Here is a 123,745-nt window from a genome sequence, read left to right on the forward strand (position 1 = left end):
CTCAAACTGCCCATACCTAGTCACGAAAGCTATCTTCAGGATGTCACTATCTCAAATCTTCATCTGATGATAGCCAGATCTGAGATCAATCTTGGAGAAATACTTGGCACCTTGAAGCTGATCAAGCAAATCATCGAATCTTGGTAGGGGGTACTTGTTATTGATGGTGACTGCGTTCAAGTTCCGGTAATCAATGCACATTCTCATTGAGCCATCCTTCTTCTTAACAAATAGAACGGGGGGTCCCCAGGGTGAAGCACTGGGTCTGATATATCCCTTCGAGATGAGCTCATCAAGCTGTTTCTTGAGCTCGGCCAGTTCATCAACTGACATGCGATAGGGTCTCTTGGCAATGGGTCCTGTTCCCGACAAAAGATCAATGATGAACTCTACATCATGGTCTGGTGGCATACCCGGTAATTCTTTGGGGAATACATCGGGGTAGTCTCTGACCACAGGCACATCATGAACTATCTTCTCCTCTTTTTGTGATTCTGAACTGGCTTTAAGGGCACATAGGATAGAGGTGGACTTTTCGAACTGAGGTTCACACCTGATAACTTGGCCCGATGGGTGGGTCACTTGGACGTATCTAGGTGAACATGATATGATTCCTCAGTGAATGGTTAGCCAATCTATACCTAAGATGACATCTAGGTTTGTGGAAGGTAACAGGGTTAGGTCGGCTTTAAAGACAAGACCTTCAATGGTAAGACTCACTCCCTTACAGATGTGTGTGCACTTTAGGTCTCCTAAAGGTGAACTGGTGATGATAGGCTTTCCATGTGGGGTTACAGGCAGGTCATGCTCTCGTGCAAACTTGGATGATATGTAAGAACAAGTTGCTCCAGAGTCAAATAGAACTGATGCAGTATTGCCATTAACTAAAAACATACCGTACACAATGTCAGGGGCAGCCTGTGCTTCCTCGGTGTCCAGATGGTTGAGACGTCCATGGGTAGCAGATCCTTTGGACTGAGACTTCTGAGCGGCTGAGTTCTGTGGGCACTCAGCGGCTTTGTGACCTAGTTGGCCACAAGCGAAGTAGGTGAAAGGCGTACCGCCTGTAGGGGTTGGCGCGGGTGCCTTCCAGTTTTCGGTGCTTGGTGCAGAGCGGTTCTGTGCTGGGCGTTCATTCGCTGAGCGAGGACGGTTGAAACGGTTCGGAGTGTTGTGGTCCTGAGCATAACGGTCCTGGGTATAATGATCCTGAGCAGGGCAGGAGTATTTGGCGGTGTAGCCTCCACTACCCTACTCGATCCAGGGTTGTCATCCCTGTTGTGGCGAGAGCATTCCCTGGGTGGTGCATCTCTGCGGAACCTCTTGCAATCACGTCCACGGAAGGACTCCTCAGGCTTACGCTTCCTCTCCCTATACTTCTCTCCAGCTTCAGCACGGTCCTTCTCAATCTGGATGCAGCAATCCACCAGAGCACGCAACGTGCTACTCTCAATACCGCCAAACTTCAGCTTGATGTGCGGGTTAAGTCCCTTGCGGTAATAGTATAGCTTCTCCTTTTCAGAGTTCACAACATAGGAAGGTGCATAGCGAAGGAGATTGGTGAAACGAGTAGTGTACTCAGTCACCCTGTCCTTTCCCATCTTGATGTTGCGGAACTCCTTAGCTTTGGCCTCCATGATACCCTTGGGAATGTGATACTCAGTGAATGCTTCGGCGACCTCATCCCACGAGATGTTGGCAGGGTCCTCATGGGAATCACTGAAACTGTCCCACCAGGCGCGTGCTGCACCTGTGAGCTGGTGTGTGGCAGCTCCAACACACTCATCATCGGTGAAAGTAGTGAGGTCAAGCTTCTTCTCCATCTCCTTGAGCCAGTCATCGGCCACAAGCGGGTCAGGGTCGGTGCCATCATAGGTAGGTGGCCTTAGCTTCAAAAATCCTTCTAGCTTCCTTTAGAAGTCATTCTACTGACCTCCCTGGTGACGGTTTGCTCTAGTAACAAGGGCTACAAGAAGTTGGGTCTGTTGTGCTATCACTTCTGCCAGGTTCGGTGGTGGTGATGGCGGAATGTTCTCCTCAGGCGGCGGAGTATTCTCCAGGTTGAAGGGTATCCCTCCATGTCCATGGCCACGGTTGTTGCCACCTCGCCCCCCATTTGGTTCGACTGGTTCAGGGGTGGGCGCACGTCCATGGTTCATTAGGCGATTAGATCGGCGGTTCGGCATCTACAACACGGATCATAGGAATTTTAGTGTTTGTGCCATAAGTGCTTATAATTTAGTACGATTACATGATTTTGATGATTTAAAGAAAACATTTATTCTATCCAACACTCATTACAAAGAAGCAATAAGATCCATAAGATGCAATAAGATCCGAAACATTCATTACATGGGTTTTATTACATAGCACCATCTCCAGTAGCTACACTTGGAGACTCGCGAGAATCGTACTACGCATAGTGTCTCATATTACATCTCATAAGGGGTACATCATGCGGTACAACTTATGGAAGCCACTGACATGATTCATGACCACGCAGGGTCATCTACTCTAACTCATACACCGCAGCTGGGATACGACTGTTCTCGATCCCGATCTCCTCGTCAGACTTGTGAAGTCGGGACACGTACTTCAAGGCCTCGGCGAGCTCCTCAGTAGGCTTGGCTCCAGGTAGGGTAGGGCAGGCATCTAGGTTGAGGCGAGTCAGGGCTAACTCAAACTCCTCTATCCTAGGCTTCGTCTTGCTACGAATCTCCTTGGGTAGCTGATCCCACATACCCTTCATCTCCCTGAGGCGTTTCCTATCAGACTTCTGCCAAGCCTGCCATGTCCTCTCACACTTGTCCAGTAGGTACTCGTTCTGCCTGAGTGCCTCGATCAGGTGACCCTGGTTGCGAACGGCCTTCTTCCTAAACTCCTCTAGATCCTGAGTCATGGTCTTGTTCTGAGATTGGATTTTCAGCATATCAATCCCCTTGGACCTCTCTCTGTCTCCTCTATGGTTGAACTCGGCCTTCTTGTCGTCCAACTCTCTCTGCAACTCCAAGACCTTGCTGTCGAGGTAGCAGTTCCTGTTGCCTAGGTCGGCGGCTTTGTCCTATAAGTCTGCGACCTCAGTTCTGTGAACTCCTTCACGATGGTTGAGCTCGTCCTGTAGCTAGGCAACTGTCTCAAGTAGACTAGCTCGCTCCTGTGCTCCCTGCGTGTCTCGCTCCTAGTACTCCCATAGAAGGGCCTAGTCCTAACGTCTCCTCTGCTCCAGCTGGGCCACGTACCTGTCCTGCTCTAGTAGGTGGATAGCCGAGACGCGAAGGCATCTGTCCTCCTCGGCAAAGATAACTCTACCGGCTACGAAACTCTGCTCACTAGGGGTAAGGCTGAGGTCGAGGGACTGGGGAAGTAGACGGAACTCGGTCATCTTCAGGTGCTTGTAGTGGTCCCTCATCAGTCTGCGAAGTGCCTTGTGTGAGATAGCTCACAGTCCCTCCTCGACTGTGTCCTCTATATTCAACTTGGTGAAAGCTAGGACAGAAGGTAAGGTAGTGCTAGCTGGAAACTCGACTGAGGTGACGATCGGTCCTTCGATTCCTCCTTCCTGAGCTGGCTTCCTGGTGCAGGTGACCTTGACAAGCTCGTCGGGGACTCCTAACGTGACAAGAACTCGGCAGAGGGTTTGTGCAAAACCCCCGAGCTCACAAAGGTCAAAGGTAAGCTTGGCATGGTCTAGAGGTAGCGGTCCTAGAGGCAGCCAGTTGACGTTCGTTGCCATCTACATGTTTTAAGGAACATGTGTTAGCAGGTCAATAATAGATAAGCCTTGCATAAAAGTAAATGCAGGGTCAGTATATAACCGAAAGAAGGGCTGTTCATGTCCTATTCTATCATCAATTTCTGAGGGTTTCGTCCTATGGTCAAGTATGGCTCTGATACCAACTGAAACGACCTGATTTCCACGAAGGGAAATCCACAAAGTCGAAGTGTAATAAGGCCATTGTAGATCATATTACCCAAATTTCCACTCGAATACCACATCCATACAACGATAATCTCAGAGTACAAATAGTGCGGAATTACATAATTTATTACATCGCCGCATTGGCGGAATCAAAAGTAGCATTCATTCAGAATAGCTTGAAGATAAGATCACCAAACTCGAGCGTAGGAACGAACCCCTCAACCGTCAAATTCCTCAGAGCTATACTCCTCAGCAGAACCTGTGTGCCAAAATTTATCAGTACGATTTGTACTGGCCACTCCCACCCTATGAGCATTGCTTTGTGGAAATTGGATGCAAGTTGGGTATAATCAAGAGGAACCTATAAAGCTAGGGTTTCCTATGTACTAGCATATCAAGTGCATAATATTAGTTGGTCAAGTTTTAACACCATTCCCAAACACATTCCATCCCATTCCCATCCAGAGCTAGGTTTCGATCCTGGGATCGATATACCACCATCACCACATCATCACCACATCAGCACCATACCATCGCTCAGTCGACAGGCCAACTCCCTCTCGGCACTGTCTCAAGGCCCGTAGCCCCTGGCTACGACCGACACTATCTCATGGGGGAAGAAGAGAAGGACTCATCTCACTATCTAGTTTAAGCGAAACCCAGGAAAGGTCCATAGCCGACAAGTCGGCACATGTATTGATCGATCAACCATACACTCTGCAGAGGTTTCACATAACCACAAGATCTGCCTTCCTTGTTGACCGTCGTCAACTAGGCTGATTCCGGCCGCTTGCTAGACTAGGATAATGCCACTCTACCATTCAGCCCTGATTCACCCCAAGTCTAGTCTGGGGTGGCTGAAACTGTGAGTCATGAGCCGGGTCCACAAGGTCTCCATGAAGTCTCGAAAGGGTGTGGGGGAAATCCTTCGCGCCCCGTACCTCCTTACACTATCCGCTATCAACCTAGTAGTAGTGGCAATATCCTACCAAGTAGTCCGGCCGTCCCGCACCATATAGGGCGAGTGGTACGTAAGGCTTCCTGGTGAATCTGAGTACTAGTAAGTCCTTAGGGATGACCAAGCCAGAATGTCTCCATCAGGGTTTCCATTTACCGTGCTACCACAGCACCTCCATCCCAGGCTCCTCCCATCACAGGTTCACACCCAGGACCACCTCATATACCATTTACCCACCACAGGTATCCATTCCAGGGGTGCCCAGGTAGCACCCCATGGCAAGACTTACCCCAGGCTCGTCGTATACTCCAACTTGGTCGACACAACCCTCACCCTCCACACACCCAAGTCACACACGCAGCACTCTCCTCATAGTCTAGATAACACCACGCATTAATGTAGTATAAGCGTAGTAGAAGTACAAGCAAATGACATATAGCAGTAAGCGTGTGTCTAGCCTAATAGCAGGGTATGTAGGGGTAAGGTTGCGTCAAGGTAGAGGCCATCAAGTAAGCATACTACCATGCAAGTCCTATCATAGTATGATTATAACAATAAAGTAAAGCAATAGCAGTTCTATATTAGCCATGCATAATAGGTGCTACAAGATTAGGTGGGATGTGGCACCTTCAGTGTAGTCGTCTTCGTACTCCTCACGGTACTCACGATCCTCGTCCGTCTGGTTCTCCTCCAAGTCTGCATACGTTCGAATTATAGTCACGTTAGCGACGTCTATAGAGTAGCACAAAGAAGCAATGAAAATTCAAAAGAGCCAAATGCACTCAAGCATGGGTCCATTACGTAAAGCTCAATTTTAGATGAATTTTGGTCCTGGTTTCGTATTTTTCTGAGGTCATATGATTTAGTTATGAATTTTCGAAGTTTAAATCATCTCTGAAAATGGAAAAGGCAGAATTAATCCTGGACTGACACGTGTCACGCTGTGACTGGTCCACGTGGCATGCTGACGTCAGCATGACGTCAGCACGACATCATCATCTTGATTCCGAGCTGACAGGTGGGGTCCTGCTGACGTCAGCTTGACATCAGCAACGTCATCAGTTCCGACAGGTGGGGCCAGGGTCTCTTGGGTCACTGACTGGTGGGTCCGGTCAAAGTCAACGTCAAGTCAACGGGTGAGTCAATGGTCAACGGATCATAGTCACTGACATGTGGGGCCAGAGCTGCTGACGTCAGCAGCTGACGTCACCGTGATGTCGTCATGACGTCACCTCGGCTGTGTTGTTGCTGACAGGTGGGACCCGCATGACATTGTCATGACGTCAGCATGACGTCACTTACTGACATGTGGGTCCAGAGTCTCTGTGACGCTGACAGGTGGGTCCGGTCAATCGGTCAATGTTGACCGGTCAACGGTCAACACGGACCGAGTCCGAACTAGGCCGGTTGGGCCTGGATATGGGCTGGGCTTCGGCCCGCCACGTGGCATGCTGTGGCGCTGCCACGTTGTAGCCAAAGGGCCTCCACTAGGCTTCGTCCATGGTTTGGCCCACACCGCGTGGCTCACGGTGGACTGGTGTTCACGGTCCATGGACCGTTGGCTGGGTCTTCGGTGGACCGAGTCCACCCTTCTTCCCTCTGGCCTGGTCCATGTGCACCGGGTGCAGGCGTGTGCGGCCGGTGAGGGGAGTCCTCTGCTTCCATCCCCGGCGCGCTCCCGCTGGTGGTGTGCTCACCGGCGAGCTCCTACGGCGGCGCTGGCGTCCAATCAAGGTGGGGATAAGCTACACCAGGCCTCGGCGAATACGGTGGTGGGGTCTAGGTGGTGGCCAGGGCTTCCCAGGGCGTTGGCCACAGTGGTCGGCAGCTTGGTCGTGGCGGTGCTCGCCGGCAGGGCAGCTAGGGGCTATTCTAGGGGTCCTGGTGCCCCGTTCCCTTTCAGACGGCTAGCGGGCGACAGGGTAAAGTGTCGGTGATGACCATAGGGTGTGGCGGGGTCTGCGAGCGGTGGTGGTGCACGGCGGAGCTCCGGCCGGTGATCTGGTGCTCGTGGCCTAGGCGTTGCGGCCGGCTAACGGGGTCTCGGTCTATGCGGCTACCCTCCGGTCATCACGGTGGTGCTACGACTACATCCTAGTCCGGCGAGGCGGCCGGGTGCGCAAGTGGTGGCCGCGCCATGACGGCGGCGTCGTGAGCGTGCTCTGCTATGGCGTCCAAGGGCTAGGAGGAGGTCTCAGCCAAAAGACTCACCGAGCGGTGCTGGCGGCGTTCGGTGGTGGTGCGGTGGCAAGGCGCGTTGTCGGGCTAGGCACTTGGGGCGGCGCTCCGGCTCCGGTGATCGGCGTCTCCGAGCTCACTACTCGCCTCCCCTCTCCCGAATTTCCCTCTTGGCCCTCTTCTCCCGGTGCGGTGCTGGCAGTTGGGCCACCGAGCGGCGGCGTCGTGGGCTGAGGAATCCCTAGGGCACTCTGGCGTCGCTTTATAGCCCCGGGGTCTGAGCTCCACCCATGGCGGACGGGGCGGACGACTAGCGATCCGTCGAGGGCATCGAACGGTATCACGGGCGCGGGTGGTTGGCGCGGAGGTTGCGTGGGCGCGGCGCCAAGGGGACAGGGCCAGGTGATTCGTGTGACCACGGGCCCGCGGATGTCACTTTGGTCGGGACTCGGTCGGAGGCGGTGCCGGCGTGGGGAGGAAGACGACACTGTGCCGGGGTGTGGCTGACGCGTGGGGTCCGGTGGCAGTGGCAGCAAGCGAAGCAGGAAGGCGCGCGGGCGTGAGCAGCGCGCTGGGCTGGCTAGCGGGGCTGGGTGCTGCCGCACGCAAGCTGGGCTGGCTTGCTGGGCCGGCTGCTGCTGTGCGCAAGCTGGGCTGGCTAGCGGGCCAGCTGCTGCTGCGCGCAAGCTGGGCTGGCTAGCGGGCCTTCTTCTTTTCTTTTCCTTTTTCTGTTTTATTTTTCTTCTCCTTTTAAATTCAAATTTGATTTGGAATTTGAATTCAAAATTGGTGTACCTTATTCATTAGAGTTTTAGATATGAGGCCCACAACATTCTTTTATATATATTAGGAACTTTATTTAGCTATTTTGTATAACAAAAATAGGTGTAGTTTTCTCTTTAAGCATTTATTCTTTGGTTTGATTAATAATTACTTTATGGTTTATTTCTTTAAAAGAGTTGTTAGGCATTACATAAAACAAATGGAAATCCAAATCACCATTTGAGTTAACAATGCATGCTATATTTTATCTGTCAGTATTTGAATAAACATAATTAACAAATGACATGCCATGCTCGTGAAATTGTCTAGTTGTGTTACTTCTAATGCAACACCTAGGGTTGGCTCCTACAGATGTCATTCAACATTGCATAGGGTAACAACAAAAAATTTTGTAGTTGTAATTTTTGGTGTGTGAATTTTTGGGTTGTTACAATATACAATTTCCTTACCAAATTTAGAAGGAAGCTACTGAAATAAGAGACACAGAAGCAATCCTTGCAGATAGCCACCTGGAAAAGGCATCGATCTGTGATTCACTTCTCAGGAACGAAAGGTATATATATTTAGAGACATCTATTTTTCCCCAGATCCGAGTCGAACCCACTGAACAACCATTCAAATTAAAGCAATGCCCAGTGTATTGTATTGTATTTGTGCAGCAGAAATTAGTGGTGTGATAATTAATGTCTTGTTCATTTCTGCTGCCTACACAGCGAATTCTCTGATATCTGCGATTCTGCAATGGTCTCCGATCCACTCCCATCAGTTGAACCTTTCCTCGGTGTCTATGAAGATACTCTTCGGTGGAAGGACGTCGCGGAGGCGGTGGTATCCGAGGAGCTATCAGCTACTAAGTACTGGGTCGGTGGTGGTCCTCATGTTCTCCACGAGCTGAGCTTACCAAATGCACCAAAGACAAAGAGCACGGAGAAGGAGAGGACGGCTGAGCTTGCCAAGGACTTGTTGTGTGAGCAGATGCAAAGATGGTTCCTGGCTTTTGTGGAGGAGGCACTGGATGTGGAGAACAAGTGGAAGCACAGCAGCGACACAAGGATCAGTGACTGGTTGGAGCAGGTACATCATCAGATCGTGGAGGAGGAGGAGTGGACCAAGGAGATGATCAAGCGCTTGAAGCACAGGATCGGTCACAATAACTTAAGACGATTAAAAGAGTGGGGTCCTGTGCCTCCGAGAACTCAGTCTCGTCGGTCTCATCAGTGAGACCACCATAGACTGTTCTGCAGTAGATTGTACAGACGGTCGATGTAACAGTTTGTTTTGTTCGTCTAGAATACAAGAAACCTTGCATGTTCGTCACTAGGCAAGTAGGCAGTGGAACTACTGCTGTAGCAGTGTACTCTACCACGGAAACTGTGCTCATATATTGCGCCCTTCAATTTCTGAGAATTTTTTTTTGAGGGGTCGGTCAATTTCTGAGAAATTTGCTCCCCTTGCCTGTTCAATGTTTGTATAAGTGAATGTTATTTATTGGGTACTTTGAGTATGCAACTGTTCTTTTAAAAAAAAAGAAATCGGCAGGACAGGAGAGGAGAGCCGCTCAAGCGTGGGACCCATATCTATCTCCTCCATCTTGAAGAGATGTCGGCCAAATGTAAAATCAGAGCAATCAACGATGAGATTTAATGTGGATGTGGATATTACGTGTGTCTGTAAATTGTGCTAATTCTGCACTGAACATATGTGTAGTCACCTCTTTCTCAGTTTAGCAATTAACAGTTGACGACGAGCATGGAAACAATAGTCATGGAGGAGACGTGAGCCTTTCTTGATGTGGATGACCAACATGGAAACATGGCACCACAACACGAGTAAGCAATTAGAGGCAGAATCTGACCCCAAAACAGGGCAAGCTGTGCTCAACATAAGCGCAAGCTCGAATTATTATTATTTAATTTGGCCATGTCATCATAAGGTAATGATATTACAACTCTTACGCCAAAGGGTGTGGATATTACATTTCATTCCAAAAAGAAAACCAGCAATATTATGTCACAACTTCTAGATACACTTTGTTTCATGCATGCATGCATTGGCCAAATTTATTTTAAGCACCGGCCATTGCCTTTGCTTCATGCATGGTGATCAGTTCCTGTTTGTCTTGCCCATACAGCAACAAGGACATACACTTTGTCGCACAGCTTGTCTGAGAGTCGAAAGCAAGCGATTCTCCAGCTTCTCTTGAACATCAGAACACCAAATGCCATCCACGTACCAACCACGAAGCCGAACCCGAGCCCAAGATAAAAGAATTGTATCCCATGACCTTCTTCAGTTCTTCCCAGTCCACCTTGCTTTGGCGCATGACCCTCACTTGAGCAATTGTTTTGAAGGGGATGCCCACATAGACCGGTGTTGCCAATGTACATAGATGGATACTCTGCATATAGGGTATCAAGCTGCGATCCTGATGGAATTCTTCCCGTAAGATTGTTGTATGACAAGTCCAAGTAGCTTAAGAACGTTAGATTTGAAAGACTAGCCGGTATTTCCCCAGAAAGCATGTTCCTCAAGAGGTCTAGTGATTCAAGCGACTGCATTTCCCCAATCTTGTTTGGAACAACTCCGCTCAAGTGGTTCCTTGACAGATTCAAATTCACTAGATCGTCAAGGAAAACTATTTCTTCTGGAATTTCACCGATTAAATTGTTAGAAGATAAATCAATGCTCATCATCCTTGTCTCCCAAACTCTATAGAGGGAACCGTAGTTCAATTCCTGCCCCTTCAAGACTGTAGACACACTACTAAGATCAGAATTCCATAATTCAGCGCCGTAATAACAACCCATCATGGATTTGTTTGTCATAAATTTAAGATTTGATAGGTAGATCGGCAGAGAGCCTGATATCTTATTGTTATTTAGATCCATGTACTGAAGGCAAGAAATGTTTGTGAAGTTCATTGGAATGCTACCAAAGAACTTGTTGTGACTTAATCGTATAACTCTTAATGATGTTAAGCTTCCAATCCACATTGGCAATCTTCCAGAGAATTTGTTCCAAGACAAATCTAGGAAGAACACAATTGTCAAGTTTTGCAGAAAAGATGGGAACTTTCCTGTCAAACTATTGTTCCTTAAGGCTACAAATTCCATAGATTCCGTTACCTTGAGGCACAACGGTGGTTCTCCCTCCAAAAAATTATTGGATAAGTCCAACACAAATAATTGTTGATGTTTACAAAAAGATTCAGGAATATGACCAGTGAGTCGGTTGGAGAACAGAGATAGCTTGTTTAGATTGGTGGATCCAACAGCGGAGGGCAGAGGTCCCGACAAGAAGTTGTTGGACAAGTCCAAGGTACTTATGTTTGGTGGCAGTGTGGGTATCTGACCAGTTAATTGGTTTGAGCTGAGATAGAGCCTTTCAAGTGACATGGAGCCCATATCGGTTGGCAAAGTTCCGTTGAGTTGATTGTTGGAGATGTTCATGAACTGAACATTTGAAAAGGCATCGAAGAACCATTGTGGAAGCTTATCAGCTATACCTGCACTCGAGATATCAAGATAGGCGATGTTCACATTCCACTGAAGCCACGCAGGAAATAGTGGGCCCATCTGGCAGGATGCAAAGTTTACAAGATCTAATCTAAATGGTGGTTGCCAATCTGAGCTGATCTCAATCTTCAGGGCATTATATGACAAGTCTATGTATTTCAGGCTCCTTGCACTAACAAGGTGTTCCTCCGTGATCACGCCATCCAATTTATTACTATTTAGGTCCAGATAGGTCAGATTACTGAGCATACCAATCTCATATGGAACATGTCCATTTAGGTTGTTGCAAGAGAGGTCAAGTGTCTGCAAACCGGTAAGTTGCCCTATAGAGATTGGGAGGGATCCTGTGATGTTGTTCTGACCAAGATTCAGAACGACCAAGCTCGTTAATTGCCCTATCCATCTTGGTAGCATCCCAGTTAATTGGTTCTGATTGAGGTCCAATTCTTGCAATTTGTTGGGTGAACAGCGAGGTAACAGCTCAGCTATGTCGCCATATAAGAGAGCCCGATCAAGGTTCAGGACCTCCAAATTGCATAGATTCTTCAGATCCGTGGTCATGATGCGATACTTCTCATCATTATTATGATTATATGAAAGATCAAGGACTTGAAGGGATGTCATGTCGCCCAGAGCATCCGGAAATTGACCGTACATACTAGTGTAGCTGAGGTAAAGGAATCTAAGGCTTGTTATGTTCCAGAACCAGCTGGTCACCATTGGATGGTCGAAGGAGTTCCAGGAAGCATCTAGCTCCTCGAGGTTTGTAAGGTTCAGGTGTGGCAGCGATTGGTTTGCGCTTGCAAGAGAGCAGTAGGAAAGACTAAGGACCCTCAAAGAAGGAAGCATGTTTATGATATGAGGCCAATCCACTACTGTGCTGAGGTCTACTCCATTGAGGTGAAGATATTTTATGGAAGGAAGGCGTGTTAACCATGAGAGATCCGTCGAGTTTGTGTCTCCCTTAAAGGTGGAAAGATCTAGATACTGCAGCCTTGACAAGTTGCCAAACTGGGGAGGCAGGCCACCATAGAACGGTATGCCAGAGAGGTCAAGATACTTGAGATTCTTTAGAGAGCCCAAGAACTCGGGAAGACGACCACTTGGCCCTGTTATATCATTGCAGCTGAGGTCAAGGTGCTCTAGATGATCCAGAGCAAGCAAAGAAGGACTTATCTTGCCCTCCATAGCTGCTTCTACTTCTCCGGTGTTTGGAAGTCGAAGCGCATGGACGTGACCAGTCCGGTTGCTGCACCGGACGCCTCTCCATCGGCAACAGTCCTGCTCGCCGTGGCCACCATCTCGACGCCACGAGGTGAGGAGGCCTGCAGGGTCGCTGGTGACGGCGTGCTTGAATGCCAGCAGGGCGTCCCTCTCGTGGGGTATGCAGCTCGGAGGACTAGCTGTGTTATCACTAGCGGCTGGCTGGGGCTGCTGCTGTGCTTTCAGCGTGGCGATGAACAAGAAGCAGCAGAGCAACGACACGAGCATGGCAGCTAGGCGATGCATGGTGGCAACCATATCGACAATACTAGAAGAGAATGGCAGGATATATCAGTTCTGGAGCCCGAGTGTTATTATTATAGTAGGTGGATGCAGAGGATACTGCAGATGACCATGGACTGAGGTCGTCGCTCGGTCACCTTCCGTGTAGAAGAGGTCAGGCATCTGCGTACTGGCCCACGCGCACTCCTCCTACGCAGATTAGGTGAAGAAGGCTTGACGCCCTGTGCCCAGTCTGGGCGTATGTATGCCTCTAGTGCAATCCATCTTTTTTTTTAGAACAACCAGTCTGCGCGTATGTATGCCTCAGTTCCGTCGGCCGACTGCTCCAGCGCCCGCCCGGATGCCGGCCTGGTCCCCGGAGGCACACCACCACCTTCCTGATGCAGGACCGACCCCAGTGGCGCAGGTCGTAAGGGGTGCCAGACACGGGAGCAATCTGCTCCCCCGTCCCCGTGGGGGATCATGTATATACTAGAAAGACGCGCGGTGTTGCCGCGCTCTTCGGTTAAGGGCTAGCTTGTATGTGCAAGCTCTGATCCGGTTTATCCTGAGCCTGTAACTTTTCAGTCATATACTATTCATAACAAATTAACAGCTACGCAACCTGAATAGAAAGCTAAGTTGTCTGGCAATTTCAGAGGAAATGATAGAACAATGCTTGTTGTGCATTACAGAAGTTAGCAATGGTGTCACCCGCTAGTTCCGCTACTGATAACAATGGTCGCTATACATTTAGTTTTGTTCAGGGCTAAATAGATGCTCTATCTGAGTAATTTAAGAATAGAGGGGAGGCGGATGATTTGCAACTTTTGGTAGTGATTTTCAGGGCTCAAATTAGATGATCTAGCCATGTAAATTAAGAACAAAGGGGATCTTGATGGTTTAAAACAACTGGAATCTGGCTTATTTATAAACCCAATTAAATAGATGAAGAGTAGGAGTTGAATGAGGATTGTTTAGCTTCTGGTTTCCCACACTCTTGTCTCACCCACGGGAGCCTCTGAAACCAGCAGTAGGGCTTAAGGACGGTGTTCGACGATAATGCGGTTGTCAATTCGATCGCAGCAAAACTGGTCGTGGATTAAGGGTGTCGGCCAATGATGATGGACTTAAGATTAGGCTTGTAAGCTCGCTCTGCACTTGTAGTTCTATCTTACAAAATACATGTAATATTCTGCAAGTGCAATAAAGAAACAGAGAGGCCGAGAGGGTCATGGAATTAGAATTAGGAGGGAGCACTCTGCAATGACCACCTACTGTAGAACGTGCTATCATATAGAAGCATGTTCCCAGAAGAGAAATTAGGATTTAAAAAATGCAGTTGAAACAATTAAGATCCAAGAATATACTTGAGGTGTGGAGCAAGCGGTAGCTCAGCATATACAGTAAAGAAAAGTAACTTGAAAGCAACATGTACTTTGAAATTATAATAAGATTAATGTGATTAATGCATTGGACAGCCTGACAATTGATTGACAAGCAGCCGCACAATTCATGTAAAGCCGTATTTTTTCAGCGGCGGAATAGTGTTTTTCTCTCACAACAAATCAACGAACAACGAACAGTTCAGCTTGTTTTTTCAGCGACGCGCAGGGTTTCTGAAATCGGCATTGATAAATGCAAAGCTGAGGTAGAGGACTGAACATTGTCTGGTTATTTATTGGTAACATTACCTACTAATGGATGTTTATGTACATGCATATTGAAGACATGGAGACAGTAATGACATAATTACCTCCGTGTGATGTGACTGATTTACATGAGTAGGTGTCCGCCTGGAGCCTTCGGCTGCACCCGATGAAACTACTCCACAGATAGGTGAATGATCAAGTACGGGACAGTATGATAAGCTAATGACTGGAAGGCACCGAACGGATGCAAAATCAGCAAGCAGAGCCCTTTGAGCATTTCATCGAACACTTGAAGGGCACAAACAACCAAGAGCAAAGGAAACAGCAAAGGGGGTCCTCACGGTGCTCAAAGACCCAGTGTATGCTGAGATTGAAGCGCAAGAGAGGGGAAGTGGAGGCCAGATGAGTGCCGGTGTCAGTCGCGCCGCCTGGGGACGTGGTTGCTCGTGAGGCCTTCCCTGCGCCGGCCGACAGATCCCCGCCCGTGGAGGCGTGTTCGGTGGGCGTGCGGTCACCACCCCCGCCCATGTGGCCAACGCTGCGGGCAGTGGGGGCCGCGACGTGGGAGGCGAGCGGCACGGGTGCGACGTGCCTGCAAGTCGAAGGCGCGGCGCGGCGTTGGCGTGGGCTCGGCAGCGGCGGAGGGGAAGGGTCCGGGACGGAGGGAGACGACTGAGGGGAGAGAAGTGGTATATACAGACTTCGGGTTTGGATGGATCAGGAAGCTCCTGGAATAGGAGGCAGGCCGGCCCTTTTAAAAGACCTAGATTGAGGGTTGATTTCGGTAAAGTTTGAGGGCTTTTTTGAAAAACAAAATCAGAGAAGGCCTCGACTACGGGTTGATTCGATTAAAGTTCGAGATTTTTTTTTACAAAAAGACCGGGGCTCGCATGACCTGGGCCATCCGTGTGGCCGATCCGATGGCCGAGAAAAGCGGACGACGTGGCCACGCTGCCTGGCCCTCTTTTGGTAGCAGGATTCATACGGTAAGATAGGGGGAGTCACCACCAGGCACTTGCTCCTTCACAGTCCAGATGACTCTGGAACCCCCTGTGGCCACCTTATGATGATTTATACATAAAGATGGTAGCCAAACAAAATTAGGGAACCATCAGTCGTATATACAGCGCACGTCGAGATGGCAAGATCCACACACGAAGGTTGAGGAAAGTAAGTGAATTCCCGGTTACCGTGAAGTACAGTTGTGCCATCTTTGTTCAGACGGATGGATATTCCATCCAGTACAAAACTGCAGTTGGCGATTGTATTGGCCACTCGTCCAACCACAGTTCCAAATTAAGGCTGAAGAGCCGTCCTGAATATGTATAGTTCGTGATTACAGTTCAAAACAAGAAATCCGGTTCGTCAAAAGAAAAAACATTAAACTCGCTTTCTTTGCCATTGCGGCGGTGACACCATGCTTGAATGCCAGCAGGGCGTCCCTCTCGTGTGGTACGCAGCTGGGGCTCGCTCTGTTGCCACCAGTGGCTATCTGGGGCTGCTGCTGCTGTGCATGCGTCGCGAGGAACGAGAAGCAGCAGAGCAGCACGAGCCGGGAAGCAAGGCGATGCATGGTGGCAGCAATCGGATCGACGGCTCTAGCCATTGGAACGCATGGTATATAGCTACAATGGCTGGATCAGTTGTAGCGTGTTAGACTGTTTATAGTAGATGCAGGATGGACCGTGCCAGGTCGTCGTCATGTTGGAGTGCGGTGGTCAAAAGATTATATTGCCTGTCACCTCATCACAAAAGCTTCCATTTGGTGCATAGAAAAGGCGTCGGAGCAAGTGGAACAGTGGAAGGTTATGTTAATTTTGACGTAAAGTTCGTCAAACCGGCACTCCTCATGCTAGACCAGATCATGATCTCTGGTCACCCGACTAGACAAGGACCTGTCTATGCGGCACTCGTGCGTTTGCCAGCGCCCCAGCAACCGATTTGTTTGGCACTGTTTTCCTTCCTCCTCCGCCGCCCCGCCGTGGTGCGGTAGGGTCTCACGAAGCTCCACGGCTGCGGCCTCCACCTCCCTCCCTCTCCCGGCCCTACTTTCTTCTCCAACTCCGGCGAACAGCCGCAACTCCCTCGCCCCGACCTGGCCCTGCCGCCTCCATAGCCGCCAGGGCCCCGAACCGCCGGCCGCTGTCCCCACCACCTGGCCTGCCTACCTCCCCCCAAACCCCTCTCTTGTAAGCCCACCGGAGTTGGGGAAGAAGGGGTGGGACGGGTGTCGGTCGCCGGAGTTGGGGAAGAAGGGGGTGGGGTAGAGTTGGGACTTGGGCCGTGCCATTTGAGTACGGGTTATGGCACACTCTTTTGGCACTGAAGGGTCGAGATGGCGACTAGAGGGGGGGGGGGGTTTTGAATAGTCTTTTCTAAAACTTAATCGCGTCGGCTAACCGATACAAATGCGGAATTAAAACTATCGGTCTAGCCAAGACTATACCCCACTATATATGTTCACTAGCACCTTGCAAAGATAACAATTATGCAACAAAGGTGCCGGGCTAGCTAGAGCTCACCTAACCAATGATAGGAGCAAGGTCACACAAACCTATGCCTCTTGTACTTTAAGCTACAAGGGAGCTCCTACACATGCTAGTAAGCAAAAGCACAAAGCTAACTAAGCTCACTAGCAATGCTCAATAACAAGGCAACCAATGCCTAATTAGAGAGCGCAAAGACTTAGCTACACAAACTAAGCAATGTGACTAACAAGGTTACTAAAACCAAATTAGCCACGCAAGGGAGCTACTTCTATGCTACACAAGCAAGAAGGTAATTAGCAAGCTACACAAACTATCTAATTACAAGAGCAACTACACAAGCTTAATATGTATAAAAGTAATTGCAAGCTTGTGTAACGGGGATGCAAACCAACGGGAAGAATAAGGTTGACACGATGATTTTTCTCCCGAGGTTCACGTGTTTGCCAACACGCTAGTCCCCGTTGTGTCGATCGCTCACTTGGTGGTTCGGCGGCTAATTAGCATCACCCGCTAAGCCCGCACGTCGGGCGCCGCAAGAACCTACCCCTTGAGTGAGGGTAGCTCAATGACACGCTTTACTAAAGTTGCTCTTCGCGACTCCCGCGGGGCGAGTACAAGTGCCCCTCACAAGCACTTCTCCGGAGCACCGCACAAGCTTCTTGCGGGCTTCTACGGAGACCACCACCAAACCATCTAGGAGGTGGCAACCTCCAAGAGTAACAAGCACCACCGGCTTGCAACTCGATCACCTAGTGCCACTCGATGCAACCTCACGATGCAGTCGCACTAGAATCGCTCACTCACACAATCGGATGATCGCTATCAAGTATGTGTGAGATGGAGGGCTCCTAAGCACTCTTAAGCATGGACACAAAGTCCCCCAAGGTGCTCAGCACCAGCCATGGCCGAGGGCCACTTCTATTTATAGCCCCAAGGGCTAAACTAGCCGTTACCCCTTCACTGGGCAACGGTCGGGCCGACCGGACGCTCCGGTCGTGTTGACCGGACGCTGGACCTCAGCGTCCCGTCTCCCGCAGATGGCCATGTGTCCCGGTTCCAACGGTCACTTGACTTGACCGGACGCAGCAGCTTTCAACTGACCGGACGCTGAACCCCCAGCGTCCGGTCGTTTCTAGTAAGGTACCGACCTCGACCGGACGCGTCCGGTCACACCTGATCGGACGTAGCCAGCGTCCGGTCACACTCCAGCTTCTGCGTCATCGTACGTCAGCCTGACCGGACGCAGCCTGCCAGCGTCCGGTGCATTCAGATCCAGCGTCTGGTCAGTTGACCGACGCCAGCATCTTCGCGATCAACTCGTTTTCACTTCTAACTTCTTCACCCTTGCTCCAATGAGCTAACCACCAAGAATTTGCATCCGGCGCAATAGAAAATAGGCATTCTATTTTCCGGACCCCAAACCCATCTCAACCCTGCAAACACCTCCTCCTTTGAAAATGTGCCAACATCATCAAGTGTACACTACCATGTGTATGTGTGTTAGCATTTTCATAATCATTTCCCAAAGGATGTTAGCCACTCAACTTGCCACGCCACTCGATCCTAGCGACAATGCAAAGTTAGATCACTCGAGTGGCACTAGATGACTGATATGCAAACAAGTTTGCCCCTCTTGATAGTACGGCCATCTATCCTAAACCCGGTCATAAACTTCTCTACACACCTATGACCGGTGAAATGAAATGCCCTAGGTTATACCTTTGCCTTGCGCATTCCATTACATCTCCTCCAATGTCGATGCAACACATGCACCAACACGATCAACAATGATATGATCCACTTCATATCATCACATGATCATATTGGTTCATCGATCTTGACTTTACTTGCTCTTCACCGTTGCCATCGTCCATCGGCGCCAAGTCTTGCTCAAGCTTTACCGCCACGCGGTCCATCACTCCAAAGCCTTCGACTTGCCCTTCATGCTTGCAACCGGTCCATCAAGCCAAGTCTTGTCTTGATCTTCTCCACCTTGATCACATGACTCAATGTCATGTCTCATGTGCATTTAAGCTCCTTCATCATCACATGTGTGAGCTTTGCAACATCTCCAAGCCATTTTCACCTTCATGGCATATGTTGCTCACACACATGTACTTGTGGACTAATCACCTGTGTATCTCACATAGACACAATTAGTCCACCTAGGTTGTCACTCAATTACCAAAACCAAACAAGGACCTTTCAGGCACGATCCGAAACACGGCACGCACAAAATATTTTGGGCCATGCCGGCACGACATGAACACAAGGGCTGTGCCGTGTCCAGAATCTCAGCACGGCGGGTTACATGGCCCGGTCCGCATTTCGGTCGTCGTCACGTTGGAGTGCGGTGGTCCCTGATTAGTCGTGTGAGTGTGGTGGTCAAAAGATTATATTGCCTGTCACCTCATCACAAAAGCTTCCATTTGGTGCGTAGAAAAGGTGATGGAGCATGTGGAACAGTGGAAGGTTATGTTAATTTTGACGTAAAGTTCATCAAACTGGCACTCCTGATGCTAGACCAGATCAAGACCTCCGGTGACACGACGACCTGTCTATGTGGCACTCGCGCGTTTACCAGCGCCCCAACACCCAATTTTTGTTGGCACTATTTTTCGTCCTCCTCCGCCACCCCCTGCCGCCGCCTACTGCTTCCGCCGCTGCGTGGTAGGGTCTCGCCAAAGCTCTACGTCCGCGGCCTCTTTCCCTCCCCCGTCTCTCGCCCCTGCTTTCTTCTCCAACTCCAGCTAACAGCTGCAACTCCCTCGCCCCGACCTGGCCCGCCGACTCCACACCGCCGCCAAGGCCCCGAACCACCCGGCCGCCGTCCTCACCGCCTGGCCTGCCTAACACCCCTCAAACCCCTCTCTTGTAAGGGCATCTCCAAGAGTACCCAAAACAGTCTCCCAATCCAGGAATTTTGGCAAGATCTAAAAAAACTCATCTCCAACAACTCTCAAACCCACCTCCCAATTTTTTGGCACCTGGAAAAGTCCACCCCCATGTGCGTAAAGTTACGCGAGCATATCATCTGGAGGTGGAAGGACGTGGGGAAGAAGAAAAGTAGGACAGAGTTCCTGATACAAATGTACAAGAGAGAAATAAAGTATAAAGTTGGTTAGTGTAATTTAGAAATAGTTCAGGATTCCTGATGTAAAATTACCTTCTGTCTTTTAGGCGTGAGATTTTGGAAACTGTTGGACTAGTAGCTTTTTTATGTCTCCCAATATATTTTGCAAAGGTTGGAAAACCTGTTGTCGGGAGTATTTTTTTAGATACTGTTGGAGATGCTCTAAGCCCACCGGAGTTGGGGAAGAAAGGGTGGGGCGGGTGTCGGTCGCCAGAGTTGGTGAAGAAGGGGATGGGGCTAGAGCTGGGACATAGGCCGTGCCATTTGAGGGCGGGTCATGGTACGGTATTTTGGCATGAACCGAAGCACGGCACACATGAAATATTTTGGTCCATGCCGGCACGACACGAGCACGAGGGTCGTGCCGTGCCCAAGATCTCTGCATGGCGGGCTACATGGCCCTGTCCGCATTTTAGGCGGTGCTTGGACCGGCACGGCACGAAAATGGCATGTGGACACTTCTACAACTCTACATGCAATTTTCTAGCATTTAATATACTATCTCTCATCTAGATTATGAAAATCAGTAGAACTTCCATTAAAATAGTACACACAAGATATATATATTTCATATCACGAGTGGAAAAAGAAAACTAGCAGAAATTTTTTTGAGGGCCGTGCTTAGGCCGGCACGACACGAAAGCGTGCCGGCATGCCACGGCGGTGCTTTGACCGAAGAAAAGATTCACCGTGCCATACCGGCACGGCCCGACGTGCCTCCCGTGCCTAGAGGGCACAACCCGAAGCGGCACGAAGGATGAGAGGGCCGGGCCTGCCGCTGGCCCAACCCAAGTCCCACCTCTCAGTGGGGCGAGCGTCAGGCGCCGGCGTCGGTCGCCAGAGTTAGGGAAATAGAAGGGGGTGGGGGAGGTGTCGGGCACGCGGCGCACACTCCAACAGCCAGAAAAAAAATTGTGTGTCAAAGTTTGGTAAAACATTTGGTTGTCATATAGCTTTTCTCCTCGACAAACTCAATCCGACCTGCCAAAAGGAAAATCCAACCCGATCCAAAGTCGGCACGTTGGGAGGGGCCATTGTTTTTTTTTTACCCAACCTAAAATTTAGGACTGATTTTTTGGTGTGCAACTGTTTCTTTTTTTAAGAAACAGGCAGGACACGACAGGAGAGTAAAACAATGTTTTGCCGGTAAAGAAACTTCTGAAATCTGAACGCCAGTGCAGTCCAATCTTTTTTTAGATCAACCAGTGCTATCCGACTACCTATGCAACACCACACAGGAACCGATTTTGAACTGCTGGATCAAAGTCAGAGTGGGCCCACATGGGAGCGGTCCACCTGGAAGAGAAGCGGGACCCATCTGCATGTCCTCCATCTGGAAGAGATGTCGTCGGCCAAATGTAAAAATCAAAGCAATTAACCATGAAATTTAATGTGGATATGGATATTATGTGTGTCTGTAAGTTGTCCCAATTCTGCAGTGAACGTAAATTAGTCTCCTCTTTCTCACCTCAGCAATTAACAGTTGACGACAAGCATGGAAACAATGGTCATGGACGAGATGTGAGCCTTTCTTGATGTGGATGATGTGGATGACAGAACATGAAAACATGGCACCACAACAGAGTAAGCAAATAGAGGCAAAATCCGACCCCAAAACAGGGCAAGCTGTGCTCAACATAAGCACAAGCTCGAATTATTATTATTATTTAATTTGGCCATGTCATCATAAGGTAATGATATTACAACTCTTATGCGAAAGGGTGTGGATATTACATGTCATCCGCACTTCTACATGATCTCGCTGCCGAGCAGTGAAATCAGCATCGGACTCGTTTTCTTCCCTCACCGGGTCCACTGGCTCAGTAGGACACGGGTAGGTAAGCGCTAGGTCATTTTCAGACAGCGCAAGTGCTAGTTCATACTTCTCTCGCCATACCCTGTAGTTGCCCCCTTCAAGAGGTGGTATGTGCGAGATGAATGCCATTGGGTTCAGTCCAGAAAAACACCGTCAGAGATAGTGAGAAAATTATGACATCATAATTGCATGCTTTAATTTAACGTTGGTCAAAATTAAAACATACAACATTCTTATACACTAAATCTACATCACCGTTGGGCAGAAATAGAATTAATGCATGAAAAACTTATGAATAAACATTATAATATTGTTATTATCAACGTTGGTCAGAAAAATAACAATATTATAATTTATTGACTAAAAATGACTACTCTTCAAATTAAATTCTCCCGTTGGTTCGAATTTAATTAGAAGATGATAAACTTTAACATTGCAGCGGAAACATGAAAAAATTCATTATCTATTTTTCAGAAGCATTTAACTTTTCTTAACTATTCTCTGAAAAATTATTCTGTTGGTTCAAATTTTGACAGAGACTTTAAACTAGACAAATATCATAAAAAATTGCTTCCGAAAAAATAATAAAACTTAAACTCGTAGAACACTGTTCATTTGACCCAAGCATCAAAATGGCCCAGCTTGCTCTGCTTTCGCGCGCGCTGTGCCTTCCCACGGCGCAACCTGGGCCTGGGCCTGCAAAGCCGCCCGCCGCGCGCGCCCGCCTGGGCCGAATGCTGGCCCGTTCGCTCTCGGTCGTTCATCGCGGATCGACGGACGAGCGCGCTCCTCGACGGATAAAAACTGGCGCGCGGCGTCCGTCCCCGAACCCTAGGCTCATTCGACTCCCTCCCTTTCCTCTCTCAGCGCAGCAGCGGTCGAGTGAAAGAGCGAGCGCGAAGAGAGGTGATGGCGCCGTCGCCGGCCCCCTCGCCGGTGTGCGCGCTCCCCAGCGGGAGAGCGCGCCGCCGTCGAGCGGTCTGGGCGACGGTGCCCTGATCCCCACATGCGCTGCGGTGAGAAGCTCCCGAAACCCTAGATCTGACCAGCGCCGCCGCAGGTCCCCTCGCCGGAGCGCCCGCTCCTCAGTGGGTGAGCGCGCCGCCGTCGAGCGGTCCTGTGACGGTGCCCTCGGCCGGGCTTGCACGCAAGGCGGTGAGCGTGGCTCGGCTTCTCCCCGTGCGCCGACGAGGCAGCGTCGGAGCTCCTTCCCTCGCGACGGCAGGAGACAACCCACGCGACAGCGGTGGTAACGTGCGGCGGAAGAGTCCGGGTAGGTCCTCCAACCATGGAATGGTTGGGCGCCCCCGATCAGGGCGCGGATCCATGGGCCCAATTGGCCGTTGGGCCAATTGTTGGAGATCACCTAACACATACTTGATTCATTGGATCATAGCCTTGGTCAGATTTGGTTATGCAAATTAAGATCTGACATAGCTAGATGGTGTTGGATATGGATAGGATAGTAGACAAAGAAACATTGTTGGGAAAAAAACTGAAGTATGAAGTGACTGTATAACCTTAATTGTTGGCTCAGAAAATCATAACCATGGTTAACTATGATCCTTTCAGTAATAACCATTTTCAAATAGATATGTACTGTGAACAGTTCTGTCGCAATGTTTGCTTAATTTGCAAAATTGGTGCTATGACTACAAATTAATTGAAAGAAAATTCCAAGCACATGGTGGGACGATCATAACTGTTACAGTTAGTATGGAATTTCAAACATATAGCTACATATATATATAGAATGGTGTATTGGTCATTTTCAGGTTCAGAGTCTGATTTTTTTTTCTGCATATCATTAGGTAGCATGGTTGGATAAACCCATTTTGCCTGTGTACAACAGAAAGCCGTGTCCTTGTAGTGTATAGTAGAATGTTTTGTGCCTGTGCAGTAAACATTTCTTCTTTGTCTCTATCATCAGGAAGCAATGTCGAGGCGACTAAGTGATGCTACAACAGAACAATCCAGTAATGACGATTCATCTGTTGATGAGAGGCCAAAGCCTCGTAAGAAGATAGAATCTACCTCAGTAAAGGCAAAAACCACAGCTCCAAAAATTATACTTCACGATCCTAAATGGACTGACGGCAGCATTCCATTGGATGCATTTCCTGATAAACTCTCAAAAATTGGAAAGGTAAGCAACTCTATTTTATTGGCTCAGTCTCCATTTAGTGTTCCTGACAAGACTTGAGTTTCTAATATAATTTCTACTGAATTTCAGGAAGCTTTTGAAAGGAGAGATTTAGCAGCAACTGCTGCAGCTAACGCCCTGCAAGAGGCATTGGTCTCTGAATCTGTAATCACGAATATAAGGTATTTGGACACATATATTTTCCCTGTCTAAAAACAAAACCAGTGCATTTGTTCAGCAGAAAAGTGGTGCGATAATATCTTGTTTATTTCTGCCTATTGTTCAGCAGAAAAGTGGTGTGATAATATCTTGTTTATTTGTGCCTACAGCAAGTTCTCTGAAATCTGCGCTTCGTCAAAGGTCTCCAATCCATTTCCAACAGTCGATCTTTTCCTGGTTGTCTACGAGGATACTCTCAAATGGAAGACCATCTCTGAGTCTATGGTGACCAATGGAGCTGAAGAGGAATTCTTCGAGAAATCAACTAAGCATTGGGTTGGCGCTGCATTAGCCACTGATCTTGAGGTCCTCAAGCTGCTGAATCACTACTGGATTCAGGTTCTTTGCCGAGTGCCTGAGGCACTCGGCAAAGGCCAAATTGCACGGCAAAGAACACATGGCAAAAAATTGATCGGCAAAGCCCTCTTTGCCGAGTGTCTTTTATTGGGCACTCGGCAAAGGCTTTGCCGAGAGCCCCGGTGGCACTCGGCAAAGAAAAGCGACCGTCACGGCGTCAGCCCCGTTGACGGTCGCTTTGCCGAGTGCCAACCCTGCAGGCACTCGGCAAAGATTTTTTTATTTTTTTTAAAAAAAATTTCTTTGCCGAGTGTCCTCTATCCGGCCCTCGGCAAAGATGTTTTTTTTTTCTAAAAATTCTTTGCCGAGTGCCCCTTTGCCGGCGCTCGGCAAAGTTTGAATTTTTTTTTAAAAAAATTCTTTGCCGAGTGCCCTCTGGCCGGCACTCGACAAAGTTTGAATTTAAAAAAAAAATCCTTTGTCGTGCCTCTCGGCAAAGCTAGAAAAATGGTTTTCCGAGCGCCCATTTTTCCAGCTTTGCCGAGTGCTATGACCATGGCACTCGGCCACGGGGTCCTTTGCCGAGTGCAACACTCGGCAAAGTGACCCAAAACGGCAATTTTTATTTTTATTTTACATTCCATCATGACAAATAAATTCATACAAACATATATCACATATATATCTCATCCATCACATATATATCTCATCCATCCACACATCCATCCGCACATATCACATCCATCACAATATATATCACATATATAATAATAAGTGCTCAAGTCCATCCAAATAAATCCACAAGTCCATCACAAGTCCATCAAAGTCCACAAGTGCATCATAAGTATATCACAAGTCCATCACCAAGTGAACAACAAACGAAAAAAATACAACGTGCACTCATCTCGGGCACTGCGACTGTGGTGAAGGCCCAACTCCATCATTCAGAGGTGCATGAGGTGGATTATTCGAACCACCGTTAGATGGAGACTGCACAAAGGAGAAAAGATTGCATGTGAGACAAGATTATTTGGATAGCTAATCTAGGAAGGTAGAGGCCATACAAGCAAAGCACAAGCGAAAGTAAAAAAACTTTCATACTTACAGGAGTAGCTGCAGCTGCAGGATGCGGAGGCGGAGGTGGAACCAACAGCCCAGCTGGCAGAGAGAAGCCCACACGTTGCCCAAGCCCTTGTAGGAACTCCGTAATGTCCGTCAGCCTCTGCGCCTGGGCCTGCCGCTCGGCCTCCAGCTGGGCCGCCATCCTCTGTTGCCCGGCCTCCAGCTCCTGATGTTGCCTCATTTCTTGTTCCAGCCGGGCCTGCAATATTTCACTCTAATGTTTCAGTAATGCAAAGCTAATTAAGGTGTGTAAACATCAATGTATGACGAGTAAAACAGGAATAACCTCGAGTGCGTCGACCCGGTGCTGTGCAGCGGTCGGCCGTATGCGAATGGCCGGGCTCTCGCTCGTGCTCCGTGCTCGGATCTAGGAGAGAGAGGGAGTAGAGGCTGTGTCGATGATGCCGTCGCCAAGCCAGAACCGCCCATGCTTCTTGCCTTGCCCCGCCCTCATGACGGCGTCTCCATCGAAGTCCTGGGTGCTCGGATCGTGGTCTGACCCATGGAGCGACCTCGCCACCTCAGTGTACTCACTGATGCGGGAGTGGACGCTCGGGTTCGTGTATGCCTCGGGCAGATCCTCCAGGTTGAAGGAGACGTCGGATGTCGCCTTGCCCTTGTGGGCCATACACCATGCTTAGAAGTCCGAGCAAGCCTGGCCACTATGTGACGCCGACTGCGAGAAAGACAGCACGATGATTAGAAATCAGGCAGAACTGAGCGTCACAATAGATAAATGAATTCGCGTACCCATGCTTGTTTGTATCCGGCGAGGCTGCGGCTGCCTTGATGGTGTGCTGGACCTTGCATCTGCAAACGATGGTCCCGGGCATCCCTGTGCATCTTGAGGTACAGCTCCGTGAACCACCTCTCCACCATCATCGCCCAGCACTCGGGATACGCTTGGCACCACCAGGGAATCATCTACACATCATCAAGTATTGGACATATAAGAAGATCAAATTAAACCAACTTAATCTCAAAACGAATAAATATTGATGTTCTTCATTTACCTCAAGGCACTGCTCCCGGGTCAGCTGCATCTCTCCTGCGTCTTTCTTGGTTTTCCTCTCTCCAAGCTTCGACCCGTAGTAGGTTACGATTGCCTAGATGCGCACCTCATGATACATGTCGGTGATGAGTTTTTACAGGCTTTGGTAGTCACCTGCTCTGCCCTAGCTTCAAATCCCTCCTTGCATCTGTAATAAGTCTGCATACAAAAGCGATGTATCCATTCATTATTTCAAGAAAAGTCCAATGAATGCGACGTATTGAGAAATGTTGTGTGAGGGAGACTTACCCAAAACTCTGCCTTCACCCGCGCCGCCTTGTTGGGGTACTCCGCATCGATGGCGACGGCGTAGTGGTCAAACGAGTAGGCCGGCTCCGTCTTCGATGCGTACGTGACAATGCCGGGGAAGTGTTGCCTGCACAGAAGACCCAGGATGCTGTTGACTAGCCATGTGCTACCACCCGACACAACCAACCAGTTCCTGCACAAGTGATTAAGAAAAATTATTAGTTTTTTTTCATCATATCATATGAAGTAGTGGTGACAACATATAAAGTTACTTACTTTTGCCCTTTAGGGCGAATCACTGGGCGTCGGTGAGAAAGCGAAACCTATGGGAGGCTCACGGGACCTTGCAAGTATACACTCGAAGAGGAGTCGGAGGAAGCGGAACCCGTGCCTACCGCCTCCCCCTCGTCGTCCTCTGCGGCCCCTCCTCGTCCGTTTGCCGATCCAGCTCCTCGTCCGACTCGTCCATGGGCGCCACCTCCTCCTCCAGCTCCTCCTCACGCGGCGTGGGAGGAGACGGCCCCCTCCTGTGGCTGGCGGTCCTCCTCCTCCTCCTGTCCGATCCCTCCGTCGCCCCCTCCACCTCCTCCTGCAGCCGGCGTGGTCTTTGGTAAATCGAGTTCACGGACCTATGACGGTCTCCCGCCATCTTTGTTCAATCACCTACAATAAAAAAGAAAAACAAGACGTAATTAGAAATAGGTGCAAAAATGAACAAAACATAATTACAAAAAACATAGTAATACATGTATTAGAAATATATGCAAAAATGAATAAAACATAATTACAAAAAACATAGTATTACATGTATTAGAAATAATCTTCATGATTGAGATTAGCTGGATCATAGGTCTCATCATCACTATCAACATTGTCCAACTCATCAACACTATCCAAAGGAGGAATGTTGTCTTCATTGTCATTGCCTAAATGTAATCGCTCAAGCATTTGTATGTCCTTCAGATTTCGCACCTCGTCTCCAGCGTCCTCGTCATCATCCCTTTCATTGTCTACTTCCATTCCTATCTCTTCGGTTAAGTCTATGTCAAACCTCCCTTGTAGCCCCTCTTCTTGATAGAACTCTCCATCATATGTGTTTGGGTTGAAGTTGTAATCTTCATCGTTTGGGATAGGTAGTTTACCATGTGGCGATACCTTGTGCACAATGGACCAACCCTTAAGATGCTCGGCGTCTTTGCATGCGTATGACGTATAATAAACCTAGATGGCCTGTTGAGCCACAATGTAGACATCTTTTCCTGGATAGACAGAATCCTGTTGAATCTCGACTAGCCCAAGCTTAGGGGTCCGTCTCGTTACTCCAGGATGAAACCAGTGGCATTTGAATATGATAGGAGTAAGAGGTTTGGAACCATAGAATGATAGTTCGTAGATTTCTTCAATTCTTCCATAATAGTCGAGTCCATCAATGCCGAGCATAACAACTCCGCTGTTTATGGTTTTTTGATTGGGCCGACTCTGCTCGTAGCTTGCTGTGTGAAAACGGTATCCATTCACGTTATAACCGGTAAATGACTTGACCCTAACGGCATAGCCGTTTGCAACCTCTCTCAGCTCGTCACTTATAGGTGCATCAGTTTGGGCTTTCTATTTGAACCAACAAATGAAATCGGGGCTCTCTGGTCCCGCACCCTGTGAAAGAAGGGTATCATTTTCTTGCAGGGTAGGTTGCCTTGATCCATGCCAGGATTGACAAAGAAATTCCCTGTACCAACGAGAAACAAGGGGGTTGGACGAAGCAACAAGGACATACGGTGAAATAAAACAAGTTCATTCAGAACTTACCCAATGAACGGCTGCACCTCGACAAGGTTGGTCAACACATATAGCATGATACTATGCCACTCTTCATTTTTCAATTGCTTAGTGGTCGATGCACTTGCACTTCTGAGTTGCCCTTGGAAAAGGCTGAGGTTCGATTCATTTTCGCCAGCATTGTAACGAGGGGGTGGATTATAAACCCTAGGAAGGTTCTTAGTGTACTATTTCTCCGTGAAGTTCGACACCTCTAGAATGTATGCCTCTACAATGGAAGCCTCAATTTTGGCTTTATTTCTACATTTTTTGCGAAGAGTCTTCAGACATCTCTCAATTGGATAGCACCAACGGTCCTGCATGGCCCCCCCATCCGTGCCTCATACGGGAGGTGCACAATCAAATGCCACATCGGCAAGAAGAAGCCGGGTGGAAAGATCTTCTCCAACTTACAGAGCAACACGGGTGCCGCTTTTTTCAACTCATCAATGACGATTCGAGAGAGCTCCTTGGCACAAAGCTGGCGGAATAAGTAGCTCAACTCTGCCAGCACTTACAAGACATGCTTTGGGACATAGCCTCAAACCATCGCCAGAAGAAGCCACTCAATCCATATGTGGTAGTCATAACTCTTCATCCCATTGACTCGCAGAGTGCCTAAGTTCACTCCCCTCTTTAGATTCGTTGCATACCCATCAGGGAACATTAGCGTCTGGATCCATTCAAGTACTTCCCTCCTTTGGTCCTTTTTCAAGACAAAATCAGCCTTAGGCCTTCTCCAGGTCTTGCCATGACTAGGAGGCTGCATCTCTTGATTTGGTCTATCGCACAACGTTGCCAGGTCCACTCTAGCCTTAGGGTTGTCCTTAGACTTTTTAGTGTCCATGAGTGTTGCCCAAAGTGCCTCGGTGACATTTTTTCAGTGTGCATTACATCAATGTTATGTGGCAGAAGAAGGTCATCGAAATAGAGGAGCCTCGTCATGCTCGAGATATGAGTCCACATATGTTGCTCACCATATCCCACAAAACCACCTTCTTCATTGGGCACGAGAGCATCTATCTGAGCATGAACCTCGGCACCAGTCATCATCTGTGGTGCAGGGTTTATCACTTTGACACCTTTCATAAAGTTCTTGATGTCTTGTCTGAATGGATGATCAAGAGGTAGGAATTGATGATGTTTATCGAACGATGAATACTTGCCACCCTTCTGCAACCAAATGAACCTCACACCTTCCTTGCATATTAGGCATGGGAACTTCCCGTGAACACACCAGGCGCAGAATATCCCATATGCCAGAAAGTCATGCAGGGAGTAGTAGTACCAAATGTGCATTTTGAAGGTTGTCTTTGTAGCTCGATTGTATGTCCATACCCCTTCGTCCCAAGCACGGACCAATTCATCAAACATGGGCTCCATGAACACACCCATATTACTCCCTGGGTGTCTATGAATTATCAATGACAAGAATACATTATGTCGTTGAAAGGAGACACCGGGGGGGGAGATTTAAGGGGGATAACGAAGATGGGCCAACATGTGTATGGGGCAGCCATCATTCCATAAGGATTGACCCATGTATTGCCAGCGCGACATGTACATTATGAGCCTCATCTACTTTGTCACGATGTTTGTCATTAAAGCGGATCCCAGCTTCACCATTGGATGGATGTACCATCTTGTCAGGATTGTACCATTTGCTATTTTTGTGCCATGTCATCTATTTCGCAGATTCCTCAGTCATGTATAGCCATTGGATCCTCGGTTGGAACAGAAGGTACCGTAGGATTTTCACGGGGATCGTAAGTTGCCTCTTCTGGCCATCATCAGAGTCTACCTCCAGGTACCTGGAGGATTTACACTTTGGATATAACTTTGCATGCTCGTGTTCTTTCTTAAATAGTACGCACCCCTTCGGACAAGCATGTATCTGCTCATACGGCATCTTAAGTGCACGAAGGAGTTTTTGTGACTCGTACATGCTCTTTGGCAGAATGTGGCCCTCTGGAAGCAGGGTGCCAATCACGGCCAACATCTTATCGAAGCCTTCTCGACTCAAGTTTAACTCGGACTTCAACCCCATTAAGCGTCCAATGACATCCAGTTGAGACACCGTTGACCGATCGTGAAGGGGTTTCTGTGCCGAGTCCATCATGTCGTAGAACACCTATGCGGCTGCCTCCATCTCCTCCTCCTTCTCACGTCCCTCATCGAACTGTCCTTGGTGAAAGTCATCTAACATGTCTACTACACCAGCATCAGCATCAAAAGCCTCCACCCGTGGTCTCACCACCTCCTCTCTCTCATACGATGGGCTTCACCATGGTGGACCCACCGGGTGTAGTCCAGCGTAAATCCATTCTTCACAAGATGTTTACCCATTTCCACCTTGTTTACCCTTCTCCTGTTTTGACATTTGCTGTAGGGACACAAAACTAGGCAATGTCCTTTAGCAGCCTTGCCAAATGCACTGTTCAAGAAAGCATCGGTCTTGTTCATCCACTCCATGGTGTAATCACTCTGACTTCTCTAGCCCATGTACATCCACTGACGGTCATCCATCCTCTAACATATGTATCTACGAGTAATGTAACCATCAATTGCATCTACATGGTGTTCCTACTGTCTAATAGGTGAGGATAGATTCTAATCCCACCTGCGGATGCGTAGATGAGGTTAGTTTCCATGCTCTACTCCTATCCGAGATAGAATTTCGGCAGCACCTCCCCACTGTTCTCTAGATACACGTCCTGCCAAAGAAGAGTGTGTATCCGGAGAACAACAGGGAGGTGATGCCAAAACACTATCTCGGACCAGAGCAGACCATGGAAACTAACCCATCTACGTATCCGCGGGCTATCCAAAATACGTGGACAATCCGAAACAGATACGGTCATAGATATGCAAAGATCTGCATACCTCCAACCGTATCTCTTTCGAACGGGAGACGCCTAACTAGGTTACATGATCTACGACCATGATACGGAAAGAGGGGTTATACCTAGGGTGGCGGTGGAGTCAGGCTAGTGGGGCCGTGGCGGGTCGGTGCAGTGGCGAGGCGATGCGGTGCAAGCCGACCGGCACGGTGACGGGAACTCCGATGGGCTCTTCTCTACAAAAATGGAACAAAATACTGTCATTTAAAAAAAATCAGCAGAACCTCCCCTGCACGGTGAATTTTCCAAAACCTACAAAAAACAATGGCACGATGGCCGACAAGCACATATGTCTTAAGAGAAGCCATGTCGTTTTGATATCAATCTATGCAGAAGAATATATCCAAGTAGTACCACTACTTCTACTACTACTTCCACTATTGCTACTACTACTACCACTAGTTCTACTACTACTACCACTCTTGCTACTACTACTACCACTAGTTCTACTACTACTACCACTAGTTCTACTACTACTACTACCACCACTAGTTCTACTACTACTACCAGTACTTCTAATACTACTACTACCACTAGCACTACTACTACAACTATCACTACCACGACAACAACAAGAGAGAGGGCATACCTAACGGACACCGGGGGTAGGGGCAGGCGATGTCGGGGTCAGGGTTGGGGCGCCGGAGTCGGGAATGGGGTCAGGCACGGGCGGCGTCGGGGCGGACGGTCCACGGGGCGCGGCCGGGGGCAGGGCTGGCTCCTCCTCCTCCTTCTCCTCCTCCTCCTCCTCCCCTCCTCCACCCGCCGGTGTGGGCAAGCTGGCCACGCTCGGCCACACACGGGTGCGGGGAGGGGCTGCGGCGGTGGGCGCGCGGCATGGGGAAGGGCGGTGGCCCGGTGGCTGGCGGGCGTGGGGGCGTGCGCGGGGTGGGGTGAGACGGCGGCGCGCGTCTGTGCATGTGTGCGTGCATGGGAGGGAGGGAGGTAACGGGCTGGTTTGTCTAAGTGGATGGGCCGTTTGCCGAGTGCCCTGATCTAGCACTCGGCAAAGGAGGCCGGTTTGTCGAGTGCCAGATCGGAGCACTAGGCAAACGCATTTTCCTTTTTTTTGAAATCTAAACACTAAACCGCACTACATCGTTTTTTTTAAAAAAGTACCACTTTGCCGAGTGCCGGGCGGAGAGGCACTCGGCAAACATTTTTAAAAAAATTTTGGCACGCTCTTTGCCGAGTGTCCCTACGGACACTCGGCAAAGGGAACACTTTGCCAAGTGCCTGGCAGCTAGCACTCGGCAAACCAATTTTTTTTATTTTGACCTCCAAACTTTTTCTGTAGTCCTTTTACAGTACTTGGTACTCCATGTCAAAATTTGGTACATTTCCCGAAATGTTTACTATATTTAGTTAATTTATTTCATTTAATTGAATTTTTCGGAAAATGCAAATTTGAACTGCATGTGCATTGAATAATGGAATTTAATGATTCAAAAAATGATATTCATGGTATTGAGTGTAGTGTGAGGCCGTATCTAGGAACGGAGCCAAAATTTCGAACATCTTGTTCACGAAACATGACCACGAACTTGCGGACGAATTGTTTTTAAATTCTATAAAATACAAACAAAGTCCGAAAATCATGAAATTTGTCAAGATGTCATGATATCGTATGGGGAGGATGTGATAAAAATTTGCAAAGGTTTGGTACACATTATCACGTACGATGCTTACAAACCAGGACATCTCCACATCTGATATCACATGTGGAGATGTCCTGGTTTGTAAGCATCGTACGTGATAATGTGCACCAAACCTTCTCAAATTTTGATCACATCCTCGACATACGATATCATGACATCTCAACAAGTTTCATGATTTTCGGACTTCGTTTGCATTTTATAGAATTTAAAAACAATTTGTCCGCAAGTTCGTGGTCATGTTTTGTGAACAAGATGTTCGAAATTTCGGGTTTGTTCCTGGATACGGCCTCACACTACACTCAATACCATGAATATCATTTTTTGAATCATTAAATTCCATTATTCGATGCACGCGCAGTTCAAATTTGCATTTTCCAAAAAAAATCAATTAAATGAAATAAATTAACTAAATATAGCAAACATTTCGGGAAATGTACCAAATTTCGACATGGAGTACCAAGTACTGTAAGATGACTACAGAAAAAGTTTGGAGGTCAAAATACAAAAAAAAAATTGGTTTGTCGAGTGTCATCTTTTGACACTCGGCAAACATGCTCTTTGCCGAGTGCCAACTGCCAAGCACTAGGCAAAGTGTTCCCTTTGCCGAGTGTCCGTGGGGACACTCGGCAAAGTGGTATTTTTTTTAAAATACGATGCAGTGCGGTTTAGGGTTTAGATTTCAAAAAAAAGGAAAACATGTTTGCCGAGTGCCCCGATCTGGCACTCGACAAACCGGCCCATCCACACTTAGACAAACCGGCCACCCAACCATTACCTCCCTCCCTCCTACACATGCGCCACCGTCCCACCCCGCCCCGCGCACGCCCCGCCCGCTCACCCGCCGGTGCACCCCTGCCGCTCCGACGCCCATGCACGGCGGCACGCCACCGTCGGCATGCCCCCACCTCCTTCGCCTGCCTCGCCCCACCAACGCGCCCCCACCCACCCCACCCCGTCAACACGCCCCTGCCGGCGTGCCCCCACCGCCTTCGCTCACCGGCCACTCCGGACATCGCGGCCCGCTAGCGCCCGCCGCCTCACGCCCGCCGCTCCAACCCCGCGGACAGCGCCCCGGCCCACGGTAGCTCTGCCCCGGCCCTCTCGGCGTGACCCCGACCATCCTCGGTGCGCCCCCGACTGCCGTGGCCATCCTCTCCCCATCCCTGGCGCACCTCGGCCAACGCCGACGCCCTCCCAGCACCCGACACCATAGCTGAGTAGTAGAGTAGCAGTGGTAGCATGTTTTATTAGAAGTAGAGTTTGGTAGAGTAGTAGTAGTAGGTCGTTGTGGTGGTGGTAGTAGTAGTACAATAGGTGGTTGTGGTGGTAGTAGTAGTAATAGGTGGTGGTGGTGGTGGTGGTTGTAGTAGTAGAAGAGTAGAGTGGCGGTGGTGGTGGTGGTTGTAGTAGTAGAAGAGTAGAGTGGCGGCGGCGGCGGTGGTGGTGGTGGATGAATGTGACTTGGCAATGATATGTTGAATTGAATGCATATGTATATGTGGTTGTCGTCCATCGTGCCGTATGTTTTTTGCAGGTTTTGGATACCTCACCATGCAGGGGAGGTTTTGTCAAAATTTTGAACTGAGATAGTATTTTGTTCTTTTTTTGTAGAGAAGAGCCGTCGTAGCCGAGCTGGAGTATCTCGGCGACCCCGATCGTCTTCCTCGCCACTGTAGGTCTGCCTGCACCATGTCGCCTTGCCACTGCATCGACCCGCCATGGCCCCGCTAGCTTGACTCCACCGCCACCCTAGGTATAACCCCTCTTTCCGTATCATGGTCTTAGATCGCGTAACCTAGTTAGGCGTCTCCCGTTCGAAAGAGATATGGTTGGAGGTATGCAGATCTTTGCATATCTATGACCGTATCTGTTTTGGATTGTCCACATTTTTTGGACAGCCCATGGATGCGTAGATGGGTTAGTTTTCATGGTCTGTTCTGATCCGAGATAGAGTTTTGGCATCACCTCCCTGTTGTTCTCTGGATACACACTCTCCCTAGCAAGATGTGTATCTGGAGAACAGCAGGGAGGTGCTGCCGAAATTCTATCTCGGATAGGAGTAGACCATTGAGACTAACCTCATCTATGAATCCGCGGGTGGGATTAGGACCTATCCTCACCTATTAGACAGTAGGAACACCATGTAGATGCAATTGATGGTTACTTTGCTCGGTGATATATATGTTAGAGGATGGATGACTGTCAGTGGATGTACATGGGCCGGAGAAGTCAGAGTGATTACACCAATGAATGGATGATCAAGACCAATGCTTTCTTGAACCATGTATTTGGCAAGGCAGCTAAATCCCTGAGTCTAGTTTTATGTCCCTGCAGCAAATGTGCAAATAGGAAAAGGGTAAACAAGGACAACATGGGTAAACATCTTTTGAAGAATGGATTTACGCCGGACTATACCCGGTGGGTCCACCATGGTGAAGCCATCGTATGAGAGAGGAGGTGGTGAGACCACGCGTCGAGGCTTATGATGCTAATGCCGGGGTAAAGACATGTTAGATGACGCTCACCAAGCATAGTTCGCTGAAGGACGTGAGGAGGAGATGGAGGCAGCCGCACAGGCGTTCTACGACATGATGGACTCGGCACAGAAACCCCTTCATGATCAGACAACGGTTTCTCAACTGGATGCCATTGGACGCGTAATGGGGTTGAAGTCCGAGTTAAACCTGAGTTGAGAAGGCTTCGATAAGATGTTGGCCGTGATTGGTACCCTGCTTCTGGCGGGCCACGTTCTGCCAAAGAGCTTGTACAAGTCACAGAAACTCCTTCGTCCACTTAAGATGCCGTATGAGCAGATACATGCTTGTCCGAATGGCTGCGTCCTATTTAGGAAAGAACACAAGGATGCAAAGTATTGTCCAAAGTGTAAATCCTCTAGGTACTTGGAGGTAGACTCTGGTGATGGCCAGAAGAGGCAGCTTACGATCCCCATGAAAATCCTATGGCACCTTCCGTTCCTACCAAGCATCCAATGGATATACATGACCAAGGAATCCACGAAACAGATGACATGGCACAAAAAGGGCAAACGATACAATGTTGGCAAGATGGTACATCCATCCGATGGTGAAGCATGGACCCGCTTTGACGACAAACATCATGAGAAAGCCGATGAGGCTCGTATTGTATGTGTTGCGCTGGCAACAGATGGGTTCAATCCTTATGGACTGATGTCGGCCCCATACACTTGTTGGCCCGTGTTTGTTATCCCCCTCAATCTTCCCCCCGGCGTCTCCTTTCAACGACAGAACGTATTCTTGTCGTTGATTATTCCTAGACACCCAGGGAGTAATATGGGAGTGTTCATGGAGCCTGTGATCGATGAATTGGTCCATGCTTGGGAGGAAGGGGTATGGTCATACGACCGAGCTACAAAGACAAGCATCAAAATGCATGTTTGGTACCACTAGTCCCTGCATGACTTCCTAGTGTATGGGTTATTCTGTGCCTGGTGTGTTCACGGGAAGTTCCCATGCCCAATATGAAAGGAAGGTCTGAGGTTCATTTGGTTGCAGAAGGGTGGCAAGTATTCGTCGTTCGACAAACATCATCAATTCCTCCCTCTTGACCATCCATTCAGACAAGACATCAAGAACTTTACAAAAGGTGTCATAGTGTCAGACCCTGCATCGCGGATGATGATTGGTGCTAAGGTTCATGCTCAGATAGATGCTCTCGTGGCCAATCAAGAAGGTGGTTTTGTGGGATATGGCGAGCAACATATGTGGACTCATAAGTCGGGCTTGACGAGGCTCCCCTATTTTGATGACCTTGTTCTGCCACATAACATTGATGTAATGCACACTAAAAAGAATGTCGCCGAGGCACTTTGGGCAACACTCATGGACACTAAAAAGTCTAAGGACAACCCTAGGGCTAGAGTGGACCTGGCAACGTTATGCGATAGACCAAATCAAGAGATGCAACCTCCTAGAGGCGGCAAGAATTGGAGAAGGCCTCAGGTTGATTTCGTCTTGACCAGCAAACAAAGGAGGGAAGTACTTGAATGGATCCAGATGCTAATGTTCCCTGATGGGTATGCAGCGAATCTAAAGAGGGGAGTGAACTTATCTACTCTACGAGTCAACGGGATGAAGAGTCATGACTACCACATATGGATTGAGTGGCTTCTTCTGGCGATGGTTCGAGGCTATGTCTCTGAGCATGTCTGGCTAGTGCTAGCAGAGTTGAGCTATTTCTTTCGCCAGCTTTGTGCCAAGGAGCCATCTCGGACCGTCATTGATGACTTGGAAAAAGGGGCACCTGTGTTGCTCTGTAAGTTGGAGAAGATCTTTCCACCTAGCTTCTTCTTGTCGATGCAGCATTTGATTGTGCACCTCCTGTATGAGGCACAAATGGGGGGCCCATGCAAGCCCGTTGGTGCTATCCAATCGAGAGATGTCTAAAGACTCTTCGCAAAAAATGTAGAAATAAAGCCAAAATTGAGGCTTCCATTACAGAGGCATACATTCTGGAGGAGGTGTCAAACTTCACAGAAAAATACTACACTGAGAACCTTCCTAGCATGCATAATCTACCCCCTCATTACAATGCTGGCGAAAATGAATCGAACCTTAGCCTTTTCCAAGGGCAACTCAGAAGCGCAAGTGCATCGACCACTAAGCACTTGAGTATTGAAGAGTGACGCAATATCATGCTATATGTGTTGACCAACCTTGTCAAGGTGCAGCCGTATGTGAGGTAAGTTCTCAACGAATTTGTTTCAGTATGTCGTCACTATTCTGCATCCAACTCCCTTGTTTCTCATTGGTACAGGGAATTTCTTCGTGAATCCTAGCATCAATAAAGGGATCCTACCCCGTAGGAAAATGATACCCTTCTTTCACAGGGTGCGGGACCAGGGAGGCCCGGTTTCATTTCTTGGTTCAAAAATATGGTACCATCCAATTTAGCTCGTACTTAGTTCGACATTACAAGTTGCTCGTATGTTCGAATAATATAACGATCTATCCTGCTTGAGCTTGTAGGCCCAAACCGATGTGTCTATAAGCGATGAGTTGAGACAAGTTGCAAACGGTTGTGCCTTAAGGGTCAGGTCATTTACCAGTTATGACGTGAATGGATATCGCTTTCACACAGCAAGCTACGAGCAGAGTCGGCCTAATCAAAAAACCACAAATAGTGGAGTTTTTACGCCTGGCACTGATGGCCTCGACTATTATGGAAGAATTGAAGAAATATATGAACTTTCATTTTATGGTGCCAAACCTTTTAATCCTATCATATTCAAATACCATTGGTTTGATCCTCGAGTAACGAGACGGACCCCTAATCTTGGGCTAGTCAAAATTCGACAAGATTACGTCTATCCAGGAGATGATGTCTATATTGTGGCTCAATAGGCCACGCAGGTTTATTATACGTCATACGCGTGCCAAACCAAAGGGCATCTTAAGGGTTGGGATATCGTGCACAAGGTCTCACCACATGGTAAACTAGCTGTCCCAAATGATGAAGATTACAACTTCAACCCACACACATATGACAGAGAGTTCTTTCAAGAAGAGGGGCTAGAAGGGAGGTTTGAGATATACTTAACCGAAGCCATCGGAATGGAACTAGACAATGAAAGGGTTGATGACGAGGACGCTGGAGATGTGGTGCAAAATGTGAAGGACTTCAAAATGCTTGAGCGATTACGTTTAGGCAATGACAATGAAGACAACATTCCTCCTTCGGATAGTGTTGATTATTTGGGCAATGACAATGTTGATAGTGATGACGAGACCTATGATCCAGCTAATCCCAATCATGAAGATTATTTCTAATACATGTAATACTATGTTTTTGTAATTATGTTTTGTTTATTTTGCATCTATTTCTATTTCTAATTACATCTTGTTTATTCTTTTTAATTGCAGGTGATTGAACAAAGATGGCGGGCCGAAGCGACCGTCACAGGGACGTGTCCTCGCTTTACCAAACACCATGCACTATAGATGCCACTGCAGGTGAGGGGCCACCGGACAGGAGGAGGACGAGGAGCGACCACAGGAGGCAGCCGTCGCTGCCTCCTACCACACAGCGTGAGGAGGAGAGGAGGAGGCGAGGCCCAAGGATGACGACGAGCTGGTTCGGTAGACGGACGAGGAGGGGGCGCACAAGGGGGAGGGGACGCACGAGGAGGATGGTACGGGTTCCGCTTCCTCTGGTTCGTCCAACGTCTACTTGCGAGGTCCGGTGAGCCTCCCTCCGGTTCCACTTCCTCACCAACGTCCAATGATTCGCCCCGAAGGGCAAAAGTAAGTAACTTTAGATTTAATCACCACCACTTCATATGATATGCCGAAAATTGATAGAGAAACTAATAATTTTTCTTAATCACTTGTGCAGGAACTGGACAATTGTGTCGGGTGGTGGTCACGGACGCCTGATCAATGGTGTCCTGGGTCTTCTATGCAGGCAACACTACCATGTCCTGGTTGACTACGCCAGCAGGAGGGAGCCGGCCTGGATGTTTGACCACAACACCGCCACCCCCGATGTGGGTTACCCCTACAAGGCGGAGCGGGTGAAGGCGGAGTTTTGGGTAAGTCTCCCTCGCACTACACTGCTCAATACATCGAATTCATTAGACTTTTCTTGAAATAATGAATGGATACATCGCGTCTGTATGAAGGATTTGGTGGCTACCAAAGCCTATAAAAAACTCGTCACCGACATGCATCACGAGACGTGCATCCAGGCCATCATAACCTACTATGGGTCAAAACTTGGAGAGAAGGTCAGCAAAGAAGAAGCAAGAAAGATGACGCTGACCCGGGACCAGTACCTTGAGGTAGATAAAGAACATTAATATTTATTCGTTTTGAGATTAAGTTGGTTTAATTTGATCTTTTCATATGTCAAATACTTGATGATGTGTAGATGTCTCCCTGGTGGTGCTCCTCGTATCCCGAGCGCTGGGCGATGATCGTGGACAAGTGGTTCACGCCCGGGTGGGCCGAGATGCACGATGCCGCCCGGGAGCGGCATTTGCAGATGCAAGGTCCAGCACACCATCAAGGCAACCGCAACCTCGTCGGATACAAACAATTATGGGTACGTGAATTCATTTATCTATTCTGACGCTCAATTATGCCTGATTTCTAATCATCTTGTTGTCTTTCTCGCAGTCGGAGGCACATGGTGGCCAGCAATGCTCCGACTTCCAGGCAAGGTCCACAAGGGCAAGGCGACGTCCGGCGTCTCCTACAACCCGGAGGACCCGCCTGAGGCGTACACCAACCCGAGCGTCCACACCTACATCAGTGAGTACACGTCGGCGGCAAGGTCGATCCATGGGCCAGAGTACGACCCGAGCACCGAGGACTTTGATGCAGAGATCGTCATGAGGGTGGGTGGAGGCAAGAAGCATGGGCGGTACTGGCTTGGTGACGGCGTCATCGACTCGACCTCTACTCCCTCTCTCTCCCAGATCCGAGCACGGAGCACGAGCGCAAGCCCAGCCATACGGCCACGGCCAAGCGCTTCACAGCAACGGGTCGACGCACTCGAGGTTATTCCTGTTTTACTCGTCGTACATTGATCTTTACACACCTTAATTAGCTTTGCATTACTGAAACATTGGAGTGAAATATTGCAGGCCCGGCTGGAAGAAGAAGCAAGGCAATGTCAGGACCTGGCGTCCCAGCTGCAATCCGAGCGGGCCGCGCGAGAGGCCTAGGCATAGAGGATGGCAGAAATGATGTAGTTCATGCAGACTCTTGGGCAACATACGGGTCTAGCTGTGCCACCTGGGTTGTTCGCTCCACCTCTGACTCCTGCAGCTATAGCTACTCCTGTGAGTTTTCGCTTGTGCTTTGCTTGTATGACCTAGATTAGCTATCCAAGTAATCTTGTCTAACGCATGCAATCTCTTCTCCTTTGTGCGACCTCAGTCGGAGGGTTCAAATAATCCAGCTCATGTGCCTCCGACTGATCCAGCTTTTCCTTCACCAGGCACTCAGTTTCCACCTTGGTGATGAGTAGCATTAGTCGTATTTGCATTTGTTGTTCACTTGGTGATGTATTTCTGATATACTTGTCATGCACTAGTGGTATATTTGGATAACTGTGATATATGTGATAGATGTTTGGATTGATGTATGTGATATATTGTGATGAATGTGATATATGCGATGGATGTGATAAATATGTGATGTATGTTTGGATGGATGTGAGATATATGTGATAATTTGTGTTTGTCGTGATGGAATGTAAAAAATGAATAAAAAACTGGTTTTGGTCAGTTTGCCGAGTGCAATGGTCACTGCACTCGGCAAAGCTGGAAAAATGGGCGTCAACCCGTTTCCCAGCTTTGCCGAGTGCCATGACCATGGCACTCGGCAAAGAATTGTTTTAAAAAAATAAAAAACTTTGCCGAGTTCCACCCATCCGGCACTCGGCAAAGAATTTTTAAAAATAAAAAATAAAAAACTTTGCCGAGAGCCACCCGTCCGGCGCTCGGCAAAGAAATTAAAAAAAAACTTTGCCAAGTGCCATCCCGGGCGGCGCTCGACAAAGAATTTTAAAAAAAATAAAAATAAAAAACTTTGCCGAGTGCCAGCCCGGGCGGCGCTCGGCAAAGAATTTAAAAAAAATGAAAAACTTTGCCGAGTGTCGTCCGGGTTGGCACTCGGCAAAGCCGCCGTCACCGTTTCCTGCGCCGTGACGGCTCGTTTTCTTTGCCGAGTGCTGTCTCGGCACTCGGCAAAAGTTTTGTCGAGTGCCCGACAAATGGCTCTCGGCAAAGGCTGCTTTGCCGGCCATTTTTTTCCCGAGTGTCCTTTGCCGAGTGTATTTAGGGCTTTGCCGAGTGCCGCAGGCACTCGGCAAAGCACCTGAATCCAGTAGTGTTTCTCCAATTGCAAATTTGGTTGTCACTCCTGCTCGGCCATGGTGTCTGTGTCACCAACGCCGGCAACACCACACATCAGATCCCGCCATCCACGCCCAGCAGCAGCTAGCCCGTCGCCGCCGGCCTGCATTAGCAACCCGTGCCCACGATCAGGACGGCCCCTGGCCTAGCGTCCTCCACTGCTCAGCCCGCCGGCGACTGCTGCCACTCCCAGCAACTGTGCTGTGCGCCGTCCGCGAACCGGTCGACACCCGCCGCCCAAATCGCCGGTGCTTTTCATGCATGGCTGTTTTGGGCCTTTGGCAGATCTATACTCCAGTCCCTCCTATATGGCTGTTTTGGGCCCCAGATGTGACGAGATCTTGAGAAACCTGTGTTCATTTCTTAGCCGGCGCTAAGTCTTCTCCATTTAGCCAATTTACAGCCCGCTATTAGCGCCAAAAATCTCATAGCGCTAAATGTTGATTATCCTAGCATTTGCTCTGCCTCGGCACTATATCCGGCTATAGCATCCACTGTAGCCCGAGATTTAAAACTTTGGTGCTATCTATGACTACAAATACAAATTACATACATGGAGAAAAGGTCCGGTCCAAGCGTGGCGCCGAAATTGTTTAAACTTGAATTTATTTAAATTTGAATTTGTTCTGAAATCCCGCATTAATTGGAAGGTGCCGAATTTTTTCTTTATACCGGTAAAAAAACATCCTGGCTATGATTTTAACTTATTATTACACAATTGGTTTGAAACTTCAAACATACATATAGCGTGACATAATCGTGTATTATTAGTCATTTTCTGGTTCATAGTTGTGGTTATTTTCTCTCCATTTTACTCGGTAGCATGACTGCTGGATAACCATTTTGCATGTGCACAATAGAAAGTTTTTTTTATTTTTTTGAAGAATCACAACAGAAAGTATTGGTGTCGTTGTTCAGGATACATTATTCTGCACCTTTTCATTAAACACTTCTTCGTCGTCGCTATTATCAGGAAGCAACGTCGAGACGACTAAGGATTTCATCAGAAATCAGAAAGGTAGGCAGCCGTAGTTTAATTTGTTGTTGGCCTCACAATCTCCGTGCTGCACGGAGTTCCTGACTTGAGTTTTTTCTATCTAATATAATTTCCTTACAAACACTACCTCAGATCAGGACAATACTGCCGGTTCCAAACACCCCATCCTACCGAATTTTAAACCGGCACAACCAAACCGGCAGTGGTGAGGGTTAGCTATCACTGTCGGTTGCTACAAACCGGCAGTGTTCTGCAACTTCACTGTCGATCCTTTATATAACTTGGCAGAGTTCAGTTCCATCAACACTGTCGGTTTATGAGACCACCCGGCAGTGTAACATCGAACATCACTGTCGACTTGTGTCTTTAGCCGACAGTGTTGTCGTAACCAACACTACCGGTTTGGGACAAGACCCGGCAGTGATGTCTAAGCCAACGCTGCCGGTTTGTGGCTCAAGCCGCAGTGCCATCTTGTCCATCACTGCCGGTTTGATGGGCCATTCGCATTTTATTATTTTATAATTTATTTTAATTTATATTTTTAATGGAATCGGGTTTCACTTTATATACGCTATGCAAACGACAGGTTCATCAATATTAAACATTATAAATGTTACGGTTACAGTTCAAATGTTCTTATCAAGATCTCGATCCCTCAAATGCTTCTCGGATTTCTTACAATAATCTAGCGAGCCGCTCTGGGCCATACTGGTCCTTGAACTTCATGGATTGTGCAATGAAAAATACTTACTTTTTTTTCCAATACATCGGCTAAGATGAATTTTGCCAGCTCCGATTGCAGTGCGACGATCTCCATGTCTAACTGCCGTTCGTGGTTATATTTCTTGCGCTGTCGTTCAAAAAAGATGATATCCAAAGAGAAATCAGAAAATCATTTTGTTGAATTATTAACAGACATAAATGAAATGAGGATTATATACACCAACTTATCTGTTTCTTACGATTTTCCGCTGATGTAGCGAAGCATTGCCCACATTACATAAAACCCGCATTCATTGTTGCCCGCTGGCTGTTTTAGGTACTTCCCCTCCATTTCGACAACCTTGAATGGGACCTACGTCCCACCGATATGTCTTCTTCAGACACTATTCAATATTAAAAGGAGAAACATTAGAAAGCGGTATGTGTGATTAGAAAATAATATGTTATTTGGATCGCTTACTAATTCAGCACTGCCACCAACGTAACCAGATGATGAAATGGTTTTTTCTTCGAATCCCACACCTCGATCAAATTTTTAACAAGATTGAAACAAATGAAGACGAAATGATTGCTGCAATCACATAATCCAATTATCGAATAATCTTAATGAAAAAATAAGCATAAAATTAAAAGCCGAGAACATATACTCGCAGTTGTAGGCTAGAAGTATGTGAGTTTTATTCTTCATCTTGAATTCATCGAAAATAGCAATCAATCTCTCTTTCAGGTCTTCCACGTCACATCCATGGAGGCCTAAACATGTCTTCTCATTAACTCATAAGGGGTCTAAGATGCCTATGTTATCCCATTTGCTTTTTAGTATGCAAAATTTTGCTATACACCTAAATAAAATCATGGGAAGTGCTCAAAAGTTAACAATTTGTGTCTCGAGAGAGTAGTTAATTGTAATATCGTACGTGTAGGGTACTTACATAATCCACAGCGTCAATATTTGTGAATCGAGAGAACATTTCTGGTATAATTGGAACAAGCACTCCCAATCGACATCGAACTTCTCCTCTTCAGGATAATGGAAAACATGTGGTGAAGGATAATAACCTCAAAACCAAAGTCCTCCATCTCTGTTGCTTGAGCCATGTGATATTCAAGCAACTAGCGCATATATATTGTCAAATTTTTATACTCGTCATCGAGAACCAAAAGATTTCCCCTTTCATACTTCATTGCCGGTGTTCCCGTCCCATGTACATCATAATATATGTTCGCGGTCTCTTCCATGGTTAATTCAGGGTTGTCTTCGACGTACTTTTGTATCTTCCTTAAATCTTCATTGTGTATTTCTTCGGCCCTTATTATAGTGTACTGATTCTGTGTTTGCCTTTCGAATTCGAACTTCAACAAACACAGAGGTAGTGAGACACAGAGATTGAAGAAACTAACACAATCTTCCTTCGAGATGTGTGCTGTAAATTTTTCTTTCATCAAGTTTGTAACGCTGTCACTGAATGGCCTTTTGTTTTTTTGTTGGTCCACTTTGGGAGCATTAGCGACCGAATCCAAGGACCTTTTCTGCGACTGCGATGATGCCTTTGATCTTGTTTTGGGCTGAGGTGGAGGAGGAGGAGGATGACAACAAGAATTCTGTTTTCCTAGGGCTAATGAAGATGGAGGAGGAGGGGAGGAGTCTTCTCTTTTCTCGGGGCTGATGAAGATGGAGTCGGATGAGGAGGAATAGGAGACATCAGTCTTCTTGGGGGTGATGGCAAGGGATGAGGAGGGGAGTGATCTTTGTTGGGAGATATGGCAGAACCGCCCGAAATAACACGCTTCGAAAGGCTTCCGTCTTTCACCAGACACTAAGCACCCCGAAAGTTGGCTACATCAGATGGTTTCGTCGAGCACATCCCTAGGGAGAACATGAATAATCCACATTTTTCCTCTAGGATCCAATAATGAGAATGAGTTTACAAAACTTAGTCTGTTTCATACAACCAGAGTTCTTAGAAATACATTATTACAGTACCAAGTTCAGAGTGTGGAATTTAAACAGCGGAATTAAAATAAATGTCTATTGATAATATACAAGGATCTGTCTGTGCCCACTAGAAGAATCCTTCACACAATAGCTAATCCTCAAGATGCACCTGCAGCAGGGGTAATCAAACCCTGAGTACACAATATACTCACAAGACTTACCCGGGTTGTGGGAATAATTTCCCGACTCCATAGGATATGAGAAGCTTTATGGTTGTTGGGTTTCCTTTTCGCAAAAAGCAATGCTAGTAGTAAATCCTTATGTATATGTTTTATTAGCAGTCATGATTAGTTCATTAGCTAACTATTCTATGTAAGCACCTGTTCTACTTTCACGCAAGAGTTGAGCAAATAGATCCATTTCACCATCTTTCATCTTCCAGTTCTTACTATAGTGCTAGATTGTAGACAAGTCATACTGGATTACCCGGCAATTCATGAATCAATGTGCCCAGCTAGGTACCCTGAAACACACGCCCCGCTTGTACCCTAGGCACAAGCAGGACCAACCCTTCACTCTCCTATCAAGGGGTCCAGGTCCCAATCCAAATTTGGACTCCAAGCCCCCACACCTGAGTCCTAGACTCAGTGTGGTGCTTAGACCTCTACCATCCTCGTCTCCAATCAGTCGGTCCGAAAAGAGCCGGAACCCATGACAAGAGAGCAACGAGCCTTCCTTGCTCCCATAAACAAGTATGTGCTTAGGATAATAAGTCTATGACCTAACTAGAATCTAATGCAATGACTGATCCTTAACCAACATGGACAGGGAAAATAGTATAACCAAGCTATGCCCCGTTGGCCACGGGACACGACCTCTTACACCCACCAATACCCGTACCACATCCCTGTCCAGTCTTCATTTTCCTTTCCATTTTATCATAAGAGTGATAATAATAATCACCTATTGTGAGTAACGACAGGTTACTCACGCTACTGAAAATCCTAAGCGTAGCAGCTACTCGACCTATGCTAGTAGGACTCGTAGGTTGGTTATCTATGCATGTAGTTTCCACAAAATACCTGTAACGTAAATGCACATCACATATATATATCCAGTGATCATTCAAAATAAGGGTTATGCTCCGGGGCTTGCCTTGGGCAGGTGTGGTGTCAACAAAGTCAGCAGCTAGTGGCTCTGGGGCTCCCTCCTGTATGAGAATCTCCTCCTCGTACTCTTCAATTACCTCCTCGTACTCCTACTCGCCCATGGGGATGAACTCTACCAACTTGTTATCTACATACATGAAATGATGATGCAACACTTAGTAATACGGCAATAACAGCTCTTAAAATAAGAATACATCTACCAAGCTAACTCTAATGACTAAAATGCTAAGCTACCCATCCTTTCCACTAAATAGGTATGAAACATTCGAGTATTATCTTAGCAATCAAAAATACATTCCTTTATTTATGATTTCATATATTCTAAAACAAGGAGTACTTAACTACCCTATTTATCAACCTATTCTAAGGCTACAAAAATTATAGTGAGCACATAATAATAGAATGAACCTACTATAAAAATTTCATGGTCAAAGCTATTACCAATTTGCCACAAAAATTCCTACAAATATTAAACTAAATAATGCTAAGCTTTCCTAAATGAATTAATGAACCTAACATCCTCATAGATAACTGTAAACTAACTACACCAACAGATAGATCACATTTTTATGAACCAAACAAATTTTGCCTCACTATTTTTGGACACCTACATAATTTACTATAATTTTCCAAAGATAAGCTCAAAACTAAATTAGAAAAGCATTTGCTAATTTATTGAAAAAAAGAAAAACCAATCCTCGAGCGGCCATTCGCACGGCCCACGCACCTGCAGACATGGCCCACATGCGCAAACGGCCCGCGACGGGGGAGCCCCCGTGCGCGCCGACCAACTTGCAAAAACAACCCTAAACTCTAGGCAAACTAACCCGCAGTCCATGTCACTATTCCTAGAGAGAGCAACTATACAACAAAACCCTTAGAAACACCCTCCTTTACAACAGCGTGGTCCTCAGCCACCTGCGCGTGCCGATGCTACGGCGACGGCATTGGACGGCCACGCCGGCCAGTTGAGACCCGCGCTGGCTCCACTAACGGCCCAACCCCCGCCTACATCCCTAGCGTCTACACTAGCCTAGGTTACAGGAGCGACGGAGCTCACGGAATTGGCGACCACAGCGTGCGGCCATGCGCGACAATGGCGCGACCATGCTGGCCACCCACAGCCACCACGGGGAGAACTAGCTAATGCTATAGGATCACTATCGTACCCTAGTTATGGCTGTGGTGATGGTTTGGCCAAGGATTCCCCAAACCGAGCTGGCCACATGTGGGTGGTGGAAGGCGGCGGCGCTCCGAGACGGCGCGGTCAAGTCAACGGCGGGGTGGACCTGGTAGCGACTAAACCAAGGCACGCATGACAAAGAGGAAGGCAAGGCACACCTATAGGTGTGGGCAATTGGGCTCGGGTGGAGAGATGGGAGGCCTGCCCTCGGTCATGGCCATGGCACGGCCTTAACGGCATACTGGCGGGAAAACGCCAAATTGGCGCCTGCCCGGGCCGTCATCAAGATGGTGAGGGGTCAAACGACGAGGAGACATGAGGGCAGAGGTGCGGACTAGACGAATTGAATAGAGGTGACCTATCTCTGGCGCACTCGTGGGCGCAAGGTGACGGCGGCGGCAGAGAGAAACAGAGGTGGAAAGAGGACAAGAGAGATGGCGTGGCAGTGAGCTTGGCTCGTCCACGCCCTGGCAGGACGTGAGGGGCGGGACCGGGAGGCCCACGCACCAGCACAAGACGACGGGCGTGCGCGTCCAACCGGCATGGCCCGCGCGACCACAGTGCCATAAATGGCAAAGCCACGGCGGCGCGCACGGCCACGTGCGGATGGCACCCCACCGATCCAGGGGAAGGCAACGCGATGCAGCATGCGTACAAGAGCGACACGACGGCAGTAGTAGCGCCGCGATGTGAGGCGCTAGAGGTGGACACGACGACAGCGACAGAGGCATGGCACGAGGCGGTGGCGGCACGTCAGTGCATGGAGCAGGGTAGAGCCACCATGCCGTGTGAGCGGCAGCAGCAATGGCTCCACATAGTCGAGCTAAAGAGACCAAGGCAGGGCAGCCGTGGCCGGCCAATCATGGCAACACGCACGAGCACGGAGCGCACCGGTGCGGCGGTGTCGCGCCCCCGAGGCACGGTGACCGTGCCTACGCGAGGAAACCAAATAAGGACGTGCCATGCACGCTTTTTGAAGTGTCCAAATCAACTAATCGGCTGGGCAAACACCAAAACCATCTTTGCTATACCTAAGAGGGTATATTAGCCTACTAAAACAAGCCATAATACAACACCACTCCTTAACCCAATTTCTCTACAAAAATTACCAAACATAGCTTTGTCAATCTGTTTTCAGACTTAAGAAATCGAGTAAGTCTTGGGTTGGATTTGCTTCAAATTCGATTTCCAAGCTATTAGAAATGTTAGCTAGTGATATCATTTTTTTACCGCAGGTATTTCATTGTCATCTACAAAGTTTGTACTTCAAACTTTATCCAAGTATCACATACATGTTCCATAGCATTTTTGCTTAATAAAAATTGGTTTTAAACCCAAAGTGATATAATATGACTATCGAACTAACTTTCATTTCGTGTTTCCATTGATCTTTTTGAGTTACGGAAATTGACTTACACTCTTTATTACATACATTAACACATAAACACGATGCTCATGACATGCTTCAGTAAATGATTTACAGTGTAACACCAAGGGTGTTACAGGAGATGGTGAGTGATCATCGCGGGTGGGCAAAGACTCGTAGTCGTCCACATCATCAGAGGACAATTGGTGGTCAATCTTAATGAAGCGCTTGCGCTAGGCCACTTGAGAGCCCTTGTTATGACCAAGTTTCGGCCTATCTTCCGATGCGGGGTACTCAATGTGTATCTTGTTATACTTCTTATCAAGTATTCTGTCAATGGTGATGCAAGCGTACCCCTGTGGAATTGGACAGCTATTAATGGTCCCATCTTCCGTAGGCCAGGCCTGGTCGAACACCACCTTGTCCTTTGTCCATTCCTGACGAATGTACAACTTGACATTGACGGGTTCAGCAATGCCGTCCACCAGATGAGGCACATTCGCATCTTCTTCGTCGAGCGGGGTCGATCCGCAGCTGCTGTGACCCCTCAACTGTGGGCTAAAGGTAGTAGGAGTAGGGTTTTGTGGTACTCCTGACCCCTTGGACAGCAAAATTTGCTGGACTCATGCTTTAACAGTCACCTCAATCCGTGCATCCATTCTGTCTTCTATCTCTTTTAGTCACCTCAAACACTCTGCCTCCTATTCCACTCTATCCCTCGAGCGGCTCCGGTAAGTGTGAGATTCTTCGGGGAATGCTAGTTTCCAAGGAACAACACCGGTTCCTCTAGTGCGACTAGGGTGCTTCTTGGTTCTAAGTGCTTGGGTGAGCATGTCTTTCTCCCTATTAGAAGTGCGAGTCCCTTGCCTCACCTTCTCAGTTACCTGGGAGATCCTCTGGATGAGTTCGCTCATGGGTGGATTTGTGGAGCTAAAGCTTCTATCCTCGACGTGGCATACATTCCTCCCCATACAGTATATTATCGATCTTGACTCCCAATGGGTGGTCTCAACCTAAACGCCTTCCTTAGCAAGGTGATCCATCTTTTTAAGTTCTGCTTCAAATTCTGGCATCTTTTTGGTGTAGCCACGAGAGCCGAGATGATGAGGATTCATCGCTTTCTACGAGTTCTCCTTATTCTTCCTGCTTAGTTCTAAGTACTCCTCGGATAACCTGTATTCCTTGAAATCCTACCATAAGTCCTTCTGCTTACTAAACTGTCCACCATTGAAATTTGGCTCTTTATTTTGGAGGACAAAATGCTTGTACAATGTCCTCTTAAAATTCTTAAAGCATGTCCCCATGGTTTATTTTGCTTTTTCTTGACTACCTCCTTGTCATACTTCGTTGGGAAAGTGAAATACTCTAGGATCTTGATATCCCATATGTAATCATTCTCACTTTCGGGAACCCTCCACGGGTCATTATCTTTCCCAATCCACTTCCTATATCTAATCGGGATGAAGTCCCTTACAAGTAACTCGAGGATAGTCTTGTATTTGGTCAAAGCTATAGGCGGTGAGAGTGGATCCCCGAATTCATTGAACTCAGTTATGTGCCAGTGTTCATTCCAACCAACAGGAAGCTTTGACATGCCTCGCTTGGATCTAGCCTTCCTGCTACCCGAACCCTCTGGCTCCTTGGCTGGCGGAGGCTCCCGCTAGAGACTTCAAGTAAGCTATGACCCTCTTAATTGATTAGTCACATGGTCACATGTGGCTACATAGTCACATGGTCCAAAGTTACCTGTCCATCTTGGTCATTTTGACCCAGCTCGAGTAGGCCGAACGTGGTCCATGGCTGCTCGTTCTCACCATCCTGATTGACTCCATCACTGTTTGTCGGATCATGCGGCTCTCCCATCTCAGCGATATCAGTCGCTTCTTGTTGCCGATCTATTCTTCGGCGACGGGGTAACAGGCGACGACGAGTCATGGATGTGACACGAATGTGGTTAGTTTTGGCTACGGACAACTACTAATAGCATATGCAAAAATAAAGAGAACAGAAACTTAGCATCAAGCGGCTTTGATTTAACTGCCGTACCTGAATTCCGGTGTATGTTAATCGGGCAACAAATTTTAACAAACTATTACTTCCAATTCACACCACGGTATGAAAACATGCACAATTCATTCCACCACAATCTACTCGCATATGCAATTGAAGCTCGTATGCAAGAAGGAAGGGGGGCAGAGCCCATGTTGGCCTCGACTAACCTAACGGGCATTTCATCAATCACATAGCAGGCAGTGAGCCACGCACTCACCGTGGGGGGGTGGGGAAGCAGCTGTTCGTGTGCTCCTAAAGGCCTAAGCGGTGGGAGTGCAGGCGTGGAGGAGGAGGGGCACGACTGGCGTCGTGGATGGGCAATGAGGGCACGGACGGCGTGGTGCTCCCGCGTGGGGCGGTGGACGGCGTCGCGGGTGCTGGCGCGGGACTAACGGGCTAGCATCGAGGGGACGCATGGGCGTCGATGTCAAAGAAGAGGAGTGCGGGGCTGGGAACGGCGGCGCGGGGGGCGGTGGACTGGTGCGCGGGGGCGGTGGTGCCCATCGACGTGGGGTGGTGCTCCGACGGCGTGGGGGGAGGGGATGGCGCGGGTTTGAAATGACTTTGGAAAATTTCACCCCGCGCCTTGCTTTTATTTCCATGGCTCATCACTGCTGGTTGCAAGGTCTAAACCGATAGTGATGAGGCAACATCACTGTCGGGCCATTCCTGGACCCGATAGTGATGGGGGTGCAGCGGTTACGGGTTAAGTAGCATATCTTTTCCCTTTCTTTCAAAATCCTCCGACTAGCGCATCGGTTAAGACTCAGAACTCTGGTCACCGAGACCCGAGCTTAAACCCGAGGGCTGCACATTTTTTTTTAATTTTTTTATAAATCACTGCTGGTTTTCAAAATGAACCAACAGTGATAACCAACATCACTGCCAGTTTTTTAAAACCGACAGTGATATTTATATATAAAAAAATCATTTTATATACTGAATAAATAGAAGCATGTGTATTCCTATGTCGAAATGGCTTAAAATTTTTTTGGCAAGCATGTACACCCAAAGCAAGACTCCACACAGGATCTTAGGTTTTTCTGATCAGTTTTTTATTTATTATATTTTTCTATGTGCTGAATGAGACAAAAGAGGATGAATTTCATCTTGGATCCAGTAGATTTTTTTATCGACCTCGACTAGTTCATCGATCACTGGTTCTAGAAATACATCGATGTCATTCCCAGGTTGTCTTGGACCTTAGATCAATAGTGGCATCAGGATGTACGATCGCTTCATACAGACCCAAGGTGGAAGGTTGTATATATAGAGCCTCACTGGCCAGGTGCTATGATTGCTTCTAACCTAGTCGAAAGGATTCATCCCATCTGTGCTTAAAGCAAACCAAAGGTGCCTTACCTCTCCACTGATGTCCTTATAGAACATAGTATTGACAGCCCTTCAGTCATGCCCTTCGGCGGGGTGCCTCGTCATTATATCTTTCTTATGCTCTTCGCCATGTTAGCGCAACAGCTTGGCTGACTTTGCACATGCAAACAGCCTATGCACCCAGGGAGCTATAGGAAAATATCAAACGACCTTTACAGGGGCCTCCTCTGGTCTGGTACCGTGGAGCTTCACACTTGAGGCACTTGTCAAAGTCTTTGTATTTTTCTTCACGGTACAATATGCAATCATTTAACACGCGTGGATTTTTTCAATCTCGAGGCCGATGGGGCAGATCATTTGCTTGGCCAAGTATGTCTTTTCTGGCAACTCGTTTTTTTCTAGAAGCATTTTCCTTATTATACCTAACAACTGATTGAAGCCTTTATCGCTCAATCCGTTTGTCGATTTGAACTCTAACAGCATGATGTCGGCTTACAGTTTGCTCATTGAACAATTCTTATACAATGGTGTTTTGTCATCTTGTCTCATTTTCTCTAGCTTTCTCAGCTGCCTTTCATTAAGACATCTGGTCTCTACATTACGTAGCAGCTGAGAAATGCCATCGTTATCCTCGGTATCGTCAGCTAGCGTGTTTCTAAACACATTATTAACTGTGTCCAAAGGTTCCATGTTGACACCGGGTTCCTCGTCAGCATCGTGGATGGCTACGTCAGGCATATCCACATCATTATCGTTTTCCTGTGGAACATTCACACCAACCTCGCCATGCATAGGCCATATCGTATAGTTTGGCATGAACCCCCTGGTAATCAAGTGCGATCGTATAGACTCAATTTGACGAAAGTTCCAATGATTCTTGCAATCTTTGCATGGGTAGAAGACTGGGTTCCTATTCCCAGCATGGGCTTTGGTATCGGTGATAAACTGGCTGACGCCATGAATGTATTGCTTGTCTGTTCGGGGCAGATGCATCCACTCTCGATCCATCTCTGTACAAAAAAATATTGAGACAGTAATTACAAAGAATTAATAAGAAATCGAGCTTCATGAACAACAATTATAGCTTGAAAGTACCATTTTCGGAAAATATTATTGTACACTAATTATTGAAAAATTGAAATTGATAGCCCCGGCCCTGTAAATTGAAAATCGTAGTAAAAAAACAATTATTGCATAATAATGAAGAAAACTATTCTACTCTACTTCTAAGAACTAATTATAGCATCACATAATAACAATGATGATCTTGACCACCATGGAATAATTAGCTAGGAATTTAAATGTGTTCATAGACATCAACCTTTTGGATGATGGATTCACCATAATTTGAGCCTTGCACAAATATCCAATTGAAAAAATGCTCTCTAGAATGGAGAAAGAACTAGAATGAGAATCAAACAATGTAGCCATCAAAACGAAGCTAATTAAGCAACAAAATCAAAGGAGTGGATGTTTGTTACTAATCTTAAAGCAAAAAGATCAAGCCATTCTTCAAAATCTAAGCGCTAGCTTCATGGTGAAGAGCAACCGCAACAATGGAGGAAAGAGCCTAAACACACGTCTCTGTTCTCGAGGTGGAAGAGAGGAGGAAGGAAAGGATGACTGCAGCCTTTTTGTGCTATAGGCTTATCACCGTCGGTTCTTGGCTAGAACCGATAGTGATAGAGCCCAATCACTGTCGACTCTTGACTTGAACCGGCAGTGATAAGTGGCCGTCAACTCACTGCCGGTGCAAGCCACAAACCGGCAGTGACGTGGTCCTTCACTGCCGGTTTTACCCCAGCTCCAATCATTTTCTCATTTTCAAGCTCATAACCGGCAGTGAAGGTACATCACTTCCCACAAATCCGGCAGTGATGAGGCCGGTAGTGATGTCCAAATCGGTAGTAGTGAAAATTTAGAAGGAACTTACTGAAGGAAGAGACGCAACAGCAACCATTGCAGCTAGCGTACTGCAAGAGGCATGAATCTTTGATTCACTTCTCAGGAATGAAAGGTATATATATTTAGAGACATCTATTTTTCCCGAGATCCGAGTCGAACGCAATGTACAATTCCATTCAAATTGAAGGACGAATGCCCAGTGTATTGTATTGTATTGTATTTGCGCAGCAGAAATTAGTGGTGTGATAATTAATGCCCTGTTCATTTCTGCTGCCTACACAGCGAATTCTCTGAAATCTGCGATTCGGCAAAGGTCTCCGATCCACTCCCAACAGTTGATCCTTTCCTCGGTGTCTACGAAGATACGCTTCGGTGGAAGGACGTCGCGGAGTCGGTGGCATCTGTGGAGCTATCAGCTACTAAGTATTGGGTCGGTGGTGGTCCTCATGTTGTCCACGAGCTGAGCTTGCCAAATGCACCAAAGACAAAGAGCACGACGAAGGAGAGGACGGCTGAGCTTGCCAAGGACTTGTGCGGCCAGATGCAAAGATGGTTCCTGGATTTTGTGGAGGCACTGGATGTGGAGAACAAGTGGAAGCACAGCAAAGTTCGAAAAGATCAGCGACGACTGGTTGGAGCAGGTACATCATCAGATCGTGGAGGAGGAGTGGACCAAGGAGATGATCAAGCGCTTGAAGCACAGGATCGGTCACAACTTAAGACGATTAAAAGAGTGGGGTCATGTGCCTCCGAGAACTCAGTCTCCCACCATAGACTTTTTTGCAGTAGATTGTACAGATGATCGATGTGACAGTTTGTTTTGTTCGTCTAGAATACAAGAAACCTTGCATGTTCGTCACTAGGCTAGTAGGCAGTGGAACTCCTGCTGTAGCAGTGTACTCGAACATGGAAACTGTGCTCATATATTGCGCTCTTCAGTTTATGAGAAATTTGCTCCCCTTACCAGTTCAATATTTGTAAGCGAATGTTACTTGTAGTGTACTTTGAGTATGCAACTGTTTTTTTTTAAGAAACTGGCAGGACATGAGAGGAGAGCCGCTCAATCATACAATCTCCGAACTAAAACAATGTTATGCCAGCAAAGAAACTTCTGAATTCCAGTGCAATCCATCATTTTTTTAGAACAACCAGTGCAATCAATCTACCTAAGCAACACCACATGGGAAGAACCGATTTTGAACTGTTGGATCTAAGTCGGAGTGGGCGGACACGGACCGGTCCATCTAGAAGAGAAGTGGGACCCATCACCATCTCCTCTATCTGGAAGAGCCGTCAGCCAAATGTAAAATCAGATCAATCAACCATGAAATTTAATGTGGATGTGGATATTACTTGTGTCTGTAAGTTGTGCTAATAATGCACTGAACATAAGTCTGTCACTTCTTTCTCAATTCAGCAATTAACAGTTGACGATGAGCACTGAAACAATGGTCATGGAGGAGACTAGAGCCTTTATTTCTTGATGTGGATGACGAACATGGAAACATAGCACCACAACACGAATAAGCAATTAGGCAGAATCCAGACCCCAAAACAGGGGCGTTGTGCTCAACATAAGCACAAGCTCGAATTGTTATTATTTAATTTGGCCATGTCATCATAAGGTAATGATATTACAACTCTTACGCAAAAGGGTGTGGATATTACATTTCACTCCAAAAAGAAAACCAGCAATATTATGTAACAACTTCTACACACACTTTGATTCATACATGCATGCACGCATTGGCTAAATTTAGTTGAAGCACCGACCATCGCCTTTGCTTCATGCTCATGCATGGTGATCAGTTCCTGTTTTTCTTGACCATATAGCAACAAGGACATAAACTTTGTCGCACAGCTTGTCCGAGATTCGGAAGCAAGCAATTCTCCAGCTTCTCTTGAACAACAGAACACCAAACGCCATCCAGGTACCAACCACGAAGCCACACCCGAGTCCAAGATAAAAGAATTGTATCCCATGAACTTCGATAGTTCTTCCCAGGCCACCTTCCTTTGGTGCATGACCCTCACTCGAACAACTGTTTAGAAGAGGATGCCCACATAGACCGATGTTGCCGATGTACATAGATGGATACTCTGCATATAGGGTATCAAGCTGTGATCCTGATGGAATTCTTCCCGTAAGATTGTTGTATGATAAGTCCAAGTAGCTTAAGAATGTTAGATTTGATAGAGTGGCTGGTATTTTCCCTGAAAGCATGTTCCTCGAGAGATCTAGGGATTCCAAGGATCGCATTTCCCCGATCTTGTTTGGAATAACTCCACTCAAGTGGTTCCATGACAGATTCAAATTCACTAGACCATCAAGGAGAACTATTTCTTCTGGAATTTTGCCGATTAAATTGTTAGAAGATAAATCAATGCTCATCATACTTGTTCCCACAACTCTATTAACGGAACCGTAGTTCAATTCCTACCCCTTCAAGTCCATAGACATACTACTAAGGTGGAAAAGATTACTATTGACACTATCCAAATAAGGAAATGAAATTTCTATATATGCATTAGCCAAATAAGGATCTGGAATTTTTATATATTCATGACAATTCCCACCTGTCACGTATTTCTTTCTCATTCTTTCCAGATTTGAAAAGTAGCTCGGCAAAGGGCCTGATATCTTATTGTTGTTGAGATCCAAGTACTGAAGGCAGGCAAGATTTGTGATGTTCACCGGAATGTTTCCAGAAAACTTGTTATGACTTAACCGTAGAATTGTTAACGACGTTAATTTTCCAATCCACATTGGCAATCTGCCAGACAATCTGTTCCTAGACAAATCTAAGAGGAGCAAGTTTGTAAAGTTTTGCAAAAAAGATGGGAACTCTCCTGACAAACTATTGTTACTTAAGGCTATAAATTCTATTTCTTCCATTACCCCGAGGCATGATGGAAGTTCTCCCTCCAAAAAATTGTTGGACAAGTCCAACACCCATAATCCCTGAAATTTACAAAAAGATTGAGGAATACGACCAGTGAGTCGGTTGGAGAACATAGATAGCTGTTTTAGATGGGTGGATCCAACAACGGAGGGCAGAGGTCCCGACAAGAAGTTGTTGGACAAGTCCAAACTAATTATGTCTGGTGGTAGTGTGGGTATCTGACCAGTTAATTGGTTTGAGCTGAGATAGAGCTCTTCAAATGACATGGAGCCCATATCAGTTGGCAAAGTTCCATTTAGTTGATTGTTGGAGATGTTCATGAATCGAACATTTGAAAAGGCATCGAAGAACCATTGTGGAAGCTTATCAGCTATACCTGCACTCGAGATATCAAGATAGGTGATGTTCACATTCCACTGAAGCCACCCAGGAAACAGTGGGCCCATCTAGCAGAATGCAAAGTTTACATGATCTAATTTAGACGGTGGTTGCCAATTCGAGCTAATCTCAATCTTCAAGGCATTATATGACAAGTCTATATATTGCAAGCTCCATGCACTAGCAAAGTGTTCCTCCATTATCACGCCATCCAATTTGTTACTATTTAGGTCCAGATGGGTCAGATTACTGAGCTTACCAATCTCATATGGAACATGTCCATTTAGGTTGTTGCGAGAGAGGTCAAGTGTCTTCAAACCGGTAAGTTGCCCTATAGATGGTGGGAGGGATCCTGTGATGTTGTTCGAACCGAGATTCAGAACGACCAAGCTCGTTAATTACCCTATCCATCTTGGTAGCATCCCAGTTAATTGGTTCCAATTGAGGTCCAATTCTTGCAATTTGTTGGGTGAACAGCGAGGTAGTTTATTCCTAAATAGCTCAGCTATGTCGCCATATAAGAGAGCCTGATCAAGGTTCAGGACCTCCAAATTGCATAGATTCTTCAGATCCGTGGTCATGATGCGATACTTCTCATCATTATTATAAAGTTTAAATGAAAGATCAAGGACTTGAAGGGATGTCATGTCGCCCAGAGCATCCGGAAATTGACCGTACATACTAGTGTGGTGGAGGTCAAGGTATCTGAGACTTGTTAAGTTCCAGAACCAGCTGGTCACCATTGGATGGTCGAAGGAGTTCCAGGAAGCATCTAGCTCCTCGAGGTTTGTAAGGTTCAGGTGTGGCAGTGACTGGTTTGCGCTTGCAAGAGAGCAGGAGGAAAGACGAAGGACCCTCAAAGATGGAAGCATGTTCACTTGGTCAAGGTTAAGATACTGTATAGAAGAAAGACGTGTTAACCATGATAGATCCGTCGAGTTTGTGCCTTCCCTAAAGATGGAATTAGAAAGATCTAGATACTGCAGCCTTGACAAGTTGCCAAACTGGGGAGGTAGGCCACCGTAGAACGGTATGCCAGAGAGGTTCAGATACTTGAGATTCTTTAGAGAGCCCAAGAACTCGGGAAGACGACCGCTTGGCCCTGTTAGATCATTCCAGCTGAGGTCAAGGTGCTCTAGATGATCCAGAGCAAGCAAAGAAGGACTTATCTTGCCCTCCATAGCGGCTTCTTCTTCTCCGGTGTTTCGAAGTCGAAGCTCATGGACGTGACCAGTCCGGTTGCTGCACCGGACACCTCTCCATCGGCAACAGTCCTGCTCGCCGTGGCCACCATCTCGCCGCCACGAGGTGAGGAGGCCTGCAGGGTCGCTGGTGACGGCGTGCTTGAATGCCAGCAGGGCGTCCCTCTCGTGGGGTATGCAGCTCGGAGGACTAGCTGTGTTATCACTAGCGGCTGGCTGGGGCTGCTGCTGTGCTTTCAGCGTGGCGATGAACAATAAGCAGCAGAGCAACGACACGAGCATGGCAGCTGCTAGGCGATGCATGGTGGCAACCATCGACAATACTAGAAGAGAATGGCAGGATATATCAGTTCTGGAGCCCGGGTGTTATTATTAGAGTAGGTGGATGCAGAGGATACTGCAGATGGGTCAATTCACCGTGGACTGAGGTGAGGTCGTCGCTCGGTCACCTTCCGTGTAGAAGAGGTCAGGCATCTGCGTACTGGCCCACGCGCACTCCAGTCTGCGCGTATGAATGCCTGCACCTGCTGATGCAGGACCGACCCCAGCGGCGCAGGTCGTCAGGGGTGCCAGACACGGGAGTCACCACCAGGCACGTGCTCCTTCACAGTCCAGATGACTCTGTGGAACCCCCTGTGGCCACCTTATGATGATTTATACATAAAGATGGTAGCAAAACAAAATTAGTGAACCATCAGTCGTATATACAGCGCACGTCGAGATGACAAGATCCACACACGAAGGTTGAGGAAAGTAAGTGAATTCCCGGTTACCGTGAAGTACAGTTGTGCCATCTTTGTTCAGACGGATGTATATTCCATCCAGTACAAAACTGCAGTTGGCGATTGTATTGGCCACTCGTCCAACCACAGTTCCAAATTAAGGCTGAAGAGCCGTCCTGAATATGTATAGTTCGTGATTACAGTTCAAAACAAGAAATCCGGTTCGTCAAAAGAAAAAACATTAAACTCGCTTTCTTTGCCATTGCGGCGGTGACACCATGCTTGAATGCCAGCAGGGCGTCCCTCTCGTGTGGTACGCAGCTGGGGCTCGCTCTGTTGCCACCGGTGGCTAGCTGGGGCTGCTGCTGCTGTGCATACGTCGCGAGGAACGAGAAGCAGCAGAGCAGCACGAGCCGGGAAGCAAGGCGATGCATGGTGGCAACGATAGGATCGACGGTTCTAGCTATTGGAACGCATGGTATATAGCTACAATGGCTGGATCAGTTGTAGCGTGTTAGACTGTTTATAGGAGATGCAGGATGGACCGTGCCAGGTCGTCGTCATGTTGGAGTGTGGCGGTCAAAAGATTATATTGCCCGTCACCTCATCACAAAAGCTTCCATTTGGTGCGTAGAAAAGGTGTCGGAGCAAGTGGAACAGTGGAAGGTTATGTTAAATTTGACGTAAAGTTCATCAAACCGGCACTCCTCGTGCTAGACCAGATCATGATCTCTGGTCACCCGACTCGACAAGGACCTGTCTATGTGGCACTCGCGCGTTTGCCTGCACCCCAGCAACCGATTTTTTGGCTCTGTTTTTCTTCCTCCTCCGCCGCCCTGCCGTGGTGCGGTAGGGTCTCACGGAGCTCCGTGGCTGCGGCCTCCACCTCCCCCCTCTCCCGCCCCTACTTTCTTCTCCAACTCCGGCAAACAGCCGCAACACCCTCGCCCCGACCTGGCCCAGCCGCCTCCACAGCACGCACAAAATATTTTGGGCCATGCCGGCACGACATGAACACAAGGGCTGTGTCGTGTCCAGGATCTCAGCACGGCGGGCTACATGGCCCGGTCCGCATTTCGGTCATCGTCACATTGGAGTGCGGTGGTCACTGATCGGTCGTGTGAGTGTGGTGGTCTAAAGATTATATTGCCTGACACCTCATCACAAAAGCTTCCATTTGGTGCGTAGAAAAGGTGATGGAGCATGTGGAACAGTGGAAGGTTATGTTAATTTTGACATAAAGTTCATCAAACCGGCACTCCTCATGCTAGACCAGATCATGATCTCTAGTCACATGACGACCTGTCTATGTGGCACTCGTGCGTTTACCAGCGCCCCAACACCCGATTTTTGTTGGCACTGTTTTTCATCCTCCTCCGCCAACCCCCTATCGCCGCCTACTACTTCCGCCACGGCGCGGTAGGGTCTGTTCAGAGCTCCGCGGCTGCGGCCTCTTTCCCTCCCCCTCTCTCGCCCCTGCTTTCTTCTCCAACTCCGGCTAACAGCCGCAACTCCCTCGCCCCGACCTGGCCACCAAGGCCCCGAACCACCCGGCCGTCTTCCCCACCGCCTGGCCTACCTACCATCCCTCAAACCCCTCTCTTGTAAGAGCATCTCCAAGAGTACCCAAAACAGTCTCCCAATCTAGGAATTTTGGCAAGATCTAAAAAAAACTCATCTCCAACAACTCTCAAACCCTCATCCTAATTTTTTGGCACCTGGAAAAATCCACCCCCATGTGCGTAAAGTTACGCGAGCATATCATCTGGAGGTGGAAGGACGTGGGGAAGAAAAAAGTAGGACAGAGTTCCTGATACAAATGTACAAGAGAGAAATAAAGTATAAATGTGGTTAGTGTAATCTAGAAATAGTTCAGGATTCCTGATGTAAAATTACCTTCTGTCTTTTAGGCGTGAGATTTTGAAAACTGTTGGACTTGTAGCTTTTTTATGTCTCCCAATATATTTTGCAAAGGTTGGAAAACCTATTTTTGGGAGTATTTTTTTAGATACTGTTGGAGATGCTCTAAGTCCACCGAAGTTGGGGAAGAAAGGGTGGGGCAGGTGTCGGTCGCCGGAGTTGGGGAAGAAGGGGATGGGGCTAGAGCTGGGACATAGGTCATGCCATTTGAGGGCGGGTCATGGTACGGTATTTTGGCATGAATTGGAGCATGGCACGCAAGAAATATTTGGGCCATGCTGGCACGACACGAACACGAGGGTCGTGCCGTGCCCAAGATCTCGGCATGGCGGGCTACATGGCCCGGTCCGCATTTTGGGCCATGCTTGGACTAGCACGGCACGAAAATGGCATGTAGACACTTCTACAACTCTACATGCAATTTTCTAGCATTTAATATACTATCTCTCATCTAGATTATGAAAATCATTAGAACTTCCATTAAAATAGTACACACAAGATATATATATTTCATATCACGAGTGGAAAAAGAAAACTAGCAGAGAATTTTTTGAGGGCCGTGCTTGGGCCGGCACGACACGAAAGCATGTTGGCATGCCACGGGCCGTGCTTTGACCGAACAAAAGATTCACCGTGCCGTACCAGCACGGCCCGACATGCCTCCCATGCCTAGAGGGCACGATCCGAAGCGGCACGAAGCATGAGAGGGCCGGGCCAGGCCGCTGGCCCGGCCCAAGTCCCACTTCTCAGTGGGGCAAGCGTCAGGCGCGGGTGTCGGTCGCCAGAGTTGGGGAAAGAGAAGGGGGTGGGGGAGGTGTCGGGCACGCGGCGCACGCTCCAACAGCCAGAAAAAAAAAATGTGTGTCAAAGTTTGGTAAAACATTCGGTTGTCATATAGCTTTTCTCCTCGACAAACTCAATCCGACCTGCCAAAAGGAAAATCCAACCCGATCTATAGTTGACACGTTGGGAGGGACCATTGTTTTTTTTTTTTTTGACCCAACCTAAAATTTAGGACTGGTGCGGGCCTGATTTTTTGGTGTGCAACTGTTTCTTTTTTTTAAGAAACAGGCTGGAACGATAGGAGAGTAAAACAATGTTTTGCCAGCATAGAAACTTCTGAAATCTGAACGCCAGTGCAGTCCATCTTTTTTTTAGATCAACCAGTGCAATCCGACTACCTAAGCAACACCACACAGGAACCGACTTTGAACCGCTGGATCAAAGTCAGAGTGGGCCCACATGGGAGCGGTCCACCTAGAAGAGAAGTGAGACCCATCTGCATCTCCTCCATCCGGAAGAGATGTCGTCGGCTAAATGTAAAAATCAGAGCAATTAACTATGAAATTTAATGTATATATGGATATTATGTGTGTCTGTAAGTTGTCCTAATTCTGCAATGAACATAAATTAGTCACCTCTTTCTCACCTCAGCAATTAACAGTTGACGAGAAGCATGGAAACAATGATCATGGACGAGATGTGAGCCTTTCTTGATGTGGATGACGAACATGAAAACATGGCACCACAAAAGCAAATAGAGGCAGAATCCGACCCCAAAACAGGGCAAGCTGTGCTCAACATAAGCACAAGCTCGAATTATTGTTATTATTATTATTATTTAATTTGGCCATGTCATCATAAGGTAATGATATTACAACTCTTACGCCAAAGGGTGTGGATATTACATTTCATCCGCACTTCTGCATGATCTCGCGGCCGAGCAGTGAAATCAGTATCAGACTCCTTTTCTTCCCTCACCGGGCCCACTGGCTCAGTAGGACACGGGAAGGTAAGCGCTAGGTCATTTTCAGATAGCGCAAGTGCTAGTTCATACTTCTCTCGCCGTACCCTATAGTTGTCCCCTTCAAGAGCTGGTATGTGCGAGATGAATGCTATTGGGTTGAGTCCTGAAAAACACTGTCAGAGATAGTGAGAAAATTATGACATTATAATTTCATGCTTTAATTTAACGTTGGTCAAAATTAAAACATACAACATTCTTATACACTAATTCTACATCACCGTTGGGTAGAAATAGAATTAATGCATAGAAAACTTATAAATAAACATTATAATATTGTTATTATCAACGTTGGTCAGAAAAATAATAATAATATAATTTATTGACTAAAAATGACTACTCTTCAAATTAAATTCTCCCATTGGTTCGAATTTAACTAGAAGATGATAAACTTTAACATTGCAGCGGAAACATGGAAAAATTCATTATCTATTTTTCAGAAGCATTTAACTTTTCTCAACTATTCTCTAAAAAATTATCCCGTTGGTTTAAATTTTGACAGAGATTTTAAACTAGACAAATATCATAAAAATTGCTTATGAAAAAAGAATAAAACTTAAACTCGTAGAACACTGTTCATTTGGCCCAAGCATCAAAACGGCCTAGCTTGCTCTGCTTTCGCGCGCGCTGTGCCTTCTCAGGCCGCAACTTGGGCCTGGGCCGGCAATGCCGCCCGCTGCGCGCGCCCGCCTAGGCCGGATGCTGGCCCGTTCGCTCTCGGCCGTTCATCGTGGATCGACGGTCGAGCGCGCTCCTCGGCGGATCAAAACCGGTGCGCGGCGTCCATCCCCGAACCCTAGGCTCATTCGACTCCCTCCCTTTCCTCTCTCAGCATAGCAGCGGTCGAGTGAAAGAGTGAGAGCGAAGAGAGGTGATGGTGCCGTCACCGGCCCCCTCGCCGGCGTGCGCGCTCCCCAGCGGGTGAGCGCGCCGCCGTCGAGCGGTCTGGGCGACGGTGCCCTGATCCCCACACGCGATGCGGTGAGAAGCTCCCAAAACCCTAGATCTGACCGGCGCCGCCGTAGGTCCCCTCGCCAGAGCGCGCGCTCCCCAGTGGGTGAGCGCGCCGCCGTCGAGCAGTCCTGTGACGGTGCCCTCGACCGGGCTTGCGCACAAGGCGGTGAGCGCGGCTCGGCTTCTCCCCGCGCGCCGACGAGGCAGCGGCGGAGCTCCTTCCCGCGCGACGACAGGAGACAACCCACACGACAGCGGTGGCAACGTGCGGCGGAAGAGTCCGGGTAGGTCCTCCAACCATGGAACGGTTGGGCTCCCCGATCAGGGCACGGATCCAAGGTCCCAATTGGCCGTTGGTGGAGATCACCTAACACATACTTGATTCATTGGATCATAGCCTTGGTCAGATTTGGTTATGCAAACTAAGATCTGACATAGCTAGATGGTGTTGGATATGGATAGGATAGTAGACAAAGAAACATTGTTGGGAAAAAAACTGAAGTATGAAGTGACTGTATAACCTTAATTGTTGGCTCAGAAAATCATAACCATGGTTAACTATGATCCTTTCAGTAATAACCATTTTCAAATAGATATGTACTGTGAACAGTTCTATCGCAATGTTTGCTTAATTTGCAAAATTGGTGCTATGACTACAAATTAATTGAAAGAAAATTCCAAGCACATGGTGCGACGATCATAACTGTTACAGTTAGTTTGGAATTTCAAACATATAGCTACATATATATATATATATATATATATAGAACAACTACTCTATAGCTGGCTACAAAATAACCTATTCTGTAGCCACCTTGAGTTACTATAATTACTATGTTAATTTATGAGATTATAGTAACTCCTTACTAAGTGGTTTACTATAACGTTATGGTAAATATCCCTATGTGTTATAGTAACCCAACTATAGTAAATATATATTGACATTATCGTAAATTAGTATATAAAATTATGGTAAATGGAGGTGGCTACAGAATAACTTATTCTGTAGCTGGCTACTGAATAGCCTCTCCCTATATATATATATATATATATATATATATATATATATAATGGTGTATTGGTCATTTTCAGGTTCAGAGTCTGATTTTTTTTTTCTGCATATCATTAGGTAGCATGGTTGGATAAACCCATTTTGCCTTTGTACAACAGAAAGCCGTGTCCTTGTAGTGTATAGTAGAATGTTTTGTGCCTGTGCAGTAAACATTTCTTCTTTGTCTCTATCATCAGGAAGCAATGTCGAGGCGACTGAGTGATGCTACAACGGAACAATCCAGTAATGACGATTCATCTGTTGATGAGAGGCCAAAGCCTCGTAAGAAGATAGAATCTACCTCAGTAAAGGCAAAAACCACAGCTCCAAAAATTATACTTCACGATCCTAAATGGACTGACGGAAGCATTCCATTGGATGCATTTCCTGATCAACTCTCAAAAATTGGAAAGGTAAGTAACTCTATTTTATTGGCTCAGTGTCCATTTAGTGTTCCTGACTTGACTTGAGTTTCTAATATAATTTCTACTGAATTTCAGGAAGCTTTTGAAAGGAGAGATTTAGCAGCAACTGCTGCAGCTAACGCCCTGCAAGAGGCATTGGTCTCTGAATTTGTAATCAGGAATATAAGGTATTTGGACACATATATTTTCCCTTTCTAAAAACAAAACCAGTGCATTTGTTTAGCAGAAAAGTGGTGCGATAATATCTTGTTTATTTCTGCCTATTGTTCAGCAGAAAAGTGGTGTGATGATATCTTGTTTTTTTCTGCCTACAGCAAGTTCTCTGAAATCTGCACTTCGTCAAAGGTCTCCAATCCATTTCCAACAGTCGATCTTTTCCTGGTTGTCTACGAGGATACTCTCAAATGGAAGACCATCTCTGAGTCTATGGTGACCAATGGGGCTGAAGAGGGATTCTTCGAGAAATCAACTAAGCATTGGGTTGGCGCTGCATTAGCCACTGATCTTGAGGTCCTCAAGCTGCTGAACGGTGCCACTGGATCCTTCTCTAGGACGAGGAGCACCAACAAGCCAAATGCATCTTCAGTGGAACCACCAAGAACAAGCCTGTCGAAGAAGCCAACACATGGAGCTTCAGCAAAAGTGCAGTCTAAGGTTGCACCAAGCTCTCCACTGAGGTCACATGGAGTAACACCGAGAGCATGAGTGAGACAGCTGAGCTTGTCAAGTCCTTGTGGCGTGAGATGCATACGTGGTTCCTGACTTTTGTGGACGAGGCACTGGATGTGGGCTTCCACCTGTTCGAAGATCAGAACGTCGCTAGCAAGGGAAAGCACAGCAGCCACATAACGATGGTCCTCTCACAGTTCAAGAAGATCAGCGACTGGTTGGACCAAGTAGGGAAGATTGCAGAGGAGGAGAGGACCAAGGAGAAGATCGAGTGCTTGAAGCGCAAGATCTATGGGTTTGTCATTAGCCACATGGGGTCTGCATTCGAGAGCTCTGTCTCGGTTTCTTCCAGGAGTTGAGGGGATGCTTCATGCTCTGAAGCTTGCTGCTCACAGTTTCTGTTCACATTGGTTCTTCAAATTGTTAAGATTTAAAGGTTACACAATCATGTAGCCTGTTGGTGCAGTTCTTTGTTTTCTTTTGGGGTGCCTAATTTATGACTTGTTTCGTCATGTGAATAAATTATCGTATTATCATTATGGATTGCCTTATGTGTGGTTTGTCAGGTATGATTATGAAGAGAGCGAGGCTATCACCATTTCTTGGTTCAGTTTGCATTTTGTTGTGAGTTTGTGACCATATGTCCATGTCAGCCGTCGTACTGAGAGCTGTAACTATGCGCAGATTGAGATGATTATGCCCTTTCAAAGCAAAAGGCATATGCAACGGTAAAGCCAATCATGCTGCTGCCTATAACTTTTTCTCTTTATGCAACGGTAAAGCAAAAGTCATCTTCTCAAATGTGTCTGGAGTAGTATCTCCAAGTCATGTTTTTCAGTTTTCACTAGGCAGTGGTTTCCTTTGGTACTCAGTCCATTGGATGGGTGTGCAGTACAACACAAAAAACAGAGATGTCTTTTCTGTAAACTAGTGATACAGCACCAGGAAAACAGCACGCCCATTTCTTGGGTTCTTCAATTTCTGAGAAATTCACCCTTCTCCTTGTTCTGCTTGATTGCTCAATGTGCATACGTGAATGTTGCTGAGTTTACTTTGAGTATGCAACTGATGTAACATTTTTGAACAAACCAACAGAAAAGAAACTCCCGGGTCCTGAATGGCATCCACTGATGGCAACACCACACAAGAACCAACCGAATTTCAAGTGTTCCATCATCAAGCCATCTGGTAGACTGACAGTTGCATTCTAATTGGACTGTAACATGAAAACGTTGAGAAACGAGCTGTACTCCTGGTTCTCAACCCCCTTCAGTCCCGGTTTTGGAACCGGGAGCACGAATCCGGGACTAAAGGGCCCCTCCTTTTGTCCCGGTTTCGCGTCCGGGACTAAAGGTTCACCTTTAGTCCCGGTTGGTAATACCAACCGGGGCTAAAGAGGCCTCCCGGCCTGGCCACGTGGGCCGGCCCTTTAGTCCCGGTTGGTATTATCAACCGGGACTAAATATTTTATTTTATTTTCTTTTTTTTGTTTCTATTTTCAATTGATGATTCGTTTTGGTTTTCGAATACGCATTCTATACGCTGCTAATAATATACATATTCTACACGTTTATAATGTTCGAACATTTTGTACAAACTAAAGTATGAAACTAACGTATATATTACATGCATATACATATATTGTACGTTATTTTATGTACATATTTTATATATATATATATTACAAATAAAGCTTGCATTGTATATTCTATCATATCCTTGGGATAACAAATTCACTCCATCCGGTTTGGCTTTCATGTTTCGTTCACGTCATTGTAGAACTCGCCGGCGGGGTTTAAGACCTGGTCATTAAGAAATCCTGATATGGTCTCTTGAATTGCTTTCAGTTGGTCACGTCGTATGACTTTTTCCTTCAACCATAGAGTCTTCAATAAAAGTTAAAGGAAAAATATTAATATATATATATATGTGTTGGTCATGTGATTACTAATTATATATATGAGCAATAAAAGAAATTGTGAATATATGAATATATTTATATAACGTACTTTGAGATTCTCTTCATGAGTTCTTTTTTAGTATGCCATGATGAACTCGCAAACATAGTATCCGCAATAGTTGTTCCCCTGTTCTTGCCTCAGAACCCACTTTTATGAGAAAAAAGATCCGGTGAATTGAAAGCATGCATGGTGTTAATTGAATTATATATATATATAAATGTAGCTAGTACTTACTTTGTGTGCGATTACATCCAGTGGCGCTTTGCAATGTTTCATGTGGTGTTCCTCAATGAAACTTTTCCAAACACTGCACCCAATAAAATAAAAAATTAATTTGGCCTTTAATAATTGTTGCAGTTAAGAGATCGGGGTATATATAGTTGCTAGAGAGACCAAATTATCCTTGGATAATATCTATCATGTCTTGGTACTCTGTTTGCTCTTTTCTTAACGAGTCTAAGATGCTCAACTGACTATTTGCCATATCGATGACCATCAATATCCAGTGATTGCTGCATATGTTTTTATACACAGATATGATCGACATTAACTAGAGTCAACATATATATATATATATATATATATATATATATGGGAGATAGCTTAGCTAGTAAGCAAATAATTGAACAAATGTCCATATGATCGACATTAATTATTTAACACTCACTTGAAGTTGTAGGGGAGGAGTATGTCCTTGTTTTGTTGGTTCACTAAGAACCTCATGAGATTTTTCTCGAGTTCAGCTTTCCATTGAGGCGGGGGATCAGGGTGTTTGAATACGACATTTGGATCAACGAAACCAACATCATTATCCTTTCTCTTTCTGAGTTCTGTCATCTCATATCTGCATATATAAAAATATAGTGTGAGGATATATAATTTATATATACATGTAGCTTTATATATATACACTTTAATAGTAGAAAATAATCACACTTACAGACAATAGCAGCTAATGAGATTTTTGTCGAGAGAGTCCAGGTGGCATAGTTGGTGTAATTCTAAAAACTCAACATATATTACGTCATTGCCACGGAAGTAATGTTGGTTTCTAACTCTGACAGAAACAAAGTTCTCTCCCCGTTCACACGCCACCATGTACCACTTGTTTAGCAGGTACATTTGCGTACCCAGTTCACCTAAGGCCTCAGGGTTGTATAGACTCTTTCCATGTTCAAATTTCTTCCAAGGATCCACTTTCAGAGCAGATAGTCCTTCAGCGAGCACTTGGGCAAGGTCCAAACCAGTATCCTCGTAAAACCGAACCAGTTCCTCAAAATCGACGTCCGGTAAGTCTAAGTTTGAACCATATTCATTACGAATGACAAGAGGGGGGACTGTGTCGACAGAATATCACCGGCAGTCCACCGAGGGGCACCCCGCGATGGTAGATTGATCGGCAGAGGAGCGTGTAATCAAGAACAAGAAGGCAACAGAGACACACGAGTTATACAGGTTCAGGCCGTCAGTATGACGTAATACCTTACTCCTGTGGTCTGTTGGTTTGTATTAGCTATCGTATGATTTGCCGTGATTTCGTAGGGGGTCCCTGCCCGCCTTATATAGTCCGGGAGGCAAGGTTACAAGACGGTTAGATCTGAGAGATAACCGGAAAGTAATAACAAATTACAAGAAACACGGGATCGTGCATATCCTATCAGGCTACGTGACATCTTTCGGATATCCTTCCCATGCCTTGCGGGAGGCGCCGAGCAGAGTCGTGCCCCGCAAGGCTCCTTCTTCGTGGGCTGGACCGCCCCTAGAGGCATAGCCCATGTGGCCTGCCGTGGGTATCCGGGGTCGTACCCCCCACAGCTAGTCCCCGAGCGCCTTGTACCCGTTGTGCAACACCGTCTCGAGCTTTTCCGAGCAGGTGCGAACCAAAACCGAGCTGTCCAAACCATGGTTCGACCACCATAACGAGTTGCTGAGCAGTTGAGAGCAACTGCCGAGCAGCGTGCAGCATCGCCGAGCAGTGTGTTCCGAGCACGGCTTGTCATAAGGGTGTAAGGAGCTCAAGTCCAAAATTGAAAATTCCTGCATGGTAAAATGAAGTGTGCCCACTTAGAGTCCGACATCGATGGTAAAGATACCTGATTTTATCTCTCAGAAGCTTGGAGTCTCTCAGAAGAAACAAACACATTCACCGCAAGGTGAAGTGTGCCCACTTAGTCCCCGAGCCTAGCAGTAGGTGACGTAGTCACGTGGTGCCAGGCTTAGAAAATAATGAATCAACCGAGCAGGTAGCCTGTCCCCGAGCGTAGCCTCGAGATGAAAAACAAAAACATTCACCGCAAGGTGAAGTGTGCCCACTTAGTCCCCGAGCCTGACAGTAGGTGACGTAGTCACGTGGTGCCAGGCTTAGAAATTAATAAATCGTCCGAGCAAATAGCCAGTCCCCGTGTTTCTGGCGTAGATATCGGATAAACAAGCCGTGGTGGAAAAATCGGAGTAATGGCTGTGCAATATCGGTTATTGAGCCTCATTAAATTGCGGAGAAATCGGAGAATAGGTGGCGGCGATAAATGAGCGGCGTGGGCTACTATTACGTAATAGCCCAAGTTGCGGCCCATTAAACCATTTTGGAGGAGTCAAAGTAGCGCTGATCGCGGGAACGGTTTCCCAAAAACCCTTAGGCGCAATGAAAACAGGAGGAAATGCTTTATAACCACGCCGCCACATACACCGCCTCCTACCTCACTCAGTTTGCCTTTCTTCCTTCATTCGCAAACCCTACGCTCCACATTCCGTACCATCGCGAGCACTCGCCTCTAACCCAATTCCAATCCGCAGAAAATGGCACCAAAAAAAGGAGCCGCAAAGCCGAAGAAAGTGGCCACCGGAGCCAGCCGCGACGAGGAGTGGGTGCCATCGAAGACGTTGGCGGCGGATCTCGATAGGATGGTGGTGGCAGGCGTTCTCCCAGACCGCCTCACTACTGGATGGCGGCCAGCTAGTGGTGAGCCCTTCCCGACACCACATACTGATGAGGTTGTAGTATTTGAGGATTATTTCTGGCGAGGATTAGGGTTTCCTGTCCACCCCTTTCTGAGGGATCTTATGGAGTTTTGGGCGATTAGCCTCTGTAATCTGCATCCCAACACCATTCTGCATGTTTCTATCTTTATCCATTTCTACGAGGCGTTTCTCGGTGTTCTTCCGCACTTCAACCTCTTCAGGCACCTGTTCTGCCTGAAGAAGAAGGGGGGTAGCGGTTCCAAGGTGGTCGGCGGTGTGTACCTGCAACTCAGAGATGGGATGGCCAGCGAATATATCAGCGTACCGCTAAATACCTCCCTTAAAGGTTGGAATGCTAGATGGTTCTATATCAAACAAAGTCACCCAATGATTCGATGCGACATCCATCACATCCCGGTTAATCATATTAACTGGTCGGAGAGACCCAACAATGCTGAGATGGAGCAGGTAATGGAACTGCTGGACTTGATTAAGGGCGTTGAGCTTAGGGGTGAACTGGTGGCGGCTAGCTTCATAGTGCGTCACGTTCAGCCCTGCAAAGAAAGGGCCCACCCGGCATTTGACTATAAAGGTGACAACGACGGTACCCGGGAAAACACAGACCGTCTGACGAAGAAGGAAGTGATAGACCATGCCATGGATCTATTTACTTCGAATGTCTCATTCAGTAGGCCAAAAGGAACGAAGGCTTTCAACTACACCAATCCACCTCCTCAGGTAACCATTTTGCTTCGCGTCTATCAGGCATTAATTGCCGAGCATAGGACTGACTAACTTATGAAAAGATCCATTCGTAGGATAGGGCAATATACTTTTCAAACATGCCGAGAGCCAATTGGCCGAAAGGGGTGGACATTCGGCGGCCGCTACAGCCCGAAGAGGAAGAGCCAAGCTCCTCGTCGGATAGTCCATCCCCGGTATCGGAGAAGATTCGCGGGAAAAGGCCGGCAGTAGACGTGCCGGTCCAAAAGAGGAGGAAAAATGCAAGCTCTCATGCACACAAAGCAGGTGGCATCTCTCTTGGTGAAGACCGAATAGTTCGACAACAAAGAACCGCTGTGCTGGAGTGGTCGGATGATGACGAAGACCAGTCAGTGCTTCCGCCGAGCACGAAGGAGGCATCGGCGGACGCTGAAGCTCTCAAGCAGCAAGCAAGGGAAAGTTATGTTCAGGCAATGACGGAAATCCCGGCGACGCAAACTTCTGGAGTCCCCGAGCAACAAGAGGGGATAACCGCAGAACCACGCACAGAAGGTGGGGTCCCCGGGCGCCGAGAAGAGCAGCAGCCTGCTGTAGAGGCGTAGGGGTCCTCCCATCGAGCTGACCAGGCAGCCACGCCCGGGGGATCAAGCAGGCATCGCCGATTCAAGAAAATCAGTCGAAAGACGAAACTGTAAGTATGTTTGCCTTGGAGTAATAATATTGTTCCTTGATTTTTCTTGGTTACTGACAAGCCGACATTACGTAGAGCAACGCCGAGGCCCGTGACCTCAGAAGAAAAAATGACAACTGCTCCCGGCCAGGAGTCCCCGAGTGCTTGACGAACAGAGGACGGGCTAGCCACTGCTGCCGGCATTCCTGGCGATGGTGAATTGTTGGCGCACACGACAGGCACGTCGGCGACCGCGACTGAGACTACAACTAAAAAAGTCAATGCTTTGGTAGCGGAAACTACAGCTGTTGATGCGCCGGAGGCTATGGATGCAACTCCGCCAACGGCCGAGGAGCAAACGTCGTCACCCGTGGGGATGCCGGGAGTGGTCGGCGCAGCTGGCCGACCACGGAGTCCCCAGTGGTGCCTCAAGCGACGGCGGAAGAGGACGAGGTTGTGGAGATCGAGCGTGCCGCACCTAAACCCCAGTCCGTCCGAATTCTCCGAAAATGCGGGGAAGAGGTAGTAGTTGTTGAGGAGGAAGACACCACCAGGGAAATAAAGAGGTTGAAAACCGCCGTTGCTGGAGTAATGACTCAGATCGAGGTTAGTACCTTACCTGGAACACTGATATATGTTGTTGGAGATCAAGGTTTATCTTTTGTCATGTTAATCCGCAGGGGATAGCTCGAACAGCGGATCAACGGCACCAACTGATGAAGAGGATGGAGCCCCTCGCTGACAAGAACAAGATACTCCGGGAAGCGTTAAGTCTTTCGGAGAAGAGTATTCAGAGGGCCCAGCGCGAGCGGGACCTTGTGGAGTCGAACTCGCGGGACCTTGAACATCAGAAGGAGGTTCTGTCCGAGCGACTAACGGCTGCATCCGAGCAGCTGAAGAAGACGTCCGAACAACTGGCGACTGTATCCGAGGAACTAAAAAATATGTCCGAGCAGTTGGGTAAGAAAAACGGAGAACTAAAAAATAAAACCGAGCAGCTCGACCTGAAGTGCCAGCAGTTCGAGGATGTATCCAAGCTGAAATCCGGTATCCCTTTTCACATAATGTACTTTGCAGTAGTTGGCCGTTCGTTTTTTTTTCAACCCGTTGATTTTGCAGAGCAAGATGCAGAACTCAACCGACTTCGCCAAACCGTCGAGCAAATCCAACAAGAGAAAACGAAAGAGTCGGAGCGAGCAGTTAAACTGGCCAAAGAATTAAAAGGTAGGTACCCCCTGATCGGAAGTGATGTCGTAATACTTTGTTGTCGTGACGAACCGTTGTAATTCTTGTAGATTACCGACATAAAACCAAGGCACAGTTCGATGTGCTGGTGCAGGAAGCCAAAGTCCAGAAGGACAACTTCAACACTATAACTGCCGCCATAAAACCAGTGCTCGACTGCGTCGACGTTGAACCGGCGCCCTGTCCTGATGGTAGGCAGCAAGGGCCAAACACCATCGTTCAGAGATGCAAGGCAGCGTGGGAGAACTTCAAAAACTTCAACCGCGATGCCGTTTTGACCGCCGCTACTCATGCCCTTGTAGTGGTTCGGTCCCATTATCCATCTATCGACATCCAGTCGATAGGTGGTGGGTTCGCCGATGGGCTGAGCGACGCGCAAACCCAGCAGCTGGAGGATGACGTTGAGGATGTAGCAAAAACTCTTGTCGACGATATAGACCTGTTTGGCGAAACAGAAACTGTTGGTGAAGCTTAAGAAGCTGCCCGAATGTTATCGTCTGTAACACTTGATTAACCTGGCGATGAAAAAACGTTGTATTTACTTCCCGATGTAGTTATGCATAAGTAGTGTTTGATCAGTTAGTTTTCACTAATCTTGACGCCTTAACTAGCCGTAATCCGTAACGCGTAGCGCGGAGCTCATGCATATGTTGGGAAAACAAGCGTTATCACAAGACCATAGCATACCGTCCAATACGCAGAGCACAGAGCTCATTGCACGTTTGGTGGGATGTTGAGCCCTTGGTGTCCTCCGGAGTTTTCATGGCAAAAGAACATGCTGTTCAGCAGCCAAATTGACTAACTTGGTGAGAAAAATAGTTCAATTGGCGTCCGAGCAGTTAGTTCATGCCTGAAATCTAGGCCTTGACTAGCCTGTAGTCCTTAATGTCGAGCGCAGAGACCCTGACACGTGTAGGATGAACAGGCATGACCAAGGAACCGCAGCCGACCAACCGTAATGTAGAGCGCGGAGCCCCTAAGCGCGCGTAGGATGTAGTCGGAGACTGGGTCTTCTACATAGAAAACAGAAGGAAAAAACGTGTGCTGCTCGAAGGTTGGCGAGCTATGTTTTGAAATTTGGAGCGGAGAATCATCGTCGTTTTTGGTAGGAAAACCTGTGTGATCCGGAGAAAACATAGTAGGCGATTTATGGAGAAATTGTACACGGCGAATTGGAGAAATCGTGTTCGGCGATTTTTGGAGTTAACGTGTTCGACGAGTTGGAGAGATCGTGCTCGGCGATTTGGAGAAATCATGCTCGGCGATTTGGAGAGATCATGCTCGGCGATTTGGAGAAATCGTGCTTGGCGATTTGGAGAAATCATGCTCGGTGATTTGGGTACATCGTGCTCGACGATTTGGAGAAATCGTCCTCGGCGATTTGGAGAAATCGTGCTCGGCAATTTGGAGAAATCGTGCTCGGTGATTTGGGGAAATCGTGCTCGGTGATTTGGGGAAATCGTGCTCGGCGATTTGGGGAAATCGTGCTCGGTGATTTGGAGAAATCGTGCTCGGTGATTTGGGCGTACTTGGCGAGCGTATTGGAGGCCGTCACGGAGTGGCGTATAGCCCGCTAACGGTAAGTGAAGCTTATGATGAAGGAGAAAATGGAGAGAAATTATGGAGACCAGAACTTTATTAATATTAAAGTAAAGAATACATACATATATTATTTCAGGGGTAGAAACGTATAAGGTGCTCTATGTGCCAGGAGTTGGGAACATCGAGTCCATCTAAGTCGCATAAGCGATAAGACCCTGGTCGAGTAACACCTTTTACGACGTAAGGGCCCTCCCAGGGCGAAGACAGCTTGTGAAGCCCTTCGGTTTTTTGTTTTCGACGTAAGACGAGGTCGCCGATCGCGAACGAATGACCTTTGACGTTTCGGTTGTAATACCTCCGTAGACCTTCGTGGTACTTAGCTGTGCAAATGCAAGTAATCAAATGTTCTTCCTCAGCCCGATCAATGTCTTCTGTCCGAACGGCTGCGGCCTGCTCTTCATCATAATTTTCAACTCTAGGTGCTCGGAATGCAATATCCGCTGGGAGTATGGCCTCTGAGCCGTAGACCATAAAATATGGAGATACGCCGGTACTACGACTAACTTGAGTGCGTAGTCCCCAGACCACAGCTGGTAGTTCTTTGAGCCATCTGCCCGGATGCTTTTCTTCTTTTTGATAGAGCCTTTTTTTGAGGGCGTCGAGGATCATACCGTTAGCCCGCTCGACCTGACCGTTAGCTCTAGGATGAGCAACGGAAGCGTATTTAACAGAGATGCACCTGTCTTCGCAGAAGTCCCAAAAATGATGGCCGGTAAAAGTTGTCCCGAGGTTGGTGATGATGTTGTTCGGGAGACCGAATCTGTGTACAATGTCTTCAAAGAGCTCGCCTACTTTCTTAGCAGTAGCTGCGACGAGTGGTTTGTACTCGATCCACTTGGAGAACTTATCAATGGCGATGTACACATACCGGAAACCTCCTGGCGCTGGTTTGAAAGGCCCGATCATATCCAGTCCCCAGCATGCGAATGGCCAGGAAGCTGGAATGGTCTGTAATTCTTGTGCCGGCACATGTATTTGCTTGGCGAAAAATTGACACCCCTCACATCGTTGAACGAGATCTTCTGCATCGGTAATAGCCGTGGGCCAGTAAAAACCTACCCGGAAAGCTTTGCCGACCAGTGTTCTTGAAGCCGCGTGATTGCCACAGGAACTGGAGTGAATTTTGGAAAGTAGCTTCACACCGTCGTCTTGGAAGATGCACTTTTGCAGTATTCCTTCCTTGGCACTTTTCCTCATCAGGCTACCGTCTACTAGCACATAATGCTTACTTCGGCGAATTAGTCGTTCGGATTCGATTTTGTCGGCGGGTGTTTCATCGCTGGAGAGGTATTTGATGAACTGTTCCCTCCAATCGGTGATCGGCGAAGGTACCGCGAGTACCAACTGCTCGGCTGGGGGTACTTCTACAACTTCCTTATCCTCTTTTATAGATGGTGCCAGGAGGTCTTGGACGAAAACTCCTGGCAGAGCCGCGGCTCGAGAAGATCCTATCTTTGATAGCTGGTCGGCTGGCTGGTTTTGATCCCGTAGCACGTGGTGGTACTCGATACCGTAGAATTTCCCTTCAATTTTTCTAATTTCGGCGCAGTATGCGTCCATTTTTTCACTGGAACAGGACCAATCCTTATTGAGTTGGTTGATAACCAGTGCGGAATCCCCATATACCATGAGGCGTTTGACGCCGAGCTCGATGGCTATACGGAGACCATGGAGACATGCTTCGTACTCCGCGGCGTTGTTGGAGGATGGAAAATGTATGCGGAGAACATATCGGAGTTTGTCCTTTGTCGGCGTGATGAATAGAATGCCCGCACCAGCACCATTGATGTTAAGGGTGCCGTCGAAGTACATCACCCAGTGCTCGGGGCAAGTGGCGTCAATTGGTTCTTGGATCTCAGTTCACTCGGCGATGAAATCAGCAAGCGCCTGTGACTTAACTGTTGGTCTGCTTCTGAAATCAATGGAGTAAGTGCCGAGCTCCATGGCCCACTTGATGATACGGCCATTGGCCTCCTTATTGCGGAGAATGTCCCCCAGAGGGAACTCTGTGACCACGGCGATCTTGTAGTATTCGAAGTAATGTCGGAGCTTGCGTGAGGTAATCAAAATTGCATATAACAGCTTTTGCACCTAAGGATAACGAGTTTTGGGCTCATTAAGTACCTCGCTGATGAAATAGACCGGACGTTGCACCTTGTAGGCGTGTCTGGCTTCCTCGCGTTCAACGACAATAGCCGTACTGACAACACGAGAGGTGGTGACGATGTAAACCAGTAGAGTTTCATCTGGTCGTGGTGCTGTCATGATTGGAGGTTTTGTTAGAAACAACTTGAGCTGCTCGAAAGCTATATCTGCCTCCTCTGTCCAAGAAAAAGGCTCGGAGGCCTTGAGGAGCTTGAAGAAAGGTAGCCCTTTTTCACCTAGACGCGAGATAAAACGGCTAAGCGCAGCCATGCAACCCGTAAGCTTCTGTATATCTTTGACACACGTCGGCCGTTTCATGTTGGTGATAGCGGAGACCTTGTCAGTGTTTGGTTCGATGCCCCGAGCGCTGACGATGTAGCCGAGCAGAATACCGGATGGAACTCCAAAGATGCACTTTGAAGGGTTCAGCTTCCATCTGCATTTGCTTAGGTTGGAGAAAGTTTCTTCAAGGTTGGTGATAAGATTGTCGGCGGTTCTAGTCTTGACGACCACATCATCGATGTAGGCTTCGATGTTGCGGCCGATCTATTGGTCAAGGCACGTCTGGATAGCCCTTTGGTAGGTCGCGCCGGCGTTCTTTAGTCCGAAGGACATAGTGGTGTAGCAATATGCGCCGAAAGGCGTGATGAACGACGTTTTGACCTGGTCTTCCTCCTTGAGGGAGATCTAATGGTAGCCTGAGTAACAGTCAAGAAAGGAGAGCAACTCGCAGCTGGCGGTGGAGTCTACAACCTCGTCTATCCGAGGCAGGCCGAAGGGGTCTTTAGGGCAGTGTTTGTTAAGATCAGTATAATCAACACACATTCTCCATTCTTTATTCTTTTTCTTAACAAGAACAGGATTAGCTAACCAATCTAGATGATACACTTCTTTTATAAATCCGGCAGCTAAGAGCCATTTTATTTCTACCCTAATAGCCTCCTTTTTATCCGGCGCAAATCGGCGAAGTTTCTGCTTGATCGGTTTAGCGGTCGGCGAGACATTCAAGGAGTGCTCAATCTTCTCCCGTGGTACCCCCGGCATGTCTGCAGGTTTCCAAGCAAACACATCGGCGTTGGCACGTAGGAAGGAGACGAGCACATTTTCCTATTTGGGGTCAAGGTGAGCCCCAATTCTCACCGTCTTGGAAGGGTCGTCGAGGCCGAGGCCAATCTCCTTGACTTCCTTGGACTTGGTGGAGGCACGGGGAGGCTCTGGGATCTCCATGTCGTCAGCAGATGCCGTCTTGGCTTCGGCGACCACACTAGCCATCTGGATGGAGAGGTCGGTGGCTTCGGCGAGGGCGAGACTTTCTGTCTTGCAGGCGTAGGCGACGGAGAGGTTGGCCCGCAAAGATAGGACTCCTGTAGGCGAAGGCATCTTCAACACCAAATACGCGTAGTGCGGAATGGCCATGAACTTGGTCAGAGCCAGACGCCCTAGTATGGCATGGTAGGCGGTGTCGAAGTCGGCGACATAAAAGTTGATATGCTCCACTCGGTAGTTGGTTGCCGTGCCGAACTATACTTGTAGGGTAATTTCCCCAAGTGGTCTGGATGCCCTGCCAGGTACCACACCCCAGAAGGAGGAGTCTAAGGGCGTGAGGTCTGTTGTCCTGAGGTCGAGCTCCCTTAGGGCCCCGGTGAAGAGTAGATTCAAAGCGCTCCCACCGTCGACGAGGACTTTTCTGAAGAGCACCTTCTGGACAGTCGCGTCAAGGACGAGGGGAAAACGCCCTGTGTAGGGTATGTCCGCCCACTGGTCGGCCCTGCTGAAGGTGATGGAGATTTCGGACCACGGGCGATAGCTGGGGTTGGCGGTTGTTTCTTCTGAAACGACGGCGAGCACTCGTTGGGCGGCGAGCTTCCGTTCCCTTCTGCTCTCGTTGGAGGCGAAACCCCCGAAGATGGTGGTGACCACCTTGTCGTGGTCCTGGAAGGCATTATTATTGTCCCCAGGTGGTCGGCGTCCTCCGTTCCCACCATTGTCGTCGTTGTACTTTTTCTCCTGGAACTCCTTAGCCAAACCAAGGCAATCTTTCATCTTGTGTTTGGCGTTCTTGTGCAGGGGGCACGGACCGTCGAGGATCTTCTTGTACTGCTCATCGTAGTTACGCTTTGCGCGCGGCTCATTGACGTTGGCGACAAAGTGATCTGGTCGGCGGCGGCGATTCTGACCAGGTTTGAATCCGTCTGGCCGATCACGTCTGCTGTCCCGATGGAAACTACGATCGTCGTAGCGGCGATCGTTATACTATCGGTTGTCGTTGCGGTCATCGTGGCGGTGAACGTTGTGCTATCGGTCATCGTGGCGGCGAGGCGGGCGATTAGTGCCCGTATCTTCGTTAAAACGCACCTCCGCTTCCTCGGCGTCGGCGTACTGGTTGGCGGTTGTGATCATCTCGCCGATGCCGGTAGGTGGCTTTCTGTTGAACTTAGAATGGAGTTCTCGGTGATGAAGTCCTCGGACGAAGGCGGTGATGACTTCGGCCTCCGTGATGTTGGGAATAGAATTCCTCATCTCGGAGAAGCGTCTGATGTAGCTGCGGAGTAGTTCAGACGGCTTTTGGTTGATGCAGTTGAGATCGTGCTTGGTGCCCGGCCGCCTGCATGTGGCCATGTAGTTGTCGGTGAAGACTCTCTTCAGATCTTCCCAAGAGCCGATGGAGTCCGGGGCGAGGCTTGTGAACCAGCTCATGGTGGCTGGCGTGAGCATGATAGGGAGATAGTTTGCCATGACGTTGGTGTCTCCTCCGGTGGTGCGGACGGCGGTGGCGTAAGCCTGCAGCCACTGAGTTGGGTTCATCCTTCCTTCGTAGAGCTCGACTCCGGTGATTTTGAAACCACGGGGCCACTGGAGCGTTCAGAGTGCCTTGGTGAACGCAGGGGGGCCTTCCGGGCTATCGGGGCCGACATCGGTAGTATTGCCGGCGACGATCGGCTCCAGAGCTGAGTCCGGGTTGCCGTACTCTTGCTCGTACTCCTGGCGACGTCGTACTTCATCTTCATGGCGCCCGAAACGTCGTTGATCGATACACCATCGTGCATCCCGAAGGTTACTGAGGTGCACTCGGGCGGCCTGTTCGACCTCTTGGTTGTGCTGGCGATGATGCTCGGCGTGGTGGCCTCCAACTCCCCCCTAGGGAGGTAATGACTGGTCGGCGAAGCGGCTTTGACTGGGGCGGCAATTAGATCTAGGATCGGCTGATCGGCGGATCACGCTTGTGGAGCATGAAGGTCTCTGAACTTCTCGGATCTCGTTAACTTGACAGTGTGCCGCTTTAAGCATAGCGGCGACCTTGGCGAGTTCAAACGTCTGCGGGAGGTGAGCAAGTTCGTTGGCAGCCACGGCCAGATTGGCGCTCGGAGTCTTGAAAACGTTGTGGCCATCAACGTGGAGGAATTCCTCATTGAGGTTGCGATGGAGGGGCCTTCCTTGTGAATCGAACTGGTTATCACGAGCGGCCTCAGCCATCGCAATGGCGCATTCGTTATCACGCCGTTGCGTGCGGTCGGCGTTCTTGTTTTCATGGGCGGCGCGTTCCTCATCTGTTTCGCCGTTCCGAGGGGGGCTGTCGATACTGACGTTGAAGATTGCGCCACCCTGGAAAGGCAGGAGAGGAGGTTGCTTGGTGAAGGTCTCGGCGAGGGGCTCGGTGGATCCTTGACACTCAGAGTCTGGATTTTCCTCAAGGATAGTTTGGAGGGATGCTCCGAGACCCCGGCTGGCATGCAGCATGTTGACGGTTGGTGGAAGCTGGTCGGTGAGCCGGTCGGCGAATTTGCCCCTTAGGGCGTCCTGATATGTACCTGCGGTGTTGGCGAGCCCGAAGGGCAGGGCGGCGAGCCCTGGAGTTTGCCGAGCATTAAACATCGACAGATCAGGATCGGAGGGTGCTCGGTGCTAAACAAGGGTGTCCAGAGCCGACTCAGCGATGGAGAGGCAATCGGCGAGTTTCAGGCCGACCCGATCGATAGATTCGATCAGATCGTCATTGTTGACATGCCTCCTCTGGTAGCAAGGAAGCGAGCGGCGAGTGGCTGATGGAGTCAACCCTGGAAGTGGTTCCGAGATTGGATCTACGGTTGCGGGTGAGAGGGTGGTCGGCGTAGAATGGATCTGCACCGGCTCAAGAAGCTCTCCAACTCCGTCGGCGTTGATGACCCACGTGATGGATCCGACCGTGAAGACTTGGCCGGGCTGCGGGAGGGACGAAGAGCCTGCGGAAAAAACCATCTTGTTCAACAAGGAAACAGCACGCACACCCCTACCTGGCGCGCCAACTGTCGACAGAATATCGTCGGTAGTCCATCGAGGGGCACCCCGCGATGGTAGATTGATCGGTAGAGGAGCGTGTAATCAAGAACAAGAATGCAACAGAGACACACGAGTTATACAGGTTCAGGCCGTTAGTATGACGTAATACCTTACTCCTGTGGTCTGTTGGTTTGTATTAGCTATCGTATGATTTGCTGTGATTTCGTAGGGGGTCCCTGCCCGCCTTATATAGTCCGGGAGGCAAGGTTACAAGACGGTTAGATCTGAGAGATAACCGGAAAGTAATAACAGATTACAAGAAACACGGGATCGTGCATATCCTATCAGGCTACGTGACATCTTTCGGATATCCTTCCCATGCCTTGCGAGAGGCGCCGAGCAGAGTCGTGCCCCACAAGGCTCCTTCTTCGTGGGCTGGACCGCCCCTGGAGGCGTTGCCCATGTGGCCTGCCGTGGGTATCCGGGGTCGTACCCCCCACAGACTGATTGTTACGATTGTTGTCCGAGTTGTGCAACACCTTTCCCTGCTCTAGTCTTTTTCTACGCCGCCTCAAATGACTTGGTGAGAGAGCGGTCGTAGTCCGATTTTGGCCGGGTCTTTTGAGATTCCCGCTTTTTCTGGTCCACCTTCTTTCTTAGAAGATCTGGAGCTAGGTAGAAGTACGGTTTCTCCGGGTTCTCCCTCGCTTCTCGTTGCTTTCTTACTTTTTCGAAGAAACTTTTCACATCTTTTTGTACTGCATCCTTTAATTCTTTTTCACTTTTCTCGTAAGACAGTTTTTGGGGAATAACTGGATTAGAGGAGGCTTTCTTCTTTGCCGGCTGGTGGGCCAACGGCTTCGTTTGCGGGGCGGACCTCTTAGGAGCTGGCTGCTTCTTGATCATCAAGGGAGGCGGGGCAGCCGTTGGAGACCTTGTTGGAGGCGTTGGAGACCTCCTTGGAGGTGGCGGCGATGGCGGCGTTGCATAATCATTGCCCGGAGCACTATGATGATCTGGAGATTGAATAATTGAACTTAGGTTGGCGGAGGCCCTGCTGTGTGACTATAAAAAAGAATAATTAGGTATAAGAAATTGTTATTATTAATCATGCATGTCAATAGAAAATTTGTGAAAAAATTGTTTCGTTCACTTTTGTCCGCACCTATTGTCTGGCAGTTGAGGAAGCGGCGGTGGACTAGAGATCCCGGGAATAATGATGTAGCGCTTACGCCATAGTATGACTGTCTTCTCTGGTTCTCCTAGAGTCTTCTCCCCATCACCTCCTGGAATGTCAAGAGCCAGATCACTAAAACCTTTGTTAACTCTATCCACTGAGACGCTAACATATCCAGGTGGTATTATTGCCCCATGGATTCTTGGTGTCTTGGTAGGATCTGGAGGAGAAAAAACACCGAGAGCCACCATGGTTGTGGCATTCTCTTTTGGAATATGTAGCTCACATGATGTAAACGGTGCAGTGATGTCATCCACGGGGAAACGTAGCATTGCATCATCTTGATTTGGCAACTCCGTGGAAGCGCAGCTGCTTTTCAACTGATCAGGGGGGCTAATATTAATGTTAATTCCTGGATCTGATGCCTGCCTTTGGGCACTCATTGCTATTTGCACTTGCTTTATGATTTCGTCCTTTTTTCTAGCTTGCATGTCTTTTTCGCGCTCCTATGCTTGAAGCAACGCCTCCCGTGACTCACGAACCAATTCCTCCTACCTGCTGATCCGCGCTGCATCCTCATCCTTCCTTCTCTGCCGGCTTTTGTAGGTATCTCTGTCGTCAGGAAAACCATGCTCCCAAAAAATGTTCTGTCCTAAACCTCTCGTTCGGCCACTGTGTTCAGCGGTCCCGAGGGCATACGTCAGTTCATCCTTGTCTCTTTTGGGCCTGAACGCACCAATAGCTTTAGCTTGTAGAGCATAAGAAAATCTTTGTGTTGCTCTTTCGAGTTTTGGGCCATGAACCAGCTTCCCCGTCTCTAGGTCCAGTCTTCCCCCATGAGCGAAAAACCAATTCTTCACGCGTTTGGGCCAATTGAGTGATTTTGGTGTGATGCCCTTGGCAAGAATGTCCGCTTCCATTTTTTCCCACTTGGGAATGGCAGTCGCGTAGCCACCTGATCCCATGCCATGGTGGTATACCTTCTGTCGGGCATTCTCTTGGTTCCTTCTCACCCGTTCCTCACCCTCTTCCGATGTCTTGTACTGTACAAAATCATTCCAGTAGGGCCTCAACTTCGCGAGCAGGCCACTAGTATTGAAATTGCGCGTTAGGTTCTTCTTGACGTATTTCGTGTATAGGAATTTCTTCCAAGTCTAAAATTGTGTGGCCATCTTCTTTATAGCCCACGTTCGAACTAATTCCTTCAATTCATCATCGTTGATAGCATCATAATCATCCGCTTGCAACGTGAAATGTTGAAGGATATCATTCCAAATTAAATTCTTATCAAGATCAGAGACAAAACTAACATAAGGCTCGTTGATCTTTTGCTTCCATTCACGGGCACCGATCGGAAGTCTGTCCCTTACAAGGCATCCATAGTGTTGCACGAATTTCCTTGCATGTGGACCAAGTGGTTCGCCTGTCTCGATATTGAATTCCGATATTATGTAGCGCCCCTCCAATGGCTTTTTTCGGGCCTCGAATATTTTTGCTTTTCGCCGTTGTGGTCGTCGATCCAGAGGGCTACGTATAAAAAAGAATAAATAAATATCATGTGTACACATAATAGATGATAGATATTCAAATATATATATATATATAATATTCAAATATATATATAAATATATATACCTTGCCAGTATTTTCTTGCACAATATTTTCTTGGTTATCTTCAAGAGCCAGGTATTGACTCCCATCATCTACATCATGCTGGTCACCATCGACAAATTAAGTGTCGGTGTTGATAATATCCATCATTTCTTCATCCATGTTGTCTCTCGGGGCGGCCATAAATCTGTTTGAGGAGATGAAGGATGTTTGTTACACCTACTAGTCCTTGCCAGGGGGAACAGCTCTCAAACCATTAAAAGTTGCTAGACCTTCTCCTTCTAACGAGTAATAAGACATAGCAATCTACACCTACGAAGCCTAGGCCACGGTAGCGCTACTGGTAAACCAAGTTGTACTGCTACCTTCTCCCGGGGAACCGGATCTTTCCAAAAAGAAAATGCCAACCGCTCCTAACCATGAAGCCTATTGGTAAAAAAAATTAATAATATAAGATTGAGATTTCAAACCGCTTGATAACTTTCTAGCACTGCACTGCACTACACACTTACCTGTGAACGAATACAGGATGCTATCTTTTTTATTAACATTTAATAATATCATATTGAATAGTTTGGCCGCTAAACGAATCTCCAATGAAATAAATTTCAACCATATAATTCTAAATCTTGTCAAGCACTACAACTTTGGTAACGGGCATATCTCCATACAAGATTGTTTGGAACTTTTGAAAGTTTGATTCTCAAAATCTGTAAGATTATTTGATACTCTAAACATTGTCAACTCAAAAACTTATCAAACATAAAAGAAAAGTACTATGTATTTTGCACAGAAAATCCGTACTCGTTGACCTTGCTTACGTGATCATCTCGGCGGGCATTTCTCCACCAGACAGCACCGTCTTGCCACGGAAGAGCTCCGATTCTACGAGGAAGGGAATACGGTCTTCCACGACCGTTCCCGCTCTCCCTCGTAGAATCAAAGCTCCTCCTTGACGTCCGTTACCGCTCGGCAGAGAACATGCTAGCCGAGATGAACACGGTCCGTAAGTTCACTAGTATGTATTTTCTACAATTTTCTAACTAGCCCGTGCTCCATTGAGCTCGATGACTCAGCGCAAAATCGCATTACAAGATTGCCGGCACAAGGGCTCGGCACACGCATCCATCCGATTACAAAAGGTTGGAGCAATTAATCCATCATAAACGGATTATATATGGTGGCGGCGGTGGCTCACATCAAAGGTGTCAAACGCGAGGTCTAGCTCCTGCAGCCAAAAAAACATGTTAGAGACTTAGACTTTACTAAAAAACAGTAATAATCTATTTCATGCTACTCTGAATCTTGATAATATATATTAATTGCTCCCTCATGCATGTTTTTGTATTGACCAGCAGATGGGTTAGATCTGAAATAGAATGGATCATATTCCATATGAAATGGATATAGTAACATCATATCTAAAGATCTGAGCTGACCGGTTGGTTAACCCAATCCAATCCATAATGCATACCGAGGTAATTAAAACAGCTAGCAATGCAAGTATTCTGTTATCTTTTTTCTCTGTTCAACTTTCAACTTCATATATATGTACACTTTATTTGCATGGACTGCAACTGCATTTTTATGGCCATTTTTTCTTCTTGATCTTTCTCTCGCCGCATGCATCAAAGGCACAGAACACAAGTCGATGGCTTGGTTTGCGACAGGGGAGTGACGCATATACGTGTTCGTTGGATGCAGGTTATCAAGGCAGACAGAATCTGCGAAGCTGTCGAACGAATTATCTCGAAGAACTTAAGGAGGAGTACAACGACGCTACCAGTACTGCTAGAAGCACCAGCAGCAGCGTCCGGCACAATGTCATCTACTTTGATGGCTGGGATGGGCTGGGGGCGGGCCAGACACAAGCATAAATATCAGTATGAATTCATGCCCTCAGTCGCCCACATTCTAGCACCAAGGAGCCTAACATATAAACAGAAGTATGCACCAATTGCAAAGGCTACTAGCTAGCACCAAATCGAAGCGATACATTCATTGAGCAACGGCACTGAACGAGTTGGCCATACAGCAGCAAGAGAGTGCAGAGGAAGAGGGAGACCGGGACTAACCTGGAGAAGACGTGCCGTAATAGAGATGTTGTGGCCTCCTGCGGATCTTGGAGAAGACTGCGTCTCGCGGATCTAACACAAGAACGAGGGCTTCAAAGTTCAAACATAGCACGGAGAGGAGGATGAAGAAGAGGATGAATTGGAGGAGATAGACACCTCGAAGAACCTTGAACCGCTTGGGGGCAAGGTGGGCCGGGGACGAGGACGACGCGAGGCGTGCACTGGCCAGCCGGAGAAGAAGCGCGCGTGCGCGTGGGGCCGGTGACAGCGTGCGCGTGTGACGAGGCGAGGCTAGGGTGGTCGCCTGGGGGCGGCGGCGCTGCCGGATCGGATCGATCTGGTGGAGAGAAGATGAGGCGACAGAGAAGAAGGCTTGGCGGCTACTGGATCCGGTTGGAGAAGAAGGCGGCGGAGACAGAGAGGAAGAGAACTAAGGGAGAAGGGCGTGGTTTATAAAGGGGGGCCTGTAGTCCCGGGTGATGGTTAGAACCGGGACTAAAGGTTCTTTAGTCCCGGGTCATGGTTAGAACCGGGACTAAAGGTCTGACCTTTAGTCCCGGGTGTATCCACGGCCCGGGAGTAAAGGGGATTTTGTCGGGCCGCGAAAACGCAGCCCATCTTTAGTAGTCCCGGGTGATGATTAGAACCGGGACTAAAGGCCTGACCTTTAGTCCCGGGTGGTTGGTCCACCCGGGAGTAAAGGTGCGCTGCAGTTTGGCTTCGCGCCAGTTTGTAGAAGTTTTTCCTTTTTTATATATTTCTTTTATATAAATATGCAGAGAGTTGTTAATTGCCTAGTAAATAAAATATTAGCAAAAAATTACAAAAAGAATTCCAGGACCTAGTTTTGCATTATTGTACATAAGAAAAATCTTTAACCTAAACTCTTTTGTTTTACCGTATAAATATTTAACATAGTGTAAATAATAATCATAATTTTTACCATGCAAAAATGTACTACTTAATTAAAATCAATAAAACTATTGCTTTTCGACAGGAAATTAGTTTTCACATCTTATTGACATTGATCATTTGTTTTTTCATCACACATTCTCCACAGGAAATCCACCGTCAAGCAGAAAATTCATTTAAATCGTAGAAAATATGAATACACGACATAAATATGAATACACTATATATATCAAGCGGGCACAGTAGTGAACTTCTTCTTAACGTATATCCCTTAGTTATGATCGCGCCGTAACCATGGAGTGTCCTCATCATTTAGCTGGATGCTTGGGTCTTTGTTCACTGTGAAGGGTGGAATTCGGTTATCCTTTTCATAATCTTCTGATATGTCTGACTTGTCTTCAATTCCGACGACGTTTCTTTTCCCTGAAACAACTATGTGGCGCTTTGGCTCATTGATTGGGTCATTGTTGTTTTTCCCTCTCTTCGGTTTTGTAGACATGTCCTTGACATAGAACACCTGATTCACATCCTTGGCAAGGACGAACGGTTCGTCTTTGTACCCAATATTGTTGAGGTCCATGGTTGTCATTCCATACTGGTTGTCGACTGCTACCCCACCTCCAGTCGCCTTTACCCATTGGCACTTGAACAAAGGTACCTTAAAAGTAGGTGCATAGTTTAGTTCCCATATCTCCTCTATGCGGCCATAATATGTTTGCTTATTTCCATTAGGGTCAGTGGCATCTATGCGGACACCACTGTTTTGGTTGATGCTCCTTTTATCTTGGGCTACTGTGTAAAATGTATTCCCATTTATCTCGTACCCTTTGTATGTGAGGATATGCCACGATGGCTGCCTAGTCAACAAATACAGTTGCTCATCAATACTCTCATCACCCTGACATTCTTTTCGCAACCAGTCGTTGAAAGTTTCCATGTGCTAATGCGTAATCCAAGCTTCAGACTTCGCTGGAAACTCGGATCGAAGCAACTCTTTATGTGTCTCGATATACGGATCCACCAAGGAGGAGTTTTGTAGAACTGTGTAGTGTGCTTTATTAAAATAATTGTCCTACATACCAATATATGTTTTCTTCCCTAGTGTCCCCTTTCCACTTAGTCTCCCCTCGTGTCGTGATTTAGGAACACCAATCGGGTCAAGGTCGGGAATAAAGTCAACACAAAACTCAATGACCTCCTCTGTTCCATAGCCCTTGGCGATGCTTCCTTCTGGCCAAGCACGGTTGTGAACATATTTCTTTAGGACTCCCATGAACCTCTTAAAGGGGAACATGTTGTGCAGGAACACAGGACCGAGAATGCTAATCTCCTTGACCAGGTGAACTAGGAGGTGTGTCATGATATTAAAGAAGGAAGGAGGGAACACCAACTCAAAGCTGACAAGACATTGAACCACATCATTCTGTAGTTTAGCTAGATCCATTGGATCGATTGCCTTATGAGAAATTGCATTGAGGAATGCACATAGCTTCACGGTGGCTAGACGTACATTTGGAGGTAGAATTTCTCTTAATGCAACTGGAAGCAATTGCGTCATGAGCACGTGGCAGTCATGGGACTTTAAGTTTAGGAATTTCTTCTCTGGCACATTTATTATACCCTTTATATTCGAGGAGAATCCAGATGGTACCTTGATGCTTGCTAGGCATTCAAACATGCTTTCCTTCTCTTCTTTGCTAAGAATGTAGCTGGTAGGACTTAAGTAAAGGCGTCCATCATCTGTCTTCTCTGGATGTAGGTTGTCTCGTTCTTTCAAACATCGCAGGTCCTGTCGTGCTTCAAGTGTGTCCTTAGGCTTCCCATACACACCCATAAGCCTAGCAGGTTCACACAAAGATTCTTCGTCAGGTGCATCACGTCGATCGCGCTACGGACCTCTAGGGCTTGCCAATAGGGTAGCTCCCAAAATATGGACTTCTTCTTCCACATGGGTGCGTGACCGTCGGCGTCATTCGGAATAGGTTCGCTGCCATGTGACTTTCCAAATACTACTTTCACATCCTTGACCATATTGAGTATATCCTCACTAGTTCGGTTGCTCGGCTTGGTCTGGTGGTCTACCTTACCTTTAAAATGCTTGCCTTTCTTTCTTAGGGGGTGATTCGCAGGAAGAAATCGACGATGGCCAAGGTACACGGCCTTTCGACATTTTTTCAAGAATATACCTTTAATGTCATTGAAACAGTGCGTGCATGCATTATATCCCTTGTTTGATTGTCATGAAAGATTACTTAGAGCAGGCCAATCATTGATTGTTACGAACAACAATGCTCGCAGGTCAAAGTGCTCCTGTTTATGCTCATCCCACACACGTACACCTGGTCTGTTCCACAAAAGTAGAAGTTCTTCAACTAGTAGCCTCAGGTACACATCGATGTCGTTGCCAGGTTGCCTTAGGCCTTGGATGAGCACTGGCATCATAATAAACTTACGCTTCATGCATAACCAGGGAGGAAGGTTGTAGATACATAGAGTAACAGGCCAAGTGCTATGACTACTACTCTGCTCTCCGAAAGGATTCATACCATCCGTACTTAAAGCAAACCTTAAGTTTCTTACGTCATTTGCAAACTCCGGGAATTCTCTATCGATTGCTCTCCACTAGGATCCAACAGCAGGGTGTCTCAACATATTGTCTACCTTACGGTCTTCTTTGTGCCATCGCAACTACTTTGCATGATCTTTGTTTCTGAACAGATGTTTCAAGCATGGTATTATAGGAGCATACCACATAATCTTGGCAGGGATTTTCTTTGAGGGACGTTCGCCCTCAACATCACCAGGGTCATCTCGCCTGATCTTATACCGCGATGCATGACATACCGGGCATGCATCTAACTTCTCGTACTCCTCGCCATGGTAGAGGATGCAGTCATTAGGACATGCATGTATCTTCTAGATTTCTAATCCCAAAGGACAGACCACCTATTTTGCTTCGTACGTAGTGACGGACAATTCGTTATCCTTCAGAAGCATCTTCTTTTGGATTTTTAGTAACTCCCCAAATTCCTTGTCAGATACACCATTCTTTGCCTTCCATTGCAGCAATTTCAGTGTGGTACCCAACTTTTTTTGCCCCGCATCACAAGTTGGGTATAGCAATTTCTTGTGATCCTCTAGCATACGCTCGAACTTGATCTTCTCCTTTTCACTTTCGCATTATCTTTGTGCGTCACGAATGGCCTGACCAAGATCATCAGCGGGCTCATCTTCTGCCACTATCTCTTCTTCAGCTTCCCCCATTGCAGTATCATTGAAGGCACCATATTCAGCAATAATGTCATCATCGTTCCATTGTTCTTCTTCACCTTCTTCCATTACAACCCCTGTTTATTCGTGCTTCGTCCAACAAATATAGTTTGGCATGAAACCCGACTTCAACAAGTGTGAATGAAGACTCCTTGAGCTAGCATATTCCTTCAAATTCTTACATATGGCACATGGGCAGCACATGAAACCATCGCATTTGTTTGCCTCGGCCACACGTAAGAAAGAATGCACGCCCTCAATGAACTCTTGGGAGCGATGATCAGCATTGTACATCCAATGCCGGCTCATCTGCGTTACATGACATACATACCATATTAAAACCTAGAACATAATTAGTTAATTATACGACATGCATGCCACCACACAAGGTATTAATTTATGAAAGTCTCGCTACAATGTAGACAATCCTAACTACCACTAAAAAAACTAAAGCTAAAATGCACTTCAGCAGCATAAGGATTTCGCGACCAATCCCAACTAAAACAGACACATCATGCGTTTGTTCAACATTTATGGGCTTCTTCCGCAGGATCACTGCCTCATCAGCCGCCGTAGCCGCCTGTGCAAGAGAGTTTTGCACGTGTTCAACATACTCTTCCTCCCAGTACCAGCCTAAACATTCAGTGTCATCCCACTGAAATTAAAACAAAAAATTAGAACTTTAATCTGCGAACACAAGGTTGACAAGTACCATTGTGTGTTCGTTTTGTGATGAGTGATTGTCAATGTGATCCACGAAGTAGGTTGAGTGGTGACTAACCCTACCATGGCGAAAGCTATGTGTGCGACATGTCTTTTGGCTTGTGTTGTGCAGGTGTGGAGCTCGGATGCGGTGGTCGATGGCGAGGTGAAGGTCAAGGAGGACGTGCCGTGCCGACAGACCGGGAGCGGTTAAGGACGGACGTGAGGCTTGGACCGAGGGACCCAGAGGCCGGGTGACTAGCCGCGGTGGCTGACACTTGGGACATCAACAAGTGCAAGAAGACATGGAGTGACGGTGTTGACCGGGTCAAGATGGCGGACGCGTGAGTCGAGCGAGGCTCAGGAGGACTTGGCGGGCCGACCGGTCGAGGACGGCGGTGACACGTGTCGGATGGCGGGGGACGCGTATGGAGTACGCTACTCGCGGATGGTTTGATGGTTTGGACCTCAAAACCATTGGATGGACGGTTTACGGGTTTGGGCCTCAAAACCCGGGCGGAGGTTCCGAGGAGGGACGGACGGCACGTGGCAGCATCGGGGAGTTCGCGTCGAGGCGAAGCTACCGGTGAGAAGGTGCGGTGGCCGTCGGATCAAGATTACACCGGGTTGGACAACAACGCCCTTGGGCTTAGCGGTTCAACTCATTTGTATCCAGGGGCAAAACTGGCAATGTGTAATAGCCCTATTAAATAGGATGAGGGAGCCCCCATCTCCCTTACCTCCTCCAGTTTTCATTTTCTCCTTTAGGGTTTCTTCCTCTAGTTTGCTTCCATGTATGAGAGAGGTCCACAACTCAAATTGTGACTTGGTTTTGAAGGAATCGGTGGCCGTAACCACCGTATGTCCTCCGGGATTCATGATTTAGTTGTGTTCTTGATGTGATTTTGGTGTTCTTCACGAGCTCCTTTTGTCCCTTCTTGTTTCCCCTCTCGTTTCTTTGATTTGGGACGGTTTTGGTTCGTTCTTGTTGCCTTGGATCGATCAGTGACATGAGTAGAAGCTTTCCACTGAAGGAAATCCACTAATTCCTCACGAGATCGCAGATCCGGGCAATTTTAGTTCTTGACCTATTTCTTGGGGGTTTTCTTCAATTCCTTCGATTCACGGAGTTAGAGTTTGTCTCGGGCTATGATCTTTTAGAGGTTGCCTTTCTACTCGTTTGTGAACTCTTGTGCAAAATTTCAAGTCATTTGGAGTTGATTTGATCAAGTTATGACTTGATTTAATCTTTCCCGAGAAACTGCTCGTTCATACCGGACGTGTCCGATATCATACCGGACGTGTCCGATATTTCTCACTTTGGAGTTTTGAGCTGAAATTTTGTGGAGACCTTCCCTTGGTGTCTAAAGAGCTATTGTTAAAATTTCGTGATTTTTGGACACCGTTTGATGGGGTTTTGGATTTTTCTCTTTTGGTCAGCTTGCTGCTGAAAATCCCGGACGTGTCCGATATCATACCGGACGTGTCCGGAAAATACCGGACGTGTCCGATATAATACCGGACATGTCCGATATTTGCAGGAGCAGTGCTGTTTTCTTTTGGGAGTTTGCTCGTTTGGGCTTTGATCTGTGTTCCGTTTGCTCTGTGGTGACCCACTGTGTTCTGAGGGAGCATCCACCCTTCTCTAGGGTCGTGGTCATCAAGTCTTTCGTGTATGTTTTTTGGGGATTGATGTTGGGACAGTGGTCGAAGATTTTGAAAGAAATTTGAGGCTCCCATTCACCCCCCCCCTCTGGTCGCCGTTTCCGGTCCTTCAATTGGTATCAGAGCCGGTTAAGGATCATTCCACCTTAATCGGTCCGTGATCCACGAAGGCGACATGGAGCGTGGTTCTGGCAAACCACCGCACTTCGATGGGTCAAACTATCCTTATTGGAAGATCCGCATGTCTGCGCATCTCCAGGGGATTGATTGGCTCGTCTGGGAAATTTGCGAGGATGCTACTTACGTTGTGCTCCCTACCGCGGCCCGTACCACCCAGGATCACAAGGATCGGCACAACACAAATAGCAAAGCTCGCAGTGTGCTTTTCTCGAGTCTTTCGCTTTCTGAGTTCGAGCGTGTCTCCGATTGTACTACAGCTCGAGAGATCTGGGTGAGGCTTCAGAGCTATCACGAGGGGACCGCACAGGTCAAGACCAGACTCTACGAGACGTACAAGCGCGAGTACGAGAACTTCTCTCAGCTTGATGGCGAGTCCATCGATGCCATGTTTTCCCGCTTTCAGACTATCGTCAACAAAATGAAAGCGAACAAGGCCAACCTACCTTATAGTGATCATGAGAGGGCGCTCAAGCTTCTCTATGCCCTTGATCGAAAGGTATGGGATGTGAAGGTGTCGGTGATCATCGAGTCCGCCAACTACGACACCCTCACCGTTGACGAGCTTTTCAGCAAGCTCAAGTCCACAGAGATCGACTACCAAACCCAAGCCAAGCTCAAGAATCCCTCTGCACCAACCATGGCTTTGGTCTCAGGTAGTGGTTCAAGTTCATTGACTAACCCTTCACAAGCTTCTTTCTCTTTGTCGTGCTTGATGTCAGTCACAGAGGAGCAGCTGGAGTCTCTTGGGGATGATGAGTTGGCACTCGTCATCAGTCAGTTCTCTCGGTTTCACAACAACCGTTTGAATCGCCGACGCAGTGGTGGCCCGAAGGAGGGATGCTATGGATGTGGAGATCCGGACCACTTCGTCGCGCACTGCCCCAAGAAGAAGCCCTTCATCAACAAGTACGACTCTGGCAAGCGCAAGGATAAGCACGACTACACCTCTGGCAAGCACAAGGCCAAGGGCGGTTTCGACAAGGAGGCGATCAAGAAGGCGTACCGCAGGAAGGCCAAAGCTCAAGAACGCGCCTTCCTCGCCTCCCTCAGCGACCTCGACGACGACTCCGATGATGATCACTCTTCTTGTCCCTCGACCGACGATGAGTCCGAGAAGAAGCGCGAGGACAAGCTCAACGGTCTCTGCTTTGTCGCCGGTGCAAACCGTGGTGGGTTTTGCACTATGGCGATTGACGGTGGAGCAAAGCTCAAAAAGGACGTCGACGTCGACGACGACGAAAACGAGGTACCGCCCACACTTGACTCACTTATGCTTGAGCTTGATACTATGAATGATACATTGATGAGTCAAGATAAGTTGCTTAAGCGTGCTGCCCGCGAGAGAAAAGAGTTTAAGGACCAGCTAGAGGTTGCTTTGAAGGAGTTGGAGCTTGCCAAGAGTGGTGTAGTGGTGTCAGAGGAGGAGGAGTGCGATGAGTGCGCTATACACATGTCTAACCTCTCTGACTTGCAATCCAAGTATGCTGTTTTGCTTGATGAATGTTATGAGTTGAAGTCTCGTTCTGGGTTGCTCGGTGCGTGCAAGTCCTGCTCAGGCTTGCAATCTGAGTTGGCAGAGAAGGTTGCCAAACTTGCTAAGTTTGAGAAGGCCAACTTAGATAGCATCACCACTACATGTGTTCGATGTGAAGCTTTGGTGTTGGAGCTTGAGTCCTGCAGGCACGACAAGATGGGAACCGAGGAAGAAAACACACAACTTCGGTCCATCTTGAGCTGGGTGTCGTGCAGTGAGCCCCAGTTGGGCATGATGGTGAGCCAGTTTAGGCAGGGAACTGACTCATCGGGAGTAGGCTTTGCTATAGGTGGGAAGGGTGAGCATGTCTATGGCAAGGTTGGTGAACATAGTGGTTTGAACCCAAGTGAGAAACCCACCAACACTACCAAATTGATCAAGATCCCTCCACCAGAGTCTACCAAGCCTATGATCAAAGATGGTGTGTTTGAAGAACCACCAAAAGCTCCACCATCCAAGCAAGTTTGGGTTCCCAAACCGAACCACTTTCGGAACTCACTCGATACTCTACCCAACATCTCTAGTGCACCCCTTCCTAAAGCCAAAAAGCCTCAGAGAGTGAACCACATCCACAAGAGAGTGAGTCAACCACCATCCAAGAGAGAGGTGAGGTACCACTGTGACTATTGCCATAGAGATGGTCATTTGGCTGAGTTTTGCTTTAGGAGGAAGAGAGATGAGCGGCGTGAGTACGAGTTGAACAACCGGAACATGTACCGTCCTCCCCATGGCGTACATGTACCGCCTGTTCAGAGGCACAGTGTTAGGCCTAGAGGTGCAATGCCTCAAGGTGCTAGGCCTCAGGTGGCGAGACCACGTGGTGGTCGTGCCCGGCGTGGCCCAAGTCATGACCTATATGACTCTGGACCTCGCGACGGTGGCTTTCAGTCCCACACTCCTAGCAGACCACGTTTTCCCCCACATGGTGATCGCTTCTCTCCAATGGGACATGGCACGTATGGTGTTTTTCCTAACACTTTTCCAGGGCAAATGACTCAACACTGGTATTCTCCTCATTTCACTAACCCCAGTGTTGTGCCATTTGCTCACCCCCTGTCTTTCTATTGATGCAGAGCGGAGGCCTGGAGAACACGTGGCTTGTTGATTCCGGCTGTTCACGCCACATGACCGGAAGTTCCAAATGGTTCTCCAGCCTCGACCCCATGCAATACAAGGAGTACATCACATTTGGGGACAATAGCAAAGGTAAGGTGCTATCTCGTGGGACCATTCGGGTCAATGAGTCTTTTATCTTGAAGGACGTTGCTTTGGTTTCAAGCCTGCATTTTAATTTGCTCTCTGTTTCGCAACTCCTTCAAGATGGGTTTGAGGTGCGCTTTAAGACTGGACTTTCTCGTGTGCTCGATTCTCAGGGACATCTAGTTTGTCAGATCGTTCCTTTTGGCCGAGTTTTCAGAGCTGATTTCTCTCAGTCTTTCGGTTCTTCTCGCTGTTTGGTTGCCGGATCTTCTTCTGATTTGTGGAAGTGGCATAGGAGACTTGGTCACTTGAGCTTCGATCTCTTAGTGAGGTTGAGTTCTCTTGACATGATCCGAGGATTGCCCAAACTTAAGTTTGAGAAGGATCTGGTATGCCATCCCTGTCGCCACGGAAAGATGGTGGCTGCTTCCCATCCTCCAGTGACTCAGGTCATGACCACGAGACCCGGTGAGCTACTCCATATGGACACTGTTGGTCCGGCTCGAGTTCGGTCAGAGGGAGGGAAGTGGTACGTTCTAGTGATCGTGGATGATTTTTCTCGTTATTCTTGGGTGTTTTTCATGGAGGGTAAGGACGAAGCGTTTTCTCATGCTCGTGACTTGATCTTGAGGTTGCAAACTGAGTTACCAAAGAATGCCATACGAGCTATCCGCAGTGACAATGGCACTGAGTTCAAAAACTCTCAGTTTGACACCTTTTGTGCTTCCTTGGGTCTTGAACATCAGTTTTCTTCGCCCTATGTCCCTCAGCAGAATGGTGTTGTTGAGCGCAAAAATCGGACTTTGGTTGAAATGGCCAGGACGATGCTCGATGAGCATAGGACTCCTAGGCGTTACTGGGCCGAAGCCATCAACACCGCCTGCCATGTTTCAAACCGCATTTTTCTTCGTGCTTTCTTAAAGAAGACATCCTACGAATTGCGGTTTGGGCGTCCACCCAAGGTGAGTCATTTTTGAGTCTTCGGTTGTAGGTGCTTCATTCTTAAGCAAGGTAATCTTGACAAGTTTGAATCTAGATCTTCAGACGGTATATTTCTCGGTTACGCTTCTCATTCACATGCGTACCGTGTGCTTAATCTTGAGACTAACCGTGTCGTGGAGACTTGTGAAGTCACCTTCGATGAAACCATGCCCTCTTCTATTTCGGTCTTTGAACGTGCAGGTGATGAAGAGATGGGTGATAGCATTTTTGTTGAGGATGACGATGACGTCGATTGGGATGATCCCAAGCCATCTCAACCGGCTGCCCCGATCGAGCCAGCTTCGACCACTTCGGCTCACGGCCCCGAGCCCTCCACCTCTACTTCATGGGGTCCATGCGAGCCGCTTCCTCAATCGACTGAGGAGGCCCCAGCTGTGGATGAGGGGGAGGCGACTTCGTCTTTGGGTGCACCTCGACATATCCAGCGACGCCATCCTCCTCAGACCATGATCGGCGACATCGATGAAAGGGTAACGCGTTCCAAGTCTTATCATATTTCCCATTTTGCTCATTCTGCTTTTGTAGCTTCTTTTGAGCCTCGAGATATTGGACACGCACTATCTAATGCCGATTGGGTTAATGCTATGCACGAGGAGTTAGAGAACTTTGAGCGGAACCAAGTGTGGGTTTTAGTTCCACCTCCACCAGAGTGTCACCCCATAGGTACAAAGTGGGTTTACAAGAACAAGCAGAGTGAGGATGGGGTGGTGGTGAGAAACAAGGCGAGATTAGTGGCTCAGGGTTTTTGCCAAAAAGAGGGAATAGACTATGAAGAAACCTTTGCTCCTGTTGCCCGTCTAGAAGCCATTAGGATTCTTTTAGCATTTGCAGCTTCGAAAGGGTTCAAGCTGTATCAGATGGATGTAAAGAGTGCCTTCTTGAATGGGTACATAGAGGAAGAGGTTTATGTGAGGCAACCCCCTGGCTTTGAAAATCCAAAGTACCCCAACCATGTTTTTAAACTCCACAAAGCCTTGTATGGTTTGAAACAAGCCCCGAGAGCCTGGTATGAGCGTTTGAAAGCTTTCTTGCTTGATAAGGGTTTTAGGATGGGTTCCGTAGATAAGACTTTGTTCCTCCTCAAGCAAGGCACAGACATCCTTTTGGTTCAGATATACGTGGATGATATAATCTTTGGTGGCTCTTCTCATGCTCTTGTTGCCAAGTTTTCAGATACTATGAGCAGGGAATTTGAGATGAGCATGATGGGCGAATTGACTTTCTTCCTTGGGCTGCAAATCAAGCAAACTCGTGAGGGGACGTTCGTGCACCAAGGCAAGTACACCAAGGACGTGCTCAAGAAATTTGATATGGGTGAGGCCAAGCCTCTTTCGACGCCCATGTCAACCACGACGGCCCTGGATGAGGACAAGGAGGGAGAAGCCGTGGACCAGAAGGAATACCGAAGCATGATTGGGTCCCTGCTGTACCTAACGACGACGAGACCAGACATCTAGTTCGCAGTCTGCTTGTGCGCGCGCTTTCAGTCTTCGCCGCGCACGTCTCATCGTCAAGCCATCAAGCGGATCCTCAGGTACCTTCGTTTCACACCCGAGTTTGGTCTTTGGTTTTCAGCCTCCTCCTCTCTTTCTCTTTGCGGGTATTCTGATGCAGATTATGCTGGTTGTCGTGTTGAGAGGAAGTCCACTTCGGGGACTTGTCAGTTTCTTGGATCTTCTCTTGTGTCTTGGTCTTCTCGCAAGCAGTCTAGCGTCGCCCAATCCACCACAGAAGCTGAGTATGTTGCTGCTGCTGCTTGTTGTTCCCAGTTGCTTTGGATGATAGCTACTCTGAGAGACTTTGGGTTAGAGTTTAGGTGAGTGTCTTTGTTTTGTGACAGCACCAGTGCCATAAGTGTAGCCAAAAACCCAGTCCTTCACTCAAAGACAAAGCACATAGAAGTCCGCTTTCACTTCTTGCGTGACCACTATGAGAAAGGTGATATCGATCTGCACCACATTGATACCCAAAACCAGCTCGTAGATATCTTCACCAAACCACTTGACCAAGCCCAGTTTGCTCGCTTGCGAGGGGAGCTTGGAGTTTGTTTCCCTTTTTAGAGGAGGAAAACTTTGGTTGTTGTATTCTAGTTTTGCTTTTCCTTGTAGTTTAGCCTGTGTTTTTGTTTTTTACTTGCATATCATATCATCATGTATCATATTGCATTCTGAGCTTCATCCTTATAGTAGCGAGATTGACACTATGCTCTTGTTGGAGATGTTATGGATATACATGATGTGCTTTTGGCTTAGGCTCCTCTTGATCAATTGATGCATGTTATGAGCTAAGCTTGTTTTCCAAACTGTGAACTTGATTAAAACTTGTTGAAACATGAAATGTGTTCACCACTACTTGTGGCACTAGCATGTGTAGAATGTGTCGAGATCTTTTTCTTGCTTCATGTATATGCTTAGTTGCTACGGCTCATACTTTGAGTTACACACTTGCTTGAGAAACTTGAATTTGTGCTAAAACTTGAAAATCAAACTCAGTGATTTGAAAAGATCGGGATGGGTCTGTACTATCCTATGTCAGAGTATCGAGACAGCTCCAAATTGCACTTATTGGTGAACTTGAGCTCTGTAATGGATATCGAGATCATTGTCTTAAGCTTCTGATTGCCTTTGGCATAGGCTTGACATGGTCGCTAAGTCAGGTTTTGATGGCACAGATAACCTCCCGCACACACTTGTCTGACAAACTTTGGTAATAAGCTGCATAACTCTGATAAATTTCAATTGGTGTCTAAAATTTGATCAAACCACAAGTTTGTCTCATGACATGATGTGTGAACTTTGTTTGGGGTAGTTCACTTTGCATACATGTGTAGCACAAGGTCGATCTCCTGTCTATTTTTGCTATGTGCTCCTTTGGTGGTGAACCCTCTTTTAGAATTGCTCAAACTTGATCAAACCTGCTTAAATGCCATATTTCGTTTCATTTGGTCACTTTGAGCATTTGCTAGCACTTGTATGTGTTGCTATATATACATGACAGCATCAACTAGAGCCTCTTTTCAATCTACTTACTATAATCTTGAAGCTTCTGCATTCGTGCATTTCTGCATTCATAGCATAATTTGAAGGGAAGATGCAATCTTTGGGCTCTAGCTTGATAAGTGCATGTGTCAACAAGGGGGAGAAGTTTTCCACACTCACAATGACACAAGGGGAAGAAACTTCCAATTTCACCTAAAGTTGAGAGATATGCATTCATTTGAGAGAGATTGCACTTGTTCAGGGGGAGTTGCATTTGAGGTGTTTGGCTAGATGTGTTGAGCCTTTGCCTCTTCTGGAGGGTCTAGCAGTTTTTCGGTTTTTCGGGCTTTGCTAGTGGTGTTGAGCCCGTTGCCTCTTCTTGAGGGCTAGCTTTGTTTTACTTGGTTGCGTCGAGCCGTTGCCCATGTCTTTGGGGACCAAGTTTTGCTCACTTTCAAATGACCCAGTTCTTGGCTTTTCTTTGGCTTTTGGTCATTTGGGTGAGTTCTTTCTTTTCTCTTCTTCTTCTTTTTCTTTTGCTCAAGCTGTTCGTGTATTGGTGTTGACAATGCACTCATCAAGGGGGAGATTGCGAACACAAGGTTGACAAGTACCCTTGTGTGTTCGTTTTGTGATGAGTGATTGTCAATGTGATCCACGAAGTAGGTTGAGTGGTGACTAACCCTACCATGGCGAAAGCTATGTGTGCGACATGTCTTTTGGCTTGTGTTGTGCAGGTGTGGAGCTCGGATGCGGTGGTCGACGGCGAGGTGAAGGTCAAGGAGGACGTGCCGTGCCGACAGACCGGGAGCGGTGAAGGACGGACGTGAGGCTTGGACCGAGGGACCCAGAGGCCGGGTGACTAGCCGCGGTGGCTGACACTTGGGACATCGACAAGTGCAAGAAGACATGGAGTGACGGTGTTGACCGGGTCAAGACGGCGGACGCGTGAGTCGAGCGAGGCTCAGGAGGACTTGGCGGGCCGACCGGTCGACGACGGCGGTGACACGTGTCGGATGGCGGGGGACGCGTATGGAGTACGCTACTCGCGGACGGTTTGATGGTTTGGACCTCAAAACCATTGGATGGACGGTTTACGGGTTTGGGCCTCAAAACCCGGGCGGAGGTTCCGAGGAGGGACGGACGGCACATGGCGGCATCGGGGAGTTCGCGTCGAGGCGAAGCTACCGGTGAGAAGGCGCGGTGGCCGTCGGATCAAGATTACACCGGGTTGGACAACAACGCCCTTGGGCTTAGCGGTTCAACTCATTTGTATCCAGGGGCAAAACTGGGAATGTGTAATAGCCCTATTAAATAGGATGAGGGAGCCCCCATCTCCCTTACCTCCTCCAGTTTTCATTTTCTCCTTTAGGGTTTCTTCCTCTAGTTTGCTTCCATGTATGAGAGAGGTCCACAACTCAAATTGTGACTTGGTTTTGAAGGAATCGGTGGCCGTAACCACCGTATGTCCTCCGGGATTCATGATTTAGTTGTGTTCTTGATGTGATTTTGGTGTTCTTCACGAGCTCCTTTTGTCCCTTCTTGTTTTCCCTCTCGTTTCTTCGATTTGGGACGGTTTTGGTTCGTTCTTGTTGCCTTGGATCGATCAGTGACATGAGTAGAAGCTTTCCACCGAAGGAAATCCACTAATTCCTCACGAGATCGTAGATCCGGGCAATTTTAGTTCTTGACCTATTTCTTGGGGGTTTTCTTCAATTCCTTCGATTCACGGAGTTAGAGTTTGTCTCGGGCTATGATCTTTTAGAGGTTGCCTTTCTACTCGTTTGTGAACTCTTGTGCAAAATTTCAAGTCATTTGGAGTTGATTTGATCAAGTTATGGCTTGATTTAATTTTTCCCGAGAAACTACTCGTTCATACCGGACGTGTCCGATATCATACCGGACGTGTCCGATATTTCTCACTTTGGAGTTTTGAGCTGAAATTTTGTGGAGACCTTTCCTTGGTGTCTAAAGAGCTATGGTTAAAATTTCGTGATTTTTGGACACCGTTTGATGGGGTTTTGGATTTTTCTCTTTTGGTCAGCTTGCTGCTGAAAATCCCGGACGTGTCCGATATCATACCGGACGTGTCCGGAAAATACCGGACGTGTCCGATATTTGCAGGAGCAGTGCTGTTTTCTTTTGGGAGTTTGCTCGTTTGGGCTTTGATCTGTGTTTCGTTTGCTCTGTGGTGACCCGCTGTGTTCTGAGGGAGCATCCACCCTTCTCTAGGGTCGTGGTCATCAAGTCTTTCGTGTATGTTTTTTGGGGATTGATGTTGGGACAGTGGTCGAAGATTTTGAAAGAAATTTGAGGCTCCCATTCACCCCCCCCCCCCCCTCTGGTCGCCGTTTCCGGTCCTTCATAATCACAATCATCATGAAAATAAGTATAAATTAACCATAATCATCAAATGCGACAAAATAACTCACATTGCGATCCGGACACTTGTAGAAGATACGGCCCTTGTTGGGACACTCCTTCCTCACCCGGTACTCTATCACAATCTTCTCATCACACTTGCCGCATGCAATGAGAGGGAGGTCCGGCCTCAGTCGCTTTGAAACCCGATGAGAGGCCGAGGACCCGGAAGTAGTTGCCATCTACTCTCTATACTCATTTTTTTATATAATATAAATTTCTCATTTTATAAACAAATAAAATTAAAAAAACTCTAAAATTCTCTATATCTCTAAACCATGAAGTGTGCTATGCATGCTAGAAATGAAAGCTGAATACTAGTTTTGAATAACTACTTTAACCTTCCTTCATCCAAATATGCAAACTTTAAAGTGATTTTGAGCTTAAATGGTTTACAAATAAAAAAAATTCTACCATAAAAAACCACATATATCTAGTCCACAAAATGAGATATGCTACTGATGAAACATGAGAGTATAAAGTTGGTAACCTTTAGAACCGAAGAATCGATGGAGGAATCGAAGAAGATCTTGTGATTACCGGCGATGAGGAAGAAGAGAGGCCGGCGATGAAGCAAGAACACTGAGCTCGAAGTGGCTCGGGCTCGGGGAGGAAGAAGGGCTATATAGGAGGGAAACTGTAGTCCCGGTTGGAGACAGCAACCGGGACTAAAAGTCCCTTTCTAGTCCTGGACGGAGCGTCCAGCCAGGAGTAGACTTTTACTCCCGGTTGGAGGTACCAACCGGGAGTAAAAGTTAACCTTTAGTCCCGATTGGTAGATCCAACCGGGACTAAAGGTCCCCTGCAGCAAAAGCCTGCCGCAGTAGTCGTTGGGCAGGGACCTTTAGTCCCGGTTGGAGCTACCAACCAGGACTAAAGATCTCTCTAGTACCGGGCGCGAAAAATACCGGGACTAAAGCCAAATTTCGAGGTGGGATCAAATGTCGTTTCTCTACTAGTGTATTGTTCAGCAGAAAAGTGGTGTGATGATATCTTGTTTTTTTCTGCCTACAGCAAGTTCTCTGAAATCTGCACTTCGTCAAAGGTCTCCAATCCATTTCCAACAGTCGATCTTTTCCTGGTTGTCTACGAGGATACTCTCAAATGGAAGACCATCTCTGAGTCTATGGTGACCAATGGGGCTGAAGAGGGATTCTTCGAGAAATCAACTAAGCATTGGGTTGGCGCTGCATTAGCCACGGATCTTGAGGTCCTCAAGCTGCTGAACGGTGCCACTGGATCCTTCTCTAGGACGAGGAGCACCAACAAGCCAAATGCATCTTCAGTGGAACCACCAAGAACAAGCCTGTCGAAGAAGCCAACACATGGAGCTTCAGCAAAAGTGCAGTCTAAGGTTGCACCAAGCTCTCCACTGAGGTGCACATGGAGTAACACCGAGAGCATGAGTGAGACAGCTGAGCTTGCCAAGTCCTTGTGGCGTGAGATGCATACGTGGTTCCTGACTTTTGTGGACGAGGCACTGGATGTGGGCTTCCACCTGTTCGAAGATCCTCAGGACTCAGGTCTGGATCCTCTGTTACTACATTATTGTGTTACATTTGGGACATCGTACTTGTCGAGACTGTCAAGATAACCATCTGATAATTCGAGGAATATAATTCTATCACTGCCTGCATTGTGACTGGAATTGTAGTAGTAAATAACTCTTTCTGAAGCGTTATAACCGTGTTAATTGAAAATGATCTTGAACTTGAAGGTATACCATTTGAGTGTGTTGTATTGTCGTTCAAACGAAAGATCTTCCAAGGTACACTCAGATGGGATTATAAACGGATGACTGCCAAATTCATGCTAGGGAAAACCCAAAGTATGACTTAACCATGAACATTGAACAGCATACTTGATTCATTGGATCATAGCCTTGATCAGATTTGGTTATGCAAATTAAGATCTGACATAGCTAGATGGTGTTGGATATGGATAGGATAGTAGACAAAGAAACATTGTTGGGAAAAAAACTGAAGTATGAAGTGACTGTATAACCTTAATTGTTGGCTCAGAAAATCATAACCATGGTTAACTATGATCCTTTCAGTAATAACCATTTTCAAATAGATATGTACTGTGAACAGTTCTGTCGCAATGTTTGCTTAATTTGCAAAATTGGTGCTATGACTACAAATTAATTGAAAGAAAATTCCAAGCACATGGTGCGACGATCATAACTGTTACAGTTAGTTTGGAATTTCAAACATATAGCTACATATATATATATAGAATGGTGTATTGGTCATTTTCAGGTTCAGAGTCTGATTTTTTTTTCTGCATATCATTAGGTAGCATGGTTGGATAAACCCATTTTGCCTGTGTACAACAGAAAGCCGTGTCCTTGTAGTGTATAGTAGAATGTTTTGTGCCTGTACAGTAAACATTTCTTCTTTGTCTCTATCATCAGGAAGCAATGTCGAGGCGACTAAGTGATGCTACAACGGAACAATCCAGTAATGACGATTCATCTGTTGATGAGAGGCCAAAGCCTCGTAAGAAGATAGAATCTACCTCAGTAAAGGCAAAAACCACAGCTCCAAAAATTATACTTCACGATCCTAAATGGACTGACGGCAGCATTCCATCGGATGCATTTCCTGATAAACTCTCAAAAATTGGAAAGGTAAGCAACTCTATTTTATTGGCTCAGTCTCCATTTAGTGTTCCTGACTTGACTTGAGTTTCTAATATAATTTCTACTGAATTTCAGGAAGCTTTTGAAAGGAGAGATTTAGCAGCAACTGCTGCAGCTAACGCCCTGCAAGAGGCATTGGTCTCTGAATCTGTAATCAGGAATATAAGGTATTTGGACACATATATTTTCCCTGTCTAAAAACAAAACCAGTGCATTTGTTCAGCAGAAAAGTGGTGCGATAATATCTTGTTTATTTCTGCCTATTGTTCAGCAGAAAAGTGGTGTGATAATATCTTGTTTATTTCTGCCTACAGCAAGTTCTCTGAAATCTGCACTTCGTCAAAGGTCTCCAATCCATTTGCAACAGTCGATCTTTTCCTGGTTGTCTACGAGGATACTCTCAAATGGAAGACCATCTCTGAGTCTATGGTGACCAATGGGGCTGAAGAGGAATTCTTCGAGAAATCAACTAAGCATTGGGTTGGCGCTGCAATAGCCACTGATCTTGAGGTCCTCAAGCTGCTGAACGGTGCCACTGGATCCTTCTCTAGGACAAGGAGCACCAACAAGCCAAATGCATCTTCAGTGGAACCACCAAGAACAAGCCTGTCCAAGAAGCCAACACATGGAGCTTCAGCAAAAGTGCAGTCTAAGGTTGCACCAAGCTCTCCACTGAGGTGCACATGGAGTAACACCGAGACAGCTGAGCTTGCCAAGTCCTTGTGGCGTGAGATGCATACGTGGTTCCTGACTTTTGTGGACGAGGCACTGGATGTGGGCTTCCACCTGTTCGAAGATCAGAACGTCGCTAGCAAGGGAAAGCACAGCAGCCACATAACGATGGTCCTCTCACAGTTCAAGAAGATCAGCGACTGGTTGGACCAAGTAGGGAAGATTGCAGAGGAGGAGAGGACCAAGGAGAAGATCGAGTGCTTGAAGCGCAAGATCTATGGGTTTGTCATTAGCCACATGGGGTCTGCATTCGAGAGCTCTGTCTCGGTTTCTTCCAGGAGTTGAGGGGATGCTTCATGCTCTGAAGCTTGCTGCTCACAGTTTCTGTTCACATTGGTTCTTCAAATTGTTAAGATTTAAAGGTTACACAATCATGTAGCCTGTTGGTGCAGTTCTTTGTTTTCTTTTGGGGTGCCTAATTTATGACTTGTTTCGTCATGTGAATAAATTATCGTATTATCATTATGGATTGCCTTATGTGTGGTTTGTCAGGTATGATTATGAAGAGAGCGAGGCTATCACCATTTCTTGGTTCAGTTTGCATTTTGTTGTGAGTTTGTGACCATATGTCCATGTCAGCCGTCGTACTGAGAGCTGTAACTATGCGCAGATTGAGATGATTATGCCCTTTCAAAGCAAAAGGCATATGCAACGGTAAAGACAATCATGCTGCTGCCTATAACTTTTTCTCTTTATGCAACGGTAAAGCAAAAGTCATCTTGTCAAATGTGTCTGGAGTAGTATCTCCAGGTCATGTTTTTCAGTTTTCACTAGGCAGTGATTTCCTTTGGTACTCAGTCCATTGGATGGGTGTGCAGTACAACACAAAAAACAGAGATGTCTTTTCTGTAAACTAGTGATACAGCACCAGGAAAACAGCACGCCCATTTCTTGGGTTCTTCAATTTCTGAGAAATTCACCCTTCTCCTTGTTCTGCTTGATTGCTCAATGTGCATACGTGAATGTTGCTGAGTTTACTTTGAGTATGCAACTGATGTAACATTTTTGAACAAACCAACACAAAAGAAACTCCCGGGTCCTGAATGACATCCACTGAAGGCAACACCACACGAGAACCAACCGAATTTCAAGTGTTCCATCATCAAGCCATCTGGTAGACTGACAGTTGCATTCTAATTGGACTGTAACATGAAAACGTTGAGCCATATATAAATGTCGGCGAAGTGTAAAATCTGAGCACTGAAATTAAACGTTGATATTTGTGAGGACCCTACTACGATGTCCTCATAATTGGCATTCAATACTAGCATTTCAAGAAAAGATCTAAAGAACATATTTTGACTAGTGAGGCATTTAATGGTAGTAGTTTATATTTGTAATCTGTAGCTGATTCATGATCATCATTAGGTAAAAAGTTTAGAAGTTGACTCTCCTTTGGTTGTTTTTGGGCTAATGTACTTTCTTTGTTTTCTTTTAGAATTTTTTCTATCAGCTAAATGAAATGGAATTGCACACTGCCGTGGCCGTATGGTGTCCTTCACCGGTTGGATTTGTCGCCATATTAATGGTTATTGAATTCATCAGACGAAGAGAGGACACTGATGATTGCTGATCCTGAGCTGGGTGGAGCTTCCGTGCCAGTGAATGTTGGATGGTCCAATGCAGTTTTTAACATTGAACAGAGGTCCTGGGAATGATCCAGTAGATTAAGCTCTTTCATATTCTTTATTTGTGCAGATTATGATATAGATATCCTGAAGTTTTGTTTTTGTTTTCTTCAAACACGCAGGAGAGTTACGTACGTACATACAGATTGTAGTAAAATGTCTGATTTTCACCTCGAGCCGTTTGAGTTTCCATAGTAAATTCTTCGATCTTGACATTACATTATATACAGTAGTACGCATGCAGGAAATGAAGGAGCGCTCGCCTCGCGTAACAAACACCACCTGAACGACCTGACCCACCTGCTTCATTTTATAAAGCAGATCGACCAGCAGCCGTCGCCCGCACCTCGCCCGCTCGCCGTCCCACCTCCACCACCACCGGCACCGCCTCGCGCAATCGCGCTCGACTGCCACTGCTTCCGCCGACGAAGCGCGCCACCGCACAGGCCACAGCCCACCTCAGCACCCAACGCCGCCAACGTCAACGAGGAAACCACCACCGTCAAGAGGACCGTCGCCGCCCTCGGTCCCGCCGACCCCGCCGGGCCGCCAGTCAAGCGCCGTCGGCTCACGTTCGCGTCCCCGCCGCCTTCGTTGTCCGTGAAAGCCGCGACCCTCGCGGCGGGCGACGTCTCCGTCTCCCTCCGCTGGGAAAACACTAACAGCGCCGAGGGCGCGGGCGGTTAGGGGCACGCGCACGCCCACCAGGGCGACGTCGTCGTCGTCCGTGAAACCCGCCGCCTGGCTGGCGCGGTCTCCCACCCGCTTCGCCGGAAAAAGCGCCCCGCGGCTGGTCAGAGGCATCCGCACGCCGGGGGCGACGTCGTCGCCGTCCGTGAAAGCTGCCTCGCGGGCGCCTCGCTCTGCCGGAAAAGCAGCCACGCCGGCGGTCAGGGGCACTCCAAAAACGGCGACCTCCAAGCACCTGCTATGAAAATTGGACCTTTCCCTTTCTCAAATTGCAAATTTGGTTTTGTCACTCCTGCTCGGCCATGGTGTCTGTGTCACCAACACCGGCAACACCACACATCAGATCCCGCCATCCACGCCCATCAGCAGCTAGCCCGTCGCCGCCGGCCTGCATTAGCAACCCGTGCCCACGATCAGGACGGCCCCTGGCCTAGCGTCCTCCACTGCTCAGCCCGCCGGCGATTGCTGCCACTCCCAGCAACTGCGCTGTGCGCCGTCCGCGAACCGGCGCCCGCCGCCCAAATCGCCGGTGCTTTTTCATGCATGGCTGTTTTGGGCCTTTGGCAGATCTATACTCCAGTCCCTCCTATATGGCTGTTTTGGGCCCCGATGTGACGAGATCTTGAGAAACCCATGCTCATTTCAGCCCATTTGCATACTTCACTGCTTAGCCGGCGCTAAGTCTTCTCCATTTAGCCAATTTACCGCCCGCTATTAGTTTTAAACTTCAAACATACATATAGCGTGACATAATCGTGTATTATTAGTCATTTTCTGGTTCATAGTTGTGGTTATTTTCTCTCCATTTTACTCGGTAGCATGGCTACTGGATAACCATTTTGCATGTGCACAATAGAAAGTTTTTTTTTTTTGAAGAATCACAACAGAAAGTATTGGTGTCCTTGTTCAGGATACATTATTCTGCACCTTTTCATTAAACACTTCTTCGTCGTCGCTATTATCAGGAAGCAACGTCGAGACGACTAAGGATTTCATCAGAAATCAGAAAGGTAGGCAGCTGTAGTTTAATTTGTTGTTGGCCTCACAATCTCCGTTCATACGGAGTTCCTGACTTGAGTTTCTATCTAATATACAATTTCCTTACCAAATTTAGAAGGAAGCTACTGAAATAAGAGACACAGAAGCAATCCTTGCAGCTAGCCACCTGGAAAAGGCATCGATCTGTGATTCACTTCTCAGGAACGAAAGGTATATATATTTAGAGACATCTATTTTTCCCCAGATCCGAGTCGAACGCAATGCACAATTCCATTCAAATTAAAGGACGAATGCCCAGTGTATTGTATTGTATTTGTGATAATTAATGTCTTGTTCATTTCTGCTGCCTACACAGCGAATTCTCTGATATCTGCGATTCTGCAATGGTCTCCGATCTACTCCCAACAGTTGAACCTTTCCTCGGTGTCTATGAAGATACGCTTCGGTGGAAGGACGTCGCGGAGTCTGTGGTATCCGAGGAGCTACAAAGAGCACGGCGAAGGAGAGGACGGCTGAGCTTGCCAAGGACTTGTGTGGGCAGATGCAAAGATGGTTCCTGGCTTTTGTGGAGGAGGCACTGGATGTGGAGAACAAGTGGAAGCACAGCAGCGACACACCGACGCTTCTCTCACAGTTCGAAAAGATCAGCGACTGGTTGGAGCAGGTACATCATCAGATCGTGGAGGAGGAGGAGTGGACCAAGGAGATGATCATGCGCTTGAAGCACAGGATCGGTCACAACTTAAGACGATTAAAAGAGTAGGGTCCTGTGCCTCCGAGAACTGAGTCTCGTCGGTCTCATCAGTAAGACCACCATAGACTGTTTTGCAGTACACTACTGGAAACTACGAGTTTCCCTAGAGTTCAAATTCCTAGGGAAAAGCCTTAAAACCGTAGGGAACCTGATCCCCTACCGTATTTCGTAGGGAAACAGTCCTAGGGAACATGTTGACGGGAAATAGGAAGGTGCCCTACAGTTTGTCTGGGAACCGTAGGGGATTTTGGTTTCCCTAGGAAAAAGGCTCCCAAGGGAACCTGCTGCGCATGCTGACACAAGAACACAAAACCAACGTGTAAAGTTTGTCCCTAGAACTTAAGTTCCCTAGGAAACTGATCTGTAGGGAAATAAATCTGGCATGGCACCATATTTGACCTCAAATAATTCTAATGATTTCATATACAAAATTTAAATTTGAACACGTTGACAACCATCAGCAATAATTTAATGCATTCAGCTCAAACAGTGCATTATCACATTACAATTATGGTGTTCACTGATAATAGCTATCCATCTAACAGTTAATCACTAACTCAAATGGAGTTGTCTAATCCATGCTAGTTTTGGCAACAGAATATAGGTGCCATGTTTTGGCGACAAAAGATAAGTGCCATGTTTTGGCAGCATAAGTTTTCAGAAAAATGGAAACTCGTCGGTCGGAGGAGAGTAGTTGCCACCACCGCTTGTAGTTCCTGCATTTTCATGGCCACGGAATCTTCCTTGAGCAATCCTACTCAATGTTTCTTCAGGACTTTCTATCCCAGCACAAGAGCCACCAGTACAAGCCTATTCAATTGAACAAATGGGATTTTATTAAATATAAGTGGAAACTTCATGGTAAACGCTATGCCAAAAAATAGGTTCAAAGATAGCATTTGAAAATAGGTCTCACAAGACTAGCCGAGATGTGTACAACAGTTAACATTAATAAATAAAAGATGGAAGCACACCATGTAATAGAAATTGGAAATCAAGATGCTAATGCTATGGCAGACATGTATTTTTGCTAGAAGAACTGCACTCATTTGCAGCTACAGCTACTGTGCACGTGAGAGAGACAGGAACAATGGATAGAAGGCAAATGGTGCAGCAGCAGCCCTACAAATAACTGCAGTCAAACATATAGTATAGTAATACGCCAATGCAGGGCAAATGTAGCAGCTACAGCCCTACAAATAACTACAGTTGCAGCCCTTCAAACCAGCAATTATACAAAGACAACACACAAAAACAGTACAATTAGACTTACATCATTAGGAGATGGATTTGAAGATGGTACATCGGCATACACAGGAGGCACAGGTGGTACATCGGCATACACAGGAGGCACAGGTGGTGGAGGGATGGGAGCAGGAACAGATGTGACAGGCAAACCATTTACCTCAGCAACTCTCTACAGTTCAATAATCAAATGTATATGTATACTGATTAACATGTAACTCAAGTGGCAATAAGATGGATAGAAAAAGGATGCATGTGAGACGTCACCTCCATAAATTTTTGCATGCTCTCAGTGTAAGCATGTACCATTGTACTCCACGCCGACACATTTTGGGCATATTCCTTGGCCACACGACCATCATGAGCTTCCCTTCTTAATCGCTCATCTTCCTCTTGGCGTTGACGCCTAGCAGCCATTGCAGATTCACGACTTCTCCTTAAGTTAGGGAGGACTTCTTTGTCATTGACCATCCCATTAAATGTAGCCCATTTTCCATGTGGGCGGCCACAAGAGCATTCATAAAGAGCTCTAACATCAACCGGCGAGTGCAACCAATCAAAATCTGGTCCATTTAGTTCCATGGCCTTAGCTTTGTATTTCTCCTGCCACATAAATAAAATAATGTGTGGGCATTTGACAAAGAAGTAAAAGAGAGATCAGCAATTCATATGTACAGAAACCTACTAAAATCGAGCTAAATTCATATGAACAGCCAGCAATTCATATGTATAGAAGCAATTCATATGTACTGAAACCATACTATTAAAATCTGGCTAAAACTGGTTAAAATTCTTGTTGTACAGAATCCATGTACCATACTAGGAACAAGCAGGAACAAGCAGCTATGACAAGTAGAAACAAGCAGCTATGAGAAGTAGGAACAAGCACTACAGCTTGCAACAATAAGCTGCTGCCAGCATTCAGCATTAACTGTAGTGTTCTATATGAGCTAGTAGCTGCAAATGCTTATAATCCTAAGCTCCGAAAAGAGAGAAGGTATATCACAATTTCCATTTTACTTTCCATTGTCACAATACTGCACTTACCAAGCATGCAGTTGCCTCTTCTGTGTTGAGTGAAGTAATATCTTCAGGATTTGAACCTCTATGAGTATGGACCCATGCCTCTATCTCACATACTTGTCTTCCTAATTTCTTTGACTACAAAACCTCCTTCTTCTGGGGTCTGTTTAGGGAAAAGGGTGCTCTAGGCCTATCCCACAAGCCATTTGGCTTCTCAACAAGGTTGAGATGTCTCCTATTGCACATCAAGGCTTGGTCGAGTCTAGCCTTGTTATTATCCTTGGTCTTGTCAGCCATGTCAAGACATGTAGCAAAAATAGCTTCAGCTACATTTTTTTCAGTATGCATAGCATCAATGTGATGTGGACGCATAAGTAGAGGGAAATATGGCAATTCCCACAGAAATGGGATGTGAGTCCAATTGTGGACAGTACCATAACCTTCAAATGATTTCTCTTTGACTTCATTCATGTATGCTAGCACCTCTTGCCATGTTAACCGATGTGGAGGCGTGTCATACACTGCTACGCCCTTCCTAAATGCATTCTTCTGGTCCCTGAAACTATGGTCAGCTGGCAAGAACCTTCTATGGCAATCAAACCAACTGTACTTGTGCCCATTTGGTAGCCAAGTGCTGTCCACATCTGCCATACAATCAAAACAGGCCAAACCACCGTGTGTTGACCATCCAGAGAACATACCCAATCCAAGATAGTCATGGATGGAAGTATGATATGCAACCTTCATTTGAAAATTTTGCTTTGAAAAGCTATCATAGGTGAGAACTCCTGGCCAAGCTTCCTTGATCTCATCAACAAGTGGCCGCATGAAGACATTCATATTCTTGCCAGGATGCTCCGGTCCAGGAATCACTAAACTAAGAAATATATTTTCCTCCTTCATACAAAGAGCTGGAGGTAAGTTCAGAGGAATTGAAAAAACTGGCCAGCAAGAATATTGAGCTTTTCCATAGCCAAATGGGTTGAAGCCATCTGTCGCCAAAGCAATCCGAACATTCCTCGGGTCCATTGCAAACTCTGGGCAAGATGTATTGAAATGTGTCCATGCCTCAGCATCAGAAGGATGCACCATAACATTTGGGTTGGCTCGCCTACCCTCCTTGTGCCACCGCATGTGCTTTGCAGTGTTTGGCTCCATGAACAACCGCTGCAACCTTGGTATGAGTGGGAGATATCGTAGAACCTTACGTGGTATGGGTTTTCGTTTCTGCCCTTGGTGTGCTGGTTCAGTAACTACATATCTACTCTCCCCACAGAAATCACATTTATCCTTGTTCTTATCTTCTTTGTAGTATATCATGCAATTGTTTGTACAAGCATCTATCTTGATGTAAGGCATTTTTAGACCACGAAGAAGACACTGGCACTCATACAAAGATTTTGGCATCTTATGGTTCTGAGGCAGTACATCACCAAACAAATCCAATAATTTATTAATGCATTCTACGGGGAGATTGTATTGTGACTTAACTGCCATCAAGCGTGCTGCAGCAGTTTGCAGTGCAACACTAGTGTAGCTATGGAGCGGCTCTTTTGAAGCTTCTAACAAAGCATAGAATGCATTAGCATCAGCTGTTGGTTCATGCTCTACACTATCTGTTTGCATTGCATCACCCCAATCAGCTAACATTTGATCTAAACCATCGGCAGTATCGTACGCATAATCCATTGTAGGCTGACTAATAGGCCGCTGACCATGTTCAGTCCATGTAAAATAGCCAGGCATAAACCCTCTTTTACACAAATGCATGCTCATGACGTCTCTTCTCCGTCTAACTCTATTGCGACAATCTGAACACGGACACACTACTCCAAGTTTTTCAGAATTAGAAACCGAATTGAAAGCCTGGTCTAGGAAAGCATTTGTATTTCGCACCCAATCTGAGGAATGACGACCATTGTCATTCCAGCCGTCATACATCCAACTACGATCTTCTACTGACATGGCTATTGTTGTGACAATGAACTGAAACAGAAAAATTTGCAAGTAACTCACATGATTTAGTGCATGTATTCTAAAACTAATAGACAAACAAGTTTATATAGAACATATACTGATTATTACTAGTAACAAAATTTCTAGACTGCATCAGATGAGTCACAATATTGACTATTCTCTGAACCCAGTAGACAACTCACTTAAAAAAGAATATTCACCTAATAGATTGCAACACCAAAATTATCATAGTGCTAAGCTTCTTAGTTTCTAATTTTTCAGAAATGAACAGACCGTATAAAATATTTTAGACATGCCAATTCTGCTAACAATACAAAAAAAGCAGCAAGAAAAGGAAATTTTCCTTCTCACCTTAAATCCTTTGTTCAAGAGTGACAAGCAGACTGTGAAGCCTTCTTTCTACAGATGTGGTGCCTTCCTTCTTCACAACAGAGCTCCGGGCAACACCGCCCCTACTCCTTGACTCCTCCTTGGCTCTAGGCGACCAAGCAGTAGAAGGGTGCCTCCACTATGGAATGGGAAGACTGAATATAATACATCAATATCAATTCTTTGTGAATCTTCTTACTGCTGTCCACACAAGAATGCACTAGAAATCCCCAGAAAATACCTTACCTCTGTCAATCCATCCTTTGCTTCCACAGATCTAAACAACAGGACATGGAGGGAGGGAATGGGAGGCAGCAGATCGAGAATGGGTGATTGGAGTGAAAGCTTGGGATGGGGATTGGGGGGGCTTAAGGTGGAGATGTGAGGGGGCAGCAGGGTGCAGAGTAGGGGGCTTTGGGAGGGCAGCAGGTTGGGGAGGGCGACGGCGGCTTGGGAAGGGCGGCGGCTTGGGGAGGAGGCAGCTCGAGGGAGGGTGGCGGTGTTGGGGGAGGCCGGCGTCCTGGGGAAGGGCGGCGGCCGGGCGCTGGGCGACGCAGACGGCGGCAGGGGCACGCCTGGGCAGCGCTGGCGGCAGGCGGCCAGCGCTCTGGGGCCGCAGCGGGCAGGCGGCCGCGGGCGGTCATGCAAGCCCTGGGGCGGCGTGGGCGGGCAGGCGGTCCGCAGGCGGGCTCGGGGGAAGTGCGCTCCGCGCATGCTGGCGCTCATGGTTGTCGCATCCTCGGCTCGGCGCTGGGTGGGCGGGCAGGCGGCCGCGTGCTGGGATGCGCTGGGGGCACGGCGGCGGCGCTTCTACGATGGAGAGACGCTCGCTGCGGCGCTGTGTTTTTTCTTTTTTTCCTTTTTTGTTGTTGTTGGCTTTGCCTTTCAGGAGGCCATTCATAAAAAAAAAAAAAAAAAAAAAAAAAAAAAAAAAAAAACTGGATGGGCAGGCGGGAGAATTGGCGCCTTAGCCTGAATTGACGCGGGAGAACTGGCCTGGACTGGGCGGCGGCGGGAGAAGTGGCGCCTTCATACAGGGTTCCGATTTTTCGTTCCCTAGGATTTTATATATACCTCCTAGGGAAATCTTCCACGTAGGAGCTGGCCCAGCCAGCTGAAGGACTACAGCTCTTCTTGCTCCCGACGAAATCATGAACTTCCTAGGGAAACACCAGGTTCCCTACGGTTCCAAAAAGCAACCCTAGGGAAACATTTCATTCCCTAGAACTAATCAAAACCGTAGGGAACAATAAAAACGGTAGGGAAACTCGCATTTTCCAGTAGTTATTGTACAGACGGTCGATGTAACAGTTTGTTTTGTTCGTCTAGAATACAAGAAACCTTGCATGTTCGTCACTAGGCAAGTAGGCAGTGGAACTACTGCTGTAGCAGTGTACTCCACCATGGAAACTGTGCTCATATATTGCGCTCTTCAATTTCTGAGAATTTTTTTTTGAGGGGTCGGTCAATTTCTGAGAAATTTGCTCCCCTTGCCTGTTCAATGTTTGTATAAGTGAATATTATTTATTGGGTACTTTGAGTATGCAACTGTTTTTTTTTTAAAAGAAATCCGCAGGACAGGAGAGGAGAGCCGCTCAAGCGTGGGACCCATATCTATCTCCTCCATCTTGAAGAGACGTCGGCCAAATGTAAAATCAGAGCAATCAACCATGAAATTTAATGTGGATGTGGATATTACGTGTGTCTGTAAATTGTGCTAATTCTGCACTGAACATATGTGTAGTCACCTCTTTCTCACTTTAGCAATTAACAGTTGACGACGAGTATGGAAACAATGGTCATGGAGGAGACGTGAGCCTTTCTTGATGTGGATGACCAACATGGAAACATGGCACCACAACACGAGTAAGCAATTAGAGGCAGAATCCGACCCAAAAACAGGGCACGCTGTGCTCAACATAAGCACAAGCTCTAATTTTTATTATTTAATTTGGCCATGTCATCATAAGGTAATGATATTACAACTCTTACGCCAAAGGGTGTGGATATTACATTAATTAAATTCCAAAAAGAAAACCAGCAATATTATGTAGCTACTTCCACACACACTTTGTTTCATGCATGCATTGGCTAAATTTAGCTGAAGCACCGACCATCACCTTTGCTTCATGCATGGTTATCACTTCCTGTTTTTCTTGCCCATACAGCAACAAGGACATACACTTTGTCGCATAGCTTGTCCGAGAGTCGAAAGCAAACAATTCTCCAGCTTCTCTTGAACATCAAAACACCAAATGCGATCCAGGTACCAACCACGAAGCCACACCCGAGTCCAAGATAAAAGAATTGTATCCCATGAACTTCGTCAGTTCTTCCCAGCTGGCCACCTTCCTTTGGTGCAGCACCCTCATTCGAGCAACTGTTTGGAAGAGGATGCCCGCAGAGACCGGTGTTTTCAATGTACATATATGGATGCTCTGCAAACAGGGTATCAAGCTGCGACCCATATGGAATCCTTCCCGTAAGATTGTTGTATGAAAGGTCCAAGTCACTTAAGAACGTTAGATTTGACAGAGTGGCTGGTATTTTCCCTGAAAGCATGTTCCTCGAGAGGTCTAGGGATTCCAGCGATCGCATTTCCCCAATCTTGTTTGGAATAACTCCGGTCAAGTGGTTCCATGACAGATTCAAATTCACTAGCTCATCAAGAACAACTATTTCTTCAGGAATTTCGCCGGTTAAATTGTTAGAAGATAAATCAATGTTCATCATCTTTGTCTGCAAAATTCTATAGATGGAACCGTAGTTCAATTCCTGCCCCTTGAAGACTGTAGACACACTATTAAGATGAGTTTCAGAGCCCTTCCCCCCGAGGACTGTAGACAGATGAGATTCAGCGCGGGTATAACAATCCATCATGGATGTGTCTGTCATAAATTTAAGATTTGATAGGTAGATCGGCAGAGAGCCTGATATCTTATTGTCATTTAGATCCATGTACTGAAGGCAAGAAAGGTTTGTGATGTTCATTGGAATGCTACCAAAGAACTTGTTGTGACTTAATCGTATAACTCTTAATGATGTTAAGCTTCCAATCCACATTGGCAATCTTCCAGAGAATTTGTTCCAAGACAAATCTAGGAAGAACACACGTGTCGAGTTTTGCAGAAAAGACGGGAACTTTCCTGACAAACTATTGTTCCTTAAGGCTACAGATTCCATTACCTTGAGGCACAACGGTGGTTCTCCCTCCAAAAAATTGTTAGATAAGTCCAACACAAATAATTGCTGATATTTACAAAAAGATTCAGGAATATGACCAGTGAGTCGGTTGGAGAACAGAGATAGCTGTGTTAGATTGGTGGATCCAACAGCAGAGGGCAGAGGTCCCGACAAGAAGTTGTTGGACAAGTCCAAGAAACTTATGCCTGGTGGCAGTGTGGGTATCTGACCAGTTAATTGGTTTGAGCGGAGATAGAGCCCTTCAAGTGACATGGAGCCCATATCGGTTGGCAAAGTTCCGTTGAGTTGATTGTTTGAGATGTTCATGAACCAAACATTTGAAAAGGCATCGGAGAACCACTGTGGAAGCCTATCAGCTATACCTGCACTCGAGATATCAAGATAGGTGATGTTCACATTCCACTGAAGCCACCCAGGAAACAGTGGGCCCATCTGGCAGGATGCAAAGTCTACAAGATCTAATTTAGATGGTGGTTGCCAATCCGAGCTGATCTCAATCTTCAGGGCATTATATGACAAGTCTATATATTGCAAGCTCCTTGCACTAGCAAAGTGTTCCTCCGTTATCACGCCATCCAATTTATTACTATTTAGGTCCAGATAGGTCAGATTACTGAGCTTACCAATCTCATATGGAACATGTCCATTTAGGTTGTTGCAAGAGAGGTCAAGTGTCTGCAGACCGGTAAGTTGCCCTACAGATATTGGGAGGGATCCTGTGATGTTGTTCCGACGAAGATTCAGAACGACCAAGCTCGTTAATTGCCCTATCCATCTTGGTAGCTTCCCAGTTAATTGGTTCCCATTGAGGTCCAATTCTTGTAATTTGTTGGGTGAACAGCGAGGTAGTTTATTCGTAAACAGCTCAGCTATGTCGCCATATAAGAAAGCCCAATCAAGGTTCAGGACCTCCAAATTGCATAGATTCTTCATATCCGTGGTCATGATGCGAGACTTCTCACCATCATAATAATTACCTGAAAGATCAAGGACTTGAAGGGATGTCATGTCGCCCAGAGCATCCGGAAATTGACCGTACATACTAGTCTCGTGGAGGTAAAGGTATCTGAGACTTGTTATGTTCCAGAACCAGCTGGTCACCATTGGATGGTCGAAGGAGTTCTCTGAGGCATCTAGCTCCTCGAGGTTTGTAAGGTTCAGGTGTGGCAGTGATTGGTTTGCGCTTGCAAGAGAGCACTCGGAAAGATGAAGGACCCTCAAAGATGGAAGCATGTTCATGACATGATGCCAATCCACTACTGTGCTGAGCTTCACTTGGTCAAGGTTAAGATACTGTATAGAAGAAAGGCGTGTTAACCATGAGAGATCCGTCGAGTTTATGTCTCCCCTAAAGTTGGAAAGATCTAGATACTGCAGCCTTGACAAGTTGCCAAACTGGGGAGGCAGGCCACCATAGAACGGTATGCCAGAGAGGTCAAGATACTTGAGATTCTTTAGAGAGCCCAAGAACTCGGGAAGACGACCACTTGGCCCTGTTAGATCATTCCAGCTGAGGTCAAGGTGCTCTAGATGATCCAGAGCAAGCAAAGAAGGACTTATCTTGCCCTCCATAGCTGCTTCTTCTTCTCCGGTGTTTCGAAGTCGAAGCTCATGGACGTGACCAGTCCGGTTGCTGCACCGGATGCCTCTCCATCGGCAACAGTCCTGCTCGCCGTGGCCACCATCTCGCCGCCACGAGGTGAGGAGGCCTGCAGGGTCGCTGGTGACGGCGTGCTTGAATGCCAGCAGGGCGTCCCTCTCGTGGGGTATGCAGCTCGGAGGACTAGCTGTGTTATCACTAGCGGCTGGCTGGGGCTGCTGCTGTGCTTTCAGCGTGGCGATGAACAAGAAGCAGCAGAGCAACGACACGAGCATGGCAGCTAGGCGATGCATGGTGGCAACCATCGGCAATACTGTCGCTATGCTAGAAGAGAATGGCAGGAGATATCAGTTCTGGAGCCCGAGTGTTATTATTATAGTAGGTGGATGCAGAGGATACTGCAGATGGGTCAATTGACCGTGGACTGAGGTCGTCGCTCGGTCACCTTCCGACTTCCGTGTAGAAGCGGACAGGCATCTGCGTACTGGCCCACGCGCACCCCTAAGCAGATTAGCGCCGCGTTTAGTTCCGGCCAAAGTTGTGCCACCGGATTTCCAGCTGCACTGTAGCACACTGTAGTATTTCGTTGGTATTTGGTAATAATTGTCCAAACATTGACTAATTAGGCTCAAAACGTTCGTCTCGCAAAGTACAATCAAACTGTGCAATTAGTTTTTGATTTCATCTACATTTAGTACTTTATGCATGTACCGCAAGTTTGATGTGACGGAAAATCTTCTTTTTGCATAGTACCAAATTCAGGAAACTGAGGAAACTAAACATGGCCTAGGTGAAGGCGGCTTGACGCCCTGTGCCCAGTCTGCGCGTATGTACGTATGCCTCTACAGTACTCCTCCGTCGGCCGACTGCTCCAGCGCATGGACGCAACTAGCGTCCGGATGCACCTCGAGACCATCCGATTGAGATAGCAGAAGACGTCCAATCTTATCGACTAAAACAACGGAAATAAGCGCACCTATCGATACAGTGGAAGAAGCACGCCCCCGCGTCAGAAAACGAGCGTCCCTGGTCGCGTCGCCATCCCCGCGCGCCCTGTTGCCCTCCGCGTTTCATTCCCACCGTGGCCTTGTTTAGATCGCAGTTTTTTCACTCTTTCTCCATCACATCAAATCTTTGGATAAATGTATGGAGTATTAAATATAGATAAAAAAATAACTAATTACACAGTTTAATTGTAAATTACGAGACGAATCTTTTGAGCCTAGTTAGGCCATGATTGGACAATAATTATCAAATACAAACGAAAGTACTACAGTATCAAATACTGATTCCTAGCCTCAATCTAAACAAGGCCCGTGCTCCATCACCCAAATATCGAATGAGAAAATTTTCATCGAAGATATGTTGCAACACAGAGCAATAAGAGATGCTGAAGAAGAATAGACTCAAGCCACACTCTGTATTAATTCACTGGCATGTACATTTATACAACAGGCGAGGCTTAGCTCGTGATCTCCCTGATCCTACATACAAGGAGCGGATCCTACATACAAGGGAGACTAGGCCAGCTTCTGCCGTTACTCGAGCACATGCTCGTCGTGAGCGCGCTTTGTGCGCATGCAGCGGCGACTTCGTCCTGCTGTGCGCGCTCCGCGCGAGGCCGTTGGCGATCAGTTCCTCAGCGACGCAGTCTCCGTTATCACCCCCCCCCCCCCGCAGTGACAGCATCGGGTGGCCCGACGGTGAGACTGGATCGAAACGTCTCGAATGTTGCCGTGGGCAGACCCTTTGTCATCACGTCGGCGAACTGCTGATCGGTTGGGACATGGACGACGCATAGATCACCAAAGGCCACTCATTCCCGGACAAAATGAATGTCCAGCTCGATGTGCTTGGTGCGCCAATGGTGTACGGGGTTCTTGCTCATGTAGACCGCAGAAACGTTGTCGCAGTAGGCGATCGTGGCGCTGGGAACGTTGACGTTGAGCTCGCCGAGCAGCTGCCGCAACCAGATGCACTCGGCCACAGCGTTTGCCACGGCGCGGTACTCCGCCTCCGCACTCGATCGCGATACCGTGGCTTGTCGCTTGAAAGACCATGAAACCAGCGCGTTGCCGAGGTAGATGCAGTACCCGGACATAGACCGCCGCGTGTCGGGGCAGCCGGCCCAATCGGCGTCCGAGTAGGCGATGATCGTCGGTGTCGAGGTCGTACCGCAAAGATGAAGCCCGCAGGAGGTTGTCCCACACACGTAGCGCAGAAGGCGCTTGATGATTAAGAGATGACACTCTCACGGATCATGCATGTGCAAGCATGCCTGCTGGACGGCGTAAGCGATGTCGGGCGCGTGATCGTGAGGTACTGCAGGGCTCCAGCGAGGCTGCGATATTCGCTCGGGTCGCAGACGACTGCGCCAGAGGTAGAAGACAGCTTGGCCTTGGTGTCGATCGGTGTCGCAGTGGGCTTGCAATTCACCATGCCTGCTCAGTCGAGCAGCTCTTCAGCATACTTGGTCTGCGACAGGAAGAAGTCGGAGCCACGATGGCGCACGTCGACGCCGAGGAAGTAGCGCAGCGGCCCTAGGTCCTTTACGGCAAACTCGGCTTGGAGCTGGGTGATGATGTCCTTTAGGAGCGTGTTGGAGGAAGCACTCAGCACCATGTCGTCGACGTACAGGAGCAGGTACGCCATTGACAAGCCTCGACGAAGGATGAACAACGAAGAGTCCGACCGCGTGGCGACGAATCCGATGGAGCACAGAAAGCCGGTGATCCGTGTGAACCATGCCCGTGGCGCCTGACGTAGGCCGTAGAGGGACCGGGAGAGGAGGCAGACGGCGTCGGGCTGCGTCAGGTCGATGAAGCCGATCGGCTGCTAACAGATGACGCGCTCGTCGAGATGGCCATGAAGGAATGCGTTCGAGACGTCAAGCTGCTGAACCGGCCATCGTTGCCCTGCAATAAGCGTCAGAACTGTACGGATTATCGCCGGCTTCACCACGGGAGTAAACGTCTCGCTGAAGTCGATGTCGGCGCGCTGCGTGAAGCCACACACGACCCACCGTGCTTTGTAGCGATCGAAGCTGCCGTCGGGGTTGAACTTATGCTTGAACACCCACTTGCCGGTGACGATGTTTGCTCACGCGGGACGCTGAACAAGTCGCCATGTGTGATTGGCTTGCAGGGCGTCGAACTCCCGCTGCATAGCTGCCTTCCAGTTGGGGTTGCGGAGAGCAGTGCGCGCTGAGGTGGGGACTAGGGAGACCGCCGGCGCCGCGACGGTCATGGCATACCGCGGGTTTGGCTTGTGGATGCCGTCCCGGGCCCAGGTCACCATATGGTGACATTGTGGTGCGGCAGCTGGAGGTGGCTTGCTCGATGTGGTCGACGCGGTGCTGCCATCGATGGACGACGTCGAGGAGTGCGGTGGGGTGGCGTCGAACCGGGGCTGTAACACCCCGGTGTTATGCCTACATTTAGGCACTGCAAATCACGCATATCATGCATCATCAAGCATCCAAATCATACATGCTTCATCATGTGAATACCAATTGAAACATTGTTTTGAAACATCTGAAACATGTGTGAAACCTGAATGTTGCATACACCTGTTTAAGAATTGTTTTGCCCTGAATTTTTCTTGCTAGGTTAGTAAAACAT

General features: G+C 47.4%; 6 protein-coding genes and 1 pseudogene across 6 annotated transcripts; 2 read left to right on the plus strand and 5 right to left on the minus strand.

Annotated features, from left to right (window-relative positions):
* Positions 1 to 9,757: 9,757 nt before the first annotated feature.
* LOC136487811 (receptor-like protein EIX2) lies at positions 9,758 to 12,866 on the minus strand. The gene has a single exon (XM_066484919.1). It carries the CDS (start codon positions 12,860 to 12,862, stop codon positions 9,929 to 9,931), a length of 2,934 nt encoding a protein of 977 aa, XP_066341016.1. The 5' UTR covers positions 12,863 to 12,866; the 3' UTR covers positions 9,758 to 9,928.
* Positions 12,867 to 56,487: 43,621 nt separating this feature from the next.
* LOC136487563 (receptor-like protein EIX2) lies at positions 56,488 to 57,339 on the minus strand. Its single transcript, XM_066484689.1, has one exon. It carries the CDS (start codon positions 57,337 to 57,339, stop codon positions 56,737 to 56,739), a length of 603 nt encoding a protein of 200 aa, XP_066340786.1. The 3' UTR covers positions 56,488 to 56,736.
* Positions 57,340 to 57,381: 42 nt separating this feature from the next.
* On the minus strand, positions 57,382 to 58,293 carry LOC136487562 (receptor-like protein EIX2). The gene has a single exon (XM_066484688.1). The coding sequence runs from the start codon at positions 58,291 to 58,293 to the stop codon at positions 57,382 to 57,384; it is 912 nt and encodes a 303-aa protein (XP_066340785.1).
* Positions 58,294 to 58,623: 330 nt separating this feature from the next.
* Positions 58,624 to 59,748, minus strand: LOC136487561 (receptor-like protein EIX1). Its single transcript, XM_066484687.1, has one exon. The coding sequence runs from the start codon at positions 59,740 to 59,742 to the stop codon at positions 58,624 to 58,626; it is 1,119 nt and encodes a 372-aa protein (XP_066340784.1). The 5' UTR covers positions 59,743 to 59,748.
* A 5,521-nt stretch (positions 59,749 to 65,269) lies between these two features.
* LOC136487912 (uncharacterized) lies at positions 65,270 to 67,475 on the plus strand (annotated as a pseudogene).
* A 6,534-nt stretch (positions 67,476 to 74,009) lies between these two features.
* Positions 74,010 to 107,065, plus strand: LOC136487099 (uncharacterized). The gene is made up of 7 exons (XM_066484232.1): positions 74,010 to 74,331; positions 74,580 to 74,766; positions 104,275 to 104,614; positions 104,769 to 104,783; positions 105,677 to 105,892; positions 105,980 to 106,071; positions 106,219 to 107,065. Exons 1-7 carry the CDS (start codon positions 74,010 to 74,012, stop codon positions 106,919 to 106,921), a joined length of 1,875 nt encoding a protein of 624 aa, XP_066340329.1. The 3' UTR covers positions 106,922 to 107,065.
* A 10,254-nt stretch (positions 107,066 to 117,319) lies between these two features.
* On the minus strand, positions 117,320 to 120,447 carry LOC136487564 (receptor-like protein EIX2). Its single transcript, XM_066484690.1, has one exon. It carries the CDS (start codon positions 120,428 to 120,430, stop codon positions 117,449 to 117,451), a length of 2,982 nt encoding a protein of 993 aa, XP_066340787.1. The 5' UTR covers positions 120,431 to 120,447; the 3' UTR covers positions 117,320 to 117,448.
* Between the last annotated feature and the right edge of the window lie 3,298 nt (positions 120,448 to 123,745).

The sequence above is a fragment of the Miscanthus floridulus genome, chromosome 10 (assembly GCF_019320115.1).
Source record: "Miscanthus floridulus cultivar M001 chromosome 10, ASM1932011v1, whole genome shotgun sequence".
NCBI classification, from domain to species: Eukaryota; Viridiplantae; Streptophyta; class Magnoliopsida; order Poales; family Poaceae; genus Miscanthus; species Miscanthus floridulus.

Excerpts from the sequence above, each read along its gene's own strand:
- LOC136487811 (XM_066484919.1), bottom strand. The coding sequence starts at position 12,862 with ATGCATCGCCTAGCTGCCATGCTCGTGTCGTTGCTCTGCTGCTTCTTG.
- LOC136487561 (XM_066484687.1), bottom strand. The coding sequence starts at position 59,742 with ATGGTTGCCACCATGCATCGCCTAGCAGCTGCCATGCTCGTGTCGTTG.
- LOC136487562 (XM_066484688.1), bottom strand. The coding sequence starts at position 58,293 with ATGGGCCCACTGTTTCCTGGGTGGCTTCAGTGGAATGTGAACATCACC.
- LOC136487564 (XM_066484690.1), bottom strand. The coding sequence starts at position 120,430 with ATGGTTGCCACCATGCATCGCCTAGCTGCCATGCTCGTGTCGTTGCTC.
- LOC136487099 (XM_066484232.1), top strand. The coding sequence starts at position 74,010 with ATGGAGCCCCTCGCTGACAAGAACAAGATACTCCGGGAAGCGTTAAGT. Across the intron at positions 74,332-74,579 it reads TGTATCCAAGCTGAAATCCG|ATTACCGACATAAAACCAAG; the intron begins GTATCCCTTTTC and ends TAATTCTTGTAG. Across the intron at positions 105,893-105,979 it reads AACTCTCAAAAATTGGAAAG|GAAGCTTTTGAAAGGAGAGA; the intron begins GTAAGCAACTCT and ends ACTGAATTTCAG.
- LOC136487563 (XM_066484689.1), bottom strand. The coding sequence starts at position 57,339 with ATGATGAGCATTGATTTATCTTCTAACAATTTAATCGGCAAAATTCCA.